General features: G+C 37.5%; 5 protein-coding genes across 7 annotated transcripts; 3 read left to right on the top strand and 2 right to left on the bottom strand.

Moving 5' to 3' along the window:
• Positions 1-14,238: 14,238 nt before the first annotated feature.
• vps37d (VPS37D subunit of ESCRT-I) lies at positions 14,239-48,354 on the bottom strand. Its single transcript, XM_042499912.1, has 4 exons — positions 48,129-48,354; positions 38,665-38,836; positions 23,097-23,179; positions 14,239-16,545 (listed from the first exon to the last, which is right to left on the bottom strand). The coding sequence occupies exons 1-4, from the start codon at positions 48,258-48,260 to the stop codon at positions 16,030-16,032; spliced, it is 903 nt and encodes a 300-aa protein (XP_042355846.1). The 5' UTR covers positions 48,261-48,354; the 3' UTR covers positions 14,239-16,029.
• Positions 48,355-54,625: 6,271 nt separating this feature from the next.
• On the bottom strand, positions 54,626-63,253 carry LOC121952892. The gene is made up of 5 exons (XM_042499759.1): positions 63,180-63,253; positions 62,023-62,141; positions 59,447-59,498; positions 57,656-57,732; positions 54,626-55,494 (listed from the first exon to the last, which is right to left on the bottom strand). The coding sequence occupies exons 1-5, from the start codon at positions 63,251-63,253 to the stop codon at positions 55,052-55,054; spliced, it is 765 nt and encodes a 254-aa protein (XP_042355693.1). The 3' UTR covers positions 54,626-55,051.
• A 1,583-nt stretch (positions 63,254-64,836) lies between these two features.
• Positions 64,837-97,221, top strand: rabep1 (rabaptin, RAB GTPase binding effector protein 1). Of its 2 annotated transcripts, XM_042499215.1 has the most exons (19): positions 64,837-64,952; positions 71,371-71,499; positions 71,727-71,930; positions 72,987-73,147; positions 74,071-74,190; positions 75,738-75,873; positions 77,007-77,185; positions 78,047-78,157; positions 78,993-79,454; positions 81,062-81,166; positions 81,347-81,463; positions 85,890-85,988; positions 88,385-88,525; positions 91,231-91,420; positions 91,591-91,602; positions 93,585-93,640; positions 94,703-94,801; positions 95,197-95,313; positions 96,390-97,221. In XM_042499215.1, exons 1-19 carry the CDS (start codon positions 64,907-64,909, stop codon positions 96,489-96,491), a joined length of 2,586 nt encoding a protein of 861 aa, XP_042355149.1. In that variant the 5' UTR covers positions 64,837-64,906; the 3' UTR covers positions 96,492-97,221. The 2 variants fall into 2 exon arrangements, with proteins under 2 accessions (XP_042355149.1, XP_042355150.1); XM_042499216.1 differs by lacking the exon at positions 91,591-91,602.
• Positions 97,222-104,302: 7,081 nt separating this feature from the next.
• Positions 104,303-124,175, top strand: mpzl1l (myelin protein zero-like 1 like). The gene is made up of 6 exons (XM_042499448.1): positions 104,303-104,426; positions 108,906-109,087; positions 114,265-114,475; positions 117,496-117,625; positions 120,889-120,994; positions 122,783-124,175. The coding sequence occupies exons 1-6, from the start codon at positions 104,354-104,356 to the stop codon at positions 122,876-122,878; spliced, it is 798 nt and encodes a 265-aa protein (XP_042355382.1). The 5' UTR covers positions 104,303-104,353; the 3' UTR covers positions 122,879-124,175.
• A 6,709-nt stretch (positions 124,176-130,884) lies between these two features.
• lrrc32 (leucine rich repeat containing 32) lies at positions 130,885-142,146 on the top strand. Of its 2 annotated transcripts, none has more exons than XM_042499417.1 (3): positions 130,885-130,977; positions 136,242-136,335; positions 138,706-142,146. In XM_042499417.1, exons 2-3 carry the CDS (start codon positions 136,246-136,248, stop codon positions 140,539-140,541), a joined length of 1,926 nt encoding a protein of 641 aa, XP_042355351.1. In that variant the 5' UTR covers positions 130,885-130,977; positions 136,242-136,245; the 3' UTR covers positions 140,542-142,146. The 2 variants fall into 2 exon arrangements, with proteins under 2 accessions (XP_042355351.1, XP_042355350.1); XM_042499416.1 differs by lacking the exon at positions 130,885-130,977 and adding an exon at positions 133,139-133,385.
• The last annotated feature ends 2,033 nt before the right edge of the window (positions 142,147-144,179 follow it).

The raw sequence follows: 144,179 nt of genomic DNA, 5'->3' as shown, positions 1-144,179 counted from the left end.
ACAATTACAGCACAATTAGCCTAAAACATTATTATAAACAATTGATGCTGCAATAAAAATATGTTTTGTTTTATTCTCAAACTGTCCCAGTTCTGCCAGCAGACTCTCTTTCATATGCTCAGTGATGTCTGGTACAAACTTTTGAAGCTAACACTTTTCCCAAACGCCCAAAACAACACCTGATACAGTCACCTACTGCTTCATGTTGGAGTGATGGACCTCATTATGGCAGCAGTGTGTCTCTGCAGGTGATCCAGCAGCAGTGGAGTTTCATTTAAGACCAGCTCCGACATTTTCTGTCAGTGAGGCAGATTCTTCTGAAATAGCTTTCATCCCGTTCGGATTTACAGAGGCGAGTTAACTGGGCTTCATCTGCATAACAATGAAAAGAAAACTGTTGAGAGGGATTGGCACAGTGAGTCTGAAGCAGCTGAGAAGAAGAGACGAGAGGGCTGAGAGAGAAGATACAGCAGTGTATTTTAATCTGATAGAGCCGCTGATAACAGACCCACTTTATCCACCATGTGACGGAGGGCAAATATAGAGAGGAGGAAAGAGTACTCTCATCTTTAAAGTAAAAATAGCAATACAGTATAGAAATACTCTGTTACATGCAAAAGTAATGCATTCATATTTTACCTTTAAAGTAAACTAATAGTGGAGACTGTGTATGGTTTTAACAGCTGTATGTGCTCATTTCACAAACACATACAGTAACCTACTCATTGACTGATATATAGGTGCTGATTATTAAAATTACTGAGGTGTATTTACTATGAATATTGTCCATCTGAAGCTCAGGCAGTTTTGTTTGTTTTCACACTTTCACCACTAGCCTGTGAGATATGCAGCTGTCGCAATTATCTCACTATAATGACTCTTATTTTAAGAAAATACCAATTACATACAGCCACAAAATCTCCTGAAAAGCTGGAAATCAGAGCAGAAAGTTATCGCAATAGAGATGATACACTGTATTATTAAGTCACATTGATGTAAAGGTTGGCAGGTTTTCAGAAGACTGCAGACCGACGCATTGCAGGTAGTTGCATCTTTGAACTCTCCTTGCTGCAAATCTTTGGTTTGAAATGGACTTAAGAGTCATGTACATTACATCTATTGTTATAAACACTTCTTTCCTGACCTTGCATATGAAATTTCATAACTGTGTGCCCAAATGAGCAGATTTTACAAAAAAAAACCCACCACTCATTTTCGTATACAAAAGTATTTTTTTTCCAAGTTAGTTAGTTAGTGCTGATACTGCTGGTCAGAGTTATGTAACTCGTAAAAGATTAGAGAGTGTCAAACCAGTGTGCTGTCACAGCTAATAAACAATGGTCGACTGGTGGGGGATGGTTCTAACACCTCATCAAAAAGTGTTAACGTTGAGGAGAAACACTGACGTTGACTCAAGGAAGGAGAAGAGGGCAGCAGGTTATTTCTCAAGGACAAAGAATTTGCATGTGTGTTGTGTGGTTTTAACTCCATAGTGGGTAAACAAATGCATTATCAATGAACCAATAACTATCAATAATAGGGTAAATTTAAGAATAAAAAGGACATTAACTTACAGGGCGCGCACATAGTAGCTGCATAAAGGCAGCATATAAAGCATAACCTCTAATTAACCAAAATGATTGCACCTGAGGGAGTTGGATTCTCCCTCAGGTGTTGGATTTAACCTCCCTGCCTCAGATGATCTCAGGTGTCTTTCTGCAGATTTTTAACAGTTTCAACTATTCCCAATGACAACTAAAGACATTTTCACTATCTTACTCCTTTTTTCATCATGTCAGGAGAGTTGGTGAGAAAACAACTGATAGGGGTGTGCTTGCAAACAAATCTGCATCAGATGAGGTAAGGAAGGGAAAGACAGTAAGGTCTGTCCCCAAAGAGTACTCTATCTGCCATGTGAAAATCAGCAGACACTGTAAAAAGTTACAGAAGAGAAAGAGGATCAGCACAGCTACCCCGTGTGGGCGAGCACAGCAATTAACCCTTTGAGACCTGGATCAACATCACTTTTCTTGGGCTGCATATAAATGGATAAACAGAAGACTATATTTACAATATCATGATTTTATATTTAAATTATTTTTAGGAGGGATTATAACTGTTAAGCAGTTTTTCCTTGTTTTGTTTTTTTACTTTCCTGTTTTTTGGTTGAAAATAGTTCCTACATGAGCTGCTCACAACAAGATCTGCATGTCTTAAAATAACCAGGTCATGATCTCTGGAAACAGATACTTTAGACACAACAACCTGAGTGCCGTCTAGTTGTATTATACTGAAGAGAAAGCAGACATCTCTACAGCCAGTATCTCCAACACTCAGTATCTTACATCATAACAATCTAGACTGATAAACAGCATAACAGACAAGAGGAAAAATATGTACTTTTGATTTTGGGGTGAACTCTACCTATAAGTTCATGACAAACAGGTGAACAAGCTCAAATCAGAATGGCAAATGTATTTTATTGACTCCTGGATCCACACGAGAAGCAAAATGGAAATCATTTTACATGTAAACATGTTGTTTAAGGTCACTTGAATGTTTTGTTTGTTGGCAGAACAGACACACACACTGTAGCATGAAGAGATGTTTTCCCACTGAAAGTCTTCTTCAATAATATGTCAACATGATCGCATTATTAGATTGCTTATGTCAAGCTGAGCATGCACAAGAACTTTCCCAGCAGCCTTCATTTTAACAGCAAAAAATATTAATTAGGGTCAGATTATATTTTTACAGTATTACATTTAGGAAATTTACATTACATACATTTGATCTCACAATTAATTAATAAAATTGAACACATCAGAGGCTTCATGATTAAACAGATAATTTAGAGCCCACTTATAAACTAAACAATTAAAGGAGCATTAAAGACTAGATCATTTCGGTAATTTAGCCTATACGCTGTGAAACTTTTTTTCGGATTTGAACGCTTTTACACGACAGCTGAAAATCTATTTATTTAATCTCACTTCTAATTGGTATCACTTTAAATTTATTTAATTTGATTTGTTGATCAAACAGCCAACACAATTTGAGGATGTCAGCTACAGCTCTAGGTATTTTTTCATGAGGACCATCAAAGGGCCTGCTGTCGGTGAGGGTACTGCTCACCACTGAGCGCCTTTTAATTAACTAATAAATGATTAATTAATTAGGGGAGCTAATGGAGCTACCTTTCATTTAGGACCTATTTCTGGTGTGTCATTACCACAAGGCTTTAATTTTATCACACACACACACACACACACACACACACACACCAGCCTCAGTTAAGACTGAAGTGGCGTCTGTCTGTTCAAAGCAGCATTTTTGATTCCGCTTATGTAAATTTTTATAAGTCTCCTACTCACAACTGTCAGATTTGACTTCATATTATTAAAGTATGCTAATGTGGAGCACCAGAGCCAGACATTTCTGGCTGATTAAGGGCAGAAAAAAAGCCAAAACAAACTCACAGAGACACAGCAAAGACATATTATTGCCATTTAAAGTTACGGCAATTGCGTTCACAACAGTGATGAAGGCAAAATTTTAATTAAAGTTCTCCACTTCAAGTAAAAGTCCTGCATTACAAAAATTAGCAAAAATTTACTTAAGCATGAAAAGTCTTAATTGTCACTAAAATGTTCCCTGTCTGTGTTTTACTATGATAGATCACTTTTTGGATTAACATTACTGCTGCATTAATGTTTAATGTTTATAGATATAGTATAATGGATGTTCTTTTTATACATAGTACAGTGAGCCTCTGCTCAGTCCTCTCAATTCTAATTTTGCAGATTTCTGCACAAACTACTATTTCCAAGAACTGCACAGCTCTTTAATTTCAATTCAAATATATTGTACATATTTTTTTAAAATATTTTTTATTATAACTTTTTTTTTAATCTTATATTTATGTCTCTTGATGTTTGCAGTACTTGTCTTCATTTTTGGAATTTCATTTTCTCTTACAATGCTTATGTTTGGCACCAATGCACAAAAGCAAATTTCTTGTTTATGAAACCGTAGAAATAAAATGTCACTCTATTTCTATGCTGAACTTAGCAATAAACCGTATTCTGATTCTTCAACCAAAAAATACAACATGCACATTGGTGCAGCTATAATGTTAATTTAAAATTTTCCAATATTTTGACCAAAATCTTGAAACAAAGGCTTTAAAGGTCAGATTCTAAATTTAAGAAAATTACGATCAGTTTGTCAGAATCTATTGTTTTAAATTAAACTACCAAAAGCATATAAAGTATTTAGAATTAACTCATACTAATACATCAATAATATTGATCCGCCGGTGTAACAGTATTACACTGACAGTGGCCACTCTGCGTTTACATTGACACTTTGATACTTAAAGTACATTTTGTGGGTAATATTAACTTACTTAGGTGAAATTTTTGAATACAGGACTTCCATTTTAATGGAGTATTTATATCGCGTGGTATTGCTATTTTTACCGAGCCCAAGTGATCTGAATACTTCTTCCACCGCTGCCAATGTGACATGACAGACGTGGCAGCACAGAAGAAGTGAGTGAATCAGCTGTTTCTGCTCTGGTGGTTACCAGTGGAGAAAATGTTGCACAATCTTCTCGACACTATTGTTCTTGAAATTATGTTTCCACTGAACAGATTCAACACAAACACAGTGTTGTCGTGTTTCAGTAAGTTAGATGTTCAGACAGTCGACCAGCTGGTCCGCTGCCAGTGAAAATATTCATCACATTTAAGGTTTGGTACAGAGCGTCTCATCCATACAGAGAGGAGCTGGATGGACTAATGTACTTAATATAAATATTTTAGCATGATTGTCGCTCAGCTGCTTCATAAAGACCAGTTTTTTAAAATGTCTCACAGGAATATCTCAGAGCTGTATGTGATTCACTTTTATCAATCATAATCTTGTCCCCCAATAACTTATTGAGCTTGAATCACTGAAAAATTAATCTAAGTGAAGCATTTTCATTTTGTGTTTTTTCAGCCACTTCAGAAGCCACATGAGGTTCTCATGCTGAGCGTCAACTTAATGGTCATGATTTTCTCTCCCAGCTGGACCAGTTAAATAAATCAGTGACCTTCCAGTCACACATCTGCTGGTATCAAGATAAAGTGCTTTATTATTTTCCAGATGAAATACTTTTTACCTCTATAAATCTAAACTAATACGATGGGGAGTCTTCATGTTTATTTGCCTTTATTAATAACGATTAATGGATCTGACTTCTTCTCTGTTAGTTACTAGTCCTCTTTGAGTAGTTAAATAAAATATACATCAATGTCAGGTAATGAAAAATAATATCAAAGTTGCAATACGGCCAAGTGAAATATTCAAATCGCACCACAATTTTTCTGATAAAGGTAAAATGTGTCACAACAGCATACCTACAAATTATATTTTGGACGTGAGGGAACATTCTTGTCTGGTACAGACATCAGCAAAAATCAAATCACTGCCAGTTTCACATTATTTTTACCAAAATCATGACTTATAACGTAATTGTAGGGGAACTGCAAGGTGAGCGCTACACTTCCTTTACATCAGCATAGGCCACAATGGCGCTATCACATGCACAAACATTCAAACCCGGCCTGACCGTCTACCAAAACAACGAACAGAGAAGCACATATTAGAATAAACTGTGCTTCTCTGTGCTTCTAACAGCTCCTTTAACAAAAAAGGACTTTATGTGTAACAGAGTATTTCTACACTGTGGTATTGTTTCTTTACTTCATCCACCACTGGACAAAACACAGTACAAAATAATTGGGTTAGTAATATTATGTATTTTTGTATTCTCATTCTTTCAATTAACTGATTTATTCTATTCTATTCTTTTTTTTTTAAACTTTATCATTATTATTTATTTGTTTTCCAATTTAATTACTTTGAAGGGGTCCATGGAGGGCGGAGTATGTGTGTTTGAGTGTATATTGACTAAAAAACGTAGAAATAATTTAAAAAAAAAAAAGAATTGGAACTTAATCAGATGGGTTTTTTTGCCAATTAGACTCTATTATAAAAATATGCTATGCTATGGAGCTTTCTCTGTGTCCTTAAAAAAAGTAATAATAATAATAATAATAATAATAATAATAATAATAATAATAATAATTCTTCTTAGTATTATTATTATTATTATAGGACAGGATTAATACTGATCCCTCAAGACATCTCTACTTTTAAGAGAAACTTTCAAAACATTTTGAGACATTTTAAGACAAAATAAGCTAACAAACAAAGTCCTTAAATAAAGTTAATTATCGTTGGATCCCTCAGATTCAGCCTGTGACTCCTTTGTGGGGTCCCAACCCACACACTGGAAACCACAGTGGTTTTATATACTTTTTTATTTTAACCATCTTTTGAATGTTTTTCCTGCTTCCCCTGTTTGACTTCTCCTGTGTATTTGTAACCTACTTAACTTAATGTGAAGCTTTTCATAACTCACAGTATGAACAGCTGAAACACATAAACAAGGATTTATTTCCAGTCCTTAGTCACATCAAATTGTCTGAATTTCAGCGTTAGTTTAGATGTGGTTGACAGATTGTATCTAGACAGAACCTGCTGTGTTACATAAAGTTGATAAAGTACAGCCCACGCTTCATGTGTTATCAGTGGACTGAAACATTTCCATCTTTAATGACTCCAAAGCTTCATTGTGGCCTTTTGGTTTAAAGAAGGAGGCTGGAAAATATCAAAGTCTTTAGAACATTTAGCAGAAATTATTTTGGCTCGGAAAGTAGACGTCACAGCTCGTTGTGGCCTGTTATTCAGCCCAAACGCCAACTCTGGAGATTTTATGAGACTAATTTAGAAGTAGACTCAAGTAACTAAATGTATTCAAAGTCACAGCCCTCCTGGGTGTTTAATACATATTTTATACGCAGTATACAACAAGTACTTTCGACCAGGTAATCTGGTTGTGCTCAAATCAGCATGAATCAGTCACTGAATAAATATGACACTATATCTACATTTACCATATCAATACTAAAGAAATACAGCCAAAGTTATAAAAAGTGACAGTCAACTCACTAAGAGTGTAAACTATCAACTTAAAAAAAGATGACAATAACCAGCATAAACCACCATGTTCTGAACATCATTATAAACACTGCCAAAAAGTGACAGCTGCGTCTTGGAACACAAAACGAACTCAGCTGCAAACTAAAAACTACTCAGTCAAGATTTAAACATGATGGGAATGTGGGTGTTGCTGCAATACTAAAGGGCCTGTGACTGTAGTTAAAAAGATGTTTTTGAAAGACTTAACACCATCAAATATGGACTAAAGCAGCATATTTTGTTAGATAACAACATGTTGTGAATTTTGGGAATGATTTTCTGGTATCTTTTTTTCATTAATTTTAACTTTTGGACTTTGCCAAGCTTGGAAATGTTTGGTATTCTCCATCAGCTGTGCTGGTGTTGGATCAAGTGTGGTTCCACATCAAATATTATTTCTCCTTGTTAATGCATAGTTCGTGCCTCAGTGGTCAGCTTTGGTTGGGACACAGATGCACAAGGACTAGGTGAGTAAAAGGTAATTTAAGTTTTCCTCATAAAAAAACATATATGTTTTTTTGTTTTTTTAAAAATTAAATTAAAATAAAGGTTTCGGTCCACATGCTCAGGAGGGGCAGAGGAAGGAAAAATTACAATTTACTTAATATTAAATATGGCATATGACATAACATGCAAAAGTAATATTTCATAAAATAAGGGGGAGTGTTTGAAAATAGAGGAGAGAAAGGAACAATAGGCCTATATAAAAATTAAACAGGCTTAAAAGATAATTAAAGTTCAAAAATAAAATACTTAAATAATTTAAAAAATAGAATTATGTAAATGTTTCAAGAAAAAAAAGTGCTAAAGTAATTAAAACACACTTAATAAAACCATATAGTGATACTAGTGCTACTAGTATCAAACCATAAAAAAATAAGGATTTGGGTCGGGTTTCGAAAGGAGGGGACACATATTGATGAGGAAACACTCTTGGACACAACACCGGTGACACGGCGGTAACTCGTTAAAAAATACAAGTAGGTTTTGTGTTTATATGTCGGGTATTTATTTGGTTTGAGAAGCCCAACGATCTCATGAAAGCATAAGCTTACATTGGCTTCACGGGGACGTAAGAACGTGCCGGTTGCTAAGTCGTTACTAAGGTTTGACCTACTTGCTGGAGCAGTAAACGACGTTTCATTACACATAGGATTCTACGGACGTGACGGATTGTTTTCCAGTTATTAGTCAGACCCCACGTATTTCCACGAGAATGGAGACAATAGTCGCATTTTTTAAATATATTTTGAGACCTAATTGCCCTTCAACACGAATATATTTCGAATATATATTTTATTTCGTTGGAAATAGTTGTATAATCACAATATTACACTCGAGGGTGCGCTACAAACGACGACATTAAAGCACACAGTGGACTTCAGTTTACAGGTCCTGTCTTTTAGGGTCCAATGTTTAAAATTAAGCAAAATATATTGGCAGAAATTAAATATTATATCCACAACTATATTTGCATTATTTCTACATTCACCTAAAAACTAAACTAAGAATTGTGGTGTTTTTGTTACCTTAAAATCAGCTGTTGAACGAGCTCTCCATTGCCTCCCCCGAATTCCGCCATGTTGTTTCTACAGTAGCCCAAAAGGGACAATACAGCTAGATGCTGCTAAATCCTTCACATTAAAATTATTAATATCACACTGAGTTCTGCATCCAAAAGCTTAATTAACCCTTTGTAACCTGAGCATGTCAGTTTGATTTCTTGCAAAATCATGGTGAGAAGGCAATGGGCAAATTAATAACACCTGGCCCAAGAGAATTGGTAAGCAAGAAATTAATTTTAAAAAACAAAGAAGTTAAAAGAAATTACCTGGGAAAAAAAAAATGGCCAAAAAAGTGCTGTATATCTGCATTTTTTTCTGTAACATAATATTAAATATATAATTATAGAAATAAACAAGTAGAGTTTTCTGTACATCTTTCCTAGTTTTTCTCTTTTTAAAGGTGTTTTTCTTGTCAAATTTTGCTAATTTTTTGCATTTTGTGGGTCATTTCTTGCCAAATTGCTAATTTCAAAAGAAACCAAACCAATTAGCTCAGCAGCTTGTAAAAAGCATCTGAATACAGCACAAGAAAAACTGAGGTTTCAGAGGTAAGTCAAAGTATACAAATATTATAAACAAAATTAACTTAAAGTATTCATTGTGTAATGTATAATTATTTGTACTCTTACTATTTTTGTGCTTATATCAAGTAGTTAGTTGGAATAATCAGTTATAGCAAATACATGTTTATTTAATGATCCTAATATCCACATTATGCTCTATTTTATTTATTCTGTTATTTCAAGTTATTATCTTACTATAATTTAATTTCTATTTTTACTCATTTATTAATTTTTCCATGTCTAACGTGGGACAGTGGGAGTTTTTTGTGTGTGAGACACTTTCTCATGTTCTGTATTTACTGTACTGATGTGGTAATTTCTGCAGAAAACTCAATAAAAAGGTTTGAAGTATTTGTGTCCTGAACATCTGTATGCAGCACTGGAAGGCATCTCGCCTGGGTCTCACGCCATTCACCATCTACCCCACCTCTCAATGACAAAGGAAGCTCATACTTTAAAAACGTTGAGTAAATGTACTTGTTAAATCCCGACACTGACAGTCTTTGTGTATTTTTGCCATGTTGCTCTTCATCATGAATCAGTGACATTGTACTCATAACAAGCGCTGTTGTGTTGTTATAGTGGGAGCTGACATGTTTTCTCATGCAACTCATTTATTGTGAAATATTTTATTCTAATTTCTTTTGTTGAAACAGTTTATATATGAGGCCTCTGACATGTTATTAACCACCAATAATACTGTAACCTTAAATAACCAAAATGATAAAACAACAATGCCTTCAAAGGCCAAGGCATGTTAAAGCATGCTATTATTTAGCAGCTGGCTTCATTATTTTCCTTGCTCTTTGTGTAACTGGGTCAAATGATTTCCTGTAAATTGACATTTCCTTCCTTCAGTCACGTGCGTCCACATACTGTACTGTAGCTGCTGAACACATATGAGCTGCTGATGGAAGTGACTCGACTTGGATATTATTAGCTCGTCTTCACTCACTGCAGCGCTGATCTGCTTTGACATTGCTTATAATCATCTGGTACCAACGCCTGCAGCCACGGCTCCTTCATCACAGATCCTGCGATGCAAATCATCTGAGATGTTTGAGGGCGTTTGGCTCAGTGAGTGAGTGGCAGCACTTTGTTTTAAATTTAAAATCTGAAGCAATGTTCGTTTATCTATTTCATTTCTGCTGTTTGTTTGAGGGGGACAGAAGGCTGCTGGGATAAATCCTTAGATTAGAAAAAGAGACACACAATATAATAAGACCGGACAAACAAAACCACAGTCGCAAAAACAAGCACTTTACATTTTGAGGATATTTCAAAACACATAAGCATCCAATCTTACATTTATCATCTGGCCTGAATTAAATCCAAGTGAGTTTGTTTTGAGGTGGATTCTTCAGACAGCGCTCTCAGGACTTTTTTTTTTCCTGAGTGGACACAGAACTGCATGTTTGGTTGGAGCCAGTGCCCAGTTACTTCAAACGTTTATGTCCTCGAGGTATTACACTTATCTGCTTTCTTGCTGTTAGATGAAAAGATTGATATCAGCTTCACGTTTGTACAGTAAATGTCAAGCCGGGGACAGCAGCCAGTTAGCGAAGCTTAGCAAAAAGACTGGAAAAAGGGGGAAATGGCTGTCCAATGGTAATCAAACCATGACACTACATGACATATATAACATGTCAGTTAGTGAGCTCTTGAGGTGCTGGTAGATCGTCTCCTGGCTTAATATTTAGTGTACAAAGTGGCAACCTCCAAGTGCAGAAGTGCCAAAAACTGCAATTCCTCTACTGTGGTGAAATGCCCAAATAACAATAAGTTGCATTGTTAAGAGTTTAACATTGTTTGTGCACCAGAAAACAGACATTGGTTGGGTCTTTTCATTAATTCATAGTTTTATAATAACATTGTGCTCATCAAAATAAGATCTGTGAATGTGGCAACATCGATAAAAAGTTCCACACGAGCAGTCAGATAATCAGAGAGGTCGTTTCCAAATAAGTTCGACTAATCTAGAGGTTTGTTTTAACCTGATGGTCTGACAGATTTTTTTGTTGTTGTTGTGGAATACATTTGTTTTTTTTTCAACAAATACTGAAAAACAATAGGAACACAAAAAGTAAAACAAACAGATGCAAAAAAATAGAAAACACACTAAGAATTAAAGAACAAAATAAAATAAAAACATATTAAAGTGCATTTAAAACAAAAACTTTTTTACAGCTAATGCGTAAAGCGTCCTTATATTTTTTCGCAGTATCTGCAGGTCGTCTTTTATCACAAACAGCTTCTCTATATTTTTCTTGCAGAGGTGAAAAGATAACCAACTTTTACCTAAACTCAGATACTCAGAAAGGAGACTGAAAAACATGGGCAGATAGGTGAAGCTAAAGAAACAATAATGGAGAGTGTAAGGTATTTTTACCTGGCACATTACCTCTTAGTCAGCCCCTCTACAATTTTGCAATATTGTGATCTCAACAATTAAGGCAAATTCAGCCAATCCCTGTAAATTCTGTGCAACCATGCAATTTTGTCTAATTGCAGAAACTGTTACACAAAATTAACCAATTGCTGTCATTTCACGAGTTTCACCAATCATAGCAAGTCCTCCTCACTTCAACTATCTTCGAATTTTCACTGGCTCCCACAAAGGGATGGGACGTGATAAGATTTTATTGATACCAATGCTATTATCGATTCTGTTAATTGGTCTAGTTCGTTATTGATTTCCTTATTAGTTCCAGATCAATTTTCTGTGTGGGGGGAAAAAGGTGCACTAAAAGAGCATCAACTGACTGTTTTATAATTATTTTCTAGACAAAAAAAATAAGTTTGACTGGGTGGCGCAAATAAGACTAAAACATTGTTAAAACATATTAGACGTGCTGCTTGGTTGGAAAATAGTGGCACTCGTGCGTAGAGAGTTGTTTTAGCATGTTGCATATTGCTTACTTGAAATGATCATTTTACAAACATTACAAGAAGCACAGTTGTCATCTTTTTCAGGAAATGAAGCCACCATTTCTTGGACAGTTTCTTCCTCTCTGCTATGACTCCTTGTTTTAAGTTTCCAGCGGGGTAGATGCATGAGATTGATGTCATTGTTTTTCAATATGCAACTATCAGAATAAAACATGCTGCCATCAATAAAAGTTACTGATAAGCTCGGAGGCATATGAATCTGGAAGACTGGACAATTTGGAACTTGGTCTCAATTCCCATCACATCTCTTGCAATTTCATTGCAAAAAGATGTTTTAATATACTGCAACATGCATCGCAATTTTTTAGAAAAGTGGACATGAAATGAAGCATTTTAGGCCACAAAAATGCAAAAGACAACAACAAAAAACTGTAAAATCCTGGAGGGAGGGGTTGTAGTGATATAGCTTCATTCACAGACCTCAGTTTCAGTGTTATTATATATAGACGATGACCAAAACTCCATTAAAATGACCCAGGTTAAACCTTTGAGAAGCATATACAACTCTCATTTTTTTTTCCAAAAAAAAAAAATCCTAATTAGATCTCTTTCTTTCCAACACAAATCTTAACAGATGTTGTATGTAACTGGGCACTGGCCTGCAGAAGGCATTTTCATGTACTTTGTCAAGCTGTAGTAAGCATGTTCGTATGAGTTATTAATGAGCAAAATGTTTGTTCAAGAGCAGAACCATCACATTCGACAATCCAGAGCTTTTCCCTTTAAATGCTGAAGGATGAATAATGAGAAAAAGGGGGGGGTGAAATGAGAAGGAAACCACCTAAACCTCCTTATATTCGACTGTGGGCTTGCAGAGCGCCGGTATTCTCATAGAGATTAAATTCCCCTCACTCTGCATCTCAGTTCGGAGGGGGGGGGAAATAAAAACACTGGCTGCCTTGAAAGAGAGAAGCAGCTCTTCATTTAGCACAGTAAACAAGACGCTTTGAAGTCAGCCATTTAAAATGGGATTTACATGAATAAATAAATCGTGTGAGCTCCAACACTGTTCGTGAAATCGCACAAGTAGGCAGTCAGCTTTGGGGGAATCATCTGTGACGCCAACACACGTGACGCTGCAAATAATATTGACGGGGAATTATTAATAAATACCAACTGCTCTGTTTGTCTTTGTTGAACTCTGCAGCGATCTATTATCAGCATTCATGATCTCTGGAAATGCCTTCAAGTATGAACGTTATTATTTAATGAGATGAAAAACAATGAGAGTTTATATTAAACACCACTTTATTGATGCCATCATTCACCGTGATGACTCACAAAGCCTCTCTCTGTCCTATGGTTGTATGAAAGAACAATGAGATCCTTTTTTTGTTTCGGCATTGAAGATGTGCTTCACAACCCTGTGCTTCAAATCCCTCCGTGTAAGGAATAAAAAAAAAAAAAAAAAATTAAAATAACAATTAAAACTTTCATTTCCTCCCTAGAGATGGGCTTCGATAGCATTTTATCATTAAAATAAGATCTATAATCACCTTTTCTTGACTTTTTTGAGAAGGCAGAAATATTACAGCCTTTGATGGCATTGTTCACACCCAGTACCTGAAAATATGACGAGCAGCAAAACATATGAAATACACTCATTTTAGCCGTTACTGAACATTAATTGGCGAATCTAAGCGTCTATTTTAACCAGCGACAGCCGCAGTCAGAATCAGAAGCTTCTTCCTACAGACAAATCCCGCAGCGTTATTAAAGGGATAGTTCACCCAAAAATGAAAAATTCAGAAATTGTCTACTCACTGTCATACTGATGGATAGTGGTGTAGTTTTATGGTCCACAAAATACTGCCGGAGGTTCACGGGGAAAAGGTGTTACACTCATCTGCCAAACAAAAGTAATCCAAGTGTCCTGAAGCCCCGACGTGCCAAGTTGTTTTGAAAACAATTACAACAGACGCTAAAACTCACCTCCTTCATCCCACTTTCATCGAAAAGTTTGGTGAAGGCAGCAGTTGCTGACTGTTGTACATGCTTTAAGCCTATTTTATCTTTACGACCCTGATTGTAGTCTTTTGTTTTTGTATTGATTTGTATGAATGTGTCTCGTTTGTTTTTCTTTGCTTTATGCCGCCTCTTGGCCAGGTCGTCATTGTAAATGAGAATTGGTTCTCAATTGACTCACCTGGTAAAACAAAGGAAAAATAAATAAATAAAATAAAAACGTCTCTGGCGTCATATTTTTAGCCTTATCATAGCCTGAAGGTCCCAGTGTGGGAAGCTTCCCCCACACACAGTAGCATATAAACACGAGCGCGCATACATGAATGTGGCTCCAAGAATAGGACCTACAGGCAACAAGCAGAGACTGTTGATATGGAGTATCTTTGATACAGGCTGCAAGGCTAAAAACATGACGCCAGGGAAGTTTTTCAAAACAACTTGGCATGTTGGGGCATCAGGACACTTGATTACTTTGTACAAGCAGTATGGAGACATTTTGTGCTTTAATTATGTTTTTTTTTTAACATTTAAATCCTGGTCACCATTTTCTTCAATTGTTTGGGATGCGTGCATCGCCTATTCCTGGCAGTGTTTCGTGGACTATACAACTTTACCTGACGTTCCATTGGCATGAGGGTGAGTAGATAATGGCTGAATTTTCATTTATGGGTGAACTTTGCCTTTTAAATGACGCGGAGGGCAGTCACTTCGGGATGCAACTTGATGCAGAAGTGGTTGGAAGTAGGAAAGGTTTGCGCATAGGTTTAGGCAACAAATCTACTTGGTTATGGTTGGGAAGGGATTGTAGATGGTGCCAATAAATGCCTACGCTGCAAACATGGCCAAAAAGGCAGTGGTGTGTCGCTACAAAAAAACCCACAAAACTAAACAGAGCAAGAAACCACCCTTACTTTGAGTGGCAGAAATGCTGCAACAATCACGCTCTTTAAATTATGTCTGTAGCTCTGAGTGTCTAATATTGATGCGTGTGGGTTTTCATGCAAGTTGGTGAAAATTCTGGTGTTTCTCACACACAGATGAGCCCAAGCGGCATATTTTGAGTCTCTGGGAGTGAGACGGACCCATTTAGTCCAGTTTAAGAGACAGATAACTATCTTTGTTATTGGCTGCTCCAAAAACTGAGACTTTTTTTCAGGCAAAAGGTCTCAATAAAATCAATTTTACTTTGCTAAATCTCCAATAACCACTCTTCGTATCTCCTGCTAGGTTTCCTGTTTCTTGGCCATAATTCTACTTTTACAGTATCAAGTGTTTTTCACTTTTATTAAATGATGCATTTGTTTTGATCACACTGCAACAAATCATTCAGTTTGATCATTTAAATCATTATTTTCAGTAATTCGTGCTGGTTTTGTTAGCTATTAAACACCCTGACTGTGCAGGTTGGACAGAAGCGGTACGTTCATCCTATTTTTTTACAAATCTTTGTCACGCCGAAAACATCTCTGCTTCCGCTGTCACTGTTAATGTATTTCACTCTGTCATCGCAACAGTGGTGACGGTGCTCAAAAGCTAAACGCAGAAATCCACCGCTAGAATCGTCTAAATGTTTTACATTATAAATAAAAAAACAATAAAGTGAGATAAAAGGTTTTTTATAAGAGACTTGTAAGCGTCAGAGCTTGAACAAATCTGGCTATTGGAGCCCATCCCTAGTCCTCCCTCCGAGTCCGAGTCACCTACCGCCTCCCTGTCTCTGCTCTGGTTACATTTGTGTGTCATGGATGGAGAACAGAAACGGACGCCTGCAGTGCTGCCTGTCTCTGGATCAGTCTTTGCTTACATGATTGTGACAGCCACTGTTTGGTTCCACGTCTTGGAAGACCTCTCAAACCGGCTTTTCATCCTCCTCCTCCTCCCCTCACTACTCCGGCTTATCGGTACGGCGGTTCAGGCTGTTGTGGGTTCGGCCTGTAAAGCTGCTGCACTCTCACCGGCCGCCCGTTAGCCGGCCAGCCGCCCGGTAACTGTCCGATGACCCTAAGGCCGACCGCTTGGCCGTGTCCTGGGAGTGGCGTGCTGGGGCTGAGGATGTGTCCCGGTTCAGGTGGGGGGGTTTGATGGCCTGGAGCCGAGGCAGGGGGAGAAACAGGGTAATGGGGGAGGAGGATGGCCGGCGTGAGGCCGTAGCGTACCTGGAACACTCTCAGAGGTCCCTGTGCTACGAAGCCGTTGGGCCGCTGAGGCTCCTGCGGCTGCTCCGAGTCCTTCCTCACCTCCTTGCTCTCCTCTGCCCTCTTGGTTTTGCTCTGCTGCCGCTTGGCCTGCGCGACCTCCTGCATCTTCTCCGCCTGAGCCCGGCGGATATGATACGTCTTCCTGGAGCTTTGGAAGGAGTCCAGGAACTCATCCAGGCTTACGTTTCCCTCCATGAACTTCTCCAGCAGCTCCTGTGAAGCAGGGCAGACAAATAAACCGACATCAGCAGACAGGACAACTCACAAAGGGAGGTCCGACCGCGGGGAAGCGTTCAAACAAACTCCTCTTAGAAGAAAGAGGATTTAATCAGCTCGGGGATGTTTACCCATGAACTTTGGCATAGTTTACAGCTACAATATTTCACTGTTAGTACATTTTACACAGCTAACAAAAGGTCCGTGTGCCGCAACTGTTACTTCTGGCAACGCTTGAAAGGCGTGTGAGCCGTCTCTGTATGTGTTCCCAGGATGTGAGAAGCTTCATCTGGTTCAGCCGAACATGGAGGACAGAAGTTAAATTTGTGAAGTAATCACTGCATGAACCACAATAATTGTTTAAAAGCAAATTCTGATTGACTTCTACAGGCCTGCTGGGACTTAAAATAAAGAGTTTATTCACATTTTAATTACATTCTAGGAAAGAGTGGGACATTGGCAGCCAAAATATAGAGCTTCTTGTGTTTACGTGCACTTCAGTAGTAAAGATACTGTTTTCCGCAGCAGCCTGATTTCCATAATCAGGGTAGAGGATTAGAGTAACGCATTTCAGCTGGTGGAACCTGATTTCATAGTCATGTATAAACATAAACAGGTCCCTTTGCAATAACAAACATGCATGACAATGACTTTGTTCAGGTGCAGTATCGCTGTGAGATCAGTGTGGCGCATTAAAGAAAACACTCAGCTGCGCGTCATTGTATTCACTGTTAATTTCATGCAAAGTTCCACTACAAACGAAACTAACACACTGCTCTAGAAATCTAAATTTGCGGCTTAGTGTTTGTATAACTCAAACACGTTTATACTGTGAGGAAACACTGTGTACTCGTTTGACTGTGCTGTCAGTTCAAATGCTTGAAAGACAGCGTTCATGGCTTCATAATGTTACTATATCAACCGGGTTTCTTTTATTCACTTAACCTCATAAACAAAACGGATTGTATTCTGTGTCCAAGAGTGAGTTATTGTGAATAAAGAGATGTGAGATACAGTGTGGAGCTGGATTACTGACAAATAATAATTTTATTTAAGGATACATTTTGTTGCAGACTAACAGATTGTTGAAATAGTTGCAGATTAAATTTGTATTGATTGTCGAATCAACTCTATCAAATCATTTAACCTTTAGTTTAATGTGCCATTTATTCTCCTTGATAAAAAATGAAAATTAACAAAAGTTATAGTCAACAAATATTCAAAAGTAGTTAAATCTATGGCTGCAACAAAAGATTATCACTTTATCTGAGGGAGAATTTTCAGTTAATCGAGCATTTGGTCAGGAAATAATGAAAAACGCGGCTCTATTTCTGAAGCCTAAGGTGACGTATTTAACGGTCCAAAACTCAGACAGTTTATTACACGGAAAAGCAGAAAATCCTGAAAAAGTAGAGCCATCAAATGCCAGTTCTGCTTGAAAAATGCCTCCAACGATGAATCAATTATTCAAATTGTTGCCATGGATTTTTCAGTTGATCCACTGGTCAATTGTTTTAGATCCAAATGTGCTGTCAATGTCCAGTGTAACCTGATTTCTCCCAGTGACCTGGTTTCTCTCTGTGACTGGCGCTGTGTGCACAGACTGACCTGCTGCCTGATAGTTTCTACAAATGAGAGCTAAAATCTGGTGATTTAAATCTGGTTGTTTATGATCTGGTTGTTTAAAGATGCTGATATCTAGAAAAGTCCTGAAACACCAGAATATGCACCAAGATTTAAAGGGTGGATCTGTTTTTCTATTTTTTTTTTTCTTGCTGTCAAAAAACCCTATAATAGAGCAAAATCATCATCTTTTTATTCTGTCTGACATCCCGACCCTGCCTTAAGTCCAATTGTTCTACTTAAGATTTTTTTTAAAACTTTAAGTACAGGTCAATAAAGATTTATTAAAAAAATAACATCTGTCAGACTACGATAGAATCCTTTAAGAAAACTCAGTTTTAATTCAGACTAAATATTACCTCTCACATAGCCCCCTTAACCCTTTAACACCTAGATTACCATCAGTTTTCTTGCATTAAGACGCCTTTCACAAGCATTTACACCTATGAAACCTGGGGAAACTGGTTTGATTTCGTTCAAAAATATGAGAAAAACATCATGAACAACTTTAATGAAACGCAATTGGGAAAAAAAGTTATGAAAATAAGCTGGGATTATTAGATATTATCAAAAAATGAGAGAAAACTGTCTATAACTATATTTATACCTCGCTTCTTAATTATTAAAATTAAATTACACAAATTATATATAATAGCACTTCCTTGGGGTAATTTTCTTGTTTTGTTTGCATGTTTTTTATGATTTTTATACATTTAGGCGCTCATTTTCTTGTAACTTTTTAGTTAATTCTTAAATTTTGGGATATTTTTTGCTTAGTTGCTCATCGCCCTCCCGTGTTTTTGAGAAAAATCAAGCAAATTTGCTGAGGTTTCAAAGTGTAAACTGTCGCTTGCCGCTGGTCAACCCTCTCATGTGATTGGTGGGTTTTCTGCTTTATTACGTCTCCTCTACGCCCCCCACCCCCTGTGATATTAGAGTTTCTCCATCTGGCGTGGACGCTGTTAAATAACCTCAGCTCGCAGTGAATATATTGTCCTTCCTGCCAATATACAACAGCTGCTACAGCCAAAGCTTATTTAATTTTTAATGTACAGTGTGTGTGTGTGTGTGTGTGTGTGTGTGTGTGTGTGTGTAAACAGTCAGTGAAGTGCAGTGAAGGGTAATGTTCATTCACATATAAATTAATGTGTAAAATAAAATAAAAACAAAGGGCAACGCCACAGCTGAATCTTGACACTGAGATACATCGAACTTTCAATATAATGATAAATTCACTTATAATAATATTATTTTCTATTACATTTAATATTTTAGGGTGTTCGCCTGTCAGTCAGTGTATCACCTTTTGGCTTTTTTACACAATATTCTGATATTGTAATAAGTAATCGGCAAAATTATTGATAATAAAATAATGCAATCCTACATACAAGTATATCATATTAACAAATACCACATCAATCAGTTGTCTAAGATGTTTCTCCCTGACATTGTAATTTGTTTTGATAATTAAATGTTTTGTAAAAAAGTTGCATTTTATGTGTCTACTGCAGAGGATTTCTCATCAGTTTATGTCGACAAATAATTCAATTGCAGCTAATTGTTATTTGTTCAAATTCCCCACACATTATCTCACATCTCTGTGCTCACAGTAACTTGATCTTCGACACATAACAGAAACAAAAAAATTGGTTTTCTTTATCAGATTAAGGAATTAAAGAAACTCTGTTGACACAGCAAGATTTATACTGGAGAATCCTTCATTACTGAACCATATCTACATTTGACCACTTTTTTAAAAGGCTGTTTTGTACATGTATTTGAGTGCATGACACAACAAGACAAAACATCACTTTGGCAGCAGCGCAGACCCTGACAACATCAGTCCCCTCTTGGCAGCAATCCGACAGCTTTAACATAATCGGCAGAGAAAATGAAGCTCTGAACTCGAGTTAAAACCAAAAACCGGTCTGCTCTGTGTGCCCTCAGCTCAAAACACATAAAGTCAAAACAAGCTGCAGGGGTCATTTGAACCACAGCGGCCCTATTGCCAGCGATTTCTGCGAGTACCGGGGACAACAAGCTTGAGTTTTGTTTCCTTCATCAGATTTCTGTTTTCATGTTGGTACCTGACAAGGAATCTTGCTAATAAGGAAGCTTGTTTGACTTTAGGCAACAGAAGAAGAAGAAGCCGCTGGCCTGCGTCTTCAAAGGCTGGGATTTTTGTCTGACATCGTGGCCGAGGGAAAACATGCTTTTCCAGATTTTCACGGTCACAGTGGCACTGCTGTGGATGCATCTGAAATTTGAAAGATGTTTTGGAAACTGCTGCATTTGTTGTCACGAAAATCAAGGCGGTTTTTCAGTGAAGCGACGACCCTCTGAGGGCTGAATCTCAAACAGCTGAGATCAGAAGAGATAGTCACAGAAAGAAAAGACATTAAAGAGCTGTCTTTATAATGATTCAGGGTCTGCTAAAACACAGAGCCGTGCTTAAAAGTAAATATTTTAAACTCTTATAAGCGTATTTATCTTGAAAATTGAAGGTGTAAAATAACACACCGGTACCAAAAATATATTCTTTAAACAACCCGTCTCGTAAACAAAGGCACCGAGGCTGAGAGAGGCCGTTTGGCATGAGCTGGGTGTTGCTTAATCAATCAGGGGGACAGCTGCTCTAATGACTGAGTCATGGAGGCATTGATCAGAGCCGTGTAAGGTGGGGGAGGTGTGCTGAGCTGATCAATCCAGACCTGGAGCAGCAGTGTGGGTTTTTCCTGTGAATAAGACTCCCTTTCTCACCGAGGCCAAAAGAACATGCAGGTTTAAACGGAGCTACTTAATAGTTAATGTACCGTGTTAACAAAAGTGATTGTTATTATTGTAATTCTGCAGCTGAAGCTTTTTTTGGATATGATGCATATAAGCTTCAGTTTTTTTGATTAAGGTAAAATTTTCAGAGAGAATCAAATATAGAACACCACTCTCATTACAAATCACAACTGAAATCGTAATAACTATCAATATAATTGCAATACGATGGTTGACGGCATCATCACACATCCCTGAAATTTATTATATTTATTTTATTACTACATGAAAAAGAAGGTCTTTGGCACAACATCAGATCTATGCTTGTTTAGCCTCCAAGCCTCTGAGTGGGCAGGATGTTGTAGGTGCTTGATTGACAGCTGAGCCAGCAGGCAGCATAATGTAAACCACTGCTGCGAGACAAACGTTTAGCATTGAAACTGAACAATGTTGACACTTGCAGACAGTTTAAAGCTATATTTTTATCACAGTGTCTAAGGGTATAAAAAGGGTAAATTAAAAATATTTTAAGACCTTTGTAACGGCACAAACACCAATCTTGCGATGGTAATTCACACCAAAAGTGAAAATGTACCCTACCCAAGTATACACATTAATGGCAGTTTAAAAAATTATGGTAAAATGACACTGATGATACTTTCTGTGAAATTTCACCACCATGATAAACATTGTCCAAACCTTAAAACGCCCTCGACTTACAGCGTAGTTTGCTTAGAGGCATCTTAAGGCACCGGCTTTAACCACCACAAGTTACCTTTATTCTCAAGCCATTTATTATCACTTTTATTTTCCCATTTCAATAAACCAGCAAGCAGGTTGGCTAGCAAAGCCTTCCTTTAATGATGCAGATATGTGTGATCTAGAGGGGGTGGAAATTGGGGCAGTGCATGAATGCATGTGTTGTGTCAAAGTCTGTTACCCCGAAGAAAACGTGTTTCCGCCTGTCAAAATGTTTCTCACAGCGCCACACCAGTAATTTCTTGTGGTGACTAAAAAACATATCAGACCCATGTGATCTGAAATTTAACTAATTTTAATACTTATAAAGGCCTTTTCTTAGTACATGTGTATTTAAGTCATTTAAAGATTTTTAAGTAGCTGTTTGATTATATCTTTCCAAGTTTTTTCTATTTATGACGAGCACTTGCTCTGTTATGGACATTAAATGCATTCTGACTCATTAGTTACCTCCCTATATGCTGGTTTACATTGTCAGTGGTGGAGTCTGCCATTTCCACAAACATGCATTTGAGTGTATCTTGCAGAGTCAGTCGTAGGCATTTTGGGAAAGAAACTTATTTGCGTTGGTACAAGTTCAAGTATGTTCAAGGATGGCTGCAGCAATTTCTAAAAGTAAAAATCAACTTTCATCATGCAATGTAAACAAATTGCCTCCTTGTCTTGAATTCTGTGCAAAAAGTGCATTTTCTGCACACGATGATCTATAAAAGGTGTCATTTTAAACTGAACTCTGAGATCTGTATTACAAAGATGTTTTTAGTGTATTAACATTTTGTAACGCTCACTGGTTGTACAGTTTTCGCAGTTTACTGTCCCACTTCGAAAAAGTGGTGACATGCTAAGACAGAATATGTTTTCTTTATCTGACCAGCCATCAATATGTTAATGTCCATCTCAGTCATGGCCACACTGACATCATGTCTCTTCCTCCAAAAAAATAGTCTTGTAAGATTTTCTTTCATTCAAACAAACAACATTTAAGTCAGTGTCAGTATCTAGTGGTACAGGAACACTTCTGAACTAATGCTGCTTCATCCCCAAGAGACTTAAACATTTAGTAGTAGGATGCAGAGAATGGTAGCTAGGTAGCTGTCCTCAAAACTGTAAAATCTGAATTCAGGATTGTAGAACCACTTTACAGTATGTGGAGGCTTTCTGCAGACGCTGCCATGCTGGGAGTGGGTTTAGTTGCTCTCAGATGTTGTTGGACTGCTCACTGCATGTATATGGCTCACATCTTTATAGATCAGATTGCACAGAAGTGGGAGTGCTTTCAGCGAGACTGCAGGCTTTTCAAGAATCATCCAACAACTGTGTTGCAAAAGTGATGAAAGACTGTGTTTGATTCTCAGCGAGTACAAGAGAAACACGAGAAAAAAGAGCTCAATTTTTACCTCTGAATGCTCCTCGGCACGTGCCACCTCTTCCTGCAGGAGGTTCTGTGCCGTCTGCAGGCTGTGCTTCTGGACATGGGCCTCTGCAACGACAAAGACACATCACTGATGCATGCGAAGAGAGGAAGATGAGGTATGACCTCACTGGAGCTGGAAGAAAAATCCAGTAACCAAGAAACCACAGCAGAGAAAATTATTTTCCAAATCACAAAGAGCCTTGAGGGTATGTGCTGACGAGGAGATGGTGGTGATGGGGCGGACAGTTGCTGGCTAGAAAAAAGGGAAAACAGGGACTGTAAATATTAAACTTTGAGCTATTTTGGGAGGCTGGTCTTAGTTTGGTTTGACCACGAAACTCAAACCCAGCTCGCAGTCTCATTTTTGCCGCCAATAAATCTAAAAAACTTCAACAAACAAATAATTATCCAGGCTTTCTTTGACAAGAATGCCCGAGAGTTCAGTGTTCATGTGCAAACATAGATACCACGTTTGAATTATTTATGTCCATGTCAATACGATAAAAGATGCAAGGAGCCTTAAAAAAGAGATGTGGGCAACTGCAGCAAGTATAATCTGCCACAAAATATCCAAACCAGCTCGTGTCAACATAATCTCAGGGATGAGCGAGCAGAAACATGATGACTGAGCAGATATTTCTTTGTCATTATGATGCATGAGATCAGCAGGGAGACACTGATGGATACTGAATGCTCAGTTATGAATTCTGGAAACAAACAATGTTTTTGTCACCATATAAGTCTGACCAGCCTGAGGGTTTATTTAAAGGTGACCTATGATGCTTTTCTGTATTTTGTGTCTTATACCAGGCTTTCCCACACCATTTTTCGGTCGGAATATGTATGTTCGGTTATTTATAGTGCACTTTGGGGCGTTGACGGTAAAACTTAACCGTTCATTCTGTTGGGTCCAAACTTTGCTTTCACTTACTAATGTCTGCAAGCAGCTCCTCTCATCCATTGTTGTGAACCGATCAATTATGAACAGATCAATTCAACCCCGCCAACGCAGGCAAAAAAATACTCATGGAAAGCTCCACCTGCTGCACTGCATTCACAGACTGGAAAAACGTTTCATTTTAAAATTGAGCACATACAGGCATTTGAAAGATGCCCCCAAAAAAGAATAAATCAAAATAAAGTTAAAAAAAAAACCTGGTTGCCAATATTGGAAGTTCCTTTTCAATTCTGGATCCTATTCCTATTGCAACGGTTTTGTTTAGAAGCCTGTATCGGTGATTTTTCACAGTTAAAAGTGCAGCTGTTCTCCATCACAGTCATTCCCATGGTTGCAATGGTGGTGCACAGATGGCAACGTCAATGAAATTAAAAAAGAGGAGAAGTCACAGCATCATACTGCATCATATCATTAGGGCACAACATATGCACAGTAAAATCTGGTCTGCAGTTGGTAAAAGGCTCAATAGAGACGTCTGCAGACAACCTTCAGTTTGAATATATACGTATATATACAGTACATATATATATATGAACATCCTTAAAAAAGACCATAAACAAATGCAATCTATATAAAAATGTTAAAAAGTATATCTGCCACGATCCATCCACAACGCAGCCTGGAGAGCTAAAGAGAGTGCACCCAAAAAGCACCTGAGCAGACATCATCCTTTTATTTCCAGCACATGCTGCTGTAACCCTCCAACATCGCAGCTCCACTTACATTACACGTGTCATACATAGATCTCATGGGGTCAAAGAGCGTGTCCCAGACCTCACTGAATAGCCTTTAGATAACCCGAAAACACTGACCAATCAGAGCAGACTGGGCTGTTTCAGGAATGGGCTTAAAGAGACAAGAGCTAAAACAGAGAGTGAACACAGGTGTTCTGGTACAGACAGGAAGAGGAAAATAAAGTGTTTTTTGAACATAAAGCAGATAAACATGTTGTACTGGAAAACTTAAACACAAGTATGTACCTGAAAGTGATTATACTAATTCCCCTATAAAAATTATCTGATCATCAAAAAAAAAATTCTGGAAATCCTTAGGGCCTTCAAATATATTAAACATTTTTTGTTATTTAAGGATATTTCCTTAGGACATGACTTAAGTTAAATTAAAACAAACTCTGGTTGATAATTAAAATCTTAAGAGATCTAAGGTTGGGGAGCCCTGGTGGCCTTGGGGTTAGGGTGTGGACCAAGAACGACATTTGTTCATCTTTGAATACAGAATTTAATTTCCTGTCATCTCTCTACTCCAACAAAGCTTATAAAGTTAATAAAGCTAATAAAGCAGATGTTTTCAAATCATGAGGAAAAATTGTTGGCAGTGTTGTACTACTAATGATCAGTTTTGGTCTTGAGACCATTTTTTGAAGGTCTCATCATGGACTCGACTACATTTTTTAAACCTCCTTTCTCAGTTTTAGGCAAAGAAGACTCAGGATACCATTTCCATTTCACCTCCATAGTGTTTGTTTAGATAAAATCCTGTAAAACGTAAAATTCACCTCTGCAATGCCTTTTTAATTTATCAAGATATTTCTGAGGCTACACTTGAAACTCATTCCCACTGCACAAAAAAACAACCCAAAAAAATGCTAACACCTGCTAACATTTGACTTTTAAATGCAATGAGAATGCATACAATCTGCCTGAGAATTATCACGTTTTCACAAGTTTTCTTCAGTATCAAAATAATCCAGTGACTGTTGTCTGTACATCCATGGATACAATGCAGACTGGGATTGCTACTCACTCGCTTTTAGATACAAAAATATCTTCTGCCGTACCACAAGACTTGTGAGGCTCCTCAACAATTCCTTTAACTCCAAAAGATGCAGCAAGATCAAGGACAAACTTTAATTATTTTTTTAAACAATGTTTAAAAAAATGACTAGTAAATTTACTGTGTACCTTGTACCTTTAAATGATGACAATTTGTCGAAAGGTTAATAGGTAGAGGCTATAGCACAGCCTCTATTTTTTACTTATATCCTTACTTTAGTTTTATATACCTCTTATTATTCATTTTCAGTGTCTCTATATGATTATATACCTTTCTGCCCATGTGCTGCTGCAACAACTGAATTTTCCCTGTGGGCATCAAAAAAGGCTTATCTTATTTTAAAAAAAAACGGTGCAATTTGTGTCTCAGCTTGAGATTTGTTTATTTTATCATGAAAACAACAAATTGCTCATGCACAGGAAGCCTCACTTATGCCACGTCTAAGTGACAACCAACAGATAGAGGCAGTAATGGCCACAGCCTGCCTGATAAATATGTAGGAGAGCAGCACATTCACAGCATGTGTTCACCTCCTGGGGTTCACGGTCGGTCATCATCATGAACAGGCTTGACCCAGCTGACTGCAAAGTGTCTTGTCCCTCCAAGAGACGCTGTTACAGCCCTGCTCACCCCCCCACAAGTCAGACCGGGTTCAGTGGAGACTGAGGGGCAAATAAAGGTCACCATAATGACTCTAATAACGAAAAGCCTCTGGGGAAAATCTCCACAGATAACAGAGGACGTGGGCATTGTGTGCAGGCAGTTGTAATTCCAGCTTCTCTTTAAATGCTCGCTGCTTGTCACTGACGTAATGCAGTTTGGCAGCCAAATCTTTCACAAAGATCTTTAGAGGTGATAAATTCCCTTTAAAAAGAAGATCTCTGCTCTGAAAAAACCTCACAAACCTCAGAGTACGCTCTGCTTTCTATAGCATTAATAATCTATTGCTCCGCGTCAGTGTTCTGGCCATTATTGTGTGAACATTGAGTAGTAAAACGCAAGCATGCATTAAGGGATGGCCTTGTTTATGACCCCACGCAGCAGATGTGGGGAGATGGGGGTGTAATAAGAGGTGACAGGCAGGCAAACAAATACTCCAACAGCAGCTGTAAGTGACCTACATTTGAGGAGGTGGAGAGTGACGGGGTGGTGGTGGGGTGTGGACCTCGAGGTCAGTGTAGCGTATACTGCTGCACTCACGTGTGAATTGTTTCGGTGATGGAGTAGCACGTTTCGTCTGGGAGCAGACATGAGATGATGAGGCCACCACAATGCTGGCTGGAGGAACTGTGGCGGCTACAGTCGAAGTTTTTTTCTGTTTAAAGTTTCCCTAAAAAGACCTTATTGATTAAGCAACTGGTTTAAAGAAATTGTGTCATACCAGACATTTACAATAATGCAAATAAATAAATTACATTATGATTAATGCTGAAACTAGTGTTTAGTCAAGACCACACACACACACACACACACACACACACACACACACATATACATACATACACACACACAAACCTCTACTGATCTCATATTTCAGTCCTGGACTGTGTCACACCTCCAGCTTCTGCCTGCACCAAAAAAAAGTGTGTGTTTCAGAAACCATGTTGTCAAGTCCGCAGTCATTAAAAGTTGAAGAGTCTGTTCCCACAACAAAATAATCAGACCGGCTGTCAGGCAGCAGTTCCCCTCAAGCCCCGACTGTCAAGTCGTCCAATGAGGTCAGGTTTAGAGTCAGCATTAAAATGCTCTGCAGTGATCTGAGTCTGAACCTACACTGTGTTCTTGGAGGACTCGTGCTATTGAAAACACTGATCGATGTGACAGTTACTGTCACTGTGTGGGCCGAGAAACAAACTCTCAGCAAACAGCTGATGTCAACATGTCAATAGAGCGAGCTGGAGCTTGCAGAGACCTCTTGTACACACTGAGACAGAGTGCAGGGATAATTCACCTGTTTCTGATCGCAGATAGAGGCTACAGAGGCTCTAAATGTCTAAATGTTTCTGCTGCGAATGCAACCATGACCACCATACAGCTCCTGATAAATATTGTTAAAGGTGAGGGTTAGTTTCAGTTCATGATAGGAGGCTGAGGTAGACGTTTGGCCTCAGTTAAACCGTCAGGATTGTTTTACACACTTGCACTTGGCCAGGTGTGCAGAGGTGTGACTGAACTTCTCCCTCAAGCTCATTCTTTACACAGCTACTTCTGTCACTTTTCATGTGTACAACAAAGTGAAACACTATGAATGCCTCAGAGGACTTGGAAACTCTGGGCTGTTATCCACATTAATTGCATTGAGACAACAAAGGCACACAAAAGACACAGGGTCTTATGTTAATCATGCAATTTTGGTGCATGTAGGTGCAAGCAACACTAAGGCCATCTTTACACCTGGTTTTCTACTCAGCTGACACAACCGGATCTGCAAACTATCGCTGTCTGTACACAAGCCAGACCAAGAAACAACCTACGGGGCTCAATAGTGAAGATGACACCAAGTGCCAAAAACATCAGTTCCTTCAACCGCCACTTCAGGCTGGCTCGGTTGAATTTTTTTTAAATCACCAGTTTACATTTTATTAAGGCTTGAAGGGATAGTTCACCCAAAAATGATTATTCAGTCTGTCTACTCACCCTCATGAGGATGGAAAGTCGGGTTGACTTTTATAATTCATAAAATACTGCTGGAGTTTCTCGGGGAAAAGGCCTTGCACTCATCTCCCAAACACTTGAAGCACATGTTGACCAGGATTCAAATCCAAGTCTCTCTAAGACCTGACGTGCCAAGTTGCCACATCATTGCCGCCATGTTTTTCGCCTTGTTGTAGCCTGTAGCTCCTAGTGTGGGAGCCGTGTTCACGTATGCGCGCTTGCGTGAGACCAACGAGAGTTGCGGTATCTGCACGTAGGGGCTTCAAGACACTTGGATTACTTTGTACGAGCAGTATCTAGACATTTTGTGGTTTTATTATGTATTTTTTAACATTTAAATCCTGGTCACCATTTACTTCAATTTTTCGGGAGCCTTGTCCTTCTGAAACTCCAGCAGTATTTTGTGGTCTTTAAAACTACACCTGACTTTCCATTAGCAAGAGGGTAAGTAGATAATGACTGAATTTTCTTATTTTTTTTTGGGTATACTATCCCTTTAATTTTACGCATATTTTGGCCGATGGCGACGGCCAAAATGCCAAACTCAAGGCCTCAAAACAGGAGTCCACAAACTAGTGGATGATGTCACGAGGGTTCATGCCCAGTAAGCACGAGCTAATGCAGCAGTAGCAGGCTCAACTCTGTCATTGAGCTGTTTATAACCATTAGGTAGCATTAGCCATGTGATCTTAACAGTTAGCCTTGTCAATTATTTGCATGCACAGCCTAGAAGTGAGATCCCACCACAAGTGGTCACAGGATAAACCTGTAGAGATGCATTCTGATGCCAGGTGTGAACAGACACATGTAGAGCTGTTCACATGAGATCAGATCACCCAAGACAAATGTTAATACCAGGTTTAAATAGCCACATAGAATAAAAGGGCTGCTGAACTGAAATAACACCAGATCAGTGGTTGTTTAATACACTCTCAGCCAGTCGCATCACTGGTCTCAAAGCTCTGAACCAGCTTTGCTGATCACAGTGAGCTATGACAAAAAGACTCATCAAAATAAAGGAACGGCTTCTGCACGAAATCGTGTGGTTGCCTGGATGGTGCAGAGCGGCATGATGTGAGCACACAGCACCACAGATCTGCAGCCAGGGGCAGATGCTTAATTAGTACAATGAAAAAAAAAATGGTTTGCTGAAGCCGTTAAATGATCGCATAAATCATAATTGTACTTTCTTCACATTGTAAATGCTTACGTCATATTTTAACTGATGTGATACAACAGCATTTGCGCCGTAATGCATTTCAAGGATAAAACACAGCGCGTGATGAGCTCCTAATCCGACGTGTTCCTCTTAAACAGGCAGGAAGCTGAGATACAACAGACCCGTCTGGTGTGTGCAGAGGTGTGTGTGGTTATTCTGTCGCAGTTTGGTGTGATTTGCATGTAATTTAATCATGTAAACACAGTGGAGGGTCATGTGGAACGGCACTACAGTGTGACAAATCAGAGGCAGCAGACTCATCAACATATCTGCTCTGTTGTGTTCGCATTGCTGCAGGGATTTAATGACCTGGAAGAGAAACTTTTAGGCAGTATAAATCAGCTGTGAGAAAAACATACTGTAAGAATCACTAATTTATATATTAAAGCAGACGTTTCTGCTTTAATCACATTAAATGTTTTTCATGCCTAATTATCCCTTTAAAACCTGATTCGACATCCGTTTATTTTTGTGCTGCAGTCAGATGCCTTTAACAAGCTATTTAACCCTTTGAAATTTGAGTGGATTGGTGGGTTTCTTTCAGAAACATGGGTGAAAAGGCAATGAAATGTCCCTCAAGTTGCAAGACATCAGTAAAAGGTGATGAAGAAAATGAAATGAAAAAAATATTTTTAAAAAAGCAGAGAAAGTTATCAAAAAACTACAGAAAATTTTCTGTAAAACTACAGTCATAATCATTTAATTTATTTGTTAATAAAAATATACATAAATTATCTAATTTTCGATTGTTTTTTTCAGGTTATTTTCTTGTTTGTCTTTGTTTCTTTACTTTTCTTTTTTTTATTTTCAGGTAATTTTCTCTTTACTTTTTTACTAATTTCTTGGCATTTTTTGGGCCATGTGCTGTTAAGTTGCTCAGTTCACGTTTGAAAGAATTCAAACAAATTTGCTTATTTTTCAAGGTGACAATTCTGACATAAGAGAGAGACTTTTGCGAGCCTGTGTAAATGTTCTGGTAAAATGCAAATCAGAGAGTGTGCAGATTTACTGTAAAAAAAAAAAAAAAAAAAAGGCATAATAATATCAGTACACAATGTTTTCTTAGCAGCGTTCTTTTCTGCCTTTCAGCACAACAGATTTCCACGTTTCATGCCTGACCTGCTGCTAACACCGTCTGTGGTCAAAGGCTGCTAGATATCAATGCGACTGACTGATCGAGCTTCAGCTGGAAAGGACACAAACATGGAGATGCCATCAGTCGGCAATAATGAATACATAAGAAGCGGTTACTATGCTGAATGTTATGAGAAACCAAGTGAAGACGTGCAGTTTAACACGCCGGGCGAGCTGCTGATTGTACACAAATAGGTCATGGTATTACAGATGGGGCCTTACAGGGCACGGACGCTTGAAAATTAGCCAGCGAGTCAGCAGCGTATTACACCCCTGCAGCTCTCCAGCCTCGTGTTTGCCCTCTGCTAACACGGCGTCATTGCACGGCAACCTGAGAGGCTTTGTGTTACATCCAACCCAAGTGTGATAACAGCTTCACAGCTTTGTGTGAAACAAACTGAGAGTGCTATTTTCAAGTTCATTCAGCAAACTGAGCTCAACGCTGCGGCGCTCTATTGAGAGAGAAAGAACATTTGCAATCACAATATCATAACAAAGTGTATTTTTCCATCATCTATTCATCACTGCTGTGTGTCCTGTCAATCAGACAGTGTAATCAGCATCATGACATCATTTTTTTCCCCTCTGTTGTTCGAGTTGATGATCTTTTCTTGGTCGATGCAGCTCAGGGGATTAATTCTGGCTGTCTGATGTCAAAACCCACATATCTAAATGTGGAAAAGCTTCTTTTGGCAGCTTTATATTTGATCTATTTTAAGGATTTTTCCCTGTTTTAATTTCCATTTGGAAAGCCAAAGTCCCCGTGCACTTCCTCCATGTCACTGCTAACTGTATTGTTGGTCAGAGGAGGGCTGGGTGTGAGTTTCACTCTGTCCGCCGAAATTAAATCCCCACTGTGCAGGTACCCTGACAACCCAGTAGGAGTAGCGCTGGTGCAGCAACTCGGGCTAAATGATTAATTGTTTTTAGAGTGAGGGAGTTCAAATAGCAAGAGCCAGGATTTTAATTACAGCCTACATGATTAATAGGGTCTTAAAGATCCGGAGCAAGTGTCGGTGTGAGCTGGCTACTGTGAATTTCACCGCTTTTAGTGGTCGCATTCGTTGCCTAAACAAGAGTCTACAGACATAATAGGCATGACTTATATCACCAGATGGCTTCAGTCAAACTCTGAAAATACACTGTCAACTTTCTTACTATTTATAGCAACCTCTAACATCTCACAATAATGACAACTGCGGCTGTATTTACACAGCTGTTGCTAATTAACATGAATTTTGTCAAGTGTTTCAGTGAATGTGCTCTGTGTGATGGTATTTAAACTATTTGGCCAATGATGGTTGTGTCCAGGCATGTCCAAAGTCCGGGTCTGGGGTGAATCATGGCTCGCAGACCAATTTTAAATGGCTTGTATTTAAAATTATACTATATATTCCCTCCAACACAATATTATTTAATCCAGACAGTTTACTTTAGCATTTTTTCTGTGGACGATGGTGAGACCATCACACGGTGTGCAGACATGCACCAAATAGGAAGTATGGCGGAGGAACTAATGTGTTTTCATAAACAGAGGTTAAAGACGAAAGCCATGCTTTTATCTATAGGATGAAGCAATTGTGTTTGTCTCATTTTTATGTGATAAAAAAAAAACAAAAAAAAAACATGATGCAAGAAGCAGCATACAACCAGGTTTTTTCACTTGATCTAATCCGTCCCCCATTAAAAATAGGTTTGGACACTCCTGGTTTTAGTGAAGAGGAAACCCCAGTCTGCATCATTGTGATGTTTAATAAAATAAGGAGTTGGCAGAGTTTGGTTTTTTTGCCAAGTGATCACCTCATTCAGAGAGGTTAGCTCACCGGTTGCTGGTTGGGTTGTTGTGTGAATGACAGACAGCTGGCAGACAGTGTCTCCTATTAATATTTAATACGCACATCATATCATCATGTTAAGCTGATCATATTAAAAGCTGCGAGTCTGGATCGGAAAAGCAGCTTGCCCTGTCAGCCTGTGAAGCTAATGTTAGTTGCTGCTGTGACTGACTAATAAATAAATGCCCCTTTTGAGATGATTTATTCTGACTAATGTAACATGTTGGTAAATGTTTGCTAAATTGATCAATGTATCTAAACAGAGGTTAAAGACGAAAGCCATGCTTTTATCTATAGGATGAAGCAATTGTGTTTGTCTCATTAAGAAGCAGCATACAACCAGGTTTTTTCACTTGATCTAATCCGTCCCCCATTAAAAATAGGTTTGGACACCCCTGGTTTTATTGAAGAGGAAACCCCAGTCTGCATCATTGTGATGTTTAATAAAATAAGGAGTTGGCAGAGTTTGGTTTTTTTGCCAAGTGATCACCTCATTCAGAGAGGTTAGCTCGTCGGTTGCTGGTTGGGTTGTTGTGTGAATGACAGACAGCTGGCAGACAGTGTCTCCTATTAATATTTAATACGCACATCATATCATCATGTTAAGCTGATCATATTAAAAGCTGCGAGTCTGGATCGAAAAGCAGCTTGCCCTGTCAGCCTGTGAAGCTAATGTTAGTTGCTGCTGTGACTGACTAATAAATAAATGCCCCTTTTGAGATGATTTATTCTGACTAATGTAACATGTTGGTAAATGTTTGCTAAATTGATCAATGTATCTTTTTAAAGGTTGATTTTTCTTTAAAAACCTAAGGAGTATCTGATTCAAATAATGTACAACACTCCAGTGTGCCTAATATTTATTACTTATATCAATATTATCTAGTATCCGTAAAAAATGTTGTTGCACATTTGCGGTTCGTTGTTAGCACCATTAGATTAGTTGTTATATCACATGAATGCCACTGTCACACTGAACGTCTCCGTTAGCCCATTCAAACTCTAAAACTCTGTCTGGAAATCAAAACAAATCTTCTAATATTCATACTGAACTGCCAAGTCTGATTTGATTGGCACAACTCTGAGACGCAAAAGCCCTAATAATCTGCAATTTAAAAAAGGTGATAAATCGTAAGATATCACAATATATGTTATTGCAATACTCAGCATATCACAACATATTTAAGATTGCAATAATATTGTGTTGTTACTTAAGTATCATGATTATATCATAACATGGGGCTTCTGTTGATCCCCACCTCTACTATGGGAAGTAATAAAAAAGGTTTAAAACACATAAAATGTATTACTGTGGCGCAACAAGGCTGAAGGTGAAAAATCTTTAAGTGCAAATTATGTGCTGGTGCACCTAAATGAAAAAGTTGGGTGCAACTAAGGCCTGTAGTTGAATTAATATAAAATAATCCCAATAAAAATTACATTATAAATTACAAAATTGGTCCAAAAAAATCACAATTAGATATTTTCATCAAAGCTTTAAGGCCGCGCAGCAACAACAAGAACTGACAAACACAGCCAGTAATTTTGGAACGACAGTCAAGCCTAAAGTGCCTCTGCCGGGTATCAAAACCCAGACTTTTGAAGTGTTAGACAGGAACTTTACCCCTGTGCTTTGTCTGACAGCTTTACCTGCTGCTGACTGCGAGTAACACTCACAGTAACACTATATCTGACCCAAAAGCAAAACACTTCATAAATATCTAAAATATCTCCAATGCAAAGCTGAAAGACGCAGAGACAGACTCAGATCTTTTACATCCTTAAATCCCACAAGTGAGTACAATGCTTTTATTCAACTCTGAAAATGGAAAGTCCCAAATAAAAATCATGTTCTCCAGCTACAAAAGAGTTAGCCAGGCTCCCAGAGGAAGTGAATAAAAAAGCTTCGTCTCACAGTTCACATTCACTCAGTACGGCAACAAACAAGCCCATAATTCCTGTCTGATGACCACACCCAACGTCACAAATACAAGTATGAGAATATGACAGAGCGAGCACAGTCCTGTCGGAGGATGCTCAGAGGCTGACCTCCGCTTGTTCTGATCTGGTGGGCGTGCGGAGTATTTACTGTGTGGTCGGAGGGTTAAAGATCAGTTTAATGTTATACTTCATACAGTTTTTTGTCACAAAAGCGTATTGTCTACACTTTAATGAAAAAAACGTGCATTGGCAGATGGATTATAGGAGATAAAAGAACTGTAACAGAAGGTGCGGAGAAGTCAAACAGCTTAAAACATTCAATAGCTTCAAATGATCTACCTACAATGGAATGACTAAACTGATGCCAGGGGCCAAACATGAGGCGGCTGTGCTTACACATCTGACAAATGGTGTTAAAGATGTTACAAAGTTGTCAAATTGTGCCTTTTTTGTGTGTTTCCATTATAAAAAATGAACTGATTTCTCTTTAAAATTTTACTAGTGAGTCCACGCTGCATATTTTACCAGTGTTTGGCTGGTGCTAATTGCCAACCCTCCCTGAAATATTGCTATTGTTCACTGCTGTGATGTGGATTTCTAGCTGTGCAACTGTAAAATGCAAAATCTAGAAAGACTCTTTCATTCCTAGTTTGTGACACCACATCTGACAGTGTGTTGATGTTTTAAATATAACTGAGGCTGCGCCGAAAATATCTCAAAGTGATCTGAGGCTGTCAAAATTTGACCCATTATCCATTAAAATAAAAAAATAGGCCTCAAGACAAAATAAACACATACTTAATGCTGCAACACAGTCTCAGATGACTGGTAAATTCAGAGTTTCCCCACACATTCATTTATTTGTGATGGCCTGCCACAATTGAAACATCTGCCTCCATATATTGGTTTTATATTTTTTTAAGCTGGACCATTCATTAGGAGCGCTGTTGGAAGATATTTACTGTTCTTTTATTCATTGCACAGCACTCTCCGGGCACAGAGGGTACGCTGAGCAGCAGAATATGTAGTGAAAGTGAAACTTCACCATTCATTGCACTGGGTCTAAAGGTCTGCAACAGCTGCTGCTCTCATCGATCAGCTATGAATTGACAGATTAATTATCCAACCTGCAAATGACAAACTGATGCTGGAGGGGAAAAAACTCATGACAAGCTCTGCCTACGCTGCATTCACACACCCACAACAACATCTGAATTTAGAGAGGAACAAAATCACTGAAATTGTCCAAACATGTAGAAATCTTTAGTTATTTTAGTGATTCCCCCCATTCTCACTATGGTATGCAGTTTTGGGAAACACTTTTGCTAGCCCTAACCACATCTGGGACTCTGGCGCCAAAGGCCAGCAGTTTTTACGCCTGCCATGGACCCGTAAGCGCCTCGCTTCAATTCAGAAAATGTCTCTGAAAAACCCCAGAGACAACAGAGTGCCACAGGGATGACGTTTTTCTGAAGGCCAATCCGGAAGTCGACTTCGCGCTGGTTCCTTCTTTAGTAGCATATGATATTTTTCCATTGGGTTTTGGAAAAACTGCAGAAAATAAGCTCTGTGGTGAAAAAACAATACTTACACGTTTTGTTCAGCAGGATAATCTACACAAATGAACACCACTTTTAGAATTTTAAAGCGTGAATAAAATTGCAAGAAGTAAAAAGCTAACACGAACCACACTATGGTCATGCTGTTAGCGTTACCAGGCTGTAAAGCCGTGTTCGCCGCAGCTCAGCATGATGGCGCTCTGTACTCTCATTTAGCCACTTGTTAGCAACCATCTTTTGTAAGACGCATAAAAGCATTTAAGTTTGCGAGTCGGATATTTACTGACATATTTATTTACACAGAACAAAACGTGAAAGTCTCTTGAGCTAACGTTAACCACAAACCTTATTTCAGGCATCTAACCAAACACTCACTCAGAAAACCCATTGATTTTGAGACTAGGGAACCAGAGGAACTAAAATGCTAATTCATTTCCGGGTTTTAGGACTCTTTACTGGGGTTCCCTATTACATTCTCTTCAAAATGCAATTACAAATTAGTAGTAAAACTAAAAGACATTTTTTCTTTAAAAGAACAGCCATCTTTCTGTGGTGTGAGTTTAAAGGAGATCTTTATCTTTTATCAAAAGTCTTAAAGTCAGCGCCGATGATTAGCAACTCGGCCAGCAGCAGAAAAAGAAGCAGAGGGAACTAGATGCCAATAATAGTTTTGAGAAACTGTTGGCAAAAACACTCAAGGTCTCAACTCCTGTCTCTGCCAGCTTTCTCTGGTCACAGCTCCCCATCCACCGTCAGCAGGATGTATTAAACAATACAGCTGTCTGCCTTGATCCACTCCACAGTTTGTCTCTGCCGCGATTACTCGCCTCAAAGAAGCCCTCCTCATTCATCTTTTCTTTTTTTTTCTCCTCCCTTGTTGCAACAAACGAGAATCAGATGTTGTGCAGAGGAAGGACAGACCCCCACCCATCCTGCTCTGCTGGGGAGGTGGGACAGCATCTGTGTAACGCGCGCGCACATCGACAGGAAGTTTAACATTCCACCCAACTTCCATCACTGGCCGGCAGCTGAGGCAAAAAATCTGGCTCTTCATTACAGCGAACCAAGAACAGGGCCGGCTCCATGAAAGCTTGCACTCGCCAGTCTTAAATAACAGTTGACATTACCTCTGGAAAATTAATGCAGCAGGATTTATTTTATCACCTGCTCTTGGCTTGGCTCTGTACACTACGAGGAATTTCTAAAGCTTGCCCATGAGGCTTAAAATTTAGGGCCGAGGCTTAAGAAGACATCCTCTGGTGCTGCCCTATAGCCGCCCCGTCAAAAAGCATGACTCGCCTAAACAAAGACAAGGCCCCTTTCACCCCGCAAATTCCTTGACAACTGCTGCAAGCTTCCTGCTGGCATTTGATATGCTCCATTTCGTTCCCATGACCAAAACTCCAGTCATGCTGAGGCTTTCTGTGAGCGGCTGAAGGCTCGTCTCACTGACGCTCTGAAGCTTTTCTGTACTCTGATGTGAAACGTCCCTTATTCTCCGCACCAGCGAGAGTGTCACAGCGAGTCAGAAGTGATTGAATTTTGCTTTCGATGCTCTCAAAGCGTGCAATGAAGGCTGTGTGTCTTTCGGCAATTACAAGGTAAGACAGCGAGGAGCCACTGTGGGACACCACGTGTAATTAGCTCTAACCTTAAGTGGTTAGGACGCAACCTTTTCTTCAGTTTTCAGCGATTTCTTCTTTTGGTTTGTTTTCACTGACGTCTACACAAAACCTAATGAGAGCTCTGTGGTTGTTTAACCCTTTGAAACCTGAGCAAATTGGTTTGATGTCTTTCGAAAACATAGGAGGAAGGCAATGAACGAAAGAAGAAATAACCCAAAAATTAGCAACAAATTCGTAAAACTTTCCATCAAAATAAAGTGAATATTTACAAAATTTTAAATTACATAATAATAATAATAATAATAATAATAATAATAATAATAATAATAATAATAATAATAAAAAATAAAAAAAACAAGAAAATAAACTGACAATTTGGTAAAAAAAAAAAACAAAAACCCCTCAAAATTATAGTAATTATAATAATGACAAATTTTGTAAATAATATAATAATAAAATAAATAAAAATGAAAATTTTAAAACAACAAACAAAATGTCATGAAAGGGTTCAAAGGTTTAAATATTTGTGAAATGAAGCTGAAAGCAGCACAAGAAAAGAGATATTGCTCCAGGTTTCAAAGGGTTAATACCATATATATATTTTTAAAAAAAAAGGGTCCTCACATCAGAAAAAATGCCTTTTCAGTGCTACACTTTCACTTAGCGAGGCCATATTTACTCGTCCAGTCCTGGAATCTGAACCAGTGACCTTGTCATCACAACCACACTCCCCTTGACTTATGTCTCGACAATGATCTTCCACTGGCATCCTATATGAAACCAGAAACACCCCTCCTCCTCTTTGTCTCTTCAGCGGTGGGTCAAACTCACCAAGCTGACTCTGTTTTTCCCAGCATGTGGTTGCCAGGTTGGACAGTTCCCGGTATTTCTCCGCCAGTTGGAGTTTGCCGTTGTAAAGGCGGGGCCGTCGGGCGAGGCTCTCCTCGGCCAAGCTCCGATTGGTCGTCTGCAGCGTCTCTCTGTCCACTTGAAGGTCCTGAAACTGAACAGAAGTACAAAGTCAACAAATATCAAATCAGTGTATCATGCATGTGGAAGAGCTGTGTAATGGTGTGTATTTTGTGGCTCTAAATTATGTACAGCAGGGATACTGAACATGCTTTGCCCTGGAGCCACTCTTGCAAAATGACAGGAGACCAGGGGCCCTTCATAAACAAACATTAATAATATTTATCAGATATGAATGCTATTTCTAGGTTTTGAGGACATTCAGGGTTTCGTGCTGATCCCGAATCCTCCCCTGGCACTTTCGTTTTCATAGACAAGCTCTATTTTTATCTTTTTTTTGGGCATTCTGGCACCTTATTTACATTCAAAGTATGAAAAAAACATTTTTTTACAGTGAATTAAAAAATGGTCAACAAGCTACCCTGCACTCTGTCATTGGCCAGATTTAGTAAAGGGCCAGTTAGTGGAGTGTCACTGATGTACAGGATATTGTAAATTTATGTAACGTGTGAATTAGGCAGAGACTACTATTTTGAAGGACATATAATGATGTTGTTATTTTTCCTACATTTCTTAATATAATCTTATGGGTGTAAATATGTTTTATGTTAAATTCATACGCATGCATACAATAATGTTTTGAGTTTTCACAGAAAATACAGAGCTTATTTTATGTTATGAACTGTGAGTTTTCCCTGGACGGTGCACACTTTCTTCCCCCTGTTTACTTTCAGTATTTTTGATTTGTATTAGAGCTGCAATAGTTAATATATCATAATATCATATATTTTCAATAAGTTGATCGCCAGAAAATACATTTGCAAATATTTTGATATTTAATAAATTGCTATAAACATTTTTTGATTTAAAAAAAATCAGCAATATCAATCAATGTATGTTTTCAACTGTACCCTACTGTTTCAACTGCAAAACTGTACAATATGCAATACTGACATGCATTACTGTACAATAATATTTCAACTGTGCAACACACTCTTATTTCATTCTTACCGATTCTACTCTTGCATTTATATTTGGCACATTTGCAGTATGATGCAATGGTACATATGGTGCATTTTGTATTATACATCATATCTATATCTATACTCTTATGTATTGTAACATAACACTTTTTTTTTTTACATACTTCTTTTTTCTATTTTCTTTTAATTTTTGTCCATTTACAGTATAACAGCTACTGTGACATATCCCAATCTCTCCCACAAAATATTCTGAATCTGAACTCGCTCTGTTTAATATTATTGTACACGTGACATCTCTGGGTTTGGATTGCTAATTGGACAAAAGCAGACATCTTTGCACTTTCTTCAAACATCTTATGAACAAAATTGCTCTGTTTATGGTGTTATAGAGGAGCAGAGGGCATTTATTCCAGAGAGAGACCCTGTGAATGTTTTGTTTCTCCACAATTGCAGGAAAGTTATGTGAGCGTTTTGCAATAAATTGCTGAGAGACAGCCCCAGTGGTTCTTGTTTCCTATACAACAGAGTTAAACTCCAGCTGCATGAACTCAGACACCCTGAATCACCCCAGAGTGGGGAGGAAATCTCGGCTGGACTGAGATAGCTGTTTGAATCACTTTTGTGGGCAGACTACTTTATCTTCTCCTGCTGACAAATGGAAGCTACGCCGGACACCGAATCACCTGAAGGTGAAGTGTACCTGCTGAAGGAGGGAAGAGGGTCAAACAGCCACTTTATCCAAGAAAAGCAAGTCCAGAGATTACACTGATGTCCTTCCAGTAAAAGGCCAACTTCCCATAGTAACATCATCATCAGCGGTCAAACTGTGACTTCAACAGAGCCCGAACACACAAAAGGCTGAAGGAAAGCGAAGCTGCGAAAACTGCACAAATCAACATGAGATGTCAATCTGTAAAGTAGGTCATTTTTGAAAACAGAATTGTTATTCGTATCTTACAAACAGCCATTTTGTCAAAATCAAAGCGTTTTGTGATGAAATCCTTTGAGCATTTGTGTTGGTTGGGCTTGTTTTGATGCTTTTTTGGAAAGTGAGTTTTGACAAACTGAAATTCCCACACTAAGATGAACTTTATCAGTCAGAGAACGAGTACTTTTACTCTTCATACTTATCAGTACATTTTGCTTATCAAGACTTTTACTTAAAGCTGGGGTAGGCAGTACAACGTTTTGGTTCCATAATAAACTTTAAGCATAATATCTTTCAAGTGGTCTGAGAGAAAACCAAGTTTCTGTGTCTCCTCTGGCTGTTTTCGGGCTTTAAAAGTCTAGGCCGTGACGGGAGACTTTGGCCAATCACAGGTCATTTCAGAGAGAGGGCGTTCTTATTGGCTGTTGTACAAATCCAGATGTGTGTGCACATCCTTTCAGCACAAGCATAATTCAATGGTGAAGAATCCTGTGAAGAGAGAGTTGCTGTTTCAGCCCTAACAACAACTATACATGGAAAAACAACCTAAAAAGGGAAGATGTACTTATCAGAAAGAAAGTCTAAAAGAAAGTCTGACAATAAATGAAATAAAATGTCTCAATACTGATGAAGCATTTAAGAAACTAAGAGAAAATGTTGCTAATAGTTTAGCCTTCTGATAACCTGAGCCAAAGGCTCAAAGCTGCAGCTTTAAGATCACGTTGATAAAAAAAAAAAAAAAGTAAGATTATTTGCAGTAAAATAAGATTAAATAAATCGATGTATGGGAAATTGGATTACTGTATAAAGCAAAGGCATATACCTGTGGTCTTTCAGTGGGAAGGCTTTAGGACAAAAAGGGGAGAGCTGAAGCTGGAGGGTATGTTTTCAAATTCTGCCTTTTTTTGCCTTACAGGAGTAATTTTTATATTTTTGTACTGGTACTTTATTTCAGAAAAGGATCTCAGTACCTCTTACTAGGTAAAAGTTTCATTACAATACAATATTATATCAATCCTTTAGACAAAGATATGATATTTACCAATATCACAAACACTACCACATCATGATTTTGATTCGATTAGATTCAGAGGATTAGGAACGATATGAGACGATATCAGTAGATATCTTCATTGTCTTTTTCTTGGCTGCTTACTGGGGTTGTAAATCGTAGACACTTTCCTTAATCGATTATTGGTAAAATTAATTTACTGATTAATCATTATTTGAAAAAAACAAAAAACTTTGCTTACTTCCAACAATACCAAATTAAAATTTATTATTAAATTTAATTTAATACATTTTTTTTCCTTTGTTAAAGCTCACAGTAACATATTGCATACACTTTGACAGCATTGCATGGCCTATCGATTAAACAATTCAATTCCACATGTTCACTTAAATTCTTAACAACTGATTAATCGATTGTCAATTAATTGGTATCGTCCTTACTGCTTACCATTATCTGCATGGGGCTAGGCTGTTACCACTGTTTAAAAGTGGACGGAAATGGTGACACAGATCTAAGAATTTCAAAATAAAGGCACATCTTAAAGATGAGGATATGTATTGATTCTTTCACTTTGCATTGATAATATCAGATTTTTAACCACTGAATCAAAATATCCATCAAGATCCACGTATCTTTACAACCCTACTTCTTCCACCACTGAAATAATGACCTTTTTTGTGTAATGTAACACCACTTGCGCTTAATAAGTCTAATATTATACTTTATATAAATGTTAAAAGGGTAAACCATGAGCTTTAAAAAGATTTAATGTTCAAAAGTCACCATTCTGGATGTTTTTGGCTTCAACATGCTGTTGAATGTGGTCGTCCTGTTGGAGGAAAGCGAGATGGTGGTCTGGGCATGAGTATATGGGGGGAGGGGTCACTGTCACTAGACCATAAGAAAGCAATAAATTATTCAAATGAATGCCACTCCCTTTAAGTCTTGCGAAACAATACTGTCACTGCATTGCTGTGAAGAAACAGTCGGCGTCTAAAACACCGACACAAAGCCACTGTGTGAGCTTCACACTGCAAAAATCTGAATCCACCCCGACTATCCCATCAAATCGCAGCATTCCTGTGATTCTGCCCGGCCGGATACTTTTCTTGCTCAATTGCTTTCTTTCAACAGTCAGTCACTTAGAGCCTGAAGGCCATTTCATTGAGTCCAGTATTGTACGGTGCATCTGTCTCACATTTTACGGGTCATCAAAAGGATGTAAGAGTCCCAAGTTTAGAGGAATTTGCAGAATGTGCCCTGCAGTCAAAAGAAGGTCTGTCTGAGTGCAGAAAAAGATACACCAACAAATCTGATGTTCATTCTGAAAAATGTTCCTGCGAGGATAAAGATAACACAGCTCATTTCAGATCTACAGCCTAATCATACGTCTTTTAACAGGAGTCAAAACGGACGCTCCATTTCCTGCTTTGGCTTGCCCGCCCCGTTTATCCAACAACTGCTGCAGTCTTTGGGGAGTGAGTGTTTTTTGTGTTTTGATACACAGGCAGTGAAAACAGGCTGTCACAGTGTTTACCATCCCTGACAAATGACACTTGGGGAGCACTTAAGTGTAGGAAGTTCTGCACCAGAGACGATGTCGAGGAGCCGCAGCTCCACTGTTGTTTTTCTGCGGTTCGACGTGTCTCACCACATGAAATGCAGTAAATAGGTGTTTCTCTTTTATCTCAAATGAGGCTCAAGCTTAATTAGGCTTCTGCAGTCCAAAGCCATCAATTTAACATTCAGTGTCAGATGAAATTGACGGGGTGCAAAAGTCTTTTCCATGAAAGAGAATTCTTCATGTAACACCAGGCCTGAGAGAAACGAAGGACCAGCTTGATTACTGTCTCTCTCTGCTCTGCACCATATGAGATCACTTTGAAGCAGCTGTAATTAATATTTTCAAAAAACAATGGATCAAATAACTGTGTAATCTGCAAGTTCTGATAAACCCACTCTGCACTACCTGCTCAGCATTTAACAACAGACACTCAAAGTTGGTGACTAGTTAATGAACTTAGACGTCCATTTAGCAGATATTTTTCTCAGGAGTTGGTAGGGACCAAGAGTAAATATTGGACTTTCATTCACCAGATGGACAGAAACAGAACTCCAGATAAATGCTAATGTTGCTCTGTGTCTGCTGGAAATGTAAATAAGCAACAGCTTGCTAAAACATCCATCCATTTTCTGTGACGCTTATCCTCTTAAGGGTCACAGGGGGGAGGCGGGGAACACCCAGGACACCCAGACTGCCACTTGCCAGACGATCACAGGGTTTACACATAAGCCCTTTTTACACAGACGCTGCATTCATTCTGCCTGTTCACGGCAGCAATATCATGCTCTCGTGCCACCTCGCCAATATGTAACATCCAATCGTGGACAAGGCGGACAGAGTTGTCTCTCCTCTGAGCCGGGGACAGTTGTAATAACAGCGGCAAAAGCAGGTCTACGTAAAGCTGGAAAGATGTGACCATGGGTGGGAAAGTGTGAAATTTTGACCACGTATTATGCTGGCAACTACATACAGCTTTTAGCAATTAACAGCAAATTCCAGTAAATTATTGCGATCGACATGTTATTCCTTTGTTATTGTTTGCCAACGCATATATGCCACATAAGAGGCTGAAACTGTTGTTACATGTGACGCCCGTCAAGCCTCTTTTGATTACGGGATGTCTCGATGCAGTGTATAATCACACACTGGAGTGACACTATGCTGCTGTCGTTTGGTTCAGTATAAATGTCAGGGTTGGAAATTAGCACCAGCCACCAGCCAAAAGCTGGTAAAACATGCAAGTGGCTGCTAAATTTGCTTTACTCACCAGCCAAAAAAACTATGGTAATCTATTGAGTGGCTGGTAGACAAAAAAGTTCATTTCCAACCCTGGTAAAAATGCGAGGGCAGAACAAAGACGGGACTTTGTAGCAGCCCTTCAGCGCGCTCTCTGTGTGAAAGTAGCTAAAGAAAGGGCTATCAGCCACTACAAAGTCCCTTCTTTAAACCACCTTATCGTTTTTGCACAAAATCAAACAACATCGGCATAACACCTCTCCAGTTTGTAATTTTAGATTGCATGCCGGCACACAAAAGAGGCATGACGGGTGTGATGTTAAACACAACAGCTTCTACCTCTGGTGTGACATGTAACATACGAGTCGGCAGCCCTTTCTAAACAACAACAATGACAAAACATGGCAATAACAATAATTTACCGTCTCTATTATATGGCGGCTGATCTCATCCTCTGGGTCTCATTGTTTTCCCTATTTACAGACGTTTAGGGCTACCGTTCTTCTTCTTTGAGTTAACCCCTAACTGCTGCCAGCTGCTTTTTTAATCACCAGCTGTGGGTTGCAAACATAATGTGTTGTCAAAACGTCTTACCCCTAACGCCCATGATTCCTTTCCTTTGAGGCAGAGCTCATTTCTGCCGGGATACTACCTCTGTTTCCAGCTAAAAGGTGAGACAATGGTGTCCTCCCATTCCACGATCATACCTTTCATACAGAACTACGAGGTGGCATAACTGCACGATATTCCTGCCTTCAACAGATAGTGTAAATGGGGTTAATTATACAGAAAACGCTCACAATCCCAGGGGCAATTAAAGTCAATAATTAACCTAACCTGCATGTCTTTAGACCATGGGAGGAAACCACAGAGAGCCCCGAGAAAACCCACCAATGGGTTAAATGACCAGGAAACTTACAAACCAACTGCATGTGTTAAATCTCAGCCAATCAAATCTGCGCATTTCAATAAGCATTGTAATTTGAGTGAGTAAGATGCACACAGAGAGCCTGATATTAACATTCGTCTTGAGTGGTCCGATCACAAGTTGACAGCACGAAACAATTATAAAGGACCACACACTGTGATTGGAACACACACACAACTTGCTGAGGTGGTCTGGGACGCATTTGACCACATATCTTTTGTAGTGTAAACAATAAGGAGTCCTGGTGCATCCCCGGTAATGACTACATTATCAGTGCAGGATGTGGTGGTTGTTTTCGTGTACCAAGAGTTGTGTGATTATCCATCGTTTTACCGAAGAAGATGTTTTCAATTCTGCCAACACCGATATCTTCAGCTCTACCGACACAACTGGTAGCGTGACTCTCAAGCATCTAGCGAGAGTGTGGACGTACTAAGCACGTGCAGGGCCCTTTGACCCTCTAGGGTAAGAGACGTGGGCAGTAACGAAATCCAAACACAGAGGAGGCGCATGATAAATGCTGGTGTGAACGGTGTTGTCTTTGCTGTCACTAAACGCATGTTAATATCAGGTGTTAACAGGCTCAGAGAGACAAGACAAGTGACATTTGGAGAAATAAGTGAGTAATAGAAAAGTAATTTCACATGGTGTCCCCCCTGGTTTAAAATTAACAAATTGCCTGCTGAATTACGCCCTTAGTGACTTTTTTTTTTGCTGCTGTCTCAGAATGACCTCCTGAGCCTCAACAAAGCCTGAAGCTGCCTGATGTGTCAGATTGTTGTACTAGAAATATCCTGACATGACACGTGGCTTGTTGTGTGTGCAAGTTATTAAAAAAAAAGAATCAAGAATGCTCCACCATATAAGGCTGTAGCATTCGTGATTATGAATCATCATGAATGATTAAATCCAGTGGTTTACATAACATTCATCATTAACATGAGATTAATGAATCATCCTTTTCCCAAGAGCTTATATGCAGATGAGATGTTAAATCAGCCAGCCATAATAACATATAATGTATGTTTTGATATATTCTAAGTCAGAAATACATTTCTACAGGACAGAGTACCAATAGGATAAATATCCTCTGCACAAACACCAGCTTTGTATTATTAGTTAATGACAGAGGAATGGGAGCCTGGATGAATTGTTGTAAAACACCCCGAAGCTCTCTGGACTCTGAGTCACCCTGCAATGCTCCCAGCGGGGTGAGTATTGTATGACCTCTTGGTGAGAGTCTACCACTGTGGCTCCATAACCCTAATTCATTCACAGAGCCAGGTTTCAAATGTCACATCCTGGGCACCAAGAACCAGGCATATGAGTAAATGTCTTCCTTTGTTTTCTTAGACAAATCCCATTCAGCTTTTTGTGTCTTAATAAATCCAGAGAGAAGAGTGTAGCTGGAGCAAGCAAATCAAATGTGGCTCTCAAAAAGGGGATCCAAGCAATGCCAGTGGTTGAATTTTTTAATTATTCAACTCTTTGGATGCACAATCACATTGAGGACATGTATGACGATGACCGTCCCACCCAGGTTATGTTTCACTGCGCACACTGTTGTTATCACTCCACCCAGAACTGAGAAAGCAATGTATTTCTATGGCCAGCTGGACCCTGACTGAGAATCTGTTCTTTTTGAGCACCCCCTCCAAGGTAAACCTAATCAAAATGGGGCCCATGAAAAAGTTTGGGAACCCCTGAAGCACCCTGGATCTGGATCTGTGTGTGTGTGTTTAAGAGAGAGAGAGAGTGAGAGAGAGTTTCAGTATGACTTCACACCAAGAAGGTCATGTTGCAGCCCCAAAACGTGTCTCTGACATCGAGTAAGGCACATGGAATTCCCTTAGAAAAGCTTGCATTTTAATTTGACATGTTTATACACAAAGGTACACGCATAAAAGACTTCATCTGAAGATGTTTTCTGTTTGTCAAGAGACTACTGCTCAATTCGGCATAAGTCCAATTCATCGAGACGAAACTTACGACAGTGAAAGTGCACTTTTATTCAGAATTTACTCTAATCACCTATGTATCTTTTGAGGTAAGAGAACTAAGGAGGATCAGTTGTAAAAGTTTAAATTGTAGTCAGATAAGTCTTGCTATAAATATTTTTGATAAAGCCGAATTTAAAAAATATGCTTTAAGGATTCCAATATGGTCTCATTTCAGACTTTACCTAAGGTGCAAGTCCTCTAACGGATGAGGACACATTCAATCGGCAGATTTTTAAAGGTTGTTCGACACAAGGACTCACGCCAGTGCCACATAACGGCGCGTACGGGGTCTTCAACACCTCGATATGATGCTTCCTGCACGATAAAACGCTTGTGACACAATTCATTCACTTACAACAGACTGAATAAATAACGTTTAAATCATTTATTTTTAAAATTTATCCCAGTAACTAATAATTCGCCGCAAATATTAGGAGACCGGGGTTCATGGAAAGGAATTGGAAATCCGACCACTCGCCACGCAGACAATCGATGAGCCATGTAAATCGGATTTGCGTTACAAATCGCACATCAAATGATATAAACGCTAATTCTCAGCGGTGAAAACAAGGCAAGGCTGGAAAATACCAGAAACTGCATCGTTAATGGTGAAATAAAAGGTTTAAAACAGCGCAAATTCCTCACGGCACTTTGGGGGAACAGAGGATACCTTACCTTCTCATTGAGTCGAAGGATTTGGTCCATTTTGTCGTCGTTTTGTAAAAGCTCCCTCAGCTCACTTGTGCTTAAAGCCCTGTAGCCGTCAGGACAAGAGTTTGACTCCTTCAAACTGGACATTTTATTCATTCAAAATGCGGCTGGAGACGGTTTAGGAAACATAAAGTCCGCACAGCGGTTACATCTCGCTCACATCGGAATGCGATGCGATCTGCCCGCATGCAGCGTCAAGACCGAAAACAAAAACCGCTATACTTCCTGTCAGCTCCTTCAAAATAAAACACATTTTCCGTCTCCTTCTTCTGAGCGAGAGGGTTTTTTTTCTCAGAAAAATCTTTATTTAAATATCTTTAGAAATTTGATGTATAAATTTATAGGTCGGCTGAACAACTCAGAGAACTGTATAATCATGGCTTTGACAAGCATCAAATTGAGCACTACACGCTATATGTCCAGGATATGGATGCATTGGTATAGTAGTCTCCTCTGTGGTCATTTACTTTTTTAATTGTTTTTTAAGTGATCTGTACATATTGTGTTGGGGATTTTTTTATTTATTTATTTATTTATTTTTATTAAGTGATCTTATTGCATTGTGAATATGTTGTGTATGGTACTTCTATGTGTCTTTTATATCTTTTGTATGTATTGGCTTGCTCTTATCTGGACCATTGAGTCTGTAATAAAGTTTATTATTATTATTATTAATATTAAAATACAATAGACGGACATATCACCATAGCAGCACACTACTAAATTTGATTAAAAGCAATCCCAAACAACAGTAAAGTTTAAGCACCAATGAAAGTCATCGAAAAATGTAACTAAAAGGACTGAGCTCGGTCAACCACTGAATTAAAATATAGAAATGTTAATAAAAAGGTAGGGATGCCGCCTGACGTAAATTAATGCACAGGCTGTGTGCAAGGGCCCCAGATTGGCCGGACTATTTTTAATTATTTAAATTTACTTCAGAGAGAAAAAAGAAAACACTGACCCCATAGGAAATATAAAAAACCCCAAACACAAGCACCTGTCTGGGCCACATCTACCCAATCAGTAGCTGGCCCCGTCACGTGACCAGGTTCAAGGGTCAGCTTTGTTTTCACCTGACACAGCAGCAAAATGTCGGACAAAATACGACAGTGGAGCACAAAAACAAAACGCACAAGGGCTATATGAACTGCGTGACAAAGATTAAAATTCCTAAATTGACTGATATATTTTAAGGCTGCTGAATCTTCATGTAGTCAAGACTGACAGGAAGATCCTCAGCAGGACTAACGTCGGCATGTTTGAAACCGCCATAGCGGGAGCTAATGCTGCAGCTAGCTCCAGCCATGACAAAGACACCGGTGAAGCTGGCTGCGACCATGCCTCACCGTCTCCTCAGGCAACGAGACGGAGACAGAGGACACTTTAACCACCCGAAACACCAGTATCTTGTGCAGCCAAGACCGCAGGAATTAGCCATGATGATAGGAATGCCTCCATGATGGCGGCACCTGTTGCTGCACAACAAGAGGCCGAAAATCCCGCCTACAGCGCGGATCCATGAGGATTAAACTGCACCGCGACTGGTTTTTCATAACTGGGACTTATTTAAAAAATAGACTGAGATCAACAGTGGGCCATACAGACTGAATCACTGCCTTTGTTGTCCATTGAAAGTAATATTCTGCGCAAACTGGATTTTACCAGCCTCGCTAAGGACTTCTGTGCCAGAAAACCAGGAAGAAAACCCCATAAAGGTAGGAATATGTATCAGTTATTATTGTGCTGCTATTGCATTGTTGCTGGTATTATAATGCTGCTGCTGTGTTTATTGTATTTTGTGGTTTTATTTAGAGTATTACAGAGTGGTGTGCTTCACTGGTGCAGATATTGTATCTCAAACTTTGTTACCAGCTTGCAGATGCACTTTGACTTCTTTTTGTGCACCAATGCTGTTTATAGTAATGGCTGCTGTAGTAAATGTGTATGTGTTTGCAAGTGCCCCCTAGTGTAGCGCTTTTATCGCGCTTTTACACATGACACTCAATCCGTTTTTTTTCTGGTAGAGCATGATGAGTAACGGGGCACACACAGAGTATTATTATAGTCTACAGTAGCCTAATAAAACTGACTCTGTTTCTGAATAATAACAATAACAACATGTAGCTCACAGAGTTTTACACATTAAAAAATAAAAGTGCACATTATGCAAACAAAAAGCTATGCTATTAACATATTTTTATTAAATGGGAGGAAGTAGTCTACAATAAGATCATGTAAGATAAGGTAAGCCTTTATTGAGTCCCAGAGGGAGAATTCAGGAGCACAAAAACAAGGTGCAACAGGATGATAGATAGGCTATATAAAAAGATGAACTATTTATGACATTGTGCTATAGCCTACATGTTTTATTTGTTGCTTTAATGGTTTCAGTAAAGTCATTTATATGTGGCACAAATTGGCACACAAGGCAGATTTGAATCATTTAAAAAATATTTTATCTAGGGAGTATTACTCTTAAGTTTCTATTTTCTAATTATATTGTCTCTTTATATTTTTAGTTGCTGTAGGTCATGCTAATATGAGTTTCTTTTTTCCACAAATTGAAAAACTGTCCCTTTTCTCTGTGTTTCAAGTTAGCACTTTTAACCTAAGGTTAACTTTCATTTTAGATTTTTCAAAATTAAAGTCTCCATCTCAAAGAACAGATTTTCATCAGTTAAATTTCAGAGGCTGGGAGCCATTCATTAACACACTACAGTTACTCTTTGTAAGAACCCTTTTTATAAGGAGATGAAATTGTAAGTTTTCATTAATGCATTTGTCAACAAAAACAACTCATCTTCTAATATTTTCTATAAACAGGGACTGAATAACAATACAATGACGCAGTAATATTAACAAAAACATATCTTCTTTGGAGAAGTTGGAAAATGTTTTACTTAAAAGCTTTCAGCCATATTATAGTATGTTATAAACCATACATTAAATGTTTATACACTGAGTATAAATGCTAAGATGAGCTGAACGTTGAAAGTAGAAATTAACACAAAAATTATTTGTGGTCACATTTATCACCATTGATCTTTAATCATGTGTTTGGCTTGATTTGTTTCCAAATTTCTAAGACTTTCATTTCCTTTTTTTGGGGGGGGGGTGTTCTTGTCCTGTACTGTCTCTTTGTGTCATTAGCTCACTAAACCCTAAACTGAGGCATCCAAACCCAGTGATATCTATCAAACTTCTCAGAGCAAAGTGATGCATCGACTGATGACTGACAGGATGTTATTATGTGGTGCGAGGGATTAATAAATGTATGTAGGTCACCAAACTATTGGCTTAGGGTGCCTATTCATAAACAGAGTCCAGATTTATTTTTGTAGATTTTTGCCCCATATTCAATCCAAAATTTGGACTCAGCATGGTGGCCTGAGACATGTACAAGCTGAGAGGCTGCTGGGGGCCCTGCTGCCACCAGGGGGCCCCTAAGACAACCTGTGTCAAAAGAAAATGATGTATGATGGACACCGAAGTCAAACTGAAACTTTAGACGGCATCGGCCTATTTTATGCATAGATTTACTCAAAGACTGTACCCAAGTACAATTTTAAGGTACTTGTCCTTCAATATTTCCATATTATACAACCTTATACTCTACTCCACTACATTTCAAACTGAGATATTGTACTCTTTACTCAACTATTTGAGATCTCTGATTTCTTGTTACTTTTTAGATTAGGTTAACTTAAAACTATATGGTTAACTTAAAAAATACAGTGTTAAAGATTAAAAACAGCGGTTATCAGCCTTTTTGACACCTTACAAAAAATAAAATGCTAATTTCTGACGTCTATGAGTTAACCCAAAGAGGTACGATTATGCAATACTTAACAAAAAAAAGCAAATCTTAAGGAAAAGCCCAAAAAATCAATATGGGTTAAGGGTTTAAAGGCATTATTTAATAATTTATTGATGTTAATTAGGATGCTACTGGTTGTTTATAGATCATTCATAAGCATAAGAGTGTTTTTGGAAGAATCCCCCCTCCAGCATTTCACTTGTTGTGTTGTTTCAGCCCTTTAATTCATGAGAGCATCTCAACCGAAATTCATAAATAACTAACATTTACTACTGCAGAGTGCAGACAATTATTAAAAACTTTAATTAATTATTCATTAGCATTTTGTAAGTGTAGTTGACTGAAACCTCTTGCTGATGACTTATTATTTATCTGCCTTGAGGGGATCATGTGTTTGGTTAATCTCACAAACTACTGGACAGATCAGCCTCATATTTTGTGTACACATTTGTAATCATATGCTCAAGGCCCCTTATGGTTGTGGTGATTCATAATCGTTGGCCTTCGATGTGGTTCAAAAACTGAACTCCATAAAAGAGTTTGGTCTCATTTACCCAATATGTTATAATTCACTAAAGGTAGGCAGGATTAATAAATCCCCATTTTTTTGTTATCTTCACTACTTTTTTGACTGTAAGGAAGCTGGATGGGGCAATTTCAATCTAGGCTCAAATTGCCTAGATTGGCTCTTATCAGCTTGGGTGGCCACCTGGTGGAGATTGCACTTTTCTAGGTATAAACTGAAATCTTTTATCAATGACTTACTTCTTTTTCACCTCATGAATCATCTCAAGACCTATCACATATATCTTGTGACCCTTTAGAGGGGGCCCATCCCTTAGGTTGAGAATCACTTAACCTTAACTTCATATATATACTGTATATATATCCATCCATACTTCCAATTTCTTCCACTTATCGGGAGTTGGGTCGCGGGGGCAGCAGCCTAAGCAGGGAAGTCCAGACTTCCCTCTCCACTGTATATATATATATATATATATATATATATATATATATATATATATACAGTATAAAGATAAACTAACCCTACTTCATCTTACAAATAAAATACTACTTACACACTGATGCATCAGTATTAACAATGAATAATGTATCAGTAACAGGGCCATATTTTTCTGCAGAAGGGAGAATAGAATATGTTTATATTGCAGATCTGATACTTTTACTTATTAAATAGGATCTGAGTGCTTCTCTCACCACTGATATCATGTTATTAGAAAAGCCCCACACTTTGACTGTAACTGCCTTTGACAGCACTTTAGACTTCTGAGCAGTCAGGAAATGAACTCATGTTTGGGTTTTTCGCTGCACGTTTGGCAGCAGGAGACCCACATCACCACTTCTGCTGACTGTGTCTGCAGTTCCTACGGTGAGATGTGTAAACTCTGGTTTCAGAGGACTAGCCGCTTGTTCTGTTTTTATGAATACTGGAAATGGGTTGTGGATTGGTCAGACGTGAACAGAAAGTATAACTTTCTAACCAATCAATGTGTTCCAATAAGGTTTATGTTGTCAAGTTTTGCAAACTCACCCTTCCGTTCTCAGAATATGTGAATCATCATTTTAAAGACTCTCAAGCTCTCTTCAAGTCTGGCGGGACTTATAATTGAGTATTTTCGCAGTGTAGTATTAGTACTTTTACTTAAGTAAAGGGTCTGAATTCTCCCACAACTGCACATGAATCATTTTTGTTTTAACACGACCAATTTAATACTCTGAGACTCTTCAAAACTGATGTAACAGTGCAAGCCCAAATCTAATAGGGCAGTGTTTTCCCTTATGACAATGTAAGATTACAATACCCTTTATGCATAATTTAATAGCTTTAATATCTTTAATGCAGAAACAACTCTGATTTAAATGAACTTGAGAACATCCAGGAAAATTAACATAATCTTCTGGGAAATTTTAACAACTAAATGGAACAAGAGGCTGAAAGAACAAGTCAGAGGGACAATCATGTGGGACAAATTACACCCGACAGGAGAGTGTATATTAAGCATTTTGGGGTAATATATTATATTAAGAAATTGTGTTTTTAAGCACTGACATGTTTTGTGGTCTGGTTTTGAAAGATGTTTTTATGAAAAAAATAACAGACCTTTTTCACAGCAGGCATTTTTGACTTGTCGTGGCTGGAAACTGTTACAAGAGGTAGAAAAAAAGCCAGGAGAGTACTGTGGATAGTTTCTGATGATGTGTGATCTTGTGAATAAACAGTGAATGCTGCAAAGCTAAGTCATCTTGACACATTAAATTATAACCTTCACTTTAACAGCAGTGCCACTTTGTGCCATGGCGCTGGGAAGAAAAGTGTCTCTGAAGAGTAAAACCGGTCTGTTTGTGCAGATGTGCAGAACTCAATCACTAGCAGAACATTTACAGGAGGGAATTTTCCAAATGCATCAGGTGTTTTGCCAAAGCAGACCAAAGGGGGCATCTATTAGACAGCCCTTTAACTTCTCAAGCTCCCAGGGGGTATTCATTGTGCAAAAACAAAGTTTTGCTTTGCTCATAATAGTGCAAAAATTGTCAAACTATTCCTTTAAATGGTAGTTAACAAAAAATCCAAATGTAGATTAAAATATTAGGTTTTAAATCAGAAACACAAAAGGAGCTCCACTGTTTGATCAGTTAGCCACAGATATTCTTTATATTATATGATTATAATAATCAACAAGTATCAAAAATATGCGACATATGTCAAATAACTACTGGCTGTATGCTCAGTTCAACCTCTTGTAGCCTATAAAAAATAAATTAGCAAAAGGTTATATGAGTAGAATCCAAACCATCTGCCCTTGTTGTCTCAATACTACCTGCAGATTTTGGCCTCTGCAGTTCTGTTCTTTGTGCTTCAGTATGTACATAAAATACAGATACTTCAAATGTTATTTTCTTTTTCATGAATATTATAAAAAAAATACAAACGGTTGAAAAGCAATCTGTGGTAGGGTAAAGTTGTTCCGATCTGTCTGCTCAGCTGGATCCAGATGAGAAAAATCAAAATCTTTTTCTTTACAATAATCTCTGTTTTCTCCTCGTCTTAACCCACGTCGTCGTAGTCCTCGTCTCCCTGGTTTTCATCCTCACCTCCGATGTCATCATAGTCAGAGTCATTTGCTCCTGGAGCTGGATCATTGCATGGTGGTGGTGGAGGAGGGAGACACACCTCCTCATCGTCCATGTTCACATAGTCAGACTGCTCGGCAATGTCCTGCTCGTAGTCGGGCGTGCTCTGCTCGTAGTCGTGTGTGCTCTGCTTGTCGTCGGGCATGCTCTGCTCGTAGTCGTGTGTGCTCTGCTCGTAGTCGTGCGTGCTTTGCTCGTCGTCGTGCGTGCTCTGCTCGTAGTCGTGCGTGTTCTGCTCGTAGTCGTGCGTGCTCTGCTCATAGTCTGGCACACCCTGCACATAGTCACCCTTGTCCTGCTCATAGTCCGGTGTGCACTGCTGGTAGTCCTCAGCCAGGTTCTCATAGCTTTGGGCAGCTGAAACATACATTTTAGTTATACAACATACCACTGTAGTGGTTTGGTCATAGATTGCAGCAGTAGTTGACAATGTGATGACAATTTGATTACTTTCCATCTTTTCATGTGAATTGGATCGAAACATACACTTAAAATATATTTGATTACATAAAAGTAAATACTTTCTTTTACTTTTAAAGATGTTTTTTCTGGGCTTTTGCCTTATTACTGATTAATTTGAGACTGACAGGAAAGGGGGCGAGAGGATGGGAATGAAACGCAGCAAAGTGCCGCAGGATGGGATCACACCTGGACCTCTACAAAGGACTTTATATGAAGCACACTCGCTAGCTGGCGAGGTAGCGTCACCCCAACGTTTTTTTCTAATCAGATTCTTAAAAAAGATTTTAGCCACATTCCCTGGACCAGACCTTTGGACTTTATATTACGTACTTACTCCTACACTATTTTTTATTTTTTTAAAGCATTTTGTGTAGGAATAAACAACACAAAAAATATATATATCTCAATATCATACTACAGGCACCATTAGTATACGGAATGCACTATGCATTAATTGTCATTTTGGCAGTTATTAAAGCAATGAGCTAAACTAATTATGGATGTGTGTGTGCTCAACATATTGGGAAATACTGTATGCTTACAAAAACAGAAACTTTTGATAAAATAATAATGTCACAGTCTGCTCTGCCTCGCTCCTGCTGCTATGGGATTTTCTTTCACTTACTCCACCGCCACCTCTCTCTCCATCTGTCCAATCTCCCTCATCAGCCTCATCACCTCCACCTGGTGCTCCCAGCTGCTCCTCATCTCCAATCAAGCCAGTATTTACGCAGCAGCCTCACTCCACTTACTCTTTGCCAGATTGTCTTCGCTTCCATGCCCTACCTCCCAGCACTCACTCTCAGTCTGTTTTCCTGGTTTCGACTCGGCTCGCCTCTGACCACCTCTCCTCGTACCTGCCCCTGTAAACCTAACAGCCTTCTGTCTCCAACCACAAGTTTTGCCTGTGCAATTTCTGGTTCTCGTCTGCCTGTGGCTGTGCAGTGTTCTACTGCTTCAGCACCTTTGAGAGAGATTCCCTGCCTGTCCTCGTTGATCCCGCTGCCTGCTCCTACTGGATTCATCTGCTCTGCTGCCTGCCTGCCTGATGTCGACTCTGCTTCCTCCTCGAGCACGAGCCCTGCCTGCCCCTCTCTGGAGTCCCTGCTTTTCCCACAAACTCCCTGCTGTTAGTGTTTCTGCAACTTACCTGATACATTCACCTGCCAGTCTGCTCCACGTTCACTGTTTCCCCATTCGAACTCTAAACTATCACCTGTGAACTCTATCTATGAGCTCTGCTCGACCCCTGAACTCTGCTCCATCCCAGAACTGATAACTGTCCCTACTTACCTGCAACCTGATTATAATCACTTTTGCTCCATTTAGCCTGCCAAAATATTGAACATTAAAAGCGTCTAGGCTTTAACTGTTTAAAAAGTTGTAGTTTAAATGTGTTTTTACAGAAAATAAACAATTAAAATGTATAAAATTCCTAAAACTCTAAAAGCTGCTATGTATCCTGCCACAGTTTGTAGTAAAGTTGGAGTTGCTTTATTGAAATGAACCCATCACTGAATTTGCAAATTTAAAAAAAAACAACAAAAAAACAATTTGGTCTGAATTGAACTGTAAAAAAAGGTAGAGATCCGCACACCAAAAAGCCCCCCCTAAAGGACTTCACTCTGCAAAATAAGTGACGTTTCGAGTGCTCTTAGACTTAAGACTGAAATGAACAATGACCGTCATCCAAGCGTCTCACTCAGTCTGATTTTGATGATGCATGGATGAACTTTGGTTCAGAAACTCCATCTTGGATTGTAAAATGTGGTTCACTGTTGGCTCTGAGTCCAGTTTCTGAGGTTTTCACTACCCTTTATGTTGTCTAATTTTACTGTCATCAGTGGTCACATGATGTTTGTTTGGCTTGTCAAGACAAACTTGTGTAAAACCACGAATATAATGCTTTTTTTGTCCTTTTAGATTTTGGGTTGTTTTCAAATGGCAGATGGGGTGAGGTTTTGTACTCGGCTCTTGTGAGAATGTGGTGAAAGTGATGGAGAATGTGTGGTTTAGGAGAGGAAGGGGGATTTCGAGGGGAAAAGTTGGGACTTGCCTGCTGTGAGAAACTGTGTCCGAGGAGGTAAAGGTGGAGTGACGGCTCTAAAACTTGTTTCCTGGTAGTTGTTGCTTCTGTGAAGTCAAGAAGAAAAAACATTGAACTGTATATTTTGTTGAGTGGAAATATCACCTAAAGGAACAGTTCCACATTTTGGGAAATATGCTTTCTGGCTAAGAGTTAAACAAGAAGATTGTTACCACTTTCATATTTGTTCATTGGGGACTGTTAGTTACTTATCAGAGGAGGATGGGTGGCAGGAGTGTGACTTTGTTTTTTTTAGTTTGATCCTCCCAGGGAGCAAAATATTTTTCCTTGAGCCTCCCTGAGTCACCGGGGGGAAAATGCATGACCCTCCCTCCACCATAAATAAACACGCACACAGCCGTCATAATAGCAACATGTGCATGTATTTCCCAAATAAACCATAACAACATCGGCAGCTGCAGCCAGAATAATGTCAGTAATATCAGCTCTTATTATATCTAAAAAATTAAGCCTTTGATGATAAGTTAAATGTGAAACATTTAAAATTTTTGAAAAATTATTCTGGAGTTAAAGAAGCCTTGATTTTTCAATACTGTCGTGCAGAATTTAATGTTTTTTTTCTAGGATATGGTTAGTGCAAACTGTTTATTTTTGGAAAACTCTTTAGTAAGACACGTAGAAGAAAGCGAAGAAAGCAAATCCAATATTAAGTCTTTCCCTAGTGCTTAAAAATGTGATGTGCCTCCCCCATTTTACACCGCCCTCTCCCAACTCTTAAATAACAAAAAGTCCCTTAAATTTGAAGGTAAAGCCAGCGCCTAGTTTACTTGGCTTAGCATAAAGACTGAAACGGAGGGAAACCTAACTTGGGTCTCTCTAATTGCTGCCTATCAGTACCTTGAAATAGAATATATCTTGGTTGTTTAATCTTTTAATTTGCTTCAGAGATGTTGGAGGATTTATTTGATTTTTTTTTTACTTTGGATGGAGTCATGCAAGCTGTTCTTGTTTACAGTCTTTATGCTAAGCTAATTCAAAACACTTCATATTTAACAGATATAAGTTTGGTCTCAGTCTTCTGCAGCTTTTTAAGGAAGTAAATATGTTTCCTTAAATCTCCACTGTGTAGAATTATTGGCACGTAGCTGTGAGGTTTTTTGTTTTTTGTGAAGATTTTTGTTTTTCGGAGAAATGCAGTGGCTGGTGTGAAAATATGAACATGCAAAAATGCAAATGACCCTACGGCCAGTGTTTCATTTGTCTGTTCTGAGCTACTCCAATGAAGAGGACCCGCTCTGTATGTAGATATGAACAGCTCATTCTAAGTTCACGATTCTTATTTTCAGGTGACGATTAACTCATGAAAACATAGTTATGAGTTTTATATACGATTTCTGCCAATAGATGCCCCTAAATCCTTCACACTGAAGCTCTAAAGCTGCGTTCACATGGAGTCACATGGTGATGTCAGCTGCTAACGGTGATGTCAGCTGGGGGATTTTTGTGGGCAAAACAATCACAAACGGATACAAATTAACTACAAAGAGACACAAAATGAACAAAAAGAGGCAAAACCACCAAGATGTTTGTATGTGTTGCTCCTATGTAGGAGAAGGTGGTGGGGCCTCTTGCATATGTGCCCAGGGGCCGTTTATTTCATAATCCGTCCATGGCTGGACTCCATGTGAGCGCAGCATAAATGTGTAGCCTTCTGTCTTTTTAACACTGAAGTCAAGCTCTCAACAATTAATGTATTCAGTATTAAATGTAAGAAATATCTGGTGTTCATTTATTTTTTACTTGACAGTGAGGATAGAAGATCTTCCGTGAAGCTGTGAGATTCTGTGTTTTCCTGTGGAAAAAGAGAAAATGCAGTTAAATTCAAGCTACAGGAAAAAGAAAGTCTTAAAATTTTTTTCCAAAAAACAGGAAAAAGGATATGACCAACTTTGCTAGAAATGCCTTGCAAATTGAGGAAAAAGTAGGTTTAGAAAATGAAAAAAAGGCTGGGGAAAATGTCCGGAATAAATTTATAATTATCATAGTCATATATTTTAATTTTTTTCACACACACATTATATTGAAATAACATGTCCATTTTTTAAAATTATTATTAATTATTATTATTATTATTATTATTATTATTATTTTATTATTATTATTATTATTATTATTATTATTATTATTATATTTTTTTGGTAATTTTCTTTTACTTTTTAAAAATTAATTTCTTTCTCATTTCTGGGTCATTTTTTTCTTTAGTTGCTCAATGCCTTCCTCCTATGTTTTCGAAAATAATAATAATAATAATAATCAAGCCAACCTGCCTAGGTTTTAATGGGTTAAACAAGCAGAGGGTTATTATCTTGGTGTGTGAGCAGGATTATGTTACAAATGAGGACACAAATAAACGCAACAGAATTTTTCAAGACCATATAACAAGATTCTTTATTTACTCTCAGCTTTAAGTAGGACATAATCATGAGAAACTCTAACAATAAACATTGGCACATTAAATCTGTGTCTAAATTTATGTACGTATTCATGTTTTCATATGTTCTTTTATCTCCACATGTGCTCTTACATCTGATTGTGTTATATTTTGCTCCCTTTATTTGCTCTATCCATAATAAACCATCAGTGAGCCCCTCTCTCTGCAGCTGCAGCCCAGTTTCCCCACAGGGATCATTAAAGTTTCATCTAAGCTAATCAAATCCAGAGGGCACCACTAATAATAGCAATTCATACAATTATAATAGTTTTTCTTCTGCTTTGCAATGAGCCCCACCGAGTAATACTTTCACAGCTATAATGTCAGTGTGTTTTTGAGTTTGGTTTCTCTTCCTGTTCTGGCTCTTGAAATGTGGTAATACAGTATATCTGTTTTCAGTTGGCCAGGAAAACAAACAGAAAAAAACAGGTCGTTAACAATACTGAAAATGAAAATATATCAAATGCTTACTTCTCTTTACTGTAAAGCTTTAAATAAAATTCTCTGACCATGGAGGCTTGATTGTACATTTACGCAAGTATTTCCGTTTTATGCAACTTTATATTTCAATTTCACTATAGTTAAAAGGGAATATTTTTATTTACCTGCATTAATTTGACAGTTTTAGTTAAAATGACTTATAATAATGAATCAGTAATGCCGATAATCTAATGGAATATAATGTAATGTAATGTAGTGTAGTATAATATAATACAATATAATATAGTTTTTAGTTTCATATCATATCACATTGTAAATATACTGGAAGAATACTTAGATCTTCAACTTAATTAAAAGTAGCTTATACAGTGTGGAAATACAATACAACAATAAAAGCCTTGCATCCAAAATATTTCTACAGTCTAAGTAAGACAATATTAGCATTAAAATATACTTTAAGTACCAACAGTACTAATTTTAATAATGAATGACTCTTTTAAACAATTTTCTTTTTTATTTTATTTTCTGTCTTTTGACTTTTGCAACTGTGTTTGTTTATGCAATAAATCACCAAGACAAATTCTTTTTATGTGCAGACTAACTTGGTTTTAAAAACGTTTCTGATTCTGATTTAAAGGTGTCTGACCATTAAATGTGTACCACAGGAAAAGCAGTGCTGTAGGTGTAGATTTGGGGGAAGACACGGGGGACACGTTCCCTCACATGTGCATTTGTCTACTCAGTAATAACATGAAAGAACCAGAGGTTCTGATGTTTCAACCTCAAATTGTTGCAGAAAAGGCACAAATTAATGCATAAAAAAGTTTCCAGGATGAAGAAAAGAAAGTGTTTGATGCTTAAAACTTTATAGCAGAGGACCCCCAATCCCCCATTTTGTGTGTCACCCCCAATGTTGAAACAAAACCTACACCCGTTACTTTTGAGTATTCTGTTTTTGTTGTACTAGTATTGCACATTTTGTACCTTACATTTTTGTTTGTTTTTTTAGCTTGATTTAAATGATACCTGGAATTTTCTTCTGACTGTGCTAAACAAATTTTTAAATGTTAAAGGTTACATTAAATAAAATACCATAATGGGGTAAGGTAACGCACACGAGAAACTGCAGTGAGGTGCAGTGCCAGGGTTTTATTAGCCTAGAATTGATTCCAATTTTACAATTTTTCAGTAAATGTTATTTCCACATATGGATTAAATGTTAAAAAATGTATTAAACATTCATTAAGTAATGTTTTTCCAATTGGCTTTCCTTAAGATAATCAAATTGTATTTGTCGCAAGTAATTTTTTAAAATAATAAAAGATAAATAAGAAGTGTGTGTGTCAAAATAGGAAAAAAAGAAGTAATCTTTCTTTTTAATATGCAAATAATTCCACATCCTGTAAGTTTCTGACAGATGTTTGCGAGCAGAAATTCAACCTACCTTGTCTTGATATGCACTTGTTGATGAAAATGAAGATGAGGCTGATGATGCCACATATAAAAATAATCGCAATGATCACCCATAACCACCTGTAGGTGCGTAAAAGATCCATGGGGACTCTGCTCGACACAACAAAAGAGGATTTAAGAGGGAAAAAAAAAATCACATTAAAGCTATGAAATGCTGTGAGAAGACATCTGTGCTGCTGCTTTTCAGTATGCAGAGCTGCAGATCGGAAAGAGAACCATTCACCACTTCCCCTTTTTGTGTGTTGACTAAGTCATAAGGTTATTTTGGTGTTTACAGTAGCATCCGTATAGCATCCCCAGAAAACTCTGGGGACTTTTTCTTGTGAAGAAGTCCACCAAAAAAGGTGAACGCCTTTGTTCAGCTGAGGTATCTGTGCTTTTATTTGACATGAACTTGAAAGGGAAGGACAGTTTTCTAATGAATTGCTCATTTCAGCCAGAAAGACATATTTATGTTCCCTTATCTCTTTGAACAGAATGATGGTAATGTTTTTTTCTTTGGTTTATCTGCCCGCCTCATATCCTCCTTTTGCAGCAGCTTCCTGACAATTTCCAACAAAAACACGAGTCTGGCAAATACTGCTGACTCAGAATAAAGTCTGGCTGGATATTATGATATTTTTTCACAACACAAAGCAAACCTTTTGAATGGCAAACAAAACTTTTTGAACTGCAAGCAAGGGTTTTTGACTGGCAAACAGCACGTTTTTATTGGCAAATTAAAGCTTTGAGATAATCACAAATTTAAGTTTAATTACAATTTTTTTTAAAAATTGATTGCAGTGCGTAAAGTTTTGCTCACAAATATAGTTTTTGTTTGCAATTTTCAGAGTTTTGCTTTTGAATCGATTTTTTGACTGGAGTGTGGAAAGTTTTGCTTTTTTGATTGCATAATAAACAAACTAATTACTCCCATAGATGCACAAAAGTCTAAAATTATTTTAATCTTCACTTTTTATACATATTTCTCCTTAATTCACTTATCTGAAATAACAATACAGTGATGTTTATTATGATTAATTTGATACTTTTAATTTAATTTGATGATCTTTAGGGTTCATCTCAGTCCAAAATGTAATTCTAACATGCAGAAACTTCCTCTTTTCAAACTCTAAGGATGTGCCATACCTTTTTAGAGAACAGCTGTCTTCAGGTTTATGGTGACAGTCAGTGGAAAATCTCTGTAAATGGATGATAATCATGGAAACGAAGATGTGACAGTTTTCATTCTGTGTTGTATTTGCATGACAGTTCCTAATTTCCTTAGTTAACCAAAGAAACTGAAGGCTGCACTATCCTCTCCCCCACCTCTACCATGCTCCAGTGACTACCAGCATGAGTGTGTGTGTGTGTGTGTGTGTGTGTGTGTGTGTGTGTGTGTGTGTGTGTGTGTGTGTGTGTGTGTGTGTCAGCTCAGTGGACAGCTGAGAGAATGAGAGACCACAGTGATAAAATACCATTTTACTGTAAACGGTGTTGTTTACATCACTTTAATATATTTTTATATATTATATATCATTTTACACAAGAGGTTTATTTTATAAAGTATTAATACTATTTTAAAACTAAAATATATCAAGGACACAGGAGAGTGAAAAGATCTCCTCTCGCTGGTGAGTCCAGTTTTTGTGGGAAAGAGAGCAGACTTCTATTTAAAAACCTTTCTCTGTATCAGTATCTTGATTTGTCACTTCCTGTGTGCAGATTTTTTTCCAAAAGCTGAAGATTACGTCAGACCATAAAACATCATATCGTGACACTGGATCATCTTTGTCACATTCAAAATTAGATTGATCTTATTTTACTACACTTTTGGTAATATGTGAAATAATGCTGTTGTTTGTGTGTGTGTGTGTGTGTGTGTGTGTGTGTGTGTGTCAGCGTAAGTAAGAAAGAGTCAAACAAGCATACCAAATGTGTAAATCAATGTTAGTCAAGTCAAGTCAAGTCAGTTTTATTTATATAGCCCATTATCACAAAACATGGTTTGCCTCAGAGGGCTTTACAGTGTACGACATCCCTCTGCCCTTAGACCCTCACGTCACCCAAGGAAAAACTCCCCAAAAAGAACCCCTGTAACGGGGAAAAAGGACATAAATTAGGACATAAATGTTTTTGAACTATTCCTCATGCGATCTCTCTGTGATGTCAAGATGTTCAACCTATGTTTTATGCATCAATTTTTCATTAAGCAGAGCCAGTGATGTCAATGTCTTGTGAGAGCATTGCACCCATTTCCGAGTCTCTTTATATTTTCAGTTCCTCTTAAATTGGCTTCATGTGACATTGGTTTTTAACACATTTATGGATTAAATAAGGTTTTGTGCGGCTGCCTTTTTAAATCAGTTTTATTAACTCTTGCTGTGTCAAAACTAAGTTAGTTTAATAACTAACACAAAATTTAAATTTGAATGTGGAACTTGATTGTAATTGGAGAAAAGAAAAAAAATCTATAGAAATTACTTTTATGTTGAAAGGTCACGCCGGAATTTTACAAGCTAGCTGAATTTAGTAAACAGGAAACTGGCATTGTACTATAAAAATAAAAGCACAAGAATGTAAATTGTACAAAAATATTATAAAGACGCGGCTATATTGATTTAGTATTGAATCTACATAGCTATTGCAGTTTAATAATTTCTTATACTCTCTGTTACTATATCCAAACATGCTAAGACTTAAACGAGCGTAGTTGAGCAGTGACGTTAAATTTTTAATTTGAAAGTTTAACCGGAAAACGCGCTTTTCTCCTCTCGCTAGCTTAACACTAGTTGTGATGTTAGCCTGTTTTCTTGGACACTCCTAGCGCTTATCCCACTGCCCCGGTAATTGCCTCAAGCCCCTCTCAGGAAACCATGGCCGAGCAGGCCTCGGGACCCCCTCTGTCGTCCCAACATGACGGTAAATTTGTTGTGTTTGTGGGGTTTTGTGGTGAGAGTGTTGAGGGCTGGCAGCTGCGAAGCCAGCGGCCCGCTGCATCCTTGACAACATTAGCTCGTTAGCATCATCAGGGCGACGTGTCACTGGCTGTCACTGGCTTATATTGAACATTAACACTGCGTAGTTTGTGCATTTAGGGGTATCGACTTGAACTAATTTGCGGTTTAATATTTCTACATAAGAGCTATCTGTTATTACATCCTATCATAACCAAGCTAACGTTGTTTTCTCTCACAACTTAGCTGGTTAGCTTTTAGCTCATGCTAGTCTGACTATATTGATCTAAAGGTCGGCACTAGCCTCTGTTAGCCTGGCCTGTCAATCTGTAATGTGGATCATATGGATTATATCAGTCCATGACAATGTGGCCTGCATACTCATAATACAGGAGGATGATCGAGCAGGAGGTTTCCTCCTCTGGTTGTTAAACAGGGGCTCGGGGTCCATCCTGGGGTCCTGCAGGAAATCTATGCTGCAGCTTTAAAGGAGTAGTTAACATTTTTTAAAGTGGTGTTGTATGAGGTACTTCACCATAGTAAATGTCTCACCTACAGTAAATGGTAGTCAATATGCCCTAGGCTGAAGTCTGACAAAGCAATGCACTGCTGTGTATGGGGTCAGCGACAAGACGTAATGTAGCCATCTAAAAAAATTTTAGTTTACTTTTTGAGGGCCGATACCAATACTGATATTAAATAATAAATAGTAGTATTTAATGTGACAGATAACCGATATTTGCAACTGATATGCATTTACAGTAAAAATGTAGAATTTGGAATATAACAAACTCCAACACAAAACTTTGTTAAAATATATTTAGCAAATGTTTAATCAAAACTGAACTTTTCAACATCATATACAGCAAGTTTCCAATGAAGGTCAGTGTAAATTTAAAAAAAAAAAAAAAAAGCCTTAATAAAAATAGATGAAAAGTTCCTCCCACGCTGACACTTTCTTTGCATTTATGCAAACTGTCTTCCCAGTGTTGGTTGAGTGTAATAACCACACTTTTTCATTTATCAATTTAGCGGCGATCATTAAAGTAAAACCAATACAGATAAGCGGCAAAATGCCAAATATCAGCCTCAATGATTGGCCAAGCCAACGATCTGTTGACCCCTAGTTCACTTGCACATAATCCCCACACTGTTTTTATACAAAGCTGGTGGGAAATTGGGGAAACTGATATTGGTTGTTTTAGATGTGACTTTTTTCAGGTGGCTATAATATGTTTTATTGCTGACTCCCATCCACAACAGTACATTGCTTAGCTTCTGTGTCAGATTCCTGCCTGCTTCTCCAATGCAGGATTTTTTTTGTATACACCAACCAGGTAACAATTGCTGTTTATCAGTCAGTGCTACAAGTTGTACCCATAAATAAAGTTCATATCAACACGTAAGTTTTGGTCGCTGTAAACATAATTGTAGGATATCTAAGATATATTATAATTATTATTCTGTTCACAGAGATCTCTTAGCAGAGCAACGCCTAGCTTTAAATTCAATGCTACAGCCCCAACAATCTTTTCATATGCATCATTTGGGACTAAAATTTTCATCCTGCAATTTCACTGCCGTGTAAGCACAAGAGAACCACAACATAATGTGATTTACTGTGGTAGCCTTTGCATGACTGCTGCAAGCATTAGAGAACACCCTCTGGCAGCCATCCATTGTTATTTTAAGCGGTTGCAAAACATTTTCATGCCATGTATAGTTTCTCCATTTGATCATTAGTGTGTCAGTGCGTGATTTAGTACAATGTGAAAACCTTGACTGACCTAAAGACTCCCAACATGCTCAGCAATCAGCTATCATGACTCCTGAAATTAAACATTTATGGATTTATGGTCATCTGAATCAATATTTGAAAAGGTAGCATATTGTAATGGTTTTAGAGTAGTACAGGTTATGAGGATGCTTTATTGATCCTCAAAGATTCACTATAAAATGCTCTGAAGGTTTGAGGCATGAGCTGCTTTTAAGACAACTGTCTGTCAACTGCATCAATATATGCTGTGTGAACAGTGTAAAATGAAGCATAAAACAATAAAACATTGGTCTTTTTTATTGGGTAATAATGCATTGGGTGTCAGATTTATAGCATGCACTTTTGCATACTTCTTTTTTTATTGCACATTAAATGTTCAGAGGTAAAGTCAGGTCTTGATCTACTGTCAGTCAGCAATAAAAACAATAACCTAAATTTCTACATTGATCCTATATGTAATGTTCTCAAAATATATCAAAAGGTCTTTTAAAATATGCTTTTATCTCCATTGTTGTTCATTGTTAAACCTTTAAGACTTGAGCAAATTGGTTTGATTTCCTTCAAAAACATGAGAAGAAGGCAATTAGGAATGAAAGAAGAAATCCCCCCAAATTAGCAAGAAATTATGTTAAAAAAGAAAAACAAAACAAGAAAATTAAGTTAAAATTAGTAAAATAAATAAATAAAACAAATCAAATCAAATAAAAATTTAAAAATAATCTGGAAAAAAGTGCTTAAATTTAAATTTATAATACATTTGTAACATTTTTTAATATGTAATCATGATAGTTAGACAAATAGTTTTCCCCCTTTTTGTGTTTTTCCCCCCTAGACTTTGTTCCCAGGATTTTCTTTTTTTTCTAGCTTTTGAAAAAAAAAGTTTGTATAATCTACAAATTTCTTGCACTTTGTGAAACATTCATTATGAAGTTGCTCATTGCCTTTTCACGTGTTTTTAAAAGAAATTGCACCAATTTGCTTAAGGTTCAAAGGTTCAAATACTTCTGAAAGAGTCTGAAAGCATCACAAGTAAAAGAAATGCAACTCTAAGGGTAAATAAGCTTCAGCATACTGATTTCAGATGTTATAAAGTGGAGTAAGATGGTGGATCTTTATTTATATTTGCACCTTAGTTGAACTGGTGTTGATTGTCTGTTGGTTAATTACTGACTTTGTTTGAATGGTGAGTCATGTGATCTCTGTCATTCCTAAACTGAATGTCAAAGTTTGTCATACCGAGACAGTGTGACAAAGGTTTGATTGGGTAGCCATTACTTTAAAGAATAGAAGCTAAACATGCCTGTGTTAGTGTATAAAAGGGCTTTACATAACATTCACCAAGAATACACGTGAATATCTGTTCAGCTTATGTGCTGATGGAATTTCTCCTTTCGAGTTTGCTCAGCTATCACATGATCATCGTTGTGCAGAACCGCTCTGCTGCCTTGTGCTAGAAAATCTTTCCATTCGTCTGGCTGTGTTTGAGGGTATCATTGTCTCTCTCGCTTCTCGGTCCGGCGGTTTTGAATAAGAAAAGAAATATATAGGATGTGCTGGATGTAGGAAAAACTGACTTGTGACTTCAAGTCAGTTTGGGAGACTTTAGTTCATCAGTTTAGACTTTGGAGTATTGGTTTGGGAAGAAGGCCAATAGGTCACCTGACATGTATTGATAAGTACAAATGATTTTGTGTGGCTTGATTAACTTTTGTATGCTTGGATGGTCCTGAAAGTGAAGAATGATGTTTAAAATCAAAAAAGTATGGACTTAACAGAGAATCTGCTCGTCTACTTTATGATAATTGATGGTTACAAGATGACAGGTATTATTGGAAGCTTTTTTTTTTGCAGTGTTAAACAATATTATAAGTAGAGCTGCAATGGATCTATTAGTTGTCAACAATTACATTAATTAGCAACTAATTTAATAATCAAGCAATCTGATTATTTTTTTTTTAGAATAAAAGTAATAAAAAAATCTGATTCCAATGTAAATGTCAATATTTTCCATTTCAAACAACTTTATTTATCCCAACAGGGATAAGGCCAGACACAAACTGACAGACAACAACACGCAATACTAAGCAGTAGCAGTAGTAGTAGTAGTAGTAGTAGTAGTACATCAGAGAGATCAGTACATGGGCAAGATACACACTGGTACCTTGTATGGTCCTGAGCATACTGACCCACACAACGGCTGGGCAGAATCAGTTAAAGAAATAAATAATTTTAGAAAAAGAAAAAAGTATGTATGTTTGGGCTTGCCAGCCATGTGAAGAAAGAGGCCCAGTGATAAACCAACCATGCAAGTAAAAAATAAAACAGTCATTTAAAAAGAATACTACATTTAGCAGTCTGATAGGCGAAGGAATAAAGGACTTAGAGTACCAATTTGTTTTTGTAAGGGGTGTTTTGTAGCGCCGGCCTGAGCGCATTAAAGTGAATTCATTTGATAGAACATGATCAGATTGACTTATAATTCATAAGGTCTCTCTGCTGGACTCCTATAATCCTGGAGCAGACTTTAATGATAACACTGTTCAGACTGTTTCTGTCCCTCACACACAACCTGTTAAACCAACAGATGAAAGAATAAGTTAAGTCTTAAGTTGAGACTTTCGATAAATGATTGATTAAAAAATGCTTAAAATTGTGTTGCAGACATTAAAGGAATTTAGTTTTCGCAGTAGATGCATCCTTTGTTGTCCACGTCTGATGATCGACTCGTGTTTGCATCAAACTTAAGTGAGAAATTGAACAGGGTCCCCAGGTACTTAAAAGTGTCAACAGTCTCAACCTCTTTACCATGTATAGGGCTAGCTTCAGGCTTATCATTATTTTTCCTGAAATCAATGATAAGTTCCTTCATTTTTGACACGTTCAAGTCAAGGAAGTTAGCATCACACCAATCAACAAAAGCAGGAAAGGCACAACCATGGTCTGTCTCCGAGCTCTGCAGGAGTGACAGAAATGCAGTATCATCGGAAAACTTTCCTGCTTTCTTTACCCCTTGATGACAGTTAACTGGATATTTGTGGGTAGTGGACAAAACAAGACATTTGAGGACATCATTTTGGACTTTAGGAAACACCGTCATCACCGGTTGCTGACACTTTATAGACCAAATGACGTTTGCCTCGCTATATTAATCAAAAAAAACAATTGACAGATTAATCAGCATTGACTATAATAGTTAGTTGTAGCCCCAAGTGAAAGTTAAAGATTTTAACTCTAAGAACAACAAAGAGTTAACTAATCCTACCTTTAAGGTAGCTATGGAATTGTTACCATAGTGTGCTTTTATTCATCTGATATTTATTTATTCATTTTCTTTATTGTATTGTATCTGTCTGTTAGGGTGTCCTCTTACTTTACACCTGTTTGTTTTGTTTTATTTATGTTTAACTGTCAGGGATGTAATGATACATCAATCTGGGTCTATAATGATTCAATGATTGCTGATCTAATAATGGAAGTAAAGTGAAAATGTTGATAGATATTGTCATTTTCAAAGGTATGCTATGCAGTAAAAAGTAAAAGCCAAGATTGAATCTGATTTGGCGTTTTGCCTCGCTGTATTTGTGTTTTTTGGCGCTGTGTCTCTCAGATGCCTGCTGCATACGGATTGGCACCTGGTCGCTACCTTTTGTGGTTCCCAGATCTGCCGGGGCTTTGGAGATGACTAACAGCAGAGGAACACATAAAATGCTCATATTTGCATCACAGAATTATGTTTTTTGTAAACTTAATTCCATCCTTGGGTCCTTGGTAATTACTGAACATTTTATTCCCACACACCTCTAGATATTAGTCTAGCAAATTAAAATACTGAAAGGAAAAAATGTAAGGACATAGCTTGATTTTTAAGGGGTCAAAGTCTGAAAATCTTGGGATGCAGTGATATAATGTCAAGTAAAGATAATTATATAAAATAATTTCACTTCACTCAAAAACAGTAAAATACAATATATAGAAGCTATATATCACAACATAATGATATTAGATAATATTTAATCTAATGTCTCAGTGTTGATATAGTGAATGAAAAATAACCCGGAAATGGAAACATTACTGCTGAGGATGGATATACTGTCCAGCTGTTGTCCATTTTAGACGACTCACTAAACTGGAATTAACCATTTTTTGTAAGAAGATAGTATTTTTATCAAGTAGCCTGCATAAAATGCTGCAAGCTGCAAATAATATTTCCATTATTGATAAATTATTTTCTTTATAAAGTGTTCATTTGTTAGTGAATAGCTAAAAAATGCATGGAGTAATTTCCAAGAACCCAAGCTTACATCCTCAAATGTTTTATTTTGTTAATAAAATCAATCTAATACCCCAAAATATTTACATAGGACAATTGCAATAGGTAATTGTCTATAGAAACAGTTGATTATTTTCTTGGTAATAGATTTCACTGATTGTGTATGTAGAGCTATTTTGCACCTGTTTGATTGTCCCTACTTATACTAGTTTGCAACTGAAGTGTTGAATTTACACACTTGTGTTTACTTTGGAGGTTCTGTTTTTAGCTCTATGTCATGTATAGATTATTAAATACAGCCTTTTGTGTTGTTTTGCATTCTTCTCCGTCACCCAGAGGTGCTCCAGCAGCGAGTGGCCGCTCTGGAGCAGGAGAGGGCCGAGTTCATCAAACTCAAGCAGCAGCTGGAGGCCGAGTTCAACCAGAAGCGGGCCAAGTTCAAAGAGCTCTACCTGTCCAAGGAAGGTGAGGATACCGTAACGGTGCACGCTCACTGGAATTCGACGCTCTGAACTACTTATAATACACATGTAAAGCTGGCCAGTAACACGAGTAATGTGCACCTTTTTCTTTGTCTCTTCCTCATCACACTCTGTTTTTGGCTCCTTTGAATGCCTTTCCTGCTTCTCCTGCTTCCCTTTTTTTCTGTTTTTGCACGTTTTCTCACTTTGATCCATCTTGTCCCTTCACAGAGGAGCTGAAGAGACAGAACCTGGTGCTGGAGGGCGCCCAGGTTGAGCTAAGCTCCGTCCAGGCCCAGCTGTCTCAGGCTCGAGCTGAGATCGAGACCATCAAAGCGGTGGCTACCGTGTCAGAAAACACCAAGCAGGAGGCCATCGACCAGGTCCGCAGCCAGTGGCAGGAGGAGGTGGCCTCGCTGCAGGCCATCATGAAAGGTAAAACTGAGCTGCTGTCATATGTATCTATCATGTGGGACATCAATGAACAAAAACATATTGTTTTTGAATATGTGAAATATTGTAATCGTGCCGGGGAAATGTCAACAAAATTAGACTGTTCAAAGTACACTTTAAGTCGACTTTGTGGTATAAATAACATTTATTAGGCTTCCCACCATCATAAAATTCCTGCTGAAGTTATCAAATTATTAAGACTGTTTTCCAGACCTGTGACCAAAATGTTTTAATATACATTGTTTTGGCTGTTGATTAAAACAGCCAAAAAAAAGATACGCAAAATGCTGTCTTCGTGTTACTAATTAAAAATCAAGGGCCAGTGACAAGACTATAAAATACTGGAAGAACCAACAAAAACAGACAAAACAGCAACATTTTCGTATTTTTTCCTAAACTACCAAAACATTTATTCTGTTTGGTTTGCTTGAAATTGGATTCACCAAACTCTTGTTACTGCACAAACTTGTCGTGAAGTGCTTGTTTCAACCCGATAACTAATTACATTAGCAGAATAAAATGTTGTCAGTAGACTCCAAAAAACAAAACAAAAGAGAAAATATTAAGCTACCTGTCAGTGGAGAGCTGCACCACCACATAAGTAAAGAACAAATGCTTTGACATACATGTTATGACCCCCAAAAAGAAACAACATCAAAAGCAAAGTTTGACCTAAATGGGAGGCAGTCAGGGTGCAAGTAATATTTTTTTTCAGAAATGGTGGAGGAGGATTTTTACCCAGATTTGCGGATTTGAAGATCCTGAGGAAGCTGTGGTGGATTTTTTTGCCATGTTAGTCTTTCAAAGCAAGTCTATACCTGAGTTACACAAATTAAGAAAATACAATTAATTGTATTGCCCATAGCTGATACACTGCAAGTGTCTACATGTCTCTCTGAGGGGAATATTCAAGGAAAACTGAAAATACCTTCAAATAAAGAAGATTAAATAGAAAGAGCCCAATGTTTTACTATAAAAACACTACATATTATATGTTCTCTGTTTCATTGTATGCTTCCTCTCTGTCGTCTGACCCAGAAACTGTGTGTGAGTATGAGGTCCAGTTCCACCAGCGTCTGGAGCAGGAGCGTGCCCAGTGGAACCAGTACCGGGAGGCAGTGGAGAGGGAACTGGGTGAGCTGAGACGCCGTCTCACTGAGGGCCAAGAGGAGGAGAACCTGGAGGACGAAATGAAAAAAGTAGGCTTCGTTTTCTGTTTTATTGTAGGAAGTACCACTGCGCTGTATGTGTATTTTAATTTTTAACCTTTATATCTGCAGTATATTACATTTTAATGTTTAACAGAACATGAACACTCCAATAATTTTTTTCACATATCTGAAGGAAACCAAGAGATAACTGATTAATCAAGACAGAAACACAGAATTATGGATTTTATTGTCCACTATGTTTTTGCATGTAACAACTCAGTTCTTTTATATGTTTCATTTTGAATTTTTTATTTAACATTTGTACAGAAACATTTTTATTAGTTTGGGAATTTTTCCATCTAAACAAAAGGGAATTCTACTGGTCTTCAAGTAAAAGTATTATATAAAGTATTATCTGGATATAACACAAAACTATTATACAGTTTTTGCACAAAAAAAACTAAATTATACAAATGAATGACGGCAAAAAGGTTATGAAACATCCAGAAAACTTTCTGAAAATTCCTCTGCAGCATCATCCAAGTGTCCTGTTGTTGTTGCATGTGCACAAGAAATTTCCAAATGGGAGGATAAACCAGGAAATTCTTTTTTAACCATTAATTTAGCACAAAAGGTTGTGTTTGGATTTTTATTTTTTACAGGCAATTATAATATAAAGAACTGGGTTTGGAATTTCTGATTGCTGACTTTTTATGCATAAAGACTTAATCTTTCAAGAGAGAATCATGATTTATTGAAAAAAAAAATCCCTAAGAAGTAGCTACTGTATACAATCTATATTGTTTTGGGGTTAATTATTCTTTTAAGATACTCTTGAAGTTTTGTCTCTTTGAGTTTTTTCTGGATTGAATAATACTTTTACATTTGCAAATGTTACAAACTATAACTTGTTGTTTAGCTGCACATATGTTTTCTATGTTTAATAAGTGATTTGTAAAAACCCTTTAAAGGCGCAGGAGGATGCAGAGAAGCTGCGTTCGGTTGTGATGCCCATGGAGCATGAGATCGCAGCGCTGAAAGCGAAGCTGACTACAGCCGAGGACAGGGTGAAGGAGCTGGAGGCATCTAAGGTTAGTCAGCACTAAATCGATGTTTCGGCTGGGAAAATGAGAGGTGAAGATGATGTTAACTGGGCATGATATTGACCAGGCATGGCAGCTGCTCTTTTCTCAGAAAATTTAATTTAAAGTGGTTCAATATTACAAGTAGAAAGCCTTTCTGTCACTTCACATTTTTATGAACCTTCCCTCAGTGCACGGTATGTAAAATGTTTGTGAAATGTGAAAGATACACAATCTCATGCATCACAAAGATGCACATTTGCAAAATGTTTGTCTTTTTTTGTTGCTTTATTTAATTTTATTTAAATTTTTTGTGTTGCAGTGCAGTATTAGTTATTAGTATAGTATAGTTATTAGTATATTATTAGTATTAGTATGTTCACTGTGTTTTGATGAGCTATACATTCATAAAGAAGTTTGGATTTTATTTCACAACAAAATAAACTTCTAATGCAACTGTAAGTTGTTAATAAAGTTGTTCCCATAGCTAAAAGTAGTTGTGGCTTTGCTCGTCAGTAACGATGCAGTGCAATGTTAAACATATTTTGGTGAGTGCACTGTGAATGTACAGACAGAGGACAGCTTTTATTGTTTTGATATTTTTTTGCCTCTGTAAAACTTACATTTGGAATCCATTTGAACAGATATTAATATCAGTTTATCAACCTCTTTGTCCTCTTTAACACTTTTAAAAGCCACCCTTCAAACATGCAAGGTGTTAGATATTCACAAGGTAGATTTGGTGCATTATCATTTTGTGGCCTGTCCTTACTCTCCATTCTAATATATGCATTAATCAATAATTTTATATTGACGATAGGTCATAGGACTGTGTACGTGAAAAGGGTCATTTGCACTGAAGTGACAAAACCACAGTCACTTATCAAAAGACTATGCTGTTTCACTGCAGCTCATTATTTTGGTTTTAGGACCCACGACTTTACTGTTTTGGTTCACTCTATTCTGTCTTATCAACCACGTTTCAGCCGCAGCAGCAGACAGCTTTCTTTAGAGAAAAGGGTCTGATAAAGACGTAGTGCACCACGCGCACAGCATGTAACAGCCGACAGACACAGACAGACAGTCACTTTTTACTCCAATACATGAATGCATTAAAAACAGTTCCTGATTATACTTGTATTTAAGTAATATTATCAATGCAGGAGATATACATGTATTTTTAAAGTGTGGTATCAGTACTTTTACATAAGTAAAGTATCTTAAAACTTCCTCCACTGCTGGCGACAAGCTGTTGAAGAAAGTTGAGCATTCAGCAACTAAAGAGTCAAATATTTTACTCAGCAGTCGATGGAGTTGAAATTAAAGCTGAAAGGAGAGTGAATATTATTTCTTTGTGTCTGCTCGGTGTGTAAATGAGCAACTGTTCACCACAAAAAAGATAATAATGTAGCATTTACATTCAAAAGTTTATCTTCCTCTTTTCACTACAGAGGATAAGCCGCTCACCACAAAACCGTTACAGTAAATGGTGATAGAGAGGTTTCTAAAATCAATTTTAAGCGTGAAGCAAATATTACGTTTCTTTCCTTTTACAGGTGAAAGAGCTTAATCATGTTCTCGAGGCGGAGAAGTCGTGTCGTACTGACCTGGAGATGTATGTCGCAGTGTTGAACACTCAGAAGTCTGTCCTGCAGGAAGATGCAGAGAAACTACGGAAAGAGCTACATGATGGTACTAAGTTATTCTTATCTTAAAGACTGGAAGTTTCTTTCTTTTTAGATTATTGTTTTTGCCTGTATTACAGTGCAGCTAGAGTGTGACAGGAAAGGGGGAGAGAGAATGGGGATGACACCTAGCAAAGGGCTGCAGGTTGGAATCGAACCTGTGCTGCTGCACTGAGCTAGAGGCCGCCCCAAGTTTAAAATCTTTTGGATGAATACAAGAAATGTACAAGCTGATTTGAGGAGAAGGTTTAACATCTAGCACATCAGCATCAGCCTCTAGTGGGACATATAACATTCGTGTTGGCAACCTTACCTAAAGAAAAACAACAGCATAACGCGGCAATAAAAATCATTTACCGGTGCGTTATGTGGCAGTTGTTTACGTTCTCTGCTCTGAGGGAAAGGAGCTCCTGGACGTCATTGTCTCGCCGATTTGTGGACATTTTCAGCTGCTGTTGTTCTACTTTGAGTTAGCTGCTAACTCAAAGTGTCACCCCTGTTACTTCCTACTGGCTGTCCCTTTTACACAGACCGCAAATCAGCGCCATTTGGGCCATCTGCATTTTTGCTTTTTCACGTCCGTCACTGTAGTTCTCGTACACACTGACTAACGGGAGAAATGTTAGTTGGTTGCAGTCTGCTATCTCACTGCTAGTTAGAGGCCTAGATCTGTAAATTGTTGCATATTTTCATAGATAGAATAGATAGAAACACATAGATAGGAGAAAAGCCCAAAAACTGAAAACAAATTTGTGTATCAGAATTTTATCTTTCCTGTTTCAAGCCATATGAATCATTTTTATCTTCAAATTTATCTTGTGACTCCTTGAAGGGGCTTCGACCCCGAGCTTGGAAACCACCAGACTAAACTGTATATACAGAAGTTAAAAGCAACAACAGCTACAAATTTAAAATGTGCTCATGCATTAGTATTAAGTAGTACTTTTACTTTTGATACTTTTTGTGCATTTTTCTGACACACTGCTGTGCTTTTTTTACACAATAGTATTGGTACTTTCGCTTAAGTAAAAGGTCTGAGTACATCTTCCAACACTGCCTACAAGTATAATTAACAACCTCAATCCGTTTCCTCTCTCTTTCACCTCTTTCGCTCTCTCTTGCTGCTGTTCGGCGTCTCAGTCTGTCACAAGTTGGAGTTGGAGCGACAGCAGCACAACCAGCTGAAACACACATGGCAGAGGGCCAACGACCAGTTCCTGGAGTCTCAGCGCCTCCTTATGAGGGACATGCAGAGGATAGAGAGCGTGCTGTCTTCAGAACAGCTCCGCCAGGTGGAGGAGATGAAGAAGAAAGACCAGGTAGACACACACAAACACAGAACTGCTGTTGTCTCATTGTTTATACTAAAACTCCAGACTTTTAAAGTGTTTGTGTAAACAAAAAAAAATTTAGTGTTCAGCCAGCAGATTGAGACGGTGTTTTGATGGATATTTTTTTTTTTTAACTGAGACGTGCAATCTTCTTTGCAATAATAAAATTAATGAGTTCAGCTGCTGTGTGATTAGAAGGAAGGAAAGGTCAACCAGAGGTGAGATGGATGGATGGATGAATGGATGGATGGATGAATGAATGATGGATGGATGATAGATGGATGGATGGATGGATGGATGGATGGATGGATGGATGGATGAATGGATGATGGATGGATGGATGGATGGACGGTGGATGTATGGATGTGCAGAAATGGATGCTGAGGCAGAAAATCTTGATATCGTCAAAATCAGAGACAAAGAATTTAGCCTTTAGTGTTATGGTGTATAATGTCGTAAATTAAATATACAAGTTACGAATAGAAAACAAACATTTACAATTAGCTCACCGGGTAGAGCGGGCGCCACATGTACAGAGGCTATGTCCTTGCTGCAGCAGAAATGAAGAGTTTCTCTGTTTGATATAAAGCAGGTGAAATGTGCAAAACAGAGTTTGTTATTGTACTGTATGTGCATTTACCATTATGTTTAATTTTTGTATAATAAGTTGTGGTAGACGCAAACTTATATGTAAAGGATAATTCACAAGATGGAAAATAATGCAGTTCAACACCACTGCAGACTTTATCATCAATAGTGAACATACAAAACAGAACTATTATCATGTGTTGAAGAGGAATAAATTTAATAAATGTATCGATTGTGATGAAAACCTTTTTGTCTCTGCAGGAGGAGGATGAGAAGGAGAGGCTGAGCCAAGTGAAGGAGCTGCACGAGGAGGATGTGGGAGACAACACCGAGCCTCTGGAGGATTTATTCCTCGGGCTGAGCGTCGAGGAGGTATGAGCATCATGTAATGCGATACGTCCCTCAGAGAGAACAGAGCAGAGCTATTATCGTTTTACGTCATATTATATTCCCTGTGGAGTAATGTGAGCTTCAAACGGCAACATGGCACCTTCACTTTTGTCCTCCTGTATTGTTTCCAGCAGCCATGAAATGATGCTGCTCTAACTGGTGAAAATGGCTCGGTGTGGACGTTACAAACCCTTCAGGATTTGAATTATATATTCATGTGACTTTCAACTCTAAAATTTTCTAGAAACTAGAAAAACTTTTCTAGTTTGTCTTCAAAGCCAAAGAAAATTTCTAATCTGTCAATTCTCGCTCCCCTCAGAGTGACAAATATATTTTTATACAATATATATTATATAAATTATTTCCAAATATGGCAGAGACATCATTGATTTGTGTTCCTGTAACATCAAGGATTACCAAGACCTCTCAAACACACGTCATACACACATTATTGTAAAAAGGACGCCATTTCAGACCAATATTTCTGTAATTTTCCAACACGACCAAGTCAATTTAAAGTTTACTAACTAAACACCTGAATTTTTTTAAATTTCTTTTCTAGTTCACAATTATGTGGTAAAAGTTTTTTTATTTATTTATATATGACATGGTAAATAGTCCCAGAGCGAGTAACCCCTATATTTCCAATTTATTCTTCTTGTTTAATTCCCATAGAAAGTCTCCACCTTGAATATTTCCAGATTTTGTGACCCCAAACAGGAATGACGTCGTCTCTCGTCTGCGTTTTTTCTGTGAAATTATAGCAACGCCTCTTTCAAAAATTTCTCAGAACACTTTTTTGCTGCTTCTCTTTCAGCCTCATGCCAACCACAGCGGCCACGGCTCCATGCACTCCTTAGACACTGACGTGGTGGCAGGTAGCCCCGCGGACCCCTACAAAGACAACCTGCGGAGAGTTCAGTCGACAGACAGCCTCGGCTCCTCGCTGTCCGTCCAGCAGGGCCTTGGCGGCCACAACCACAAAGCCAAGTCAGCCAGCCACTTGGATGAGTCGGACTTTGGACCCTTGGTGGGGGCCGACTGCGGGGTGACGGACAGTAGTTTTGGCGAAACTTCATCCATCAGCTCCATCAAGCTTACGGCGAGCCATTTCCTGCTGACAAAAGACCAGGAGAAGGCCATCAAGGCCATGACGCCGGAGCAGGAGGAGACGGCGTCGCTGCTGTCCAGCATCTCCCACGCTCCTGACACCGCCTACCTGCCGCCTGCAGGCTACAGACTCGTGAGTGACAGCGAGTGGAACCTGCTGCAGCAAGAGGTGTGACACCGAGGCTTTTTGAGACACGTTTTGATAGTTTGAATACATTACTGTGGTTAAATATTGTCTAAACTGTTGGATATAACAAGACATTAACCGTCTACGGCACTGTAGATTGTGATTTTAAGGTTATTACTTTAAGGGAATACATAATTTTTCTCAGATTTCTCAACATAAAGTTTGGTTTTAACATCACAGCTGCAGGTGATTAGTGGCATTTGTTGTAGTCTAATTAAGCAGAATAACAAAATGAAAAAAAAACACTCTACAGAAGCATTTGATCCTTTGTTTTTCAGCATATCTTCTAAATAGTTTTATGTCTGAGCGATTTTATGGGAGCATCTCCCTGTCTTTAAAAGGGCTGGTCTGAGGTTATTACTGTGTGCAGTGGCAGGGAAAGAAAATCCATCACATGCAGCCATTCCTGTGTTTTATTTTGGGAGTTAAGGAACCAGATAATAAAGTTAAATCGACCCTCTGCATGCGATGCTCCTCCTCCTGAATGCCTCTCTGAAATCACCTCCACTGCTCCAATGTGGGGTTGGAGAGGAGAGCTTTGATTCTCTGCCTGAACCTGATTGGGCCCAACCTGCCTGCCAGGTTCAGGACATGCTGGTCTGTAATTCCTCACTATTCCTCGGGCTTGAATCGGGTCAGGTTTTCGCCAAAATTAACATTTATTTATTTAATTTTAAAAAAAAAAGAAACTGATGTGAGCTGTCTCATACAAACACACCAGCCCTTAGCACGTTATACATGTTTTAATATTAAAAATATTTAGATCCACACTTAATGGTTAATTAGGACACCTGTTCAACTATCTCTACGGTTCACATTTACAGATTTTGCCCTCTGCTTTGTTTATGTGGCATTAAAAATATTTTGCCACCCAGCTGAACTGTAAACTGCTGTTCTATTTTGACAAGTATCTGGGAGAAGTTTAGTTTAGTTAATTTTAGTTTAGTTAAGAAGGGAAAGTGCAAACTGATAAATACACAAGGTATAAAAACGCCACAGTTAGCCAGTAGGCTATTTATTTGTAGTCCTTTAGTTAAGATGTTGCACGAGGCTTCCTAAAGTTCAACAGTGCAAAAGGGCATACAGTTTAAAATACTTTTTGTTGCAGGAAAAAAAATATGATGATAAGAGTAATTTAAAGGTGCAGAGTGTAATTTGTAGGTCAAATACAGACACTCTGGGTTGGTGTTTCTGTCTGACTACCAGCCTGAAGCGTCAGTATTTGAAAACCTGGGAATGAGACTCAGCAATCGACTTTCTTTCTCTAGAATTACAGACTGCACCTTTAAAGTCCAACTATGATTGATGTGTGAGTGAGATCACGAGGTTTGGAGAAGACGTCTTTGTTTTAGTGTCCAATAAATTCTTTTGTTTATGACCGCACCAGTGCACAAAGACACACAAAGCACAGTTTTCAGTTTGAGCATGAAAATGACATAAAACTACTTTAGGTGAACAAGTTTTAAAAGGGTTCCCTCAAGAGATATTATAAGCCCGAATTGTTCCCTAATACTCTTGACATTATCATATTATTATTATTATTATATTATTATTGAGTGGTTCATGCTGTGATGTTGGTCTGTCACCAGGTGAAAAATGCCGGCAGGAAGCTCGGCCGACGTTGTGATATGTGTTCCAACTACGAGAAGCAGCTGCAGGCCATCCAAGGTCAAGAGGCCGAGACACGAGATCAGGTTTGTGCCTTTGCCGTCACTTTATTTCCTTTTTTTTTACTACAAAATTGATTGTTGACATCAAGCCACAGATGATTTGTAGAAGCATGGTACTGCCTCGGTCCACAAAGCTTCACCTTTCCACGTTTTGGTTGATAGTGTTTATTAATTAGAGCGATTTTCCGTTACACTGTCTTCCAGGTGAAGAAACTGCAGGTGATGCTACGTCAAGCCAACGATCAGCTGGAGAGGACGATGACGGAGAAACAGAGTTTGGAAGATTCGGTCAAAGCTGGGAATGAGGAAACCGCGGCTAAGGTTTGGACACAATAACTTCATGTTATTCCCTTCAGATATCTGGTTTAATGCTTAATGTGCAACTGTCAATGTGGAAGTAAAGACTTGAAATCTGTTCTCTCTTTTTCTTTTCTTTTTTTTTTTTGAAGGAATTTATAACTCAGTCATTTTCATATTAAATCTGGGAGCACAGAATAATGGCTAGAGCGACATTAGACCTTTGGCTTATTATTTGAGTTGATTTTCTTTGTTATATAAAGGCAGCAGGACTGTCTTAAGTCCCCAAAATGCTTTTGGGGATGCCAACAGAAAGTATAATGTTCTTACCATGGATTCAGTGAGTTAGGGTATTGGCTACAAAATGTTTAAACCCATATTTGTTCACATTTTGACATTTTACTTTTACTGGATTCATTTGATACTGAAGAAAAACTCAAAAACATGATGATTCTCAGGCAGTTTCTGCAAATATAATAATGTCTTTTTTTATTATGTTTTAGCTGATTTATGGACTTTATTTGTCAGTAGACATCTGTGATAATGAAAGTTTAAGACACACTGAATCTAATTGGGCCAAACCAGCAGGCAAAACTATAATTACTAATTTCTTGCTGTGTCTTCCTTTTATTTCTCTTCCTCTATTAGTTTCAAAACGTCATATTTTTATATGTAATCCAAGAAATACTCACGTATATATGTTGTTACGCTCCCTCACAGCTAGCTAGTTGGTAGTAATTTAGTGAAACCTGCTAGGCTGTTAATTAGTCATTTGTCTATTATATCTGAGTAATTGTATGTAGGATCTCTGCCTACATGAAGTGCAGTGACTGTGGAAAGGAGAAAACACCCACTGAGTTCAGCAGTTTGGAGTGATAGTGTTTTAAAAGTAGTGAATTTGTTGAGAAAATAGGCACCACTGTATCTGTGTAGGTGTATTGCAGAGAGTGCAGCTTTGCACCAGCAATTTCACAGAGAGGATTTCTCCTCATCTGCACTGGTTTGTTTTTTCAAAGACTTTCCACAGTGGGAGCTGAGGCGCCATAGGAGGGTGTGTAACTGGTGATTTGAAGAGTACAATGCAATTTTGGGCCACTATGGGCCTCCTCTGACCAGCTGTAATGTATCTTCATAGGACTCTTTAAATTCACACATTTTACTCTGCTGTTCATTCTCTTGTACATGTTTGAACAGTTATTGCATCTAAATGCACCATAAGAACACAGTTTGTAATAACGATGCGTTTTGCTTGCCGGCGTAGGAAAATTTTCAGTCTGATTGTTTCTGACTGTTGACGAGCTGGTCAGACACACATATAGCCAATTCTTTCATGATCAAATTTTGATTGATTTGGGGCACTGGGTGGCTCAGTGGATAAAGCAGGTGCCCCATGTATGAGGGCAGTGTCCTTGCTGCAGCGGCCATGAGACCAATTCCAGCTCACGGCCCTTTGCTGCATGTCATCCCCTCTCTCTCCCTTTAACGCTAGGAATCTCCTGTCCTATCTAATAAATGCCAAATTTTTTGCCAATGCCAAAAAATAATCTTTCGATGTCTTAATTGCACATGTAAAAAAAACAAAAAAACATCAGTTAAAAACATACGAATAACAAAAAGGAAAAAAGGAATTGATGCCCTCCACAACTACCTCAATTTACATGTGCAAAAAGGAGTAGGATGAAGTATAAACTTCATAATTACCATAAATTAATGTGCCTGCACTGCATAAAGGCTCACGTCTCGTGCACAGCGCAGCACGCAGTACCTGACAACTATCGCAGCCGTTGCAACCCATTTTCAGGCAGTCAGATACTCACTGTTTGTCCAACTCCTCATAAGCAACTTTTTAGACTTCATTATTCGTATGTTATTCTTTCCTGTTCATGCTGCTCATAGTATTTTCAGTGACTGGTTCCTCTTGTCCTGCACCGCACACACAGCTGGCAGAAATTTTTAAAACACATAAAGGAACACAGCAACCTTAAGTTTGTCACAAACATGTTTTTCACTGGACAGGAAGGGGAGGAAAAACTGTAATCTGAAAGTAACTAGTGCTGTCATACAAATGTAGTGGAGTAAAAAGTGCAATATTTACCTCTGAGTTGTAGTGGAGTAAAAGTATATAGTAGCGTACTATCCCTTCCCATCAGTCCTCTCTCCTCACTCAACAGCAGGTTACCAGAGCAACAGCCGGCTCATGACTCATGACTCCTCCTCACCGACTCAACGAGTGAAGCCCAAAGCATCACATTTTTTATTCAGTAGACCTGTGGGTGCAATAATGAGCAGGACGTGGTGGAGCAGAGTCATATAGCTGTGTTGCTTCAATTTCACGCTGCTGTGACCACAAATAACTATTTGATATTTTACATGTAATATTTATTATTTGCTGATGTCAACACGGTTACCTTGAGGTGTATGTAGCAGTACAACACTGTAAGAATTATTATTAATCTGTAGTAAATATATGTTTAGTCACTTAATTGCAGAAAGTCAAAAAAAGATTTAGTTGATTAAGTGTTAAGAGATATCATTGGCCCTGCAGATTTGTGCTCGTAGTTATTCTTGTACAATAAGAGAATAAGACAATATTACTGCATTTTAGACACCACAAAGCTGTCAGGTTATCACAGAGCTGTTTTTTTGGGATGAGAGGAGCTGATGTGATTGGTCTTCACTGTTAATAGTCCACTAACAAACCGCTGACACAACACACCCACTGATAGTGTGTGATAATGGATTTAGCCTTATCCCACGCTGTTTTCGTGCACCAGGGATGCACCAAAGATCTGCAGTACTCTGCACGCTTGAATGCATTTTTTACTCTACACCTTTTTAATCATCAAACAGAATTTGCCAAGGAAGATGTTTTCTAAAAACCTTTTTTTTGCATCTATAAGCAAAATAATAACATCAACAAACAGATTGCAAAGCACTGCTGTAAAGTTATAAACAGATGTGTTTGTCAAAAACTTTAACTCCTCCTGCAGGCTCTCATAAGCGGAGGCTGCTGTGAAAACAAATGATAACAAAATAGCAACACACATTTGTAACGATGTAAAATTTAAGGCTGTACTGAATGTTGATTTTTTACATTTCCATTCAAAGCTTCTACTGAGGTTTTTGAATGAAGCTTTGAATGCCTTTTGTCATGCTTTATGACTTCATGACTCTAAAAAAATCCTTGAACAAACTCCTTAGTGTACATAAAGTGATTTAAGTCTTTTCTTTTTTTAATCAAATGAACCTGCTTAAATGAATAAATAAAATTTATGAAGCAGATTGCTGCAAGACTACTCTGTCAATACAGGTGCATGCCCCCCGTTTGTGTGCAACGAGGACAAAGAAACAGGTTTTTGACTGCAGTGAAAATATTTTAAACAGTGACAAAATATGGATTGAAGCAAAAAAAAAAGTTAAATAAAAACATGCTTTGAATTCTGGAAATTATTACATTGATCTTTTTTCAATAAATTTCGACTTTATGACTTAACAACGCTCTGGACGTATTAAAAATGTTTTTTATCACAGTCAGAAACAATCCTATGCAGCCACCGCTAGAATCGAATACTACTAATACAAAAAATATATGTGTAGCCTGATCTTAATCTGCAGCTGTGCAGAGATACAGAGATTAAACAGAATGGATAGACAGTCAAAAAAATAGAAAAGGAAAAGCTTTGCTGCATTCAAATGTTGATGTATAATTCGAGAGTCAGTGTTATGAATGAAGCTTCAAATTCTTCATTAATCAACATTTTAAATATCCCCACAGTGTGCTAAAACTCATTTATTAAATGTTTCTATACTGCTTATGAATACTAAACAGTGGCAGTTTAAGTGTTACAAAAGAAAGTAATAATTATTTTATCATTTGATAGCTGTATCGCCGAATTTACGAGGATCTTGAAGTGCAACTGAGCCTCATTGCACTGCGCTGTGAAAACAAATTAAATTTTCTTTTTCTTTTAGAAGCCCTGTCACGTCGACCACAGGCTTTATATAAGAGTGAAAACACCTTTTGTTAGTTCACAAAACCACCAGGTTTATTGTAGACAGATGCCACAGCTGTGGGCTGCAACTGGCACAAAACACTGTGGTCCAGTGTGGCGTCTGAGGGCGTTTGAAGCCAGGACGGTCAGCTGTCTCTGCATCTGCTGATTACTGGTGTAGAGTAGTTCCTAAGCTTCAGTGCTGACCTTTGATAGCTACTTTAGCTGTTAGTTTAATGCAACAAAATTACTACAAGTTATAATTAACTTGTCTTGTTTTTTTATTGCCTGTTCCTCTCAAACAAATCATCATTAAATCACAAAGGATATTTTTCAACCTGGACCTTATTTCCCCATGTTTTTGTGTCTAAGTGACTCATAAGAATAACAGTTTTGGAAACGGGTCCAATATTGAGCAAGAGTGCTTTTTCTCAGCAATGTTTTTCTGTGTGTTGTAGGTGTCCGCCCTCATGCAGAGAGTCCAGGAATCAGAAACGCTGCTCAGCACACTGCAGCAGGCCTTCAGTGAAGCAAAGAGGAACACACAGGAACAGATGGTGAGCAGCATATTCTTCTTGTGTTGCTTGTTCTTGCCAGCTGTGTTTAAATGTGTGTAACTCGAGTTCCTCCCTAATGTCAGAGGCTGCTAATGCTGGCAAGACTTTAGCCCTCCAAATAAGCATATCAGTTTTTTGTTTTGACAACAGGCTCCAGCACTGTAATCGGACATGCAGCCAAACTGCGGCCTGTTAGCGTTTTGGATTTAGTTTTCTTTGCCTCTGTGGTAACAACGTCACTGTTTCCTCCCAACCACAAATATTTGCTGTCATGATGGAGCTCTTGGTCACAGTATTTTTTAACAAAATAAAAACATGTTACATTAATCAATCAGTTTTATTCATCAGGTGTTATCATATAAGGTACAATTTCTGTGAAATGCAATCTTGCCAGTTTCTCCATATTGCTTAAAAATGTACTGATTTATGTGCTGTACGTCACTGAAAAAATTGCCATGTGCATTGCTAATTATAGTAACTGTAAAGTGTCAAATGTAATGTTTTACGAGCCCAAGATGAAATCTTTGGATGTCTTGTTTTGATTAACCAACAGTCCCAGACCCAAAGACATTTAATTTAAATATAAAATCAGAAAATTTTCACATTATAGAATAACATGTATTTGTCAGTTATCAAAGTAGTTAATGTCTGTCTCAGTCCCCTAATCTAGTGTTTCAAATCTAGTTTAAACCTAAAAAAGTCACTTTTTTAAAAGTAAATTGGAATTGTTATCACTTTTCCTTCCTACCACAAGTATTTTAAAACAAATGCAGATGAAGAATGACATTGAATTTATCCAAAAGACGCTCATCTACCACAACAGATTTAAACAGATTTATACACTGAACATTACTGCAGTTGTTTGAGAATAGGAAAGAATATAGATAAGAGACACAATTACAGATAAGATATTCGTAGATTATTTACAACATGTATTTTTTTCTGCTAAGGTTCTGTCAGTCAAAACAATAACAAAATACAGAGTAGTGCCATAATTGCAGTCAGTTTCTTCCAGTTAGGATTCCTTCAGTGTTTATTGTTCAGGAGGTTTTTACTTGGAGCCAGTTTATCCAGCGAGGTCTCTTCCTCTCCACAACAGACAGACACAGTTAAACCGGTAAATAAAGGGGGTGGCACCTTTTTTTCCTTTTCTCTTTGATAATTTAAGATCGAGATGCTCAGGAGGTTTTTAGCCGAAGCCAAATTATCTGTGGCTGTCTCTTTATCTCCAAAACAAACAGACCGGGTGATTTAAAATGGTAAAAACACTGAATAAAGCTGTTTCAAGTTAAAAATCAGTCTTTCTCCTAATCTGATAACTAAAGGTACAGTCATCCGATGACTAAACTATATATATAACTATGTATATATATATATATATATATATATATATATATAAGTGTAGCGAAAATGTGGCTGTGGATAAAAAGTCAATTTATGACAGCGTCTGGCAGACAACCACAAGTCTGAGGCAGAAGATATGATGCCACTAACAGGCGACAACGACAATAACAGCGATTTTTCTGAGTTTGAGCATCATTTTAAATATTTTTAGACGATGTAAATGTACAGCTCAACTAAATATACAATATTAACCTAAATTTTTTTAGAAATTAAATGTGAAAAAGTTACATATTTTTAATTTTTTTAAAATATATTTAATTTTTCACATCTTAGGACAGTAACATGCGTCAGTTTTCGGGGGTTATTATTGATTGATTTTCTGTCTCAGTTCACATTGGGTGTTCTATGTCAAGTTTAAACACAGGTTATGAACAAAAAAGGCACTGTTTTGGAGGTAAAACTGAACTGTTTTTGTAATGTTTCCGTTCCTCCCTACCACAAATATTTGCTCCCGGCTACAGGATATTTCACCTCAAAAATGATGTTAAATATGTCCAAATGCTACTCATTAACCACATCAGAAACATACAGATTTATACACGGCACATCAATGCAAAAACATGCCATTTACATTGTAAAGTAAGTGCACACATTTTTGGTAGAAGTTCGTTGTTGGCGAAAACAGGAGGAAGTGAGTGAGACGGAACATTTTTCATTAATGAATGTGCTGCTGCGAGCTGTATCACAGCACATGCATCGATGTGCCTTCAAAGTCTTTGCAGACAAACTTCTGCCAGAAAAATGAGACATTCCTGTTTCTGCATGTGGCTTTGATCTGCAGAAATATGGGCCTTAATACTGTCATGAATTCAGTCATAATGTAACACTGAGCAGAATGATGGCTCTGCAGGCAGAGTCAGAGGGCTGGTTACTCACTCTTCACCATGTGTTGAAGTGCTGCTGGTTCCACATGGCAGGAGTTTTTTTAAAACACAAACGGAAACGAGCTGACACGATGAGATGGCATGATTTATGTTTTTTGTTATTTTCAGGCGGTGCTGGTGAAGTCGAGGGAGCAGGTTGCAGATGAACTAAGCCGACTCCAGAGAGACAACGAGAGCCTGCAGGGGAAACACAGACTGCACGTAGAACTGCAGCAACAAGAGGACTTCCAGATGCCCAATACTGTGCAAGTACGTAAAGCGGGGTTCCCGCAGATCCTTAACTCTTTGAAACCTGGATTGACATCACTTTTATGTACTGTGCTCAGACACTGTCACAAGTATTTAAATCTTAGAAATATGAGCAAAATTGGTTTGCTTTCTTTTAGGGAATTGCAAATTGCAAGAAATTAGTAGATTTAGAAAATTATTTATAAAGAAGCAAGGGAAAGTGTCCACAAATCTATGGTTATAATTATCAAAATTATATATTTAAAATTATTTTTTAAAATTATTATTTTATTTTTTTCTTTTACTTTACTTGTTTTTCCCCTTATTTTAAAGTAATTTTCTTGTACTTTTTTTTGTGATTTTTTTTTTTTGCTAGTTTTTGGGTCATCTCTTCTGAAGTTGCTAATTGCCTCTTACGTATTTTTTAAGACATCAAGCCAATTTTCTCATGTCTCAAAGTGTTAAAGGAATAATTCGCCCCTAAATCAGTATCGAGTCACTGGTTAGCTGGAGGGATATTTACCGTAGTTCATCTACACATACTACTCACATTGTCTTGATGCAAAGCTGGTTGAAAATCGGCAAAGAATCCCTTTAAAGTAAAGGGTCTGAATACCTCTTCCACCACTGCTCATGTTCAGCTTTCTGACGAGATGAGAATACTATCTTTTCTCACAGCTGTGTGCTCTCAAACACACGCATCATCCTCCCACACCTTTACTCTTTGCCTCTTGCTGAATTACGCTCTGGAGGTATATCTGGCAGAGTGGGCTCTACTTTAGTGGAGGTGGAGTAACACTGATGATCCCATGACATTTTCACCTTGTTGGTGGTTAAAACAAGCTGCTCACATAACATTTAAATCTGTATTTGCTGCATGAAGATACCAGAAATCATGTTAATACAAGGCAGTGTAGCTTCTCATTATTCTTTTTTTTAACAACTAGAATTTGAATGAGGTCTGGATTGTGTTGTAACAATTTTATTATATCCCCTACTGCTTTTATGTGTAAAGCACTTACTTATTTCTACTACTATTTGCTACTACTATTTAAATTCAAACTAGTAATTTCCTAATTTGGGTTGCACCATTTATGTGATGGCTGCAATATAACTCACAAATAGTAACAGATTAAGAGGTTAAGTAATATATATAGCTAAACTGCCCGTCGTGTATAGGTTACATTCATTCATGCATTCACGGTGAAATTTGTTATTTGTGATGCCAGAATGCCGTAAGCATTCACAGTAATAAATGGTAATCAGTAAAGTGTAAGAACCGAATGTGGACATTGCCCAATGTAAAAAGAAGAAAGTCCCATCCCTGTCTGCAAAATCCTTCCATATTAATTTCCTTTAATCTTAAAGAAAACACCCCCCAAATGACAATTTGTTTATCAATTACTCACCCCTTGTTGCATTGATTCATGAAGAAATGTTTTTATTTCTCGCATGCCTCGACGGTTACGAAGAGTCATGGTAAATTGGAGTTAAAGGGGACCATGTTTAACAACAACAAAGCTATATTAAAAAAATGTATTACAAACTCACACACAGCTCGTGCAGTTTAATCCAAATCTCATTTATCCAGCTGTATGCTCAGTACTTCCCAAACAGACAGCCCTTTCCAGCTGAACTGAAAGAAAAGTGAAACTTATCTAAATCAGTGTTTCCACGTGAACCAGTAAGTAACCCGACCAGACCTCCACCCAGACTCTGTATCTATTTTGCATTTTTTGCTGCAGACGGTACTCAAAAATGTAGGCAGGGCTGTTACTCATTGCTTCATCTCGCTTTTGCTTTATTTCCTCTTCACGGAAATAATGCATAGGAACATCTGCACCTCATTGATCTCATTGAACGTTTCACCTCATTCACGGAACGGGGTTGTGCCAACATTTTCAGAGAAAAAAGGAACAGACTGGAGTGTTAAAGTGTGTTTCATTTGATAGGAAATTTTAAAATAGTGGGTTTGTGCATTATATTCTTGTGGAGCAAGTGTGACAGTTCTCTCTTCATTAGCCAATAGACTGCCGTGTTTCCAGCTTCACCTTTTAGTTTTGGATCAGTGTGCCAGCCACCTCAACAGCGGGGTGACGAAAAAAAGAACACTTCTGTTGTTGCCATCCACAGCTTTCTATAAAAAACCTTCAAAAATATCTGTTTTGCTCTCTTCAAAACCAGACTTCATTGACTAAAACAGCTGCTGGTCTACCACTGCGTCCGTCCGTTTTTTTGTGTGTGTGTGTGTGTTATTGTGTGACTGTATTTTTTTAAGGTGTTATTTCAGATTCACCTCTGACTGAGGCAGTGGTAGACCAGCAGCTCCTTTGTTCATTGTGGTAAAATAACTTTTTGTCAGAGTGTGGCTTAAAAGAGAGAATAGATAAGTTTAACATTTTTTCCAGTTTCTTGTTGTAAAGAGCTGTCTGTTTGGGAAAAACTGGATAAATCAGACTTGGATTGTACTGCTCCAGTTGTGTTTGAAAGTTTGAAAATGGATGTTTTGATATAATTTTGGTGTTGTTAAATGCAGACTTCTTTTACTTCAGTCCATAAGGAAGCTTGCCTTTTTGGATTTTTTGTTCACAGTGGAGGCATGTGAGAAAAAAAAGTTTTCTTCCCTAATTTAAGTTAGAGGGAGTGAATAATGACATGCAAATGGTTATTTGGGGGGTGAAATATTCTTTTACCAAACTGTGCAATCTAATTTCATTCTCTCTCAGGAGCTACATGGCCTGGTGGTGCGGTTACGTGAGGACCTGGTGGCGTTACGGACGTCCGCTGATCACATGGAGGAGAAACTGAAAGCTGAGATTTTGTTCCTAAAGGAGCAGAACCAGGCGGAGCAGTGCCTGAAGGAGAACCTGGAGGAGACGCTGCAGCTGGAGATCGAGGGCTGTAAGGAGGAGATAGGTGAGACTTAAACCATCCAGTCCGATCACTGATTAACCTTTGAACTTTCAACACTCTTAAACTTCTGTAGGGATGTTTCCAGCATACATATCTGTCTTATTTTCTAGACATTTTTCACATTCACTTCTGTTTCTGCTTTTGTTTCTTCTCCATTGATCACTATCATTCAGACATCCTGGAAGGTATGACACTCGTTGAAAGAGCTCACCTTAACTGCTTGTATGTGTGCGTGTGCGTGTGCGTGTGCGTGTGTGTCTGTGTGTTAATGGCATAGCTGTGAGACTGATAAATAACTGTAGTGAGTCATCAACACGCCGCTTTTCCCTCACATGTTGATCTGTCTTGGAACGGCTAAAGTGTGTATTAATAGATTATTGACTTCACTGAATGTTGTCTGACCCCACAGAGTGTTCGTAACGTGTTTCACTGTAGTTTCATGAAGGATGTTTGTGAATCCTGTTGATGATTTAACACTGTTGTCATGAAACGTGTGCATTCACAGGCTAAACCTTTACAAATGTGTTGTTGGCTGCTAAAAAGACTGCTCTCACTTTCAGTGGTCACCTTTAAAACAGTGTGTGACGCAAGATTCAGCGTCTAAATCGTCTCTTTTTTGGTTATTGGTTCTGTCTGGTGTAACATTAATGTGACGTCCAAAGTACAGGTCTTGAAAAGTCTAAAAAAAAAAAAACTAAAGCTTTGAATTCAATTTTCTGAAAAACGGCACTGGAGGTATTAAAAGTCTTACATTTAAATCAAGTAAATCTTAAGTATTTTCATCTGTCTTTAATAAATTAATTAAAGATTAATAAATAGATGGTGCTCAAAATACTTTTTTTTTGGTACATGCTCTGGTGCATGTAACTTTTAAAATATACATGAATCAAATGTTTTATTCCTGCACAGTTGATTTTTTTTGTTGTTTTTTTAACTTTGCAAGTACATAAAAGGCTTCAGTGTCCTCTTTTCGTGCAGCAATGAAATTTGCTTTTCACTGTGTGAGAAAATGGGCCTCCGGCATGAGAGCAGAAGTGTTAAATATTTTGGTTAATGCATGAGAGTTGGCAGCCGAGCACAACATATATTCTGTGCCAAGTTACGTTCACCAGTGCATGTAAAGCTGAGAATTACGTGCAAACCTTTTATGTGCACTACCTTATTTTTGCAAAGTTAAAAAAACAACAAAAAAAATCATATATATATATATATGGTATTTCAAGTCCAAATAGATAATTTTAGGGCCTATTTCCGTGTCTCTTTTGACTTTTTATCATACTTTAATACTTAATTTGGTATGCCTGTGAAACAGGCGTTAAATTGCATTCCATGTCGTGTTAAAAACGTCTTACACTGAAGCCTTGGAGGTCTTGTTTTGTACAACCAACCATCCAAAACTAAAAGATCTTATTTAAATAAAATATATAAAATATGGATAATTAGAAATTATAAAAGCAGGTTCCAGAGAATACTTGCAATATTTTATGTAACATGTATTGCGTAGCAAAACTTAATTTTTGATCAATTAACAATTGTTTCAGCTTTAGTTTAATCCGAAATAAATAGTAGCATTTGTAAATAGTCCCTTTCAGTAGTAAAATAGAACTTTTGGGAACTTTGACACAGAAAGTGTATATTGAAAACCATCCAAGACTGCTTTTTCCTGTTATTTGTAATTTAGTATTTATTTAACAAACAACTAAAAATTTACCATGTTTGGATCACTAAAAGGTTTATATTCATTTCAAATGTGAACATTTTTACATCTGACAGATCAGCTAGAAACACAGAGATGACTTTGACACCTTGTCTTTTTAAGTGACCTTTGAGCTGAGCTCCCCAAAAAAATCAATTTAGCCATTAAATGTCAAGTGTTTTATGTTTGTTTGTGTTCATTTTTAGCTCAACAATTTTTAGGCTCAGTCAGTCTGTTAGCCTTCAGGTTTTATTGAGTAGATCTCTTACTGTTTCTGTTTCACATGAGCCAAAACACACACGGTAACTTTCAGCTCTTTGCTTTCACTAAAGGTGCAGCTTTTGATGCATTATTCATGAATTGCCAAGTAATTTTCAAGAGACCCTGTCATGATCCCTGAGAGAATATCTTTGAGCTTTTCAGACTTCGATGAGTACAGGATGATCCTCTAATGATGTGTCCCTCCAACAGCATCTTTCTCCAGTCTGAAGACGGAGCTGGAGCGAATAAAGGCGGAGAAGGAGCAGGTACTTTACGCTATGATATCCTGCAGTATTACACGTCAGTGAGGGGAAAAGAGGCACTTAGTGAACTTTGTCAGATGCATATGCTGCTACTTTTGTCTTATGAAAAGACTGTCATGTTGCATTGAAGATTTTTCTCAGATCTGTTTTTTTAAAGCTGCGTTAAACAATAATTTTATATGAATAAAACACCATGGTCTGTAATCAGTAATAAATTCGTGGAACACCCAGAAGAGGAAAAGGGGTCACAAACCTGGCAGCACGGGAATGAAGTTGACTCATAGTCTCGTCATCCTTGGTCTCTAACTTCTCCCATTTTCATTGAGACCTGGAGCTTCAATTCATGTTGCTTTTTATAAAAATTAAATTTGTGAAAATATCCTTCCATGACTTACTGTAGTCTTGAAGCTATATTGCCTCAAGTCTCTGACCGGCATTGATGGGAACACAACACCTGGCTGAATGCGCTAATTTCAGCTCCTTAACCGGCAAGATGCAATGATGCGCCGTCACTAATTACCATTCATCTCCTCCTAAGCAGCACTAAAACACAGATCCAATACATCTGCGCAGAGTTTAAAAGAGAGACTGAATAAGCAACATACATATAAACAAAAGAAACCACTGAAAAGTTTTCAGAGATCTTTGTTCCTGCTGCTGTCTACTGTTAATCTGTTCTCCTGCTTGTCTGTGACATCACACGGACACACCAACAAAACAAAGCGCGCACACACACACACACACACACACACACACACACACACACACACAAAAGCTGACAGAAAGGCAGACTTGTGTGCTCCAGGGGTGTTCACTGGCAGTGGGAATGCAGTCGATCGCCTATATTTAGCGTGTTTACCTGTATTTGAAAAACCCACGTGGGAAAGGGGAATAATAAACACTGAGTCATTCAGCTAAGACATTTTGCAGGACTTACAGTCCATCAGTTGCAACGACACTGTAATCTCTCTCTCACTTTTCAGTTGCAGAGTCTTGTTTGAATGTATTATCTGCAGTCCAGTGTGTGTTATTATTATATTGACTGTATATCTGTTGTGAATGTAGTTGCAGAGCAGTCTAACAGAGAAGACTGAGACACTGGAGAACCTCCAGGCCCTGAGGAACACCCTGGAGCATCAGCTCAGAGAGCTCACCACTGCAAAGGTCAGACTCATTTACACATATTTACCTGTCGACCTCCGACCTCAAACTCCGCCCAAAATGTGACCTATAATATCAGAGTGTCACAGATCCTTTCTAAACAGCACATCTACTGTTGTGTATCTTAGGACAGAACACCTTTCCTGTCAGGATTACAAGAATATAAACATCTTATCCACCAAGCAGCTCATATATCAGTAATATCTTAATTATCTGTTGCAACAAGTAGATTGCATAATATTTCTGTATTAACAAAGGATGATTATGAAGTAATATTTTAACTTTAAATTATTCAGTAAATATGTTTTATTTATCTCTCTTCATATTTGTTATGTTTTTTCTGGCATTTTATTGGCACCATTTAGTGTTTTTAATTTAACTGTGTGTATTTTCTGCAGACTGCACTAGAGAGTCAAGTGTTTGATGAGAAAGACAAAGCTCAGCGGCTGCAAACAGAGCTGGACGTCAGTGAGCAGGTTCAGAAGGACTTTGTCAAACTTTCTCAGACCCTTCAGGTAAGGAGTCGTCTATTTTTGGGACAGAATCAAGTAGTTTTTTTTTTTTTGTTTAAAGGCAGATATTTTCTATTTTTTTATATCTTCCTCCTCTGTGCCCCAAAGCTTCCACTGTTTACCAAAAATTATTAAAAATACATTAATGTGCTGCACATTTTCACTTTTGTTGGACGCTTTCTGAGAAACAATTGCAATAATCAGACCATTTCAAAGAGCAATGAACCTTTAAGTCTTAGGAATAATCAGCTATTGAATTGGAATATTGAAAAAAGTTAATAAATACAATAAAGTATTTATCAACTAATTAATTCATCAATTAATATATATCAAAGAAATTTTCCAAAATTTGAGACCATAGACCAAAATTTATTACCCATTTTGTGCCAGGGATATATAGAAATCTTTTTATTTTAATAAGATAACTAAAATGTTTTTAAGTTATTCAGCCTTTGTTACATTATCTTTGAATGGACACAAATGAACGTATACAAATGTTTAAAAAACATTTAATATTACCTTATTTCACGTTTTTAATGTAGTTGCTTCAAAAGCCTTTATACTATATTTAATATATTATAATTCATAATATGCTGGCTCAACACGCTGCTTATCTGATATCTGACCTCGCTCTTGCTCTCATCCAGATATTTGTTTATCTAACTGGGTAAATTAAGAGTTTATTTCAACCAAATCAGAGGTGCTGATTGTTGTAATAGTGGAAAGACGAACCAAGACGGTTTGTTTCTGTTGACTGAATGAAGCGTCTTTAATGATAGTGAAATTATAGTTTATTTAGATCTGGTGGCTTTGGTGACAGATTTTTGGGCATTTTGGTTTTTGGACAAACAAAAAGGATTTTACTCTTTAAAAGGTGAAGTTCATATTTTTCAACGTGAACTTTAATGTTTTTGTGTCCAAGGAACTAATGGTGACAATGGCTGTTAGCGCATGTTTATGTTTACAGAGATTTTAGCGAGTAAATCAAACTGAAACTGTGAAAGTAGTTGAGACAAAAACAGTATTTTGATTGTTTTTGTGTTAAAAAAAGTCAGTGGATGTTGGTCCGTGTCCTGCAGGTACAGCTGGAGCGAATACGACAGGCGGACTCCTTGGATCGAATCAAAGTCATCCTCAATGACACCAACTTGACTGACATCAACCAGCTTCCAGAGACATGATACCACTGATTGAAAACTGCCTTCAGTTTCATTCCCCCTTCTTTCTCTTATCACTGGCCCCAATAACATTATTGATCCGACCCTTCCTCCTCCTCCCCCATAACCACCACAGAGGAAGAGTTTGGAGGACAGACGTGGCATGAGGAGCCTTTTGTGTACATCAAGAGTCTTGGATCACACCGTGGATAGAATAATGAAGAAGAACACTACTAAAAAAATGTAAATAACTAAATGTGTGACTGTGGACGGAGGGAGTCCATCTTCCTGTGGGTCTGTCTGTGTCTTGTTTCTACTGTAGATATATGACTGTCTGTATTAGCTCAACCAAAAAAGGTTTGTCGTCTTCTAAAGCACTTTTCATCTGCGACTTCTCTTTCCAGGTAAATATAGAAAACAATTGGATGCATAACTTTTTCTCCCTCTGTTCTCAAAGCGGTTGATAATCGCTTCCCTGTTCCACTCGCTCATTTTTCCCCCCGTGTTTTAGTTTCCCCGCCTTCTCTGGCTATTTTTCTGTGATATTTTCCACCTAGTTCACCTTGTGACAAAGACACGATGAAGGACGGAAAAAAACTTGCACATAACTTAACTGAGATAAAAAAAGGAACACCATTTGAGCAATACCCTCCATTTCTTAACCATCATCTACTGTATCTTGTTTTGTTCTTAATGTCTGACGGAAAGTCTTTTTCTTTTTTAAAGCTGCAGAAATACAGTGAAGAAACATTCAGTCATGTTTCAAAGTTTTATTTTTCCACACTTGTTTCTTGTTTATCGAGGAAACTATAGAAACACTAGCAGTTCACGTCAGAGTAAAGGAAAATGGTTAGGCGAGGAAGTGTAAATGGATTTTAATTCACAATTGGTTCCTTTTTATGAATTTCTTCTTTGACCTTCTTAAAGGGGACCTATCATGCTCCTTTTTTGGTGTTCTACGAGAACATGTTTACATGCTTTAATGTACATGCTTTTATTTTCCTCAAACTGTCTGCGCTGAAACGCCTGTATTCACCCTCTGTCTGAGACGCTCCGTTTTATCGCCCGTCTCTTTAAGACCCCCTGCTTAAAAAGCCCGGTCTGCTCTGATTAATCAGCGTTTCTGGGTCTTTGTATCTCGGCCTCTCTGCAGGCATTGCAGGAAGGACATGATAGTAACAGAGAAAAACAGTTTTATTACTGTGAAAAATCACCAATTAGAGATATTTTTTTTTTAAGCGTAACCAGACATGTCCCAGCTGGGATATGATCCAAAGTCGGGGGGAAATTAACAACATCGGCAACCAAGTCTACATGTTTCCCTTTTAGACAAGCATACTTGGCCAATAAAGCTGATTCTGATTTTGATGCAGCTACATCAAACCAGAACCGCAACCCGCCGTACCGCGCCACGCTGCCACCTGCTCAACCAGACCCATACACACCAGATTAGCAACCCAACCCAAAACCGTGGATCCTATAATAACCATGTGCTGTTCAAATAATTCTCTTAGGCAGCATGTTTAAAATGGTCATTTTGGGGGCATTTCATTGGATTTAACCTTTGTTTAAACGGGGAAGGCTTTTGAGAGCAAGTTCTCTTTTACAAGGATGTCCTGGTTACATTACATATGGAAACAACAAAAGCACACTACAGCATACATCGACAAAACATGACAAGTGTGGCCGATGCTAAAGTGCATGTTAAAAACAAAAACATGCAATAGCTGACAATTAGTCCAAAACATTAACACGTTGGACATCACTCAAAAAAAACACATGCATTCACTGTGCTCTTATGTCTTCATACATGTGAAACTATGATATTATGTGTTTAAACGAAGGTAAATCAGAAAAAAAAAAGTTTAAATGAAACTTTGTCCACATTAGTATGATCATCATTCACTGTAACACTATATATAAATTATATACATATATATGACAAAAAATACAGAAAAGCATATTAGGTCCCCTTTAATGAAATTCTTAAGGTCTTAAATTACAGTTGACGTGAGGTGTTTCTGTTCTGTCACAGCAGTAAGAGGCTGATCGTTGCTTAAAGGCACTTCGATACAATTAACCTCTTAGCTGACAAGCCACCCTGCCACTTCCTGTCTGCTGGGAAAATTCAGAGGGTAATATGCCAACCAAAGGGTAGCTGTGACCTCTGTGATGCCACTAATGAATTTTATTTAAATCGGTGCATTAGAAAGTAAACCAATAATGATCTGTTGGATGTGTGGTGGATTTTTTTTTGTAAAAACAGGAACAACAAAGTGAAACATCCTGCAGGCTTTGAAACTTTGCTTCTGAACGTCACTAAAAACTATTGTACGAGAGTTCATTGACTGCTGCACGACTGAAGCTGCCGGTATGCCTCATCAGAGCTACTTGTTGGATAGTTGCAAAGCTGTTTCTGTCACGTTTAATGTGAGCATGTGAATGAAACACTATGAATGCTTTCCAGAAGAGACTGTCTGAAAATGTCTGTTATCCCCTTTTTAGCCTCTCTACGCTGGCCGCTCAGAGCAAACATAAACGCTTTTGATCTCTGATGTGGTCGCACAACGAGCCTCAGTGTGCTTTGGATGACTTGTCATCCAACCTCGTCTAAAAGCGTCTTCTGATTGGCTACAATCAAAAGAACTCCTCAATCTTTCTTTTCTTGACACAAAAAATCTTACAAACGGGGACATTTTTGGATAGTTCATCTGTGGTGTTTCACTGGGTTCGAGGTAGAAGTGCTAAAAAGGAAAACAGGAAGCTTTTGACAGAAGAAACCCCGTGTTTTCTTACACGCCCCCACACACCTGGCTGTTTTAAGAGGGTGTGATTGTCGTGTTGTTGAAGAAAGTTGCAAAACTGTCTAACGTAAATTGAGAGTGGATTTTAGCAGCCCAGTTGCCAGAAGAAAATGTTGGTGTTGTGCATTTCTGCAAATCACAGATATGTTACATTTGCATGTTTTTTTGCATCAGCTAGGCCAGTAAGGGACTGTGGACTGGGGGTCACAAAGGCTACAAATTTAAGTGGGATTGCAGAACTGTAGACCTCTGCTCGACACCCACGAACAAAACTGGTTATGTTTTGGTGAGTCATTGAATTGTTGACCTGTTGGCGGAGATAATGCCAGGAAAAGCGGTTTGTTTCAACGAGACATCGCTACATTGATACACAAAAAGCGGTTGTTTTTCACTGAAACATTGCTGCATTTCCTGCCAGGATATTGCCCCCAAACCTAGATATTTTACTGTTTTTGTACCTAAAGTGAACAACATGTTAGCATTGTTGAAATTTTAAGGTTTCAATGTATCTGTGACATTATAACATACAAATGTAACTTACCATGGACACGTACAATGCCAACATTTTTGCTGATGATGAGTTTTGGGTTTCAGAAACCCTTCTGAAAATTGTGCTTTTTGATAATCCATATTTAATCCAGTTTGAATGACGCTTTGAAAACTGGGGCAACATCACTTTGTGTTTTGGTGCTTCTTTCAGATGCCTTGCACAAGTATTTAAACCTCTTTAACCCGAAGCAAATTGGTGTGATTGTTTTTAAAATCATAAGAAAAAAATGCAATGAGTAACTTGGTAAGAAATGTTTCACAAACTGCAAGAATTAGTAGATTTAGGATTTTTTTTTTTAAAGCTAGGTTGAATTTTTTGGAAAAAATGTCAAGGTAAAAAAATCTCTATCATAATTACATATTTAAAGTTATGTTACAGGATGATTCTAATATTATATCATCATAATATTTTCCAGCTCTTGTTCGCCTTTTTGATTTGATTTTCTTTTTTTTTTGTCTTTTTTTCATTTTAAACAAATTTTTATTCAACAATTTTTATTGTTTTTTTTTAAATTATTATTATTTTTTGCTAATTTTTGTGTAATTTCTTTCACTGTTCATTGCCTTCGTCCCGTGTTTTTTTTTTTTTTTTTTTTTTTTTTAAATAAATCAAGCCTATTTGCTCAGGTTCAAAGGGTTAAAAGAAGGATTTTAACCACAGCGAGGCCGGCGGTGGCAGGATTACACAGGTTGTATCCGCTGAACCACTACACATGAAATCCTGGTGTTTTGAGGTGTACGACAGAGCTGCCTGCCCCCTCCAAACCTTTGTTTTCTATTGAAATAAATAAATCCAAGAATATTAATAGAAACATAATAGAGTGCCATGATGGTGGTTCATGTGGAGTGTCAGCTTTTATAACATGTTTGACCAATTTAGGCCACCAGAAGTTATTACACAACCTCAAAGAGGCGGCACGTTATCAGCTGCTGGACGCCCACACGTGTGACGTTCAGGCTGATTTTAAGTATTAATGAACAACATGAAAAATACAGACTACTGGCACTGTGGAAAATTACTCAAAAAAATGTTTAGCAGTTGCTAAATTCTTTAAGTTTTAATGCGCTGACAGAGAAAATTATGATTTTGAGAACATCAGGCAAAGGTTTTAATATTTTATGTACACATTTCCAGGTAAAGATTGTGATTTAATGTTCTGCACTCACGTTTAATCGTAAAGCTGCAAATATGGTTTTATAGAAAATGTTTAAAAACAAATATTGACAGAACGGAGGGAGAGATTCTCTTTGCATTGTGATTCAAACAAAACTATAAACATCTTGGTATGGTTTAAGGACATGTTGATCACTGTTTATTTTGCATGTATTACATTTCCTTTTGTTGCATATGTCTATACTGTAGATATCTCGAGTTGATATTTATGATAGATTCATGCAATGTGTTATGAGATGATGTGGATGTGTGGGAGAGCCAGGCTGAAGTTGCACTGACAGAAAACTGTATTTCTTTTTGGTTTGTATGATTGTGGGCTGAGAACTGGTAAAAGTAGAAATTTTACAGTGTGAGATCTGGATTTTTTTTCTTTCTCTGAAGGCCTTATTGCATTACGGCTTGGTGTGCTCTTAATTTTATTTGTGACATTTAAAGTCCCTCTAATTTAATGTCTGTTTATTACAGTAACAAATTTTACTTGTGGCCTGTGTGGCATTAATATGAAGATTCTTGCATCAACATCAGACATTCACTAATTCATCATGTTAAGAGGTTTTTTTTTATTCAATAATTTCTGATCTAACATTGATGGATTATTTGAAAAATGTATGTTGAATCCCAAAAACTTATGTTCAGTGTTAAAGTGACGTTTGAAGTCTGAAGGTCTGAAAGCTCACACTGTGTACCACACACTACTTTTTATTTTTAGTAAAAATTAGAGTTCAACTTTACGATCATGATACTTTAGTCACGATACAGTGTTATTGTGATTTTAAATGTTTTGTGATATGCTGAGTATTGTGATAACATATATCAAAAATATATCACCTTTTATAACTGTAAATTATTTCCATAAGGGAAAAAAATTGTCAACATCTGATTTATCTAATGAGGTAAAGTTTTACATATTAGTATCACACTTATTTTATTGCAAAAAAATTGGATTTATAAAAGAAAATTGATTAAAACTTAAAGACTGCAATGATTGTCTAAATTAAAAAGACAGATATATTCAACTTTATTTACTTTTATTATAGTAGACTACCAAAAGTTTAATTTGTATTTGTGATATGAATTATTTATATAATGAAAAAAATCAATACTTAGTGACAATGTATTATTGACACAAAAATTGATATAATGCCGTATTGACTTTTTTCCCTTCACTCCTGGTATAAATATAGCAAAATAAAGCACTGTAAATATTATGAAGCTAGAACAGTGACAGTAAGTTTCAAAATATGAAAAATAAAATTTACCATGGTCAAGGAAATATCGGCACTAAAATAGAACACGGGCATTAAAAATAGTGTTATTTTATTTATTTATTTTTGCATTTTGAATTGTATACTAAATGTAAATTATGTTGTCCATACCCCTCCACACCAAAACAGTGACAGAAAGCTGAAATAAAATTTAAAAAACAACATTGTTTAAAACATTATAACAACAAAACAGACACTTAAAAAAAATGTGTCACATATCAGAATGCAAAAAAATAAATAAAAACATTTTAAAAGTTTTATTTTTCAGTGACATTTTTGAGAGTCAGTGTTTCCTTTTTCAATGCCAAATTTTATTTTTGATGCCAGACCTTATTTTCACTGTCCTGGCTCAATAAAAGAAATATAATGATTGTTTATGATAATCTCTCTATGAAAATCTGCTTTTTGTAGTCTTTATAGGGATTATACACACGTGTAAAATGAAATTTCACGACCTCAAAATATATGTTAAGTTGTAACATACAGTCAGTGCTTACATCATAAGCACTGACAATAAACTGATTTTTAAAAGTCTTGTTTTCAATATATCACAAAATTAAAAAAACCCAACCAACAAATGCCAGTTAGGCCTACAGATTTCGTTTTTACCACTTTACCAGTAATAATGAGTTTTTAATGCTTACTGAGGAGTGCACAGTTTGACCTTTCAGATGCAGCTTTTATCATTCCATATGTCGTGATAAATAAAGCATTGTTATCATGTTTTACATTAAAGATCTGTACGAGGGTTAGACCGATATTCTCATTTGCTCACTTATTAAATGGCATCCGGTTTGAAGTAAACACTCCAGATTTCTTTTTTCTTTTTATTTTCATTAACATTTAATCAGCTACAGGAGTTGCAATCTAAATAACTGTATAAGCATGGGTTTCAGCAGAGATGTAAATGCTGTTTCACAACAACCAGAATAAAATCTTCTGAGGTCTTAAATACTTTTTGGAGGCTTTTATGCTGCTGAATGTTGGCTGTTAGTGATTCAGAAATGACAGTACTGACTTTTAAAAGCTGATATCGACTGAATCATGTTGCTTGTTCCTGCCAATCCACTTGTTATATTTCAGAATGTCCAAAAAAAATGAAAAGAAAAGGTGACATGTTGACAGAAATTGTACTCATTAGCAGAACGAGAGGCATGAGCAGCATGCCGAATGACGAATACAATTAGATTTAAACAATCTTTAGTTCTGCCTGCTGAATTTGTGTTGAGATTTAATTAAAACAAACTATCTCAGCTCTTCAAGTGTAAAATATATGTTATAGTTTTTGAACAAACTATTGATGTTGCCTTGCATCTCCTACAAAAATAAAAAGAATTTGTAAAGATGATTTAAATAAATTCAAACATTGATCAAATTTGCTCTTTTTAACCTCTAAATTTACAATATTTTTATTTTATAGATTTTTTTCAGAAGAGTTAAATATTACATTTTGAATCAGGGTGATATTTATCATACACCAACCATGTAAATGGTCCATGTAAAAAAAACCAAACACACACACACACACATTTTTTTAAAATTCTTAAACAATTTAAACTACATTATAATGATGTTTTTATTAGACATTTTTCTAGCTTTTTTTTTTTTTTAAAAAAACTAAAAACTTAAATGAAAAACAAAAACAATGAAATGACCTGGAAAAACTGCTTATAAATTTTAAGAATTCTGTAAATTAATATAAAACATTCAATTCTAATAGTTATAAATATATTGTTCTCTGGACATTTTTCTCTGAGACCCTTCTTGCCAAGTTGCTCTTCGCCTTTTTCCGCATGTTTTTGAAAGAAATAAAACAAATTTACAGGGTTCAAGGTATTAAAGATTTGTAAAAGGCATCCAAATGCAGCACAAGAAAAGTGATGTCCATCCAGCTTTCAAAGGGTTAATGTCACACTTCAGGACTATGCACGTAGTAGCTGCAATCCGTCATAGCACGTGTCTACCTGTAGGAGGCAGCAGTCACACTCGGAGCTGTGCACGCGCTGCTGCATCTTCCCACGAAGAAGAAGGCACTCGGACGATAGAGGGTGGGGAAAAAAAGCCAGAGGAAGAAGTAGGACTGTTTACAACATAATGGAGCCAAAATGGTCAAATATCGTCTGCAAGCGTGTTTTATTGACTGGATTTACGCTATGTATTGTATTAGGTGAGTATTGTAGCCCAAATTGGGCTGAAGTCGAATATGTAAATGTTTGATTTTGAGGTCATTATTTAAGGTGGGATATCAGGTTAGCCTGCTAGCGATGTTGTATCGCATCTCATGTACGGGAGACACCTAGTTAACAACACCCATGTCCACGACTCACAGTCCTGCTAATAAATATACCTTTGTTAGCCCCTCGTAGCTAGAGAGGAGCTTTAACACGACCGTAAACATTTATTTTGGGAGTATTTGCTAGACCCATCTTTGTACACACGTCGACTTAACATTATAGATAATTTGTCAAGAAATAGTTAAATTGACTAAAAAGTGAATAGGATTTGGTACAGATTGGTGGCTACCGCCCTTTGTAGTTAACGTTCTAATGGGGCAAAACGCGAAAGTAACGTTAAATTAGGAGGCTAACACGGCAATATTTAGCTAAAATAGGGGTTTCTAGGTGTGTTTCATGTATGCCGACATGAAGAGCGACCTCTAATACTACATTTAGTGTTTAAAGGTGTAAGCTATCATGGGGTATTTTGGGCGATAAACAAAGCCACATGAAAGTACCAGGTTGTAAATAACGGTGTCGTTAGGTGTGAGTCTGCAGTAGCTACGTGTCGTCCGGGGAATAATGGTTTACTAAGCTAACCAGAGAACCACTGACATCATTTACAGTGATTTGCCGCATATTTTACCGTTGTTAATAGCATCAACTAACATTTATTGCATTTAATTAACACACAGTGCCAACGCATCAGCTCAGTAGGCAGTCTTTACCTTGACTAGCTTAGCTTCCAAAAAACAAGATAACATCTCATTTCCTTGTTGGCTAACCTCTTCCTGACCCAGAGGCTACCATCACATACGTACGGTTATAATCAGTGCAATCAATGATGCAAGTAGTAGCGCAAATGTATGCATTTTGTTTAGAGTTCAATTTTACTCCAAATATTGGGACAGTCAGCACAATTATGGTTTGCCACCTCTTGAGTCTTTTAACTGCGGTGTTACAGCTGCTACAACCAATTAGTTATTGCCAATGGCTGGCTGTCCAAACAGCTGCAAACTCTCAGCTCAAACATTAATAATTGATATTTTTTACCCCTAAAATCACCCAGATACAGCAAATGTAGCTCTAGACTGATAAATATTCTAGTAATGTATGAAGGATGTGCATATAAAAGGATTTTTCCCCATTTCTTTAACAAGACATTTACAAATAAACACACATTTTCTAGTCTTATTCATCAAATTGTTTCTGTCACAGCTTCATCCAACAGATATAAAAACCAGAAAAAAACAAAATAAAAATAACAAGAAAATTCAAAAAAATAATTAAAAAAACAAAACAAATAAAACAAAAAACCCAGAGCTGTCTCAAATTAATTTAAACATATCCAGCCATAAAAACAAATGAAGAGCTTCTTGTCTTTAACAAGTTTCAGTGACTTATCTTAGTTTTTTAACCCATTCTTCCATTGGTTCAGACAGAGTTTAGTGTTAAAGTAGATGTATTTATATATGAAAAACTTCCTCAATAACAAAACAATATTGAGAGCAAAGTCCACATTGCTGTTTTTAACACAAACACCAAATTTGACTATTTTTCTTCACTGTCAAGGGTGAAAACTCTAATTCATAATAGAAACACACGTTCCAAAGTCTCACACATTTTTCAATGTTTCTGATTGATACAGAATATGGTAATGTAGGAGGGCTGTGTATGGAATAGGATTTCCTTCCTTTCTTTATTGATAACTGTACAAATACAGAAAAAAATGCACATTTTCTAATGTTACTGAGCAAATATTTTCTGTTGCCTGCACTAATTCTCCACAGAAAAACACATGTTCCTAAGTTTGACACATTTTCCAGCATAATGAAATAGGAATACGTTGATGCAGCAGATAAAAAAAAAGCATTTCTTGATAGTACATTTCCTATTTAATACTGGACAGCTTGGATATTGGATATTGTAAACAGCAGCAGTTTTCATAATCACACTTCTCCAAAGCCACACTGATATAATTGAGCCATTCGAATCACTTAATGGATAGCAACGACCTAAAGTTTGCAGAAGTTCACTGGTGGCTTTGAATCTCAGACTGTTAACAGCTGACTGGAGGAAATGCATGTTTAATGCTTCCTTCCGTTTTATATTGTGAAATTATCTCCAACTGATTGCTGACTGGCCAGTGTCAGAAATGTTTCTTCTGTTTTTAATGCACAGTATTCCCTGCTGGAGTCTGGGATCCCTGTCACTGTGCATTAGGCAGAATTTGGTCCAGTGAAGTGCAGAAGACAGGAACTATCTGTGCTCCGGTTTGATTTACATCAAGTCTTTTTGATCCTGTTACTGCAGGCGAAGATGCAAGTCATAGTCAATCTTAGTTTGCCAAGATAGTGACTTGGTTTTTCAAAGACGTTTACACTTGTGACATAGTTCCTGCAGATCCGTAAAAAGACTGAAAAGGAATTGAATTCAGTTCTCTAAAAACAAGGCCATAATTGTTATTGAAATGTCTTAAAGTAGTCTTTCAAAAGTCTTGAAAATGCTCAGACACTAGAGATAGGATTTCATGATCCTTTTTTTCCAACCTTGCATCATAAAATTTCCAAATAATTTGTCACACCCAGTTAAAAAAACAAAACAAAAAACATGTCATGGCTAAAACCAGCACAAGGCAATTCAAATGAGGCTCAGTGTATTTTATTCAGAAGCTTTTTCCAGATCTTGCATGATGGAAATTAAGGCATCCCTGCATTTACAGGCATTATGAAATCCCACATGCAAAGTGAAAAACTATTAATTAACAAAAGACAAATTATGAATTAACAAAGAATTCAAATCTCCACAAAAGTGTCCCCAAGCTCAGGTTGTTAAAGTCAGCTCATGGTTTTTGTTAAAATGGTTTTAAATTCAGTTCCTATTTGCATTTAAAAAGATCTTAAATCTAACTTGCCTTAACCTGAAGGAAAACCCAAACTTTCCCCATTTAGAGCTTTGCAGGTTATTAATCATTAAACTGTGCAGTCACCACTTAACATTCATTAACCGCCTTCTTTAAGAGTTTTTTTTCTGTCGTCTGTACTCAGTATGTGTTGTACTTTTTTTCTGACAAACTTGTCAAGATTATTTGCATTTTTCAGGATTGCACAGAGCCTCTCAGGTGTCTTTTTTGAGAATTTGGGTGCACAAAAAAAGAGATTTCATATTACAACAATTTAAGGGATGTTAAAGATAACACATTGTTTTGTTTTTCATCCAAATAATTCAAAAATATTTACGTCTCCCAGTCTAAAAACAAACTAAAGCCGTATTAAACTGAATCTGGTCTGACCTCCTCTGTGTGTTTTCCACTTCACAGTGATATGAATCCATTTGGCACACAGCTGGCTGGCAAAGCGCAAACAAAAACCAAAACAACATTTGCAATGAGAAAGTTTGAAAGCGAAAGGGCAAGGAAAGATGCAGGAAGGAATTAACGCAATAAATTAAACATTATTAATCTCTAGAATAATAAAGCAACTTGCTCTGCATCACAGCTGCCGAGCTACAGCGACCTCTAACCTCAGTTATTACTAATACAATAACGTTAATGCTTTTATTGATTAAAACATTTGAGGGGGGACCTAGTCAAGGGCACATAATAGTCATTCACACATATGAATTATTAATGTCCTCGATAGTTACTGGACACCACAAGTAAGCTGAGGATTCAGATCTTTATTGATTATTCCGTCAATTGATCAACAGTTTTGATAATTAAGTCCTGTGTGTAGGGTTTAGGTGGATATGTATATGCAGATGGAATATATGTATGTTTTTTGTGTTTGTGTATGTGTATAATCAAATATTATCATAATCTTTTACACAGTTTTTGGGTTTTTTTGCTAATATTCAGGTAATCTACTTTTGGGTCATTTCTTCTTAAGTTGCTTATTGCCATTTTTCTCATGTCTTTAAAAGACATCAATTAAATTTGCCCAAGAGTTAAGCCAAAAGTTTAAACAGTTTTATTTTTGTCCTAGTTCCAAATTTGAGTATTTGTTGAGTATTTGCTGTTTTTATTGCTGCAAAGGGACTGTACATAAACACGGGCAGAGGAAGAAACGTATAATGCACGAAAGAGATGAAAAAGTACTCTGTAACAGGGATGTAGTATTTCTGCTGTTTACCCTGTGATTATTGTGATTTCTAGTGTTGTAAAATCCAGCCTGTGAGTTTTACAGACAGTGTTTTGATTTCTGTGGAGCCTTTAAAGTCTTTTATCTTTTTCTCAAACTGGACTTCCTGGACTGTGTTTCATTGTCTCACTCGTCCTGAAACAACACAACACATCCCCTCTAATACTTCGAGGCCGTGTTTACGCTTATTGTGTTCTGTTATAACATATTCCCCACTGTTTTTCCCCATGGTGCATTCAGCAGCTCAACTAATTCATTGATTTCTGTTTTCATCCCCGTGTTTATCGACAGTCACAAAACCATCGTCGGCAATCGACATACACGCCGACCCTGAAGTGATGATGCAGAACGGCACCACGGGAACTCTTCGTTGCACCTTTAAGTCCAGTGAAGTGGTCAGCAGCTCCACCTCGGTGACCTGGAGTTTTCAGTCAAGTCAGCCCGACAATCAGTTCTCCAAAGCTCCATACGTGGTGAGTCCTCATTGGTTGTGTCCGCTGCAGGGACGAGTTCCCACAGCTCCAGGATGTTTTCCTGCGATTGTTTTATCTGTACAGACACATGAGGAGCTGCCCCTCCGAATAAATGCTCACTGTGATGGCATGGTTTCAATTTACAGCAGGCTGCTGTTTAATTTTCCCTTCAATCTCAGTGCCAGGCATTTATTTTTACTGTTTATTTTATTTTTTTATTCCTACTCCTGCTTCCACCTTTTGCCACCAAAGCTCTGTTTGTTTTCTATCTTGTATCTAAATCTTGCATGAGCGCCATTATTCAATCTCATGGTGTGTTTTCCACAAAAAACACAAAGCTCTACTGCAAACACTGTAAAGACGAGCTACGGGATTTATTTCCACACAGTGTTTTTTAAAGCACGTAAACTGGTTTGTTACTGGCAAAATGACTCACGAAGCCAGTGATTACCACAGATGTAATCTTCAAACAATCAAGATTTACTGTCAAGAGCTAAAACTGTCTTCATCAGCTTCAGTGAGCATGATTAATTGCTCACACGATTGTGATTCTATCAGTGTAAACTAATCTGAGACGCTTAAGTGCCCGAAAACAGGAGTACACGTACGATGTTTGATATATCAAAAACAGGAGGTTTATGTTTAAAGAAGTATTTCACTGCTGGAAAGATTGTCTTTTCATAAATCAGGGCTTTCTGTGATGGAGAAAAAGGCCTGCAGCGTTCACTTTTGCTCATGAGGTAGAAAACCTAAAACTAAACTGGAATGGACTGTGCAGCACCAAACCAATAAATGCTACCAGTGGTGGGTGATGTAATGCGAGCATTTCTCCACAGCAAACAGTGTATATAATATGGTGTCTGGCAGGTAACAGACAAGCTTAACCCTTTAAAACCTGAGAAAACAGATTTCTTTAGAAACACAGGAAAAAGGCAATAAGCAATGAAAGGAGAAATGACCCAAAGTTGTCAAAAATTATAAGTAAGTATACGAAAATGACCTAAACATTTGTAATAAATAAATAAATGAAATCAAAATAAAAAAATAAATTAAATTAATTAATTAAATTAAAAGAATGAAAAAATGAATTATTATTTTAAAAAGATATTAATTAAAAAATTTTTTTTATAAATCTCTAAAAAATTCTGCAACCCAATTTTATATCTGTAATTATGATAACTGCAAATATTGTTTTTCCCTACCTTTGTTTTTTTTTTTTTACCTTTTTTGTGTAGGAAAAAAATAGCAGATTTCTTACATTTCCCAAAAACATTTCTTACTAAGTTTCTCATTGCCTTTTCCCAATGTCTTCAAAAGAAATAAAACTAAATTCCTTGTTGTTCGCAGGTTTAAATGTTTGTGAAAGGCGTCTGAAAGCAGCACAATAAAAAGTGACGTCGATCCAGGCTTCAAAGAGTTAAATTACAGTCAATGGCTAAAGTGTGGTTTCAGACATAATTGAGGCGAGCTTTCATCATAGTCCATCAGCTGGAGACGAGCAAACATGCATCATCACATCGTTTGAGTCCTTTATACTTTCTAAACCTGCGATATTCATTCAGCTCAATTCAAAGAACTTTACTTCGTTCTCGGGATCATTGTGTTGATGGCGTCGTGACGCGGAGCATACACAGATCAGTCAGACACAAGCGTTTACATGGCAGAATAGCTCGACTTCAATACGTTTTAGTCTTATTTCAGTTAGAATAACACGTTAACACGTGTTAGAAGTCCGGTTTTAGTCAGACTAACATAATAATTCAGCTTTTTCAAACACGTAAACAAGTCAGCAAACTATCCTTTTAACTGAGCTTCAGATCACGTTTAAGGACGTTTTTATTGTGTCATACTTGGAACAAAATGCAAACAGTTTATCCTGGAAAGCAAATTCTGCTGCATTGAATGGAGAGACTTTGTGGTGCAGATCATGTCGATGTCCACAATACCTTTTTGTTTACAGAGCAGTCGGGCTGGGCGGGGGCCTCCTGCCTGTCTGCTGTGATCACCTGCAAACATAATGACATAGACGTAGGGTTTGAAATAGCAGAGAAATCATGCCAGAACAGACACATGAACACAAAACTTGGAGTAAGTCCGCACGAAGCCGGTCCAATTTGTAAATGCTGTCATCCTAAATCCCAAAATGGTCTGCGTATGTAAATCTTAAAATGCCACCTTGGTATTTCAGTTTCTAGGAGCTTTTGTCCGACAATTATGAAGTAATTATTTTATCGCCACAGTGCAGCAGTTTGGGAATGAATGCTTGTTAACAAAAAGTGTTTAAGAGAACAATGATATTATGAATTTGGAAGTTATGTGCAACTTGCAGCTGAGATGAGAAGGAGGGGAGGTGGCTCAGTATTTAGATACGTCCGTCATCCGTTCCGGAAAAAACAACATATTTAATTATTTTTGCTAGATTTACTTGCCGTATGTAGCGTTTCCTTGCTCCGGGCATTCAGGTGATCCTTTTATTGAGTCCTGCTTTTCTGTGTTGCTGTGACTCTGCTGTATCTGCGAGAGAGATTATTTTTTTTGTCGTCTTCTGCGACATTAGCTCTGGTTAATGTCAATGTGTTTTGAGTTTTAGAGACGAGGAACGAAGAAGCAGGAAATAACTCAAAGTTCATGCAGATGTCGGCCGTATTGACATCAGTTTCAAGGTCCTCGTACTGCGTGTGTTGTCACACTGTCAGAACTCAACAGAGCATGTTAATGTTATTAGTAACACCTGTGATTTTCCTACTCTGACAAGTCAAAATGTCTCCTGTGACGTAGGCCTGTTAACCGAGAACCTGCTTGCTTTGACTCTAAGGCCCTGTCCTCATGCATGTGGATATTTTTTAAAAAAGATGTATGTTTTTTTTTATGCTTGCTGGCGTTATTCGTCTTTGCACACACCCCTTGCTCTATTTTACATGTCCATACAGAGAGGCAGTTATCTATGTTTTGAAAAATCTGCACCTTAGAAGGCATATTTGAAAATCTGGTTTACATGAAAACAGAAAGCCAAAGGAGGCAAATATCAGGTTTCAAAAAATGAAATCTGGAAATGGGGAGACAGGGCCTAATTTTGTGACCTGCTGAGAGAATATTTGAATTGTTCTGTGCAAATCTTAACAGGCCAGTGAGCCTAAGGGGGGCTTTCTCCCCCACCATGTTTAGTTTGGTTCAAACAAACTCAGCTTAATCTGTGCAGGTTAAGATTCGTTTGGGCTGGTGTGAAAGCTTCCAAAAGGATCTTGGTGCAGATCATTTGTGGTGTGGAAGGAAAACGAACCAACCTCAGGATTTTATGAGAGCAGATGCTGATTTCAACAGCTAAACCAATAATAAATCCACGGGCTGATCGTAAAATCTGACCGCAATCTCATAATTGATTGTGATGAACATCAGCGCCTCCATTACGGGCACGAACATCAGCGCAGTGGCAGCGCACTCATTATTTTAGTCAGTAATCCAGTCAGTTGCCTTTGCTGAGTTTTTCAAAACTTAAGCTTATTAAATATCTTTGGACTTCGGATTAGATATTTTGTACAATTAAAAAAAAAAGCTATATGAATGCATTCATTTGGGCTGTGGGAAATTACAAGAGCCTTTTTTGTATTTTTTGACAGTTTATAGACTAAACTAGAGATGAAATGTTAACCAGTTTCAAACTGTGATATAATTCCCAGCAGTTAGTGTTACCATTTCAGATATGAAAAACTCAGTAAATACTGTCCAGCATCAAAGTTAGCAACAGTATTCAAACGCAGGCTCAGCATGCAACGTGGGTTCGTGTTGCTATTTCACTGAGTGGGTGTGCAGCAGGCACCCAGTGATGCTACTGGTCCCTTGTTTTTGTCACTTTAGTTAACTTTTCAAAGGCAGGCTGTCCTGACAGTTTATGCACATTTGATATGGTTTTCACATGTTTACGTAAGGTGTTGATTATGTCGTTATTTTCATGGAAACAAAAAGTGCTGCTAATTTTATTTTTGGTTCCTGATATAAAACTTAAAATGATAAAATGGTGGATTTATTTCAGCGTGTGTGTCAATACTTTTTGGAGACATTCAGCACACTCGAACAATACCTGATAACACTGATTACCAGGGTAATTTTGGTCACTTCATCTCCAGACTAAACCATTAGTCAATAAATCTGGAAAAACAAATTGTACTGCACTGTACAACGGAGAAATTCTCCTGTGTGGATCACCTCACTTCAATTTCAGTCTTCCCAGTTCAACTTTCCTTTTTACAGTATCATATCTATAATTTAATATTATCGATCGTTTATTGCTTTTCTATCAGAACCTTTGTGCTTGGTTCAAGTAGCTTATAAAAATTAAAGTAGGTCAAATGCAGAAGGCCTCAGCTGTCGTCTGTTAGAGACATAATTAATCAACATTTAGGAGAATAAAAGTATCGAATAAGAGTCTGTGTCTTCAGATATCCAAAATCAACCCTTTGAAACATGGAGCCACATCACTTTTCTTGTGCTGTGTTCAGACGCCATAACCCTTATTTAACCCTATGAAACCTGGGGAAATTGGTGCAATTTCTATTCAAAACATGGGGGAAAAGGCAACGAGCAACTTGGTAAGAAATAATCCACAAACTGCAAGAAATTAGTAGATTTATTAAAAAAAATTTAAAAGCTGAGGAAAATGTCTAGGAAAAAAGGAAGAAAAACTATGGAAAAAATATACATAAAATATCATAATTACCTATTTAAAATTATGTTACATAATTATTGTAATATTTTAAAGCTTTTTTTCCAAGTCTTATTTGCATTTTTTTTTGCCTTTTTTAAACTTTCTATTTCATTTCCTTTTTTGTTTGTTGGTTTGTTTTATTAATAAATCCATTTTTCCCTAATTTTCAGGTAATTTTGTTGTGCTTTTTTACAAATTTCTAACAACTTTTTGAGATATTTCTACTTTAGTTGCTCGTTGCCATCTTCCCGTGTTTATGAAAGACATCAAGCCAATTTGTTCAGGTTAAAAAGGTTGAGGAACTGGGATCGGTACATGTTTATTTACAAAAAAAGCATCAAATTCTCACATTTATATAGCTTAAATTGGTTTATTTATCAATATAGCTGTCAGTTAATGTTCAGTCAATTGATTAATTGAGTAATTGTTGCAGCTTTAATATTTTACGTACTGATTTTCCTTCCCCTTTTTGTAGATTTTCTACTTTTCCAATGGAAAAGGATTCCCAGGACAAGATGAGTTCAAAGACAGAGTGCAGTTTATTGGAGACATAAACAAGAGGGATGTTTCGATACAGCTGAGTCCGGCTCAGTTCAGCGACAACGGGACCTTCTTCTGTGACGTGAAGAACCCGCCAGACGTAACAGGAACACCAGCTCGAACGGAGCTCAGGGTCGTTCTGAGAGGTAAATAACTTATTTTTCAGATTCAATAAATGTTAATTAGAATATGTTTATTGTGAAGGATTTATTTCTAAGACGAGAATAAGCCTCAGTTTGAGGCAGGAATGCTTTAAGATTGTGATTGCACAAGATGCTTTTTGAATGTACCTGCTCCTTATTGTGGTATGAGCGGGCGTGCGGCCTTGGCCTTTTACTTGTCTGTTGTGTTTACCCACTCATAACTCTCTGCACACTCACGCTGATTGGATGGTGTGTGAAAACACTGTCTGAACCTGCACTCTGCTTTACCGTGCCAAATCTGTCATGTTTCCAGGCAAAGAGGGGGCCTTTTTCCCCTGAATGTGACTTTTCAGTTATAAGAAAGCAGCCATTTTAAACATAGCTGGTTGTTTGCACCTCCTACAATGATTAAATCCTTGATTAAGTTATGGTTTATCTTAAAATACTGCTGCACCAAGCTTAAAATCTAGATTTAAGCCGTATGGGATTACCTTTAAACTCTTTAAATCTCACTTTAGTCGTCTTCAAACCTAGATTATCAGGCGTGTAAAACCAAACCCAAAAGTTAAATGTGAAAGTTTAAAAAACCCCCGACAAAAAAAGTGGGTATTTTGGGTTGTGACGCTCAACTTTGCCATGATGAGCAATGCATACCCGGCATGAGTGACTTTCCTTCGAACCGGAAAGGCGCTGTGTGCCCTGGTTGCCGTGGTGTCGGAGGTGTGCTTGTAAAACCGGTTACCTGTATGCAACTCATCATATAATCATTGCTTTGCTGCTGTGTTTTCTTGTGCCATTCCTGCGTGCAATTATTAAAACTGGTCCAATGCCAAAAAGGGTGGCTGTGCCTGTTGCAATAGTTACGTTATTGATTGACCGTAAGATAGATGGACATGGCCTTGACTGTTTTGCTGACCTACACACTCCTCGTGTCAGGCATGTTTGTTTCCATAACAATATCACCAACTTGTTTGTCAAGATGATGCCAGAATAAACAACAAGGTTTTCCCCGAACATTTTAAAGCTTGGGCGTAGCTATTATTGCTGTAATCATGTTTAAGATTTTTTTTTTTTATCATATAAAAAATTAAGTTGATATTATCGTGAATGATATGATATGGCACACCCCTGTTCACCTTAACTTATTGAAACAACATAAATAAACATTTTGTGTATTGTTGCTTTAGAAAAATGTAGCCTGTTTCATAATGAAAACGTCCTTTCTTGAAAATGTTTTAAGTCTGTTTTTATTTTTTATTATTTTTTCATTTTTTGGCACACAATTGTCCGGAAAAAAGAAAAGAAAAAAAGGTGGGCAACCGGCCTCATGACCTGAGAAATTTATTGCTGTAAACAAGGAGAGAGAGACAACACACATGCGTTGATTTGAGTTTAACAGATTTTGCGGGGCCCGTTCACTGGATCTTTTTGGGGGCCCAGACAATTCTGTAAACAGGTGTGATACTTCATCTTTAGCCGAATCTAAAGGCTGCATTAATTTATAACTTCAAACAAACACCTGTGTCACCTGCTATTAAAAAATAATCCACAACTCCCTGTCAGTCAGAATTGAGTTTTTTTTTGTTGTCCTGTTAAAACTTGGATTTATCTTCAATTGATTCTTGTTGCTGAAGTTCTCACAGTAGATTTATGGAGCTTCGTGTTCGAGATCTGGTGCAACCTGACAAAAAACGCTGTTCCAACAGGTGCATTCCTGTAATTTGTTTTGCAGTTACATAAAGCCCACATGTGCATGTGATGGCTTGTTATCTTTTGGCTCAGCAGTTGTTGCCCCGCCCTCCAGGTGGGAGTTCTCTGTCTAGTATTCATGTAGGTGAGCAATACAGAGGAATTTTTTTTAAATTTAGTTCCCAGGAAGAATTGCAGAAGAATTTTCCTAAACACACTGGTCTTTTGTTACGGCTGGATGGCCACATAACGGTGACACTCCCAGATTTCAACATGATCATGTTTCATGTTTAATAGAAACACAACTGCTGAGACGAGCTGAGAAAACCAATTGAACGTGCTGATGTGGGACTTTCACACACCACATCTCATTCATGAAATGTTTGCAGGATGTTTTTGTGTGTAAACTGCAGCAGGAAATTTCCATGTATTCAAATGTTCATTGATATGTTAGTAGCTCCAGTCTTTTCATAGAGACTAAAAAAATCTACACCTGCCTCTGACCACTCATAGTGCTTATGTAAATAACGAATGTAGATAATTATGGCTTATTGTTTTTAAAAATAAAAATTTGAATTTGTATCATGCTCTCTTATGTTCATAATGCGCAGATGCTTTTGAAACGTTTGAGTTTAACACGACAAAAGAGTAGAAATGTAAGACATTTAGCTAAATTAGTTGGCAATCAGCAGATTTAGTGAAAAGATCAGTGACGGCTGTGTAACATAACACATGCATCACCCACTGAGACCCACTGTCTTATTTACAACATTTAAACTGCAAAAATATGTTTTGAAAGACATTTTTAAAAGTTTGAGTTTTTAATATTTCCAGTGATGCACAATGGCAATCATACATTTTCAAGTGAGTTGGGGTGAACATACTTCACATGTATATAGACTATAGACCGTATTATGTGTATTTTATTGGGATGCGTTGAAATTCTGGTTCAATATCAATGTTTATAATATCAATTTGGCATCAGAAAAATTGTAATTTGGCATCAACCAAAGTTTAAGGACAGTTTAGGGGGTGCTAAACAAAGGTGGCCTCTAGCTCACCTGGTAGAGTTTGCAGGCCTTTTGCCGAATGTCATCCTCCCTCCCCCATCTCTCTCCCACCTTTCCTGTGTATCTATAGCTGTCTTATCAATAAGGGTAAAAAGCGCCCCCAAAAAAAACCTCTATTTAAAAAAGGTGCTCAACAAATACAAAAAAAGTCTGCACAGATCGACCAGAGTGAACATAGACTCCAGAGGGTTGCGAACACAGTTGGAAATGTGCACTTTCTATTTTTAAAACCAACCACGTGTCGTCTCTGTTGTGTTTGTCCAGAATCTCTTCCTCAGAGCAACACCGCCGTCATAGTCGGAGCAGTTTGTGGTGCTTTACTTCTGCTCGTGCTCATCGCTGTAGCTGCCTGCGTTGTCATGAGAGTGCTTCACAACCGCCATGAATATGAAGGGTAAGTGTGCTGTCCTTTTATAACTGTTGGCAAATACTTTACGTTAATTGTAATACAGAAAATACCTGTAATGTTTTGCATTATAGTGTTATGAACAATTCATTAAACGGTAAATGCTGCTTATTAATCGGGGAGTTCATGTAAAATGTTATATATAGAATGTCAACGTACGTTTTTATTGTCTGTTCTTTTATTTTGATATTTGTTCCACTATGAAGTTGGCATTTATTGTAGATAAGAAAAACAAAATATAGCAATACGCCAGAATTATATTAATCCTTTGAAACCTGAGCAAATTGGCACGGTTTTCTTCTTTTCTTTAAGAATATGGGAAACAGGCAACCTTATAAGCAATGACCCAGAAAATTAGCACATAAAAAGTAAAAATGAATGAATATATATATATGTATAAATAGTATTTATAATTAGTTTTCTGAGCATTTCTTGTCTTTTTTTGGTTCATTTTCTAGTAATTTACCCCCTCTCCTCTCATTAATGTTATTTTACTTGTCACCTTTTACCAGTTTTTTTGCAGTTTGCAGGAAAAGTTGCTCATTGCCTTTATTTCCATGTTTTCAGAAGAAATCAAACCAATTTGCTTGGGTGTCAAAAGTTTTAAGTGGTAACGAAAAGGCGTCTGAACACAGCACAAGAAAACTTATATCAATCCAGGTTTCAAAGGGTTAACAGCTACCAAAGAGATTAAGATATTTATAAGGTTAAATTAAAATATTTTAAACTGCAGTTGCACTACTTGATCATTACCAACAACATGTGTGACATGGATAAAAAATAACACGCACTAACTAGTCTAATTTGTGGAATTAAATGTTTTGGTACATTTTCAACAATTTGACGAAACTAAATATGAAAAAGTTTTCTTTGTATTGGATGTTAAAATGTAAAGGTAAGTTTCTCAGATGGATTTCATGCCTTGTGTGTGTTTGGACTGGTTTCTTGAATGTTGGCATTTGTTATTTCCCCTAATCATCAGACTGTAACCCCTCGCTAACTCTCTCTGCATGGGAGCAGGGTTCCCTCTCTGTGTTATTAAAAAACTGTGTTTTGGGGCTTTTTTCGGATGATCTGATGTTGCTACTAATTATTAACAGCTAGACTTAGTTTCCTTCGTGTGTTCGAGGTAGTTTGACCTTTTCTACCTCGCATGCTGCAGCCGCACCGCTCTGTTCATCTCAGTGAGAGAACCATGTGTCGACCTATAAATGTGAGAAATGTCATAAATGTTGAAATTGACTTTAAGTCGTATTTTAAGGTAAGAAAAAGGCTTCTGGCTCGTGTTTGGCTGATGATGGTTTGAGCAGCGATGTTTGGCGGTTTCTGTTTTCACTGGTGCCAGTCACTTTCCTCCATCACTGTTTGTTAACACCATTAACCTCACAGCAACACGTGTTAACGTCATTGATTAACTTGTTGTGTCAGCCTGTCAGCATGTTGTCCGATCACTGTTCACCATCTTTTGTCACTAACACTCCAAACTAACCGCTGTCTTCTTTGTGCGTCTCTTCATCACCAGCTTTTCTCTTTTCTTACTTTTTTTTTTTAAGAAGCTTTTCTGGTAAACCAAAATTTTTCGACATGTCATGATGTTTAAATGACAAAATGTAAACAGCTCATGGTAAAGCTCATGTGGCTGTAGCTGCCTCTCTTACTGTACAAACTGTTGCACGTTGTCTTTACTAGAGGTGCACTGATAACCTGATGGAAAAGTTGAATGGATGGACTGATGCAAGTATTGATCAAAATGCAAATCTGTTAATAGTTGGGCTGCAACAAAAGTATTTCATAGTTGATTAATCTGCAGCTTATTTTCTTGATTAATTGATTCTGTTTGTTCTGTAACAATATCATAAAATAGAGAAAAGTAACATATTTCCCAGTAGCCAAAGTGCAGTCTTCAAATAACTTTTTTTGTTTGTTTGACCAACTGCTTAAAACCCAACGATGGAGACTGATGCTTCTTTATCCTCATAAACAATCTTTGGCTGAGTACAGGCACCAGCTTGCAAAGAACACACAAACACGACGACAGCCAAGTTTAATTTTGGCTCTCCATCAACTTACAGCTCATTCAGATTACAGTTACAGTTAAGAAGGACTTGCTGGAAAATCACAGTTTTATATATATATATTTTCGTTATATGTTAATCTGGTTGTTGTTTTCTCAATGAATTGTAAAAAAAATAAAATTTGAATGTTATAAGGAAGGAAGTTGACACCTTTTAAATTGATTTAAAACAGAAAGATTTCTAGATTTATTATCTCACATGAGAAGGAAAAGCTGTAAAATGCACACATGTGAATACCAAAAACAAGCTGTATTTTTGCTTGAAAATGACTGAATCAGTTATCAAAATAGTTGAGTAATTCATTTTCTGTTTATCGACTTATCTTTGCAGCTCTAGTGATAATGATAAAAAAATCCCCAGGGGGAAATTGTGGTTTGTTACCGTTGCTCTGACGCCAGCATAGAGAATTATACTAAGTACATTTAAGTACAAGCACAAGTATATAAAAATATACATGTAAAACTATAAATGAAGTAATAATAAACAACAAGCACAATATGTAAATATTTAAAAAAATAAGTATGTATAATGTGCTGAGTATGTAAGTGTGCTAGCGCTAGTATGTGAACATTTAAATTATAATATGGATACTGTGTTGAGTGTGTAAAGTGTGTAGCAGCCAAAAAAGATTGTTACATACAAAATTTTAAGTAGGTAGAAAAGAGTTAAATAAATATACCAGTCCACCTTATAAACCAAACAAAAGTAATAAAAATAAACTGAAAAATCTAGTATTATGCGAACAAACAAGCCTAGTTGTCAGACAAGAAGGACAGACAATGAAAATAAAAGAACCCAAATGATAATAAACAGAAGTTTTCGGGCCCATTTAACCTGTGAAACCAGTATGTACCGCAGTACATTTAAATATGTTCACACCAGGAGATAATTGACTGTCCTCCAGACTTTTTTATTGTACCAAAGTGTGTAACATAAGGGTTTTTATCAAAATAGAGTTCTTGGAAACGGCATCAGCAGCAGTCAGATCCTAATCAGTGCCCCTCCAGTCTCCTCCCAGTCGCTGCTCTCTGCTGAACCACTGGGAGCTGCAGTTTGCATTCGCTGTCTCATGTTCTCACCTCTCATTGTTTTATTTTTGTCTTGTGTCCCATTATTTGTGTGTCTCCATTTGACTGTGCACCAATGATTGCTCGACACCACGTAACCCTTAAATAGATGTACGTCCTTGGAAAGCGTGAGCTCTCAGGCTCCCAAACCACGAAAGAAGGTGGAGTCCAGCCTGGAGGGCTCCAGGGGTACCAGTCCCTCGGGTCCACTACAGGTAGGAGCTGGGGGACAGAAAAATCCACAGGCTGCCACCATTTTAACAGGGAAATGTTGCATTTATGTTATTTATCCAAACTGATTGGGACTGGGTCTTTATCTCCGTCCACTTTTTCAATGGTTTGTTCAGGATTTAATTCAGATCAGTCAAAAAAAACCTAAAAAGAGTCCTAAATATAAGTCCTATAAAAATAATTTAAGTTTATTAATGTCTTGTTTGACAAAAAAAAATGCAACACAAAAGCAGAATTTGAGAACATGTGACTAGAACATTAAACAATCAGGAATAAGGAAAACAGTGACACATGAAAGAAATTTAGACAAATTGTGGAGTTTAAGAGCAAGACTTAAAAGATTAACATTTTGGGAATTAGCTTTCCTGTAAAGTATTAAGGCTTATTTATGGTTGTACGTCAGCTCTACACAGATACTTCGCAGTAGTCTATCCAAGTGGCCTATGCTTTTGTGAGCATTTATACTTGTGCATTGGAGTATTGTCTTATTCTAGACACGTTTTCCCCACAAATAGGTCATGCTAATGTTATTAGCATAAGCCTATATTTAAACTCATAACTTGCTGATAATAACTTGGGCTGCAAAAAGCGACTAAAACGATTAATTCAGTTGTCAGAATTGGTGCCCATTTATTTTCTGTAGATCAACTAATTAATCAATTAATCGTTTCTCTACTTTTTATATAATCAGCTGTGTGCATGAGAATCTGTTTTTGCCTTTTGGTTTTGTGGCTAATCACTAATTGCACGACTAGCGTCAAACTCTGAAAGTAACTTTTTTTCATTACATATAATGTAAATAATTTGCCATTAATAAGTTTTGCTGGAAAAATACAGAGAGACTTACAGGCTCTTGATGGACATTGAACCACATGTGTGAGTTTAAAAATAATAAAGTAGTGAATAAACAAAGGTCCTCAGCATATCGTCTATTTTAACAGGGATAAAAACATTATAATCCAGTCAGCACATGTATTATTTACTTTTGAAATAGCTTTGCTCTGCTGAAAGAAGCTTAAAATGATTAAAACTTCCATTTAATCAGGGTTCATCATACATTAATATATTTGTGGTGGCATCAGCATCCGTATCTGCTGCCACGTGTAGATTTTTCTACTGTCCGAGCAGTGCATCTGTCTCTTGTACATGCGGCAAAGTTTACTCTGGGCACAGACAGAGCATTAGAGTGCCAAACACAGTGAAAGTAAAAATTCATTTAGTTTTAGTGTTGTCAGTCGTTTTTTCCAACCTACTTTCGATGAAACGGACTGCGGGGTCTAACCTTTGAAACAGCAGCAGGAGAAAATTTGCTTTCACTCTAATCTGATCAATCCAACCACACAATGATCAAAAGAAAGTCTCGACTGTGATAATCAAACAATTTGTTCCACAGTTATCAACCCTGACTCAGCTCAACAGACTGCTGCTGTTGAAACATTAAGAAGTCATGAAAAGGTCGCCTGTGCTGCGTTCGTTGTGACACAGAATGATCATAAAGGGACACAGTGGAAAAAAAACAACTGATTGTAAATACATACAAAATAACATAGGTCTGTATTTATAAAAAATACTGTCTACAACATAAAAGTATGAAAGACCGTTCAGATTATTCCTCTCAGACAATCTGACTGCAGCTAATCAAGATTGGCAGCAGATTCAAAACTTTTGAACCGTAATGTAACAAAGTTCTTATCTTTCTTTCGCTTTGATTTATCTGGATATCATTGTGTCTTTTACTGACCGCTTTTCTCGCGTTTCTTTTTGCGTTGCAGGGCCCGGTGATATACGCCCAGTTGGATCACTCAGGCAGCAAAAACTCATTCCACAAGATGGAGCCAGTGGTCTACGCTGACATTCGTAAAAACTGAAGAGGAACTGGGGACCAAAAGCATTGATAAAAAAAACACAGTAAAGTATCAGACCTCTCTATCAGCTGCTCTTGGGAAGGGTGGGAATATCTCAACAGGGACAAAAATTGGTGCAAAATTTTATTTTATTTTTTTCATCTTTTGTCCTCTGAAAGCATGATGCTGTTAATATGATAATGTCGACATGTGCTTTTGTTGTTAAGACAAAAAAAAAGCAAAGAAACACTCTTAATGGACACTTCATCACTCCATCAGCCTTTAAATGGTTCTCAGTAAAAATATGAATGCCTTCATAGATATCATTCCACGTGTTAAGATGTTATATTTTAATGTTTGTAGCTTTGTGCCTACAGAAGGCCCTGCGGGCTGTTGCACCAGCTGAACACTAACCTTCATTTCACATTAAACCACCACTTCTTAAACCACTCATACATCCAAAATAAGTCGACACTAGTCTAAACATTATTACAGGAAATTAATAACGGTGGAGGAAAGTGAGAGATTAAAAAATAATCCTATCACATGTGAACTAGATGACATGATGCAACACGTGTGTTTGACTAACATTTATGAATCTCTTCTCTGGTAATCTGGGTGTTTTTTACTAAGTTAGTCATAAACTATACAAAAACAATAATAAAAGTCAAAGAGGTCATTACTATTTAATATTACTGTTACTACTCTAAAAGCTTCTGTTATTAACAATTCCCAGCTCCTGTGAATGCACCATAAAAACAAACTTGTGCATGACATACTCACGTCAATAAAAAAGGTATCTATCAGAAACAATGTGCATTCAGTTTAAATATGAAAGAGAAATATTCATCATTAGTTTTTCTTTACAACAGTACAGTGAACAGTGATGACAAAAGCTGGCCGGACACTGTACAATTTATTGATTTTGTGTGTTGTGTTAACTCATCTTTTGTTTGAATCGGCTTTTCGTCACGGCCAAAACGCACAATTTCAGTGCTCACACTGTGCGGTTCAGTCATGATTCAGATAATGATACGCTCTCACACAGCGTAAACACAGACAGCCTGATAGATTTCCAATCATTTTGATTCAAACAAGGTGGCTACGTTCTCAACAATGTTGATTTAAAAAGGGAAAGGCAGTGTTGTGTTTGTGCAATACTGCTAAAGAGAAAAAAATGGACGAGCAAAAGCCTTAGAAAGGTCAGAATTAGTCTCCTTTACTTCAAAATAAAGTTTTCTTTCTATAGCAGCAGATTCTCTTTTAAGTCTGTCATAATCCACAACCTGGGCTGTACCGAACAGTTCAAAGCTTTCCTCATAATGTTTCAAATGTTTTTGTAAGTGTTTTGTTTGTTTTTGGATGTCGATTTATTCTTTTTAAAACTGGTATTTCTGCACAGTTGCAGGTAAAGATCAGGCTACACTAATATTAGTTTTATATTATTTGTAGAATAGTGGTGGCTGTGCATTATTGTTTCCGAGTCATCTGATATAAAACTTTTCCAGTAACTCCACAGCGTTGAAAAATCCAAAAGTTTATTGCAAAAAGGTTGCTGTAATATTTTCCAAAATTCACAGAAGAACAGAGTTAGAACAGTGACTTTAAGTTTCGGCATCTAAAATAAAATTTTGTGCCATAAAACGAATCACTGGCAGGGGGGGAAAAAATCCTGTGTTCCAAAAGTATTTCATTTTCATTTTCACTTTTTGCATTTTTTTTTTTTTTTAAATGTCTTTCTTTTTTCAGCTTTTGGACTGAAAGTTACCCAAGAGTAAAATAATAATAATGAATAAAAAAAAAAACTCAAAAGATTATTGTTGAAAAACATGCAATGCAAAAAATATCAAAATAAAAATGCATAAAAACATAAATACAAAAAAAATAAATTAACAAGAATCAACAAAACAACAAAATCATACAACAAACACTACAAATCACAACAAACATTACGAAAAGTGGATGCAGTGCAACATATTACTCATCATCTGCTACACCAGTGTTCGACCAAAGCTACTTAGAAGCCGTACTCTGATTTAATAGATAATGGGTAATGCAGGTGCCAAAATCTTAATCTGCACAGTGTCCTTCCAGCGTCATACCCGCCTCAGATTTTAAGTTTTATCTTAACACTATGTTGTAACTAACTTTTGCAGCGAATCCTATTTCCGTCAAAGAAAAGCTTTACTCTTAAATGTCACTCCACACACAGCTGGTGCAACAGGCCGCTGCAGCCGCAGTTCATCTCCACCGTTGGGCAGTTCCATAGTGATCTTGTTTTGTCGGGGCGAATAATGTAGAGTTAGCTTTTACATTTGCCTTCAGTAACTTTGCATGCAGTTAATAATGACATCTACAGACTAAATCTGGTACTTCTCAGATAGTTGTAAAGCAGAAGAAGACGTCTGACATTGTTTTACTGTGAATGCTTCAGTTTTCTGTAGAGTTCTGGCATGTTGTTGTGGTACCTTTAAAAGACACTGCCTCCCGTTTGATTTTTCACCTCAGTGGAACGAGCTCTTTAAGCACTTTTTGTGTCCTCGGATGCTCCGAGTGTCTGTTTTTCTTTTCTTTTCAAGTAGAACAAACAGGCAATGCAACCCAGGTAGAGCTTTTGTGTTCATGTTTTTCCACCTATTTGTCGGTGTGATTTAGAAAAATAAAACAAAGTTTAAAGATTTGCTTACCTGGGCTTTATTTCAGCTTAATTTAGAATAATTTTGAGAACAAAATGTTCAGCTGAGGTGAAATATCTCCTATGAAAACTGGGAGCTCTCATTTGTTGGACAAAACGAATGCTAAATACACTGTTTGCATGCAATTTACTAACATAACAATCATTATTATGAAAATATCCATCCTGTTTTCCATTTATGTATCGTGTAAAGCTCTTTTTTTCAAACTAATGGGCCAAATATCTAATATCACCGAGTAATATTTCTGTTTTCAGATGCTTTTAAGCTTTAAAATGCATTCCAAAATTGTATTTTTTATTTTGTTTGAAGCATTTAAAAAGCCAAATTTATGTTATGATTTTGTTTGTTAACGGCGTGGTTACCTATGAGAATGATATTTGTGTCGCAACCAGTCTAAATGCCTTCAGCTTCAGCTTGTGATTCCGAATGCAGTAAATTTCCATGTTGACCAGTATTTGTATATATTTCCCGCTCATGTAAGATATAGTGCTGTTTACTGTAACTCATTCCAGTGTGGTATGGCTGTGGATGTCTTTCCCGAGAAGGAAAGTAGTTTGCTGTAGAGGTCTAGAAAGTGGGTGGCATGCTTAATGTTTCTCTTTTGTTTAAAAGTCTTAATTATTTGTCAGCAAACACACCATTGTATACAGCGCCTGCAGGAAGTGTTGAGCCTGTCAGTTCAAAATGGCTTGAATTGAACTTTCTTTAGTCAGTAGCATACACAAAAAAAGCTAAATTAAAGGAGCTGTGTGTGACATTTAGAGCATATCTAAGATGGCGTTTCCATCCAAGGCTTTCAGTATGGTTCCTTTGGACCCAAAAGTGACACCTTTGAACAGGTGCCAGTTTCTTCACGTGTGGGCAGGGTTGTTGTCACTCGCTGCGCCGTCCAGCAGCATTCGCTGTATTTCCCTGTTCAGCGGTAATAGAGTAAAGTTTACACCTCGTTTACAGTCCACACAATGGGACTGCAGGTTGTAGTGAGTCTCTCTTGATTTGCTATTTATAGTAAATAGTAAATAGTGGATTTGTGCATTAAGTCTTTGTCAGGCAAGAGCAGGGGTTTAATGCTGCTGGAGCGCACCAAAAAAGTTTTTTTTTCTCCAGGATTTGAGTCTATGCAGCTCGCATAATTCTGTCGCAATTAATATATTTTTTTTAAACGCTTGAAGATCCACTCATCACTAAAAGTGTTCATCATCTAAGAGAGACAATAAAACCAGACAGAGTGGTCAGATTTAAGGTGTGCTGATGGATTCACGTAGTTATCTCTGAGTAACATTACAAGTGAACTTTCCACCTTAAAAGTTGCAGGCAGTCGGCTCAGTGAATACAACTATTTTTTTCTCTTTTTTTTTCTTTCTTCAGACGCTGCTGGAGGCTGCAAAACAGCCTTTCCTTTCATAGTTAGAGTTTACGATTCTGTGTGCTTGGTACCACAAGCAGAGGTGTGGCGAGAAAAGGGGACGGCTCCAAAGGTACTAAAGGTACCATCCGCAGCTTTTCAAAATGGAAATGCAGAAAAAAAAAGCGTACTGTACTGAACCAACTGAAACGACCTGCTGGTGGAAACGCCTCAGAGTCTGGAGCCGGATTGTCTGCAAACGGTTCTCAAGATGGAGGTGGCTGAGCCGGCTGCTAGCAGCTAACGGTGCTAACTCAATAAACAGCGCTAACAACGGCAACAGTGTTGACAGCTAATATTGTTAACCTTTGGGGAACCAGAGAGTGGGCATTACACGTCTGCGTCGATTAGTTAGCCAATTGGACACACACACACCGGACTCACATGCTCTAACAGCACACACGGCCGGACCATCTACTACAACAACAAACACAGAAACTCGGTTTACAACACACGCAGAGCAAATACTGGTTTACAGCTTTATCACTGCTCTGAATGTCACATAATCGGGGTTCCCACGATCATGGAAAACCTGGAAAAGTCATGGAATTTTGAAAGATTTGGAAAAGTTTTGTTGTTTGTGAAATTGAAATTGTTATTGTAATCTTCCATGTAGTGCAACGTAACGGCTGAATTTATTATCTGTAGGTTGGCCATTGCGTCGAAGGACTTGTGATGTAAAGTAAAGCAAATTAACTCGAAGTATTTCCTGTTTGACACAAATGAAAAAACGTCCACTTTTCTTAGTTTATTAGTTAGACTAATACCGGCCAAGACTTCCCCTTTTTTTGACGTGTGTTTGTGACGTAGTGTGGCGGAGTTTGATATGGAAAGCAAGACTCTTGTGTGCGTTTGTGTTTGTGTGTAGAAAAGTGTTGTAACAAGGCTGACAAGTGCCACAGACACAGTGAAGAGCATGCTTTTCCAAAAAAGACATTTTCATCATGCGTCCTTGAAAAATCATGGAAAAGTTAAGAAATTTTGTCCATGACAGTGTCTGGGAATCCCGTACAATGCTCATTTAATTTCACATTTGTTGAGCTTTAATGCTGTTTGTTTCAATGCCACATTTTTATTTTGTACATTTTCATTATAAGAAATATTGATTATAGCTGCTTTAAACACATCAAAGTTGGAGAATATTATGCTCATGTTTATTTTAGTATGTTAGTGTGCTACGTAACAGCTGAGGCCGACAGGATTTCAGTCATTTGTTTAAGAGGAACTTTGGCTAAAAAGTCAAAATCCACCGAGTCATTAGGATTCATCCTTTAATCCTTTGTTGATCATGAATGTTTACTACCAAATATTACAACAACTAATCCACAATGCGGGAAACCTTTAAATTAATTAGAAATAATTGAGAGTAAGAGGCCAAATCAACCTGGACTGTGTTCTCCTGGTGTTTTCAGTTCTGCATTCAAACCAAAAATGAAATAAGTTGCTTATCCGTAATTATTTCAGGCAGAGTTGAGCTTTAACTTTTTTTTTTATATGGTCTTGTTTTGGGGTTTAATGCTTATTTACATTCATAGCTGCCTTCTGTCTGAAGAAAACCTTAATTCTGTCCATTTTGACTGGACTCGTGTGACACCACACAATGCAGGCGCTGTAGTCTTCCAGGTGTGTTTCATCTTCAGTGTTTTCTGTTTTCTGTTTGTTTGTTTCTTTTACCAGTTAGCATGTACTTTCTGTGTATTCACCAAATCCAAAACAACCTGTATGATACCGACAAACCTTTACTGCTGGTCGCTTTGCTCCTAATTGTGACTTGTTGCAGTGTTTAGTGCTGTTGTAGAAATTGTGATGTAAACTATAAATTATGAAAGATTTCCGATCTGACCAAGCTCGCAGCGTTTGGTGCGTTGGTGTCTTAAAGTTGAGTGGACGCAGGCCGCACTGTTCACTCCGCTCACGACGAGTCTTACAAGTGCGTGCTTAGTGTTTTTTCGATGGTAAATAGTTGTGTGTTATTTGAGAATTGTTTGGTATGTTATGTTGTAAAATCTGCACTATGTCTTGCAAATCAAAGACAACAAATTCCCTGTGATTTTTGTTTTTATTTTACGTTCATCTCGGAATGACCTTGGCCTCTGTTTAACGTCTTTAAAACTGGAATGTTGTACATTTAGTGCCTTTTACATTTCATCAGCTAACTTGAACATCTGCTCAAAATAGTAAAAAAAGATAAGATTCATTTATTTTCCTTTTATTGTATGTATTTTTTTATACACATAATATCGCCTCTGTATCCACTGTTCAAATTTTATATAAAACTTATTCCTGGCCAACTATATGTGTGTCTTGTTTTGATTTTTACACTCTCACCAAACTGAGAACTTTCTGTTTAATTCACAAGTTTTAAGCTATTAAATCATAATTAATGGTAAACTGAAGATGTGCGTGTTCAGTTTATAGTCTGCATTGTCTCTTAAACGTGTAAACACTTGGTAATTCTCTTCTACTGTTAACTTGTTCCAGTCTGCACAGGTAAGTGTGTTTTAAAACTTTAGTCTCAGGTTTGGGGATTTCGGGTTTATCCACATACGGATTCTTAAATATAATGTACTATAGGGGATTATATTTATACTATCTCATATCATGTTGAAAAGCGCAGACAAATTGATGGAAATTTAACTTTTTGGGGATTTTATTCACTTATGTAGGTTTGCATGCCGGCAGACCGAGAGGACATGATGCGGATCAATGGTCTCAAACTGGGAACCTTGTGAGTAAATGGTATAAATCCTTTAGACCACTAAAGCTCATCCTAAAGCCACTCAGACTGTTTTATTGTACAGCACAAAAGTGTGAACTTTCACTTCCTATGTGTTGTCTTTTATGTTTTACAGGAACGTTTCCCAGCTGTTTCCCCCACCAGCACCAGTAACCCCCACTGCCTTCAATTCAAGTACAGCTACACACACACACACACACACACACACACACACACATGCACAGAGCACCCATTGAATTGAATTTAAACAAATTATTTAAACATCAGTTATAATCACGGTGCAATATTATCATAATATTTGAGTCGCAATAGAATATTACTGCAATTCTAAACATTTTGCGATGTGCTGAGTATTGCAATAACAAATATTGCAATATATTGTGTATCTATTGCTTTTTTTCAGCGGCGTAATATGTCGCCAAAGGAAAACTTTGACGTCTGTTTTATCAAGTAATTCCACCACCTAGTAAAACTTTAACATCAGCATCAAAATATTATTGCAACACTAATGTGTTCATCGCTGTAATGCTGCAGCTGGTAAATATGAGGCTGATTTTAACTACATTATATATTGCTAAGTAGTTAAATCTGTAATAATACTTAATTATTCATAGTTAATTGATATATTTGATTAATAATCAAACTATGTTTAACATTAAGTAAAACGTACAATATTGGCCTTCAAATTGGATTGCTGTAGAGGAGAAGTATAAAGTAACATTACATTAAGTAAATGCAGTTTAGTTATAGTTACTTTCCTCTACTGCAGTGAGGCAAATTACTGTAAACAAAGTCAGAAAACAGAAGTTGCATTATCTGAGTGTGAGCAGCAGGAGGCAGGATTGATCTGACTGAGCACTCAAATATTTTATCTACACCCCTTCCTCGTCTCTATTGTTGCATTACTGATTAATGTGTTGGATTAACATCCCACTGATCTCACCGTCTGACTCCAGGAAACAGTTCCCTGAAAAAAACACGTCTCTTCACACACCCATCAGTGATGGAGACGATGAGCTGCCTGGAAAGGGAAACAAAAAAGTCTGGGAATCCCGGTAAACAAATGGGGACAATCCCCCAAGGAAGGTGTACATCATGTGATGTGTTTTGTTTGTAATATGAGGCTGTGTGTGTGTGTGTGTGTGTGTGTGTGTGTGTGTGTGTGTGTGTTTGTGTGTGCAGAACACATGACACCAGTGATAAAACATAATGAAGGATGAAAGGATGGTGAATGTGAAACCAAACCTGAGACTGATGTATGAGACACTTCAAAAGAACAGACCAGGTAAGATGACTTCTCCTACACCTGTTTACATTTTTTTTAAATTATTTTTTATTTATTTTCACACGCATGTCAGCTGGGGTGATACATGTACATTTACTCAAGTGTTGTACTTTTTGAGGTACTGTTATCTCCACTTAATTTAACAGTGAAACTGTATTTTTATTTATTTGACAGCTACAGACAGCAGTCACTTTCCTTATTTAGCCCAATTTGATTTAAATTTTTTAAAGTTAATTCTTGACTGGGGTAACATTTCTTTGACAAAACAGTCCCAAACTCAAGACCCACTTACTAGCTTTTTCTTGGGCTTTCAACCGCATCATACTGTCTTCACAGCAGCTGAAGTTTGCACATTTTTCATGGAGATGGATCTGTTCTTGCATGTGTCATCATCTTACAATAGAACAGAATAGAAATATAGGTTCATTTTTTTTTTAAATTGGCAATTATAACAATCCCAACTCAAGGTCTGCTTACTTGCTTTCACCGGAGCTTTCAATCATACACAGACCTCACTATCCTCTTATTCTTTATTGCAATGTTTTTTTTGGTGGGTAAATTAAATAAATAAATTAAAATCAACTCCATCTTGAACAACTACAACAGTGATATGTTACCTCCACATAATTAATAATAATATGTTATATCAACAGGGACAGATCGCTTTACCTTAAGTTCAGTATATTTTTATATTACTTCCCCACAGTGGTCTGAGTGATTTTACTTTTTTTTCTTAATTAAAATATGTAAATACATCTTCCACCACTTGTTGCGAACATTTTGCATACAGTACACCAGCTTGCAACGGGAAAAGATGAGAAACACATTATTTTTTCACTGTGGTAATGCTACTTGGGAGATCATACCCAGTGATCGACAGAATTACTAAACACTGAGCTGCCCCTCTGGAGAAAAAAAGAAGCTTTTTTTTTGCTGTTGTGAAAGACAAAGCTGAAAATCATAACAGTTAGACCAAATTGTGAAAAAACATAAAAAACCAACATGATGGTATGTGGCACAAAGCGATGCCCTATGACGTTTGTCATATGATGTTGTTGCCAAAATTATGTGGTGAGTCTTTTTAAGTTGTGCAAATAATTAACAACAAATGCCCTGAATAAAAATCTCCACATGCTTCCCACATATGTTGCTCATCTCAGCCCATCACATTATTTAGGCACGCCCCTGGCTGTGAGCACATTTATACATTAATACGACCTTAAAAAAAGTGTATGATATTCATGCTGTCTGCATGCTAAATAAACCATTTAAAAACTGATGGAAAGTTGATGCTTTGAAGATGGATTTCACAGTGTAATGATGGACAGAAATCAGCAGTTAAGATGCAGAAAAAGTATGAAAAGCTCCATGCTCCATGTGAGATGATGCCATAAACCAGATTTTAACTCCTCCTCCATATTCCAAATTTTAAATGTAGTCAGAAATATTTTCATTTTTATTGAAAATGCATATCGGTTCCAAACACTGGTTATCAGTCTCAGTAAGTACTGATAATCCATATCGGTATCAGCCCTAAAAAACCAATATCAGTCAACCCCTGTAGTCGACCACTGAGCAGCTCCACTGAGGCAGTCAGAGGTTCAGTGCCTTGCTCAAGAGCAATTGGACAGAGTAGAAAGTTTTTCTCATTCACTTTCCCAGCTGGTCGAGACATTCAGACACAGTCGTACAGTCATTTAAAGCTAATTGTCTGTATATGTAAACTGGCCTTACTCATTATAATTACAATGTTTGTTTACAGTTTGGCCAACCAAAGGAAAGCCACATGACAAACCAGACTCACTCCCACAGTCTCAAAAAGGATGTGTGATTTTTCAACACACCCACACGTGTCCGACAGATTCTTATAAATCCATCAATAACTGCCAGTGATGTTTCTGTTCTCTCTGGGTGGAGATCTCTCTCTTCGTTTATCCATAAAAGGTTGCTTTTAAAGCAAAAGATAAACATGTGAAAAACTTTGAACTCTTAGCTTCTAAAATGCTCCAAATTCCAAGCAGAGATTAGTGTGTGAGAACATCCAAACTATTTCTAAAGAGACCTTCAGATTAATAGAGATTTTTTTTAGAGGGGGGGTTATGGAGGTTGTTTCTCCTTGAAGTGGAGCATAAAACTGGACTTCCCAACCCCCTTATAAGGCATTTCCCTGAGAACAGTGGGAGGGGGGAAGAGGGCCGAGCGATGCAGGATATTCTCACAGGATGTGATGGCTGGACAGCAGCCGGAGTCGTGCAATGTGGAGGGAAGAGTCAGCTGAGAGGAGCTTTTTGGCTTGTGGCGTTTGCTTGGTTACTATCGATCTGTGAGTGGGTGGGTGTGCGCGCTGAGGATGTGAAATCAACATGGTCAGGAGGCACTTTGAAGACTAGTCATCAGCTGAAAGTGAGGTAAATGTCTTCTCTAAAAAGTAAAAAAAAAGTTCACGCATGTTGTTGTTACATAGTTTCTGTTGGGAGCAGATGTGTGCATGCAGTGGTGGAAGAAGTATTCAGATTATTTATTTAAGTAAAAGTATCGATGCAAAAATACTAAAAGTTTTGCATTCAAATTCCAACCACAGTAAAAGTAAATCGTATCATTTTACAGAAGAGATTTTACACTAAAATATATGATGAGTTCATATTTCTGTATATTAACATTGTGTTATTGATGCTTCTATTTAAGTGAATAATTTGTTTTGAATATATAGATATATAAATGGCCTATATATTAGCAATTAGCAGAAAAGAAAAGAAAATGACTTAAAATTTAGGGGGAAAAAACTGAAAAATAAAGTTTAAAAAACCCCAAAACAAAATAAACAAACAAAAACACCAACAAGGAAGTCCAGTAAAATAATTGTGAAACTACGATAATAGTTTTTTGGACATTTCTTCTAGCTTAAAAATAAATTCTCCATATCTGTTTATTTCTTTCCATTTGCAAAACAGTTCATGCCAACTTGCTCATTGCCTTTTTCCATGTTTTCTAAAGAAAGCAGACTAATCTGGTCAGATTTCGCAGGTTTAAATACTTGTGAAGAGGTCTGAACACAGCACAAGAGCAGCGATGTTGATCCGGGTTTCAAAGGGTTAAAAGGCAGGCAAAGTATAGAAAGTTCTGTGCTTGATGTGAATTGATGCCATGTGTAAATGCTACTATGCTAAATACTATTACACAAGATATTTTACTTTGAAAATAGTCTATGGATTGCGATAAAATATGAGATTGTCTTGGCTTAAAAAACTCACAGTATTCCTGCTCCTCCAGCTTCAAGTTTTGAAAAAGTAAAGAGTAAAAACAAACAAGTATTATCAGGAAAATGTACTTAAAGCAGTTAAAGAATAAAAATGCCTAAAACTGTCCATTGTGAGTGTTATATTATGACTAATTACAATATTAGACGTGCCTCATTGTGTAACAAACATATTACTGTTGTAACTACTCGAGGTGGAGCTAGTTTTAACTGATTAATATACATTTAGCTAGTTTAGTCCAGTAGTTTCCAACATAGGGGTTGGGCCCCTCCAAAGGGTCACAAGATAAATCTGAGGGGTCGCGAGCTGATTAATGGGAAATGAAAAAAAGAAGAAAATAAGTTCTGCTTCAGAAATTTTTGTTCACTTTTTGGGCTTTTCATTCATTCTTACTTTTGGGGGGAAGTTTTGGAAACTTACATTTCTTTTGGACTCAAATGTTATTCATATAAAACCATGTGATAAGCTTGAAGTGAGAAATGTCACCTTGGTGGAACTGCTTACAACTCATAGACATCTAAAGTGTCAAGCGATTATTTAAGATTATTAGGTATTTTTTCAGGGTTTTTGTGATCAAATGTTAATTAACTTCATAGAAACAATATGTTCAAATATATGGACAAATACAATTACCAAACATACAAAAACAGTTGCTGGCAGCTGAGATGAAAGCATCAAGGGCATCCTGATTCAACTTAGCTGTATCCAGCATGACTGCAAAAACAGACTCAAAACTGTCTTAATTGCAGCTGTTAAGTCTGCAAACAACAGCGTATGTTGATTAAGACTAAAGGATGAATGGCAAAGAACAAAGAGATGCATTTGGATTATAACTCATCCCAGTCAAAGTCTGATAAACAACCATTAACAATTTGTCAAAAAAAAGGTAGTGTTTTTTCCCTCTGAAAAGTAATAGAGTGGAAGAATAAAGTGGCTTAAAGAAAGAAATACTCACGTAAACCTCAAAGTTTGCTTAAGCAAAGTAATGGCAGTCCATTTCTTGCTCAAGATAGAGAGTTTTGATCTTTCTGGCTGCTGATTAACAGCCACATGTTTTCATATCAGATTATAATGTTGTAACTTGTGGTATAAACTTTGTGTATTCAACTTTCCGCTTGAAAAGAGGTCATGCAGCTGTCTGATCTGCTTTTAGTGCTTGTTGAACAAATTGGTCAATTACCAAGAAATCCAAATGCTTTCCAGTAGCACCAGATGAATGATGTGTCTGTATTTTATGCAGCTACGAACACTCACAGACATCACATGAGAGCACTGTCATGAATATTTCTCTCACACAGATTCCTCTAGTTAATGTGTGGCTTTGTGCAGCTCTTACATGAAGATTTTACATGAAACAAGCTACATTTTAACACTGTGATGAACAGTATTTGAGTTTTTAGAGCTTTATCTAATTTAAAACCTCAACTGGGTGTTTTTTTTTTAACCATTTCTGTCACCTAAATTTCCATGTCCCGTATCACACCCTTGGGTACTTACCATTACTGCGATATTAATTACTCCCACACTGTCTAACCTGCAAGAGACCCTATAAAACATGTTGTTTTGTTTTGTGCAGGGGAACCTATCAGGAAATATGTAAGCAAGTTTCCGCAAAATAACAAGGCTCAGTACTTGTGTCTTGTAAAAGATGACTCACCGAGGCATAACAAAACAATCTCCACTTTTCTCTGTTTCAGAACAATAACCTACATAACAGTTGATTACATTTACACAGAACTGACGGAAAGCAGAATGCCTTAGTCATTTGCTCTCAGTTCTACCAGTTCTTTAGCAAAATACAGCATGTAGTACGGTATGTAAGAGAAATGTCAAAGTGCACAAGTAACAAAAAGCCCCTTTTGTATCTCAGGGCATAAATAGCACTGTCATGTTACACAGTAGGTAGCGCTACCTCCTTCTTCCTTCCCTTTTCGACTCATATCACCTACAGCTTGCTTCCTGCATTCATGTGTTTCTAACGAGTGATCTGGACTCTCCCCGCTGCAGCACCATGGCCGCCCTCCAGCTGCTCTTCCCGCTGTTGGTCAGCTGTGTGGCGGCATCTGTACGTCCTCCCCGCCACCTCCTTCCATGTCAAGTTGTAAGTAAAACCTGACACACACACATCTTTCTGCTAGTGGTTCAACAGCATTTAAATTCTGATTTTTTTTTCAGTTTTATGGCATCTTAAGGCACATTCCTCACATTTCTAGTTAAATAAATACCGACTATGTGTTCATCTGTTTTTAGTTTATTTCTATGGGTTGCCCACGGCAACTGAGATGAGGCACCTAATCCATCAGGTGCTTGAGGTATTTTCAGATTATCTCCAGGCAGACGGTTTATTTAAAAGCTTTTGACCTGAGCAGCGCTGGTTTATTAGTTTTAGCTCTTGAACTTTGCTGCCGTCAGACCTGCAGGCTTCAATATTTGGACAGAGAAACATTATTTGGCTTCACTGGAAATGTTGCAGAGGTCAGTTATCAGTCAAGTGTGTCAGCGTGTACAGTAGACAGTGACTTCTTTTCCTTTGAGTTTATGGTGAATCATGTTTAAGTTTTTGGCTTGTCATGCAGATTGCCAACAGAACAGCTCTTGTTCTAATTATGTAATAAACTAGAAATGTAAGCATCACTTCCTGTGTGCTTAAGCTTTTCCATTCCCAGGAAAGACCAGTAAATACATAGAAGAGTTTTAAATAAATTTAATGGAGTCTCTGCTGAGTGTGGAGCAGCTAGTGACAGAAAAAATATATTCAGTGATGTTTGGTGTCACCAATGCTGATCACAGACTCAGATGTAACTGTGTATTCTGTGTCTGGGATGTCAGTCCCCATCTATCACACAACTTATTTCCATGTTCTTAAATCGGAAATATAACTTGTGACCATAGCTGTCAAATAAATAAAGAACAACATTTCCCTCCAAAACTGAATACAAAAGGAAATAATAGTACTTCAAAATTTTGTCTAAGTACAACAGTTGAGGAAATAAATTATTTTTAATGTGTGTAAGAAGAAGTCTTATCAGTTCCATTTAATTGCTTATTTTTATCATGTCAAAACATGAGTAACAAGCAATTAATTATTTAAGAAAAAGGTTAAAAAAGGACATTTTTGTGCCAGCTATAGTGAGTGATGATAGCTCATTGATTAGCAGTTGTCAGAGCTGTGTGACAAACTTTCTGGGCATCCAAGTTTTACAAATGAACAGCAGTCAGAACAAAAGATGCACTGATGTGACATGAAAAAAACCCCCCACCAGGTCACCTTTTTTATTTTTTAAAATTAACATAAAATTCTCTCTTCGTTTTGCACTTTTACTTAAAGGTCCTATAATGTAAAAGTCAGATTTCCATGTCTGTTTTAATACAAATCAGGTATAATTGTGTATAAATACTGTGAAAGTATAAAAATGCCCAGTCTACAGAGAAATGCCCACAGTGTGTATTCAGAAACTGAGCAGGATTTCCGTGAAGTTGTGACATCACATCTATCCCGGACTGTTTCAGACTTGAAACATAAACATTTTATTATTAATCTGCAAAGTAAATAGAGTTATTAATTAATGAATTCCCACTAAAATGAAATACAAATAGAAAATAGCAAAACATTTAAATACTCAAGAGATATACAAGTACCTCAAAATTGTATTTAAGTACAATATACAAGAAAATATTTATCTCTCTCTCTCTCACACACACACACACACACACACACACACACACATCAGATGTTATAAACTCAAAGGTTTGACTTCAGAGCTCTTAGGAATGTAAGCAGCATGTCTATCATCACTGATAACACTGGACGTCAGAGAAAAGATGATCTTTAATGATGGTCCTGTAAATCCTTTAAAACATGCCAGATTTGTTCCTCAGCGCCTGACAACAGACGCACCATGTTTTGCCCTCCGGTAGTTAAAGACAATAAATCAATGTGTTTGTTTGTCGGGGCTGGCCGCTTTCAGGATACCACAAATATGCCAAGAAGCTAAATGTAGCTCTGCCTCGGAGAGAAAACGGAGAAGGAGACAGTTTTATGAGCTGTTTTCGGACGGGGGGGGGGGGGGTCTCTGGCCATATGGTTTCAATTATAAACGACACTTAATAGCTTAAATATTTGAATCTATTAAGAGGAAAGGGAGAGAGGATGACGAAAACTGGTAATAGATATGTGAGGTGTATTGTCTTTAAACTGAACAATGGTTCTTTTGAGGCTGTTTGTTGGTTGAAGAACTTGAGGTCAAGTCGTTAAATAGCAGTTAACTTTTTGGATTAATTGAAAGAGAAATAGGCATTGTAAAAATTCAAAACCACAGCGGACTGTCGCTGCCAAGAACATGCTGTAGACACACCGCCTCATAAAACCTTCTGCATTCTCTTCAAACATTTGGCCTGTATTGTGTCATGGTCAGGCGATCTGGCAGCGTGCCGACATAATCAGACTTGTGTGTTTGTCTTTTGTCCGTAGGTCCAGATGGATGTGTTTTGCAGCGATCTAAGCCTCAGAAGCGCCCCGGTCAATCTTCCTCGTGGCGTCCAAATGCTGGACCTTTCTCGCAACCAGGTGCAGAACCTCACCCAGGAAACTCTTGCGTACCACACAGGCTTCCACCACCTGAACCTTCACTCTAACAAGATCCACTTCATCCAACCGGGGCTCTTCAAAGACATGACTGATCTGAAAGTCCTGGATCTGTCCAGGAATCATCTGAATGTTTTCGCTCTTTCCAAAATCAACATTGGGCCTCTTACAGCTGTAGAGTCACTTGATCTTTCAAGCAACGGGCTGTACACGGGGATGTCCGACTATTTCCTGGCTGACTCTCCGTCGCTGGCAAACCTTTCTCTAAACAGCAACAGCATCACCAAAATAGCACAAAATACCTTCAGTGGGTCCTCGTCACTGAGGAAAATCAGCCTCCACAATAACGTCATCCTGGAAATTGAAGATGGAGCTTTTGACTCCTTGAGTCATCTGACTGAACTCGATCTTTCCAAGAACTCGATCACGTGCATCACAGATTTCAATCTTTGTAATTTAAAAGTGCTCAATCTCAGCAAGAATAGCATGGAGCTTTTCCAAAGCATAACATCAACACATTCTTATAAACTAGTGCTTCTTGATCTGAGTGAAAACAAAATGCCTTATTTCCCGCTTCTCCCCAGAAACAACGTGCTTGAATATTTGGATGTTTCACGAAACCAGCTTCAGAGCCTGAATGTCACAGGAAGTCCTGAAACAAAAGTTTTTTTCTATCACCTGAGATACCTGGACATGAGTTACAACCAACTAAAAAGCATACCAGAGTCGTTTTTTTACTGTATGGCATCACTCGAGGTCCTAAATGTGAGCAATAACTGTATCAGCTCATTTTCTATCACTAATGAAGGCCTTCTGCAGACGGTGAAGATTATCAACCTCAGCTATAATACGCTGCAGAGCCTAAAGTTTAGGGAAAACACTCTGCCATCGCTGGAAAAGCTCCTCTTACACGGAAACGACCTCACGACCCTGGACCATCAAATATTTCAAAGACTTCCGAACATCAACCACCTGCAGCTCCAGCAGAATAATCTGCAAATCTGCTCCTCGGACCAAAACCACCAGGATTCTCCAGGTTGTGTTTCCTTTTCCTCCATAAGCAACTTGCAGTTCCTGAACCTGTCTGAAAACAATCTGCAGACTCTTCCTGCAAACTTGTTTGCAAACACTCCTCTGACGTTACTCGACTTGTCCCTGAATCCAGGCGTAGACATGGACAAAGACTCCCTCTCTGGTCTGGAGCATTCCCTGGTCCACCTCCTATTGAGGGAGAACAACATTTCCAGTTTAAACACAGACCTGTCCTCACTGACGAGTCTCAAACACATAGACCTGTCCACCAACCAGCTGACCACCCTGCCGATGTGGAACAAAGACTCCTCAATCGAGTCACTAAACCTGCAGCACAACAACCTGGTCACCCTGGAGTACCGCACCATGCTCGCTCTGGAGCGCTCACTAAAAACTCTCTACATGGGCTCCAACCCTCTGAGCTGCTGCAGCAACCTCGACTTCCTCCACATGGTCCAGCACTCCGCCGTGGTCGTGCCGGACATCGAGACGGTAACCTGCGTTCACGAGGAGTACTCAGAACCAGTCAACATCGAGAAGGTGACCAAGGAAATGTGTCACAGACCAGGTGTCCAGAACTATATTATTGCTTTAGTAGTGATAGCGTTAGCTGCGATGATCGTGCTGGGGCTGCTGGTTAAATGTTGCCACTTGAGGAAACGGAAACCCAACCGCAGCTTTAACGCATAATGTGAAGCCATGAAGGAATTCATATTTAGGACTTTGTTGGTGACTAGAGACAATAGAAACACATGAATGTAATGTCACCCAAAGTCCTCCAAAGGGACAATTTTTACCCCTGATTTGGGTTTAGCACCTCTGCTACTGGAGTGAATAAATCCAAATTTGGGTGAAAGGGGAAGAAGCCTTGGTGAGGCTGAGATGGGACACGCAAGAAGCAACCACAATGGCACCTGTAAATCACAAATACATGTGCCATAATATCTTTTAAATGAAGGCATAACAAAAGACAAACTATTGAAACCAGCACTTCTTGTGGAAAATATTTCCTCCATATATTTCAAAAGAGAAGTTTGGACTTTTTAAAAGGACGTCAGAAAGCGTCTTGCAGTCAGGATCTAGTGGTTTTTCCAGGAACTGCAATTTTAGAGCCATTCGGCTAAAGAAAAATGTTCATATTGTACCCTTTTGCAAACCATGGATTTGTTACATTATTAGATCATTTTTAGCGGATATATTAAAACTTTAATTGTTGTGGTAAAGGTGTGGTTAGGGTTCGGCACAAAAATCACATTCGGCCTAAATCATAATCATATTTTGGCTTTAAAAAAACTCAGCTTTAGTGACGCAAAAGCTGCTGAAAAACGCTGTGACGTGTCAGTGAAAAACAAATGGGCAAAGTGACTCAAACACCATTGAGAGATGCTGCAAAAGGTTGCCAAAAAACATCTGGTGCTGTTGGGTTTGCACAGTGGTCTGCAGAGGTCCAAAGCTTAGCAGGCGTCTCGCCTAGGTCACATGCCATCCAATATCACCTCCACAAGTCAGCTTAAATAATGCGTCACTTTAAAAATGTTTTCATGAAATGTGCAAATGTTATTCATGGTTGGCAGAAATGTACTCTATCGACTGGGCTGGGTGTTTCCTGATTATTTATGAAGCCACATGCTAACCAGCATAACTTTATTGAATGTAAAAGGATAAATCCACACTAAAACACTTAACACTGTTGACCATTTTCTCCACTGATGGTAACCTTTACTGATCAGACTGGAATACAACCATAAAATGCAAAAGGGATAGACTGACTGCTTGGGAAATGTGCTATTCATTTTCTTGCTGAAAGATGAGAAGCTTGAACTTTCCACAAGAAAGAAAATAAGCATATTTTCTATATATATATTTGACTGTTCCTTTAAAGGGACAGCTTAGAGGAAAAATGTATTTGTAATTTTAGGGGGAACTGTCCTTTTAAAGGTTGAATCAGGGGTTCCTGAAGATGAATCAGAGAGTGAGACAGAAAGATAAATCAGATTTAGTTAAGAGTGTCGACACTGGAACAAAGTCAGATGTCTTCACTCTGTGACGTTCAGTGTAAGAGTATCTGAGAGTGGAATTTTCCTTTAAGCTAAAAATAAAGAAACACAAACACTACAAAAGGTCATGAAACAAAATGCTCTTTCACGAATGATGAAGTGTGATAAGATGAAGTAGGTTGTCTGAAAGCAACCCGAGACGTCCCCTTACCCTTTATGTAGTTTGCACTTTATATTTCCTCGTGTTGGTGTGATTTTATCTGTGACTGTTAACACTAAGGATAATTTTATTGTTATGAAAACTCACTTAACACTGTTGCCATTTTCTCCATGATGGTAACCTTTACCATGATCAGACTGGAATACAACCATAAAATGCAAAAGGGATAGACTGACTGCCATTGGGAAATGTGCTATTCATTTTCTTGCTGAAAGATGAGAGAAGCTTGAACTTTCCACAAGAAAGAAAATAAGCATATTTTCTATATATAGTATTTGACTGTTCCTTTAAAGGGACAGCTTAGAGGAAAAAATGTATTTGTAATTTTAGGGGGAACTGTCCTTTTAAAGGTTGAATCAGGGGTTCGCTGAAGATGAATCAGAGAGTGAGACAGAAAGATAAATCAGATTTAGTTAAGATGTGTCGACACTGGAACAAAGTCAGATGTCTTCACTCTGTGACGTTCAGTGTAAGATGTATCTGAGAGTGGAATTTTTCAGCTAAAAATAAAGAAACACAAACACTACAAAAGGTCATGAAACAAAATGCTCTTTCACGAATGATGAAGTGTGATAAGATGAAGTAGGTTGTCTGAAAGCAACCCGAGACGTCCCCTTACCCTTTATGTAGTTTGCACTTTATATTTCCTCGTGTTGGTGTGATTTTATCTGTGACTGTTAACACTAAGGATAATTTTATTGTTATGAAAAACTAAGCTGGACATTTTAAACAGTGTGTTTTCTGTATTGATCCCAGGCCTGTGGTGCTACCCTTTGACACAATATCTATTAATCTGTCATGAATAGATGAAGGTTGACTAAGCACTGAAATTATTAACCGTGATACTCTAATATACAAGTATAATATACATACTGTATATTTTAAGTTAAATACATTAACATAAAATCCAGCGCTGTATTGTGGTGGGCTACACTGGGATTCACAGTTTCATACAGTTTTAATGTGCTTGATCTTAAATGTATTATTATTATTATTATTATTATTATCATCTATGAGTCAAGCGGATATGTAACTTTTCTCATCCTGTGATGTTATTTTGTAACTTAATGTAAGCAATGTTTTGTACCAAATGAAGGCCATTTTCTACACTAAATCATTGTGTGAGACATTATTTTTGTAACAAAAACAGTATTTCTCTCTGTATATATTTATAATGTTTAGAGTTTTGAGGCAGGTTTGGCTGGTTCCTTCAAGTAAGACACTATTATGGTAACATTTCACTTCATACAATAATATATATAGCTGTGCTTCTTGCAGAGCGTGAGGTTAAAACATTGATGCTACTCACACCAATCCTCTCATCTAACTTTCTGAAAGAAATCTATTTAAAACCTATTTCTCCAAATTTTGCACACTGTGAGTAAATGATAATTAGGCTATTAACAAAATATAATAAACTCAGCCAAAGAATTTAAGGATGTTTATGAGTTAACAGCACTTATTGACATGAGATTAAAATATTTGCAATTGTCTAATATTTGTCTCTTGATTATTGAACAAAACTTTTGTCTGCCTTGAATAATTAGATATTCACATTTTAGACTATATGTTATTTAATTCTGTATCATTTTTACCTGATGCAAAATTAGCCATCAAATATATAAGTACTATTTCAGTACTATTAAAATCTTAAAAACTGAGAAACATTATGCAGCATGCCCTTAGGAATGTAAAATATAATTAAAATATTCATATTACAATAAAAGCTTAAGTCATTTTGTACGGAAAAAGCCCCCTGCCTATGAAATGCCATTTTAGTCAATATTAAATAAACAAATAAATTCATACATCAATGAATAAATATGAGTAGGAAATAAATAAATATACCCATGAAAAAACAAACAAATAAATAAATACACAAATAAATAATAGCCTAATGATTTAAAAAAATGAAAACAAAAAAACCTATTAACATGTAGTTCCAGTTTGTCAACGGTAAATATGAGAGTGCCGTTATTCTAATCTTTTTTCCCTATGAAATAGCCTTTTAGTCAATATTAAAAAAACAAATAAATAAGTACATCAGTAGAGAAAAATGAGCATCATATATAACTATGACTATGAAACAAATCCATAAATAAATAAATAAA

This window comes from Plectropomus leopardus, chromosome 13 (assembly GCF_008729295.1).
Source record: "Plectropomus leopardus isolate mb chromosome 13, YSFRI_Pleo_2.0, whole genome shotgun sequence".
NCBI lineage: Eukaryota > Metazoa > Chordata > Actinopteri > Perciformes > Serranidae > Plectropomus > Plectropomus leopardus.
Note: the sequence above shows the minus strand (reverse complement) of the source record. Positions and strands in the feature narration are given on the sequence as shown.

Bases quoted from the DNA above. Each gene is read 5' to 3' on its own strand.
- vps37d (XM_042499912.1), bottom strand. From the start codon at position 48,260: ATGAATAAAATGTCCAGTTTGAAGGAGTCAAACTCTTGTCCTGACGGC. The intron at 38,837-48,128 runs GTAAGGTATCCT...ACTTCTGTTCAG, and splicing joins TCCTTCGACTCAATGAGAAG to TTTCAGGACCTTCAAGTGGA. The intron at 16,546-23,096 runs GTAAAAATTGAG...CCTGCTTCACAG, and splicing joins GTGCCGAGGAGCATTCAGAG to GAGCTGCTGGAGAAGTTCAT.
- LOC121952892 (XM_042499759.1), bottom strand. From the start codon at position 63,253: ATGATTATCATCCATTTACAGAGATTTTCCACTGACTGTCACCATAAA. The intron at 59,499-62,022 runs GTAGGTTGAATT...CTTTTTCCACAG, and splicing joins CAAGTGCATATCAAGACAAG to GAAAACACAGAATCTCACAG. The intron at 57,733-59,446 runs GTAAAAAATAAA...TTGACTTCACAG, and splicing joins TCTTCTATCCTCACTGTCAA to AAGCAACAACTACCAGGAAA.
- rabep1 (XM_042499215.1), top strand. From the start codon at position 64,907: ATGGCCGAGCAGGCCTCGGGACCCCCTCTGTCGTCCCAACATGACG. The intron at 64,953-71,370 runs GTAAATTTGTTG...TCCGTCACCCAG, and splicing joins TCTGTCGTCCCAACATGACG to AGGTGCTCCAGCAGCGAGTG. The intron at 71,500-71,726 runs GTGAGGATACCG...GTCCCTTCACAG, and splicing joins GCTCTACCTGTCCAAGGAAG to AGGAGCTGAAGAGACAGAAC.
- mpzl1l (XM_042499448.1), top strand. From the start codon at position 104,354: ATGGAGCCAAAATGGTCAAATATCGTCTGCAAGCGTGTTTTATTGACT. The intron at 117,626-120,888 runs GTAAGTGTGCTG...ACCCTTAAATAG, and splicing joins AACCGCCATGAATATGAAGG to ATGTACGTCCTTGGAAAGCG. The intron at 120,995-122,782 runs GTAGGAGCTGGG...TTTGCGTTGCAG, and splicing joins GTCCCTCGGGTCCACTACAG to GGCCCGGTGATATACGCCCA.
- lrrc32 (XM_042499416.1), top strand. From the start codon at position 133,180: ATGCAGGATATTCTCACAGGATGTGATGGCTGGACAGCAGCCGGAGTC. The intron at 133,386-136,241 runs GTAAATGTCTTC...TCCCCGCTGCAG, and splicing joins AGTCATCAGCTGAAAGTGAG to CACCATGGCCGCCCTCCAGC. The intron at 136,336-138,705 runs GTAAGTAAAACC...TTTTGTCCGTAG, and splicing joins ACCTCCTTCCATGTCAAGTT to GTCCAGATGGATGTGTTTTG.